Below are 144179 nucleotides of genomic sequence, written 5' to 3' on the forward strand. Positions count from 1 at the left end.
ATAAAAATAGCATAAAACAAAAATAGAACAACTTGCGCAACATGAAAACACTTTGGGGTGAAACAGATTTCAAAGGCTTGTTCTGTTCAGAGTTCTGTTACAGCTTTCGAACACAGTCTACGCAAAAAACACGCTTTTCACTGTACCAGTAGATTTGCCACAAACTTTTCACAACGGGCGCAGACATCAGAAGTTCTCTTTATTGCATTTAGCAACCTGGCATTGTCTTTTATTCCTTGTGGCAGAGGGCGCAGCGCTTGCTGAAGGTTGAGGGGCATTTGCCAGCCGGCTTTCATGTCTCATCAAAATGTTTCTGCTGTAGGTCCAGGGCTAGCTGCAAAATGAAGTCCCTCCGAGTGATTCTGTTGCTGGTGCACTCCTTGTATAAAACCAGAACATTATAAAAAACAGCCATAGGCCACCTTTGACAAAATTCAGCCATGCCATCCACATTGTACTTCGATGCGTTGTAAAATGCAACAGTCTCTGGCTTTCGTTTAGCATCAGTCCCGATGCTTAGGGATGGTATTTAGTCACGGTGGTTGCGGGTGTCGCGGATTCCGTGACTTTTGCTAGTGTCTGCGATTTTTGCTGATGTGCGTGACTTGCGAGGATGTCAGTAAATTGTGTTCAATCTGTATGTGATTTTATTGGAAAGTGTTTCTTATTAACATTAAATTTCGCATTTAAAAAAACATGCATTTATCATTTATTAATTCTAATAAATAATTACTTATTTAAAATAGCTCCAGCTTTATACTTTGTCCTGTTTTTTTGGAGAAGAAAAAAAAATTCTGGGTCAAACTAAGCTCTTCGATTAAATACTTCTTGAATGTTATGTTAACAGATCATAAATTCAGTGTGTGTGTTTTATACAAACTGCCAGCATTTCCTTGTGGGACATACATTGAAGAGTTTTCTTAAATTATTGTTACACGTGTTTAATTGTTGTATTGTTGCACTTAATTTATTATTTTATTGTGTTACAACATGGAATCACAATGGATTTAATTAGGAGTTTTTGCCACTGATCAACAAAAAAGTCCATAATGTCAAAGTGAAAAATAAAATCTACAAATTGTTCTAAATTAATTACAAATATGCAATCAATTATTTTCTGTTTCATAAGTATTCACCCCCTTTGCTGTGACACACCTAAATAAGCTCTGGTGCAACCAATTATCTTTAGAAGTCACATAATTAGTTGAATTGAGTCCACCTGTGTGCAATTAAGGTGTTTCACATGATTTCAGGTTAAATACACTTGTCTGGGAGATCCCACTGTTGGTTAGTACATTCCTAACAAAAACTACATCATGAAGACGAAGGAACATTCAAAGCAAATCTGGAATAAGGTTCTTCAAAAGCATCAATCAGGCCCTATGCATATTAATGAACCTGTCCCTGCTGCAATTCAAAAGTATTCATACTCTGACAAGAAAAATGAAATTACTAGCTAGTTGAGGCACCTTTAACAACAATAACCTCTTTTAAATGATTAGGATGATTTGTCAATTAGCTTTTGGCATGATTCTTTAGTGATATATATATATAAATTAATATACAGGCAACTATGTTGCCCCTCATATTTTCCTTCAAACCTTGCTGTTTTCTGGTCCTTCATGCCAAATCATGGACATAATATAGGTTATCTTATAAATACGAAATATGAACCATCACTAATGGGTTATTCCCCTTTAAGAACCCAAGAACTAAAGCATGTATGCCAGCAAACTCCCGCGAGAGTGCATTACACTGTGCGAGTTACCCCGACAAAAGCACGCTGCAGCCATTTGCAAATTCTCTTTTTGTTTTTCACTATGAGTGAATGCATCCGGGCTAAGTTTACATTACTTACTCAATTTGTGACTCTTATTAAACTGTTTTTTGCAGGTTTCTGTCTTATAACAGTGTTTTTTCCTTCAGTTGATAATATCTGCCATGGTTAAAAAAAAAAAAAAATTCTGCCGTGAGCTGGTTAGCCCAAAGCGGTCGTCCGCCAGCGGGAGCCTGCGGCTTACGTTCACCCTCCCCCGGGTCTAGCTCACTCTTGCAGTGAAGTACTTTCATCTGGATAGGGCTCTGTTCCAGAATTAAACATAGAAAATAAAAATATGGTACTACCCCGGCTAGGATAGTTTCTTTATCTAGAACAGTTCAATACAATCTCAGGAAGAGTTTACTTCACAGAGGAAAGAGCTGCTACAATCTGATGCATTGCAAAACATTTCAAAATAGGAGACAGAAAAACACCACATTTTTATCGGTAGTTTCTGGGGCACATGGTAGCATCAGTCTTCCTAGTAAGAGATTGCGGTGTTACATATGAGACATGCGCAAAGGTGCCTCCTTCCTTCTTGGAACCACACCCTGCCAGACTCCCAGCGCATCAAGGTCTCCCCAGGGTCAGCCACAGAAGCCAGATGGTGGCAGCTTTCACCTTGGGTATGCATGGGGATACCGCTATCTCCACATCCACCTACTCTCCGTCTATATACAAAGACGCATGTGGTATGACCCAGGGCATGTGGTCAACCAAACAGAAATCTCACCACATAAGTTATTTGGAGCTCTTAGCAATCTCCCTGACACTAAAGCACTTCACTCCAATATTGAAACAAAAAAACAGTTCTGATCCTCACAGACAACACCACAGCAGTAAAGTACATAAACCACCACGGAGGCACAAGATCATGGAACCTCTGCACACAAGCCATGTACATCTGGAACTGATGCAGAACACAGGACATCTCTATAAGGGCAGCTTAATTACTAAGACTCGACAATGGCCTACTCAGCAGGATAACGGCACCCCACAAATTCAACCAGACATCCTAGAGTGGATATTCAATGAACTAGGTCACCCAAAAATAGACTTGTTTGCAACAGCAGAAAATACCCAGCTGCCACTCTTTTGCTCCTGTGTTCACCAGGAGACAGCAATAGCAACAGACGGTCTGCCCATTTCATGGTCAAACTTCCTGATGTATGCATGCCCGCCCTTACCTCTAATCTAGGGATCGGTCGGTATACCGGTTTTTCGGTTTACCGCGGTTTAGGTAAATTAAGGTATTAATACCGTTGCTTTTATTCTAAACCGCAGTTATCATAATTTGGTTATACACCGGTCAATGCATTTTTCAACTGTAAACACGCTTCTTCTAAATAAAGCAATGGTACTTGCAGCCTTAGTAAAGTGTCTGAGGATGATCTTTTTGTGAACTGATACTGTATTTTGATAATGGTTTTGAAGGAAACTGTCAACAACACAGAATACACGTTTTAATTGCTGCATTTTGTTACCCAGAGCTTGCTGTGCTGGTTGCTCTTGGCTGCTATCTTTCTGACGTCACATGCAGCTTTTGGAGAAACGCCTTCTCCAAACCTTTCTGCGTAGCACACATTTTCAACGTGCTGTATTTATAGTTGTCTGGATTATCAACAGTCAGTTTAATGTAATTGATTAACATTAACTTTATTGTAAAATTATACATCACTTATCACAGATTTAGTACAATATGTTTGTTTAAATTATTGATGTATTTATTTAATATAGCGTTGACAAGGCTGTTCACGGCTTCATTGTATATTGATAAAATGTCATTCGCCTCCACTAACAAGGTGGCAGCAGTAGTTTTTGTGGTTATTTGCATTACGATTGTCAGGCCACTCGTGATCTTCGCTTCGTCCCTTTGGTTCACAGCCGCAGCCAGACTCCCACAGTAACATTTCAAAGCTGCGCTGGGCTATGCAGAATCTGCACAGATTTCTGTGGGTGTTGAGTGAAGTCTACAGCGCATCTCCGTGATTCTGTGCAGAACTGCTGAAATCTGCGCTGTAAGAGCACGACCGATGTCTCAAATAAAACTACCACAGACCCGCGACTGCAGCAAGATAGCCTACTTATTATCAACATAGTTTTGTTTAAACAAGTTGTAAGTGAAGAAATCTTTTTTCTTTTTTTTTACAAACTCCACATGTGTAATAATCATTGAATGCTTACTTGTTCAATGTTGTAAATGTAAAGTATTGAAAAAATAAACAACTCATCTCTGCTCTTAAATAATAACCTGTGGTACATGTTTGTGTTTTAAGCAAAAGATCGATCATTTCCCAATTCTATTTGCCATCAATCTTTTTTTTTTTAATGTTTTTACTGTTTTTATTTAATTCTATACGTTAATGTTTTAACAAACTACAGCACCACGTCATTTTGAGCAAATAATAGATCTTAATACTGCTGTAGTGTAACATTGAGAGTGTACAACTTTAGTTTTTTTTTTTTTTCAATTATTATTCTGATCTTTATAAAAAAGAAACGTACCAAGTTATTTGGCATAGTAAAATACTAAATACCAAATGTTTAAATCATTCCATGAAAGGAAGTGTGTTTTGTTGGGTTTTTTTTGGTGAATTACAGTAATTTAAGTGATTTACATTAGTCTCTTCTTTTGAGCATTTATTATATAACTTGCATGATATAGTGTGTACCGTGATATTAAGGTTACCACGGTATTTTTTTCCCGGTTATCATACCATGCAAATTTTATATCGTCCAATCCCTACTCTAATCCCAGAGGTACTCAAGAAGGTAAGAAGAGACAAAACCAGTCTCATATTAGTAGCCCCCTACTGGCCCAAGAGGTATTGATTCTCGGATTCTACAACTAACCAAGTCAAGACCCATGCACTTTCCACTAAACCCCAACATGTTCTCACAATGGGGAAACTACTACACCACAGTCCAGCACCTGTTCAACTTGTTGCTTGGAGATCAAGTGGCAACAATTGAGGGATAGGGGGCTATCTGACTAAGTGGTAAACATTTTACTTGCTTCAAGAAAACCATCCACCTTTCAAGCCTATTCCGGTAAATGGAGGGAGTTTGTTTCCTGGTGAAAATCATAATCCATGCACCATTCAAACATTCCCCTCGTGGAATCTTTATCTTCGCTTAGACATTTATTCCATAAAGATCTCTCCCTGTCCTCTATTAAGGTACATGTTGCTGCAATCTTCAGCATTTTACCTGGCTAAGATAATCACCAGGTGGGCTCCCATCCGTTAGTTACCTGATTTATTAAGGGAGTGAACCATCTAAAACCCCAGAGTATTCCACAATGGAGCCTCAGACTGGTACTTAATAAGCTCTTAGGACCACCATTTGAGCCCATGGCAACTTGTGATATAAAATATCTGACATGGAAAACGACATTTTTGAGGATTGTTTACAGAACTAATCCTCAATTCTTACCGAAGGTGGTAACTGAATTCCATATAAATTGAACCATAACATTTCCAGATTTCTACCCAAAACCTCACAAATCAAGGTAAGAAGCTAGACTTTGTCTTACAGATGTCGTAAGAGCCCTAAACTTCTACATCCATAGTACCATCGGTAGCAGACCATCAGGGTAACTTTTTAACTTTTTTGCACTGGATAACATCATGCATTGAGTTCTGTTACAGGCTTGACAGCAAAACAGATCCAAAACCCATCAAAGCTCACTCAGTAGTGGAAGTGGCTACTACTTGGACAAAATTTAAATCTGTTTCGATTCAGGACATCTGCAATGCCGCCACTTGGGCATCTTTTGATACTTTTATCATACACTTTACCTGCAATGTATCTTGCTCTCAACCTACCTTTGCTTGTTCGGTTTTATCTGTTGTTTCTTCCTTCAAGCATCTAACCTACCATCCTTCAGTCGACATTCTTTGGCATAGTTTATGTTGTGTGGAGTTCATCAGTCGAGGTAAGAAGACGAAGATTACCTGTAATATGGTTTCTTCATTGGATGATGAACTCCACACACCTATATCCCACCCTCCTGACCCCCATTATCTTTTCATTACTATTTTTCTTGTTGTTTGGTCTACTTTGGTGAAATTTGGACAACCTGACTTGGATACAAGGTGGGGGTTTTATGGAGGAGGAGCATGCATTTGGCACCAATGAGGATTATAAAAAGGATCTCTGGGAAAGAGATTTGGTTCTTTCTCCTGACCCAAGCGACATGGAGACCAGAAGTTCACATTGTGTAGAGTTCATCATCCAATGAAGAAATCATATTGAAGGTAATCTTTGTTTACACGTTAGATTATGCACAGTGACCTGAATGAAAACCATACAAACCAAATAGCTAAATGTATTTATAGACTTGTTTCTCCTTTAAAACATAAATATTTAATGCAGTCTATATGCATTTAAATAATGGATTTCGGAAGAAAAAACTGATGATGTGCATCTAACTAGTATTTTGTTAATGAAAAGTGGACACACTAAATACTGACTTCTGACTTTGTTGAATTTAAGGGAGATACAGTTGATATTGAAATTCTGTGTAACTGACAGTATTGTTTGTCTGTATAGAACAATTGATAAGCATACTTTTTTTTTTTTACGTGGATTAATAGGTCGCACAATGACTCATGTAGTGATGCACAGTTCTGGTCCTTGAGATCCAGCCTAGATATTTTTTCCACGCACGTTCCAATTCCATGCATGTTCTACTCACTAATGGTTAATTAACTTATTTTGGACCTGATTAAAACAAAAACCCAGACTGGAATGGCACTTGAAGGCTAGAGTAGTACACCACTGGACTAGTGACACGTGTGTTAAACAGTTGTTCATGGTCAGTGAGCGTAGTTTTAATGTGGATCAAAACAAAGCACTGACAATGGCTACTATGTTTATATATTGACGAATAGTAGCACTAAAACTAGTGGAATGTTTACCTCTGAGTTCACTGCACTTAAAACAAATCATGACTTATACACCATTACTTTTTAGAAAAATACCTTGAAGCGTGTTCTGTTATCTTTCTTTTGCTTTTCTCCTGAGGCACCTTTGCAATGTCTTTTGCTTTTTTCATCTTAAATTGGTTCCATTTTGTACAGAAATTGAAATCTGTAGTGTGTCAAAACATATCCTATAGCAACAAAGCGATCTGATTGGTTGGAAAGGTTGTGATGGTGTACAATGTATGTTTAATAACTGACTACAATCACTCACAATTATATTTTTTATTAGTTTGTTATATCTGTACAAAACATAAACCCCAGTAAGTAATATGTGTTTGTGTGTGTGTGTGTGTGTATTTTTTCCACTTACATTTTCCTTATATGCAGTAAACTCAACCTAGAATATATGCTCTCTGATTTAAGGAAGAGATTATGAAAGCAGGACATAAAAATGTGGCAATTGGTGGTTTACAGGCTAAGGGGAAAGTTTTGTCTAAAGAACTGTTAAATGTTTCCTACTCTCTGTCTCCATATTCATATAAATATGTTAAATTGTGCAAACTGCAATTGTAGACCCCTCAGGCTGTCATTGTAGACTTGTATTTTAGCCAGAGGAAAAGCGATTAGGTACAGAGCATCTAATGAATTTTATATAACAAAGAATTTGTAAATTATGTGACAATACGGGTGAGTGGGGGTGGTGAATCTATAAGGAAGGTAAAACCCCTAAACTTTCTAACAAGCAACAGTGTTATGAATAAAGACTCAAATTACTCAAGACTGTCTGTAGGAAAGGTAATGCTATGTGATAAATGGGTCTATGACAATTTGTCACCAACAATTCATCACAAACAATTTATCACCAGCAATTTATCACCAGCAGTTCATCACAGGGTACAATTCATCACCAGTGACAATTCATCACAGAGGGTACATTATCATATCACAGCTGTTTAAAACGCTACAGGTGAAAATGACCGGTGCGGTAGGTAGTTTGAAATTTTGGTGCTTCTAGTGTTAAAATAAAGGTTTGAAAAACAAACTTGTTATTTTTGTTTTGGTTTTTTTCTTATTTGTTTGTTAGTTGGGTGGTCACGAACTAGTAAAAGTTAGTACATTATGGGTTTAATTTATGTAATTTGTAAGTGAATACGTACTGTATCTGTTATTTATGATTTATTATAGCTCTGTTTGTTTTTAGCACAGTTTTTATGACATATTTTGACATATTCATTGTTGGTGATGAAAAATGCGTGACAAATTGACAGGATACCATGACGGATTACATTATGTATATTCACATACATACATATCTATATGTTAATATTAAGACTACTCCTAAATTTACTAACAGTATAAAAACATATCTGTGTATCACCATGAATCATTATAACCTATAAACAAAATTATGCTTTTTATGTTGTAAGAATTCATACACCAGAACCATCTCTTGTGTTATACAATGCCTTGAAAAAGTATTTGCCCCCTGTCTGATTTTCTGCATTTTTGCACATTTTTAACATTGAATTTGGTCAGATCTTTTTGTGGGTTGTAGTAGTATATAGAGGGAGTCTGAGAGAAAAAATGACACCAAAGTTTGGTGCTTCTTTCATTTGTTTGGTGTGCAAGGTAATCAAACATGCAATCTTCAAGTATGAAAAAGTTATTGCCCACCTAGTAAACCCAACCCAATTAAAGGGTTAGTTAGGGTCAGCTGTTTGAATACTTTGGTTAACAATCAGGCCTGATTTGGGCCAGCCCCGCCCAATATAAATCTGACTAACTTTGACCCTTACCATCAGACTGAAGTTGTCAGCACGCAGGTTCTAGAGGCACATCATGCCACGTTCAAAAGAAATTCCTGAAGACCTTCGGAAAAAAGTTGTTGATGCTTATCAGTTTGGAAAGGGTTACAAAGCCATTTCTAAGGCTCTGGGGCTCCACCAAACCACAGTCAGAGCCATATTGTGCAAATGGAGAAAGTTTGGGACAGTAGTGGATCTACTGTCCCAAACCCAGGATTGGCCGTCCTGCCAAAATCTCTCCAAAAGCAAGGCGTAAACCCTAGAACAACATCCAGGGATCTGCAGGCCTCTCTCACCTCGGCTAAGGTCAGTGTTCATGACTCCGCCATCAGAAAGATGGGATTCATGGCAGAGTAGCAAGGCGGAGACCACTGCTCACTAAGAAGAACATGAATGCTCGTCTCGGCAAGTTTGCCAAAGAGCACCTGGATGATCCTCAAGAGTTCTGGAACAATTTTCTATGGACAGATGAGTCAAAAGTGGAACTTTTTGACCAACATGGGCTCCGTTATGTCTGGCGAAAACCAAACACTGCATTCCACAGTAAGAACCTCATACCAACGGTCAAGCATGGTGGTGGTAGTGTCATGATTTGGGGATGCTTTGCTGCATCAGGACCTGGATGACTTGCCATCATTGAAGAAACCATGAATTCTGCTCTGTATCAGATAATTCTACAGGAGAATGAGTCATGCAGCAAGACAATGATTCGAAACGCACAAGCAAGTCTATGTCAGAATGGTTGAAGAACAAGAAATTTAAAGTTTTGGAATGGCCTAGTCAAAGCCCAGACCTAAACCCCATTGAGGTGTTGTCGCAGGACCTGAAACGAGCAGTTTATGCTCAAAAACCCACAAATGTCATTTAGTTGAAGCAGTTCTGCATGAAGGATTGGGCCAAAATTCTTAAACGGTGCTGTGAAAGACTGATCAATAACTACAGGAAGTGTTTGGCTGCAGTTATTGCTGCTAAAGGTGGCGTAACCAGTTATTGAGTCTAAGGGGGCGATTACTTTTTCACACGGGGGCATTGGGTATTGCATAACTTTCTTTAATAAATAAATGAAATAATGTCAACATTTTGTGTTATTTGTTCACTCAGGGTTCCTTTTATATAATATTAGATTTTGGGGGCAAATACTTTTTCAAGGCACTGTATTCATAGAAATCCAATACCACTACTGGGTTAAAATACACTTTAAAATGGGCTTATAGCTGAATCCAGTTGACATGCACTCACTCTGCTGTAGTCTAGAGCAGGGGTGTCAAAGCCTGGTCCTGGGGGGACCAATTAAGCTCCTAATAAGCACTTAATTGGTCCAATTAAGTAATTTAGGGTACAGTTGGAACAAAAATCAGGTTTGACAGCGGCCCTCCAGGACCAGGATTGGAGACCCCTACTCTAAAGCATTGGAACTTAAACCATTCCCTTAAAATCTGATAAACCACCAGAAGTAACATTTAATACAACATTATCTGATAAATAATAATATACAAATTGTAATCAAAATAGGTTTAGGTAGCCAGCTTCCCAATATTTGTTTCTATTTCTGTGAATTTTATTTTTTTTTTTTTTGAGTCTCTCTGACACATTTGATAAATACAGTTAGCAAACTTAAACTATTACATATCACAATTATGCTCAATAAAATTCTTTATGGAGAGGTCCTGTACATATTTTATACATAATAAGGTCTACATGTCAGGAATGCTGTAAAAATACATGACATCTTTTCTCATGCCTCCCCTTTCTTCTGCCCCACATCCTTTTTCAGTTGCCCCTCCGTTGGTTCTACCACTTTCCTGGTATTGTCGTTCCACATTCGTACCACTGGACGTAGTTAATCTGTGCTTTGCCGCCTATTTCACCAAAAGTGACTGGTTCTTGCCTAATAGCTCTATAGGGGGGGGTGGGGGGGGGGGGGGGGGGGGGGGGGGGGGGGGGGGGGGGGGGGGGGGGGGGGTGGAAAAAAAATAAAACCATAATTTATAGGTATGTAGAAAATGAAAACTCTTCCAGCCTGTTTTATATTTTATAGCCTGTCATTCTAAGGTTGACCAATACTAGGGTGTTGATGCACCTGTGCTAATAAAAGTGTCCATGCCGAGTAGAAAGCATGGACAAAATTTTGGTCAATGTAGATTTGCCTTAGCAGGTATGGAGAGTCTGTCAGACTATGTGTCAAATGCCCAACTTGTTTGAGCCTGAAATATTGACATGCAACCATGTCTTAAGAGGAGCTGTACCATGTGTACTTCTTGACAACTGTTTGAATATTAACACAAATCCTTATATATATATATATATATATATATATATATATATATATATATATATATATATATATATATATATATATATATTTATATATATATATGGTTTTTCTGGCATATATATAGTACACAATAGTTTGGGCACTGGTTTTATCTGGCATACAGAATAGTACACAATAAAGTGTTATCCAGCTATCCTGCAGTCAATCAGAGCTGACGAAAAATGAAAAACATTTGTTAAAACATTGTGAATAGTGTGAGGAGCACCATGTGCAGCCTGTTGTTTACTGGTAGTTATTGTTTTCTATTTTATACATATAGTAAGAACTGTATGATGTAACCCTAACTGGTTGTTTTTTTAAGAACTAAAATCCTGATGAAAAGGGTGGTGAAAAAGAAAGAAAGGGAACACTCTCAAGATTCCATGCTAACATGTGGTGTGCAGGGAGTCTCATCGTAGGAGAGACGTCATCTTGTGCAGTTTGAGCAAGGGGACTTTGAAGCACAAATGAAGATTGTAAATAATTAATAAATAAATAAATAAATAAAATAGATAAAAGATAATAAATAATTTTCTATTTTTCCGAAAATAAGGGGGGAAGGGGACCAACCCTGTTTTACCAAGTCAGGTCTTAGTTGACGGTGTTATTGACTTATACGCACACCCATACCTGATATATATATATATATATATATTATATATATATATATATATATATATATATATATATATATATAAGACTTGTGATGAATTAGGTGCGGTGTTATATGCAAGGGGTGGCATCTGCAAACAATATAAGATGTACTAGAATTCTGGCAAATATTGTGTTTGATTGATTTCTGAAATGTGAACGATAATTATCTGCACAGGTTCACCTTCTCTTTGTGGCAGCTGGTCATTCGGGAACTGCTGTCCAGTTCGTCCGTCTAAAAATGAATCCACAAACTGACAGTGGTCTTCTCCGTGACCTGTCTGGTCCCCTATATTGTAGAATGTTCCTGAGGAGATAAAAGATGAGGAACGTGATGATTTGAAAAAGCAGCTGAAGCTGAGATGGATCTTTAGGGCATCTGATTTTTGGGTGAAACGTATTTTCCAAATTTTTTAAAAATCGGGTATAATTATTTAATGAAAAAATCGGCTGAAGTCAGTTGGATTTTTTTTATATATAATCAGAAAGAATAACTATTTGGGTAGAAATCAGGTTTTATTTGAAAGAAATAAACACATGGTTTAGCACAAAGTGTTGACAGCAAAGTTGTTGTCAAAAGTTTAATCCCCCAACGTATGTATAATTTTACACATTGGGGTATGCAAACTTTTGATGACATCTGTCTCTTTCCCCTCTATCTCTCTCTCTTTCTCACACACACACACACACACACACACACACACACACACACACACATACTGTATATGGAGGCAATTCTCCATCCCAATCAAGTTTTATTTTGTAGTTAAGTTGCAAGTATAATTGCACACAGAACATAGGGGAAAACTAAACAACTTTCCTCTATGCTGTTTTACAAAGAGAAATGATCGACTTACATCAAAATGATCTTGGCTTAAACATCCTCTCATAAATCAAATAACTGGGAAGAAAAGTGTGCAAAAAAAGCGAAAGCCTTAAAGCTATATTGTTGTAATTTTGAAAAATCTATATATATATATATATATATATATATATATATATATATATATATATATATATATATATATATATATATATTCCACATTTTTCTAATAGGTAAATCAGCTTTACCATCATCAGTGCCAGTTCTGCTCTGTTGAATTTGAATCACAGACAACTGCGCATGTGTTTAATCATATACAGTATGTGTCTATTCAGGTGTTTTTCAGGTTTAACCCAAATGCAGAAAAAAGCTACTGGGGGTGGGGGGGGGGGTTGTGAGAAATCGGGTTAAATCGGGTAAAACCTAAAAATCAGACGCACTACATTATCTTAATCATACATGTCACATGACTCGATATGCTAAATGTAAATGTCAGGCGTGCAGACAGCGTTATGACAAAAAAAAACTCAATTTTCAGTAACCAATGTTGAATATGTTCTAATACAGTGTTCCTACTTTGAGACGAGTTATATTATTATCATTATTTTTCTGTTTTTAAATCTAATTGGGTTTAAAGGTAACTGCCTAGAAGATGGCATTAGACCATATCCTCTGTTGCTTAACACCTGTGCAGGACATGCAGGTACAACTGCCTCAGAAAAATTGAAACTGAGGTGCAATGAAGTAAAAAATGACTTCCTCCTTACCTGTAAGAGTGTCACTGAGATAAATCTTATATCTTAATGAGTTACAGAGCTGCACACCAACAAACTTGCGATACCACGTTCTCTTAACAAACTGCTTCCCATTGCATTCAGAGTAAGTGTCCGACCGGAATGGGTACTCTGTCCAAATGGCATCTTTCCCTAGAAAGCAAGTTATACCATATACTCAAACCCAGTCACTTTAACATACTTTACCATGATACCAACAACCCAATTTTCGAACTGTTCATTGCTATTTTTTATTCTGTACTATTCATACTGTTAACATACACTGTGGTCATCAACGTTTTCATCATCTCAGCTTCTGAATTAACAGTGTTGTGTTCATGAACCTGTGTTGTTTTCATGAAATGTAATTTTGAAAAACTTGAAACTTAACCATACATGGGCTTTTCAAAAGATTCAATTGTGAGATTGAATTACCACACGCCGTCTGGTTTTGGAACAGATCCAATGTTCAGCACAAAGACTGAACATGTTGTATGCAATATTACGTATAACAGGACTAATTGATGCTCTTCAAAGACAATTGAGTGCCGCTACAATGTCAGTGTAATGATTCTGAACATAGGGGCAATAGTACTTGGCACAAGGGCAGGTACATTAGTATTTGCCAATGGTAACATTGGTAACATTTTCATATTTGGACATATCAGTGGTATCACAATGGAATTAGCACAGCTATCCATAGCAGGACCCTTGTACCACATCAACATCAGTCCAGTATCAGGAGCACTGTATACTGTTTGGTCCAAATCCACTGTGGTTTACTGCTACAGTATGTTTGCAAAGTGTTTCAACAGGGTAATATACAGATAATCTAAAAGGATGTCAATGTTATTTAAAACAATAACGAATACTAAAAACATATTTCTTGTCTTACTATTTTTGTAACGGTATACAGTACATTCAATACCTCAGCAGTCAGGAAGTTCCTTCAATTATAGCTGTTTTTCTGTAGATAAGGGTTACCAGATAAAATCCCAATTCAAGCCATTAAAATAAAGCAGAGGTTTGGAAAGAAGAGATGCAAGTTTACACAGTACTGTACTAACAAACACTGATTTCTTAGACTGCTGTTTCATGCAACAGTCCAAGATGCAGTGGTGAGTAATAAAAGTTGTGCATTTTTCAAGTACCAATTGATTTCGCCCTATAAAAGTCTTCTTCTTCTTTACATCAATATTTGTTATGGCACTGCATCAGGTAGACAGCACCGTGTGGAAGAAGTGAAATCACACGTAAAAAGAACATTTCATGGTGTGTTTAGCCTGTGCAGACTGCTTCTCTTGCCAGGGCACATTATTAGACTATCCATGAATTCATCTCATAAAAATGCTGTGATGGAAGGACCCTGAATAAAGAAAGTACTGAGGGCTCACCTGAAATGTATTCACTAACCCGGGGGTCCGCTGAAAGGAACCAAATAAATATATAAAAAAACATGAAATCACAAATCTAGTTAGGTTTCTGAGAAAAAGCAAATTTAATATCAAGATTGTGTTAGCAATCATGTTTTTATAGCCTCTGAAAAAAATAAAATAATCAATAATCTATTTGTTATGGTAAAAGTTTGAATCTGGTAAATCTTAAGTTTTACCAGTAACTGTCAACATTTAACAAGTAAGATGGTAAATGTCGGGAATTATGAAGAAATATTTAGCTTTTCGGACATTTACCAGTTAATCTTTTGATTTACCAAAGGTTACTGGTAAAGGCACTTAGCACATTTATCGGTAAATGTCAAAAGTAAAGAGTTATCATGTTGATTTCTGACATGTTGACATTTACCAGTAAACCTTGAGATTTGCCAAGTTTCAAACTTTTACTCTAACATATACTATAACAAAATAACACTGCATCACATACAGGAATCAAAACATTGTTATATTCTAACTCCGACTGTCTTGTACTTCCTGGGTCATTTTACATGGAGGGTCACATTTTCACATTCTTGGCTTCTTTCCTGTAAATAACCACTCATTGCTTCCCCAGTGACTGCTGTGCTTTCAGCTAGTAGCTGGCTTTGACCCTGAAGACACGGCTGAGGTGAAATATCCCAGGAAGTGCCAGTGCAGACAGGTAACTCTAGGCATAGAAATTGAAAACATCCTTCAACCTAAAGTAATACCAGTTTTAAAATGAAAATACATGTGTGCTATAAAATGTGTGTTCTTTCAAAACTGCACATTTGAGACCTACATAGCTAATGGAAGTGTATGGTTTAGATTTATGACATTATTTCTTCCTTTGCTAGTTTTCGTTCTGCTTCTTATGGCTGTTTAAAAACTCTCAGGTCGTCAACATGGCTCTTTCATTCCAATAGATGTGACATCCCTTATCTAAGTAATAATACAGATCCCTATAAGACTAAGTTGTTCAGTTGAAGACATGCTTTTATTGCAGCTGCTTCCAGTGGTGTTGTTGGGTCTTTATAATCACAACCCAGTGCTAAGCAGTTCCTATGGTATTAATCTAGAAATTCAAAAACTTACTGATATATAAAAACTGCTTATGAAATTGTCACAGCTCTGTAACTGTTCCAATAAACAATTATTGTGTTTTGATGCTTAGCCTTGACTGTAGTTGTTTTTCAAGGATTTTCTTTTGTTTTGTTTAAAATATTTCTAGGACAGGGTTGTCAAACTCAAATTGTGACCAAGGAAAAAACTCTTACTCTGTTACTCTGTTACTCTTGTTTTTCACATTTTTATTTAACTTTTGTAGATTTAATAGGAATTCCCAACAATTTTTTAAAAAAAAATATAACTAACATGCATTACATAACCCTCACTCTAATCCAAGCCTGGGATCTGATGGGTATATCTGTTGTCCCTCTGTACTACTGCAATCCCTTTGGCTCCAAGGCTTCCCACTACATTCCTTTGCGGTTCTCGTTCCTTTAGTTTCTGATATGGTGGACGAAATCAGAGGCCACATAAAACATAAACCGAACGGAGTTGACCAAGTGCCTTGTGAAATTGAAACACAAGGCCATAACAATTCAAGTGTTTGTGAGTAAGTGGATGCAATCTACAGTCTGTGTTTATTGTACTGTCCTCTTGCCTCTTTGTGCTGTTTCCAAAGTTCTGAGGGGTTCTTGTTGCAACTATACAAAAATAGGGCTTCAGTTTTCCATTTTTTGACATATTCCGTGTTAACCTGAGATCCAGTGCAGCTCTTGAGTTGTGGTTGTCAGATAAGAGCTGGACAGCTGCTGCAGAAGGAATGCGGCTCACAGGGCTCTATCTGCAAAGTTTTAACTTCAGGCTTATTTAAAGAATGTTTTTCCAAAGTGTGTTTTTTCTATGACTAAAATACCTTTTCAAATGCCTGGGACTGTTAAATGATGTTCATAAAGAGTATAGACAGTGTATCAAACATAGTATTTGCAATAAGAACCACTCAGAATGATGAAAAAAATAAAACATTATAAAAGGGTGTTTTGTTTTAGGAGTATAGCGTTTGCAGAACTTGCTTTAGAAAACTGTTAGTAAACGGTAGCTCACCTGATTCTGTGCTAAACGGTACTGGTTCACTGGATGGACCCACTCCAAGTACATTTTTGGGTTGTACTGTAAACTCATAACTGAAAAGAAACCGAAAAATAACCCTGTTAATCCTTTCAGTGTTAGAGGTTGCATAACTGATAATGTACCTGGAATTGAAGTATGGAAAATTATTGAATAAAAAATGGTTAGTTGTTTATTCAATTCCCAAATACATTCAAGAGGGAATATATTAGCTATACAATAAAAGTGAGCTTAATATATTTTGTCGTGAAGTGACTTTAGCAGCCCTTCTCTGAGATTTTCTGAGCCCTTCTCTGAGCCAACGTGGAAGTTTTCATTATATACCCATTAGTAGTAATGGTAGAACTAATATGGCTTTACCAAGAAAATACTGCTTCAAACAAAACTGATCTCAAATGCAAAACCATAGTGCTGTTTATTATTATGTGTTCACACACAAGACAAGACACTGATTTTCTGTCTTCTCCATTAGGGACAGGACACTCCCTTAATGGTTAATCCTTGTGTGATGTAATGATCGTCTCTTAGCCAGGAGCATCAGTTCATAGGAAGACCCAGTATATATTGTGCCTCTAAAATTCTGCCAAGCTGCCCCTTATTCAGCCACATAAAAAAACTCAAGAGTGCAGATGCTCCCCAGCGGGCCTCAATCTCCTAGCGTTGCTGACATTAGACCTCTGAAAACTGCAAATACCACCGGGAGAATAAACTCACTTCTGGGGATAACATTTTTTGACAATTATTTTATTTTATTTATTCATTTACTTTCTATAGGAAAACTGCATGTTTAGATGTAGCCCTACATGATTAATTAAATGTAACTTTCCACTTACTTTATTGTCAAAAGGAGGGTAGCATTTGCGAATTCCATAAGCCATCAGGAAAAAAAAAAACTGATTTATTCGAATTGTGGAGATTCAATTAGGCTCTTCAGCCACCTCATTATGACAACACTGCATTTGGGACAGTGAATGATGGAGCAACCCCTGAATATATATATATATATATATATATATATATATATATATATATATATATATATATATATATATATATATATATATTTTTTTTTTTTTTTTTTTTAAATTTAGTAATCACCAATTATTTTATTATTTTCTCCCAATTTGGCAAATCCATTTATTTTTAGGCTCAGCTCACCGCTACCAGCCCCGCACTGACTCGGGACCAGAGAAGACGAACACACACATGTGCCATCAGCCGACTCACCGTGCAGCCAACTCAGAGCTACAGCGTCGGAGGGCAATGCAGCTCTGGGCAGGTTACAGGCAAGCCTGCAGGTGACCGGCCAGAATACAGGGGTCACTGATGCACAGTGAGCCAAGGACACCCTGGCCGACCTAAATAGATAGATCCATGTATATGCAATGGTTTTATATTTTATTTTGTATATGTGTGAAAATCTCAAAATTAATAAACAGAATTGTAAAAAAAATAATAACACTATGTAACACAATTTTTGTTCCTGGGTAGTAAGTGTTATTTCTTAATTTCTTATGCCTCAAAAGTACAGAAAATGGCTATTATTCCCCACAAACTTTGCTTTTGTGACCAGGACAGTGATATTTCAAAATATCACTATTTCCAATGGGAAAACGGGCAAATGTGTGTCTTTTCGTTCACATAAAGTCAGAAAAAAACAACATATGAATCCAATGTATTTACAGTATAATCGTAAATCTTGAAAAACTACTCACTTCTAAATCTTTTGTAGTCATTTTTGTATTACTTTAGTATAAATACATGTTAATTTGGATTCATATGTTGTTTTTTTCTGACTTTATGTGAACGAAAAGACACACATTTGCCCGTTTTCCCATTGGAAATAGTGATATTTTGAAATATCACTGTCCTGGTCACAAAAGCAAAGTTTGTGGGGAATAATAGCCATTTTCTATACTTTTGAGGCATAAGCAATTAGGAAATAGCACTTACTACCCAGGAACAAAAAAAAAAAATTATTGTTACACAGTGTAATAATGTGAGTTTTTTTTTTTTTGTAAGGGTTCACTTTCCTTTCCTCATCAGTTGAATGGCAAAGCGCTTGTGGTTCACATTCAACCTTTGCCTTTCCATTTGAGTTCAATGGTCTGGAATGCCAATTAATTCATGGACTTTACACAGTTAGCTCTCACTTGTTGCATGATACTGGGTGCCCGTCCACTATGCGCACTTAAAACACTTATCAATTACTTTAATTGAAGACTGCAAGCGTAAAAGGTGTCTGTGTGCCCACAACCCAGCATGCAACTCACATTTCCTGAGATAGCTAATTTCCCTCTTAAAAAAAAAAAAAAAGGAATTAATGGTGCAGGCCAGGATAGGTTATATTATAATCAGATTACCAGGGTTTATTTTATTCCAGCAGTATTGAATGGGCCCTAATGTCAGATGTACAGTTTATCTATAAATCAAGGCAACTACATATTTTATAAATGACTGAGGGAGACACTTTTGACAGATTTTGGGGATTACAAAAAATAGTTTTTTTGTTCTAGAAGGGAAATGATGGAAGTTCGTAAGGTGACTTTGATGTACTTTTGGAAATTAAAGGCACTTCTGAGGGCAGTTGCAGTGTAGTATTACCCTTCATTCTTGGCTTAGGCTAACTAACTGCTCCACAGAGCCAGATCAGACTTGTTATTGAAGAAGGTCCTTCAGAGAACAATAAACTCATTGGTGGAAGAGCCTGGCAAAGAATGATAATAACAGCATCCACCAACCCAGTATTATTGTATGTATAAACACAGTAAACATACAGTGCCATTAGACTGGATTATTTAGGCCTATTACAGCATTTCTGCAAAGCAAATCTTAACTCAGTCACTTTAAGGTGGTTGTGAATGGAACTAGAGTTTGCTTTTTTAGAAGAGAATATCTTATATATATATATATATATATATATATATATATATATATATATATATATATATATATATATATATAGACACACACACACACACACACACACACACACACACACTGAACAAAAATATAAACACAACATGCAACAATTTCAAAGATTTTACTGAGTTACAGTTCATATAAGGAAATCAGTCAATTGAAATAAATTCATAGGCCCTAATCTATGGATTTCACATGACTGGGAATACAGATATGCACCTGTTGGTCACAGATACCTTAAAAAAAAAAAAAAGGTAGGGGCGTGGATCAGAAAACCAGTCAGTATCTGGTGTGACCACCATTTGCCTCATGCAGCGCGACACATCTCCTTCACATAGAGTTGATCAGGTTGTTGATTGTGGCCTGTGAAATGTTGTCCCACTCCTCTTCAATGGCTGTGTGAAGTTGCTGGATATTGGCGGGAACTGGAACACTCTGTAGTACACGTCAATCCAGAGCATCCCAAACACGCTTAATGGGTGACATGTCTGGTGAGTATGCAGGCCATGGAAGAACTAGGACATTTTCAGCTTCCAGGAATTGTGTACAGATCCTTGCGACATGGGGCTGTGCATTATCATGCTGAAACATGAGGTGATAGCAGTGGATGAATGGCACGACAATGGGCCTCAGGATCTCGTCACAGTATCTCATTGCATTCAAACTGCCATCGATAAAATGCAATTGTGTTTGTTGTCCGTAGCTTATGCCTGCCCATAGCATAACCCCACCGCCACCATGGGCCACTCTGTTCACAACGTTGACAGCAGCAAACCACTCGCCCATACGACGCCATACATGCTGTCTGCCATCTGCCCAGTACAGTTGAAACCGGGATTCATCTGTGAAGAGCACACTTCTCCAGCTTTCCAGTGGCCATCGAAGGTGAGCATTTGCCCACTGAAGTCGGTTACGATGCCGAACTGCAGTCAGGTCAAGACCCTGGTGAGGACTACAAGTACACAGATGAGCTTCCCTGAGACAGTTTCTGACAGTTTGTGCAGAAATTCTTCGGTTGTGCAAACCCACAGTTTCATCAGCTGTCCGAGTGGCTGGTCTCAGATGATCCCGCAGGTGAAGAAGCCGGATGTGGAGGTTCTGGGCTGGCATGGTTACCTGTGGTCTGCGGTTGTGAGGCCGGTTGGACGTGCTGCCAAATTCTCTAAAATTTCTCTTATGGTAGAGAAATGAACATTCAATTCTCTGGCAACAGCTCTGGTGGACATTCCTGCAGTCAGCATGCCAACTGCATGCTCCTTCAAAACTTGAGACATCTGTGGCATTGTGTTGTGTGACAAAATTGCACATTTTAGAGTGGCTTTTTATGGTCCCCAGCACAAGGTGCACCTGTGTAATGATCATGCTGTTTAATCAGCTTCTTGATATGCCACACCTGTCAGGTGGGCGGATTATCTTGGCAAAGGAGAAATGCTCACCAGCAGGGATATAAACAAATTTGTGCACAAAATGATAGAAATAAGCTTTTTGTGCGTATGGAAAATTTCTGGCATCTTTTATTTCAGCTCATGAAACATGGGACCAACACTTTATATGTTGCGTTTATATTTTTGTTCAGTGTATATATATGAGCACCCATGCATTCATAGGGCATGTCAAAGCATTGCTGGACCTGCGTGTGTGTGTTTACCTGGAGTCTGCTTTCAGGTTTTCCACTGCTGTGTGGGTCTGGTTTGTAACCATTACGGATTCCTCATTTCCTGCAGGTCCTGTTGACTTGGAGATTACTTCATATTCTACACAAAAGGCAAGAGGACAATACCAATGTTTTCCTTCTGTATTTATATTCAATGCCCTTTTCCCTTTGGACATTTCATTAGTTTATTTCATTTGCACTACATTTGAAGCTTCTACACGTCTTTATTAATTTTTTTTTTTCATTAAATTCCTATTTCATAAATACAGGACCTTCCGTGACAGTACAACCAGGTCCTCCATGCAGTCTACTCGCCTTTGTTCTTCCAGTACATTGTAGGCCACTTATTAGTAGCATCATCCAACTTCAGTGAGTTGGAGAGATCAATTTCTTTCCAAATGGCAATCCTAACCGGGACTCAATAATGCCTACAGAATTTAAGGTGCCTATAGATGATGCCAACTCCCATTTTCCAGTGATAAATGTAAACACTGTAACATACAGTACCTGTTGCAGAATCATTATCCACTTTCTGCCAGTCCAGGATGATGAAGGAAGAGCAGCCCTCCACAGTCACCACGGTCAAGTTGGAGGGAGGGTGCTTAGGCGGGCCCGTGATGTCCTGATTCGAGGCTTCCTCCTCTTCAGGGAAGTGTCTGAGAGACTCTGTGATGGAACAAGGGTCATCTGGCTCCTTCATCATGTACTTCACATGAGGAGCTAAAACAAGAACAAACAAGACCAATCAGCAACCAGGCAGGTTATAGAACCAGGAACAGAACTAAAATACCTCATCGCCCATGAACGCAGCGCTAATAAATATCTGTACGAAATGCGTTTCCAGAATTCGTGGACTTTTGTATTGAATACTTTAGGGTTTAATGCAGACTGTAGTTGTTGATTTCAGCTTACCAATGAAACGTTCCTTTCCCATGGAGTCAATTTCCAACAGAGGAGCTGTGTTGAAGACTGAAGAATTATCTGCAGGTTCCATCCTTGTTGCTGTGATCCGATAATAATAATAAGATTTTTTTTTTTTTTTAATTCAGTTTATATTATTATTTTTTGATGGCTTAAGCAAATAACATTACCAAACCTATAATGATTCAGAAGCTAAAAACAAATAAATAAATAACACTGCATGCCACTGTAGGAAAGCTCCAATTTATATCATGCAATCAATACACACAACAGATTTTAAGATGCTCAGGGATTCGTCATTATCAGATGCACTAAAAAAATAAACACTCCATTACAGATCGCTGAAATATAATTATTTAGTAACCATTTTAACATGTTAAAACTTAGTAGTTATCATTGGTCAGTGCAAAAAGAAAAAAGGATACTTGTGAGTAAATCTATTTACCATTTATTCTTATATCCGCTGCTGTCGTCAGTTTCCTTTCTTGTTTCGCTGGTTTTTCAGTTACTGAAGACAAAACCTTCCTGAGAACAGATGACTTGTCTGGTAATTGGCGGTCATCTGTTATCTTGACTGGAGAATGACAATACGATTTTAGTACTTTTTTCCTTTTAATAATTATAATCATAATAATTAAAAAAATATATAATTCATGAACATCATTTTTATCTTTTATTTAACATTGTGTAATCAAAGAAACTACACAATGATATTTCAGAAACGATACTAGTGATACAATATATCATGTTAGATTTTGAAAGTATATGGAAAACTAAAAAGTGGTGTGTAATTCAATATGTTAACGTAACATTATTCATTCTATAGGGTGATGCAAAACTTTTGCCCATAACTGAATATCCATCATATGAACACGTTGGTGTGACAGGCGGTCGGGTGCCGAGGCTACATTGGCTACAATAAAAACCTTCATGAAGGCTTTTTTGAAAACCCACTGAAGGCATGTTTTCTAAAGGGAATATACTGCTTTTAATCAATCAATCAAATTATTTTGTATAGCACCTTTCATGCCAAAGCACTTCACATGACAAATAAATATACTATACAATAATATAATATAATATAATATATAATGTTTATTGTACCTCTGTTTCCAGGTTTGCCAACCACTGTGTTCTGCCTCCTTCTGCTGGAGTCAGGGGGGGAACGTTGCAGAGGAGACGCTGTTATCAAAACAAAGAAACAAAGAAACAAAAACAAGAAACACATTATTTAGTTTTTGGGGTTTTTTTTGCAGTAGTGTACCAGATTACTTTGGAGTGTTTCCGGGAAAGAAAAAGTGTTCTTTATGTACTATTTGAAAGACCAAAATAGTAAACACTTCATTTTAAGTGGTCTTGCTAACATGATTGACAACTTTAGCAGATCAATGGAAGAGTAATTACATAGCACAGTAAGTGACACTGCTGACCAGGGAGTTTCATTAATTTTCCAGGGTACTTATGTTCATTGGTAGATGAATAATCTGTGATCAGGAGAGTTTCAATGTGCTTCCTTCAAGATATAATTAAACAAATTGTATTCCTTTTCATACCGGTGCAAACTAGCCAGCTGTAGCTTTCAGTACGGTTGCTTGAAGGGAACACAATAAAGGAGATGGCAAAAGTTACTAGTGAGAGAGAAAAGCGTTAAATTGTATTGTATATGCAGTCTACCTGAAAATTGAAAGTGTTTAATTTTCCAGTAGGAGGCCTTCCTGAATGCCTGCAAAAAGTATTGTCCTTGATAACATATAGATAAGTTATGTCTCTTGAATAAAAAATAGATAAAACTCAAACAAGTACAGCATTTAGTTAAACTGGAACACTATAGGCAATTTCAAAATGTTAAAATTATTGAACACATCTATCAACATACATTACATATCGTACACTCAGTGGCAGACAACCCCACCTCACCAAAATGTAATTTCTTGTAATTTACAAATCTATTATTATTCAACTCCTAAGGCTACATCTACAGATTTTGTGAAATTGGCAGTCTAGCACAAGATGTTTTGTGAAATATGGCAGTCTAGCTCAAGATGTTGTAGTTTGATAACAAATGTAATCAATAATGGTAATGATTCTGAATCAGATACTGAAAGGATCACAATTGGAGAGACATGATATGAATACTGTTATGCTGAGGGAACACAAAGCCACTTTTTGGCTTGAAACCTGGTTCCAGGAGGCCGGGATATTTAGTTTGAGGCAACTTTGCTGTATCAAACCCAAAAGTCTCCTCTGGTGTGCCATGCCAATTAACCTAGACTCCTGAAACCAAGTTCCAAGCCACAAAGTAGCATCATGTTCCCTCAGTTTAAGATTTCAGATCTACCTCCATCTGAGGTTAATCTTAGTACAAGACACAGCACATTACAAGCATGACACTGGTAAGGTTCCAAGGAATGGCAAACTAGCATTCAACATACAGTACAGTGGGAAATGTTGTTTCCCCTCTAAATTATAAAACCAATGGCTCCCTAAGATACACACTGTGTGTTTACCATGGATATTCATTTGCCAATTTAATGCTTTTTTAAAAAAAAAAAGTTGTGTCATAAAATAAATATTGTAACTGGTATTTGTCTAATAAAACCAACTACGGTGTTTGAAACCACTAACCACCACTCAGCTTTTTTGTTTTAAATTAGACACTATTTAATATTTACAACACATTTATAAAGGCTAACACTGTATAAGCATGGGCATGATACCTCATGATAATATTAAATTAAGTATTCACAACACTATAACAGTACAGTACTTTTGGTTTGTAACAACATGTAATGAATACTTATGTTAATGTTATGTCGATGTTCATGGTTATGAGGGATTATGACGCGTAATGCATATATAGCTGTTATACAGCGCTATTTAGCCTTTATGGAAGTTTTATGGATCTTACATTGTGTCTAATTTGAATTGCTAGCAGTATGATCAGTGTGAACTCTTACTGTACATCTTTCTAATTAATCATTAATGGTCTGATTTTGTTTTTAAACTTCACCTGTTTATTCAAGTGTAATTACCGTATCTCTCTTGGTAAATTAGATATTCTTGCCAATTGGCATTTGATCAACTGTAATTATGGTTATACTTTTGTTTTTCACATTCAAAACGTTTTATCAATGATTAATAATACAAAACTTTTAAATGAAATGTCTATACAGTACGTCTCATTCTCGTGTACTGCAAGCATGCAGAAAGTATATGTGTTTTTTTTTACAAAGTGATGGTGAATAATGGATATTTTTATTTGGTGAACTGAAAAAAACTTACAATGCAGGCTTGCAGTGGTTGTCACTGAACAGAAAATGGAATAGCTCCAAAAGCATGCTTATGTACTATGCACAAAGAAAACATAAGTATTTGTAAGCCCATTGTTGAAAAACATGTGACAAAGCCTGCCTTTCATTAAGTAACGAACAGTTTTAATTGACCAAATCTTGCTGCAGAAATACAACTGCAAAACCCAGCAGCATAGCCATGAGAAACGAAGCGGAAAATTAAGCTTCTGTCTTAAAAACCTCTAAAAGCAAAACAATGCAGGCTGTTTTCCACGCTTTTACTTTAAAAAAAAAAACCCTTTCATGTTGCAAAAATCATAATGAACAACCTAACGGTATTAACCTAGTGTTTTCTAGTTTAAGTGTTTAAGTGTTTTCTAGTAACTTTGATTTTACAAATTACTGTATTTTTATTATTATTATTATTATTATTATTATTATTATTATTATTATTATTATTATTATTATTATTACTAATATTAGCATTTGTGTGAGATTCAGTGTGCTGGAGTTGGGGCTGCTTAATTAGTGTCTGTCATTATTAACTCTCTATTTATGGCACATTCTTATGCACTTCCTCTGCCTAGTGTTTTCGCTTTGTAGCAAACTCTCAGGACGCCAACATTTGTTTAATTTCGCTATAGCTAAACTTCGTTGCCTTGCTCCTTTCACTGCAGGTCACTTCTATGCACAGCGCTGCCAAGATATTATCAATCATTTTTCTACCTGCTTCGGTGATTCTTCTCATCATTCATCTTCTCTATTTTGCTGCAAGAGCTCCAATGTTAGCCCTTCCTGCATCCATCCAGTCTCCAGCTCAGCAACAGCGCCGTTCAAAGTGTAGCTCCATTACTCAACTTTCTCTGCGTCTTCATTAGAAAAAACTGTCTCTCTGCTAAACTTTCAAAGCTCTGCTGACAAGACATTGACTTTCCCTTGTCAGTGATTGTCTTGCCTTAGCTGTATTTAAATCTACCACAAAGGTTTGTCTGCTGAATTTCTGTTTTCTTCTCACCTACAATCAGTACTGTCTACTTCTAATGCAGACCTCTGTCAGCAACCGGACTTGCTACCCCGACAGTGCAGAGAAAAACTTCGCCGCCAGCAGGCTCAGTCTCAGGAGTAGCTATTTTATAAGGATTGGCCATTCACCTAACTTCTAAAAACCCTGCACAACAACAGAATCAACATCCTGGCTGGAAGCAGTAGTATGGCATTCTTAAATATTTTATTGTACCGTTATATCTGCTTCACCATGCTGCCTGTTCTTCAAGCATGCTTCTGCAAACTCACTCGTTCAGAGCTCCAGGACAGGCCGGCAGCACCGCCCTCCTCTCCAGCAAAACAGGTCCCACCTTCAACTTCATAAACAACATTTTCGAAGATATGAAGCCCCTAAATCACCCCATCATCATCTCAATCACTTCAGTTAATACATGGCTCAACGATATGGACAAACAGGTTGCTTCCAACATTGCAACAATCTCTATCAAGCCCAGTATTCGCCACTCCAGTCATGGCTGATGTCTTGGTTCAGCACTTCCGCATCAGCCGCCCTTAATGGTCCATAGCACGCGCCTGTAGTTAGACATCAAAGTTCAGCGACAAGACTTCACATTTCTATTTCTACTGGACTTTCTCATCCCGCACACTTCCAGTTTTCACTGCTACTGAACTAAAGATGTTTTCATAATGTATCATCACACATTCACAATAACTTACACTCAGCAACCTCGGATCCTTAATTTCTATTAAAAAAAAAAAAAAAAAAAAAACGGGACCTATTATCCTTACTGGCCGTTTCAATTACACAATTTGCATCATCCCCCAGGCTAGAACCTTAGTTTCACATCTCTCTCCTTTTCTACAGCATCAAGTCAGGAAGCGCAGAAAAGTATATCCGTGCAATCCAGAGAGGACAACAAAGGTGTGCATTTATTAATTCAAAACTGGAACAGGCTCTCACTATTCACGAAGACTACATCTCAGCCCCCCACGACTCGCCCTTTTTCAGAAGCCTCATTTCTAGGATTCAGGGGTTTCATGAATCACCAGATTCTGAAATCCCATTGTAGATGTTCTATCCACAAGGTTGTCTGCACCTCAGGCCATAACTGCTATCAGTCTTCTATGCTCAAAACTGGATTCTTCCTTTCCGTTCAATCAAGACTGGATCCTTGCTTTCATCGCACACAAAAAACTCTTTCCATCTGGCTCTAGGCACAATTAAATCATATATTCATGGGATCTAGTATCACTATCGTTTATTTTCTCCTATCTCGCTGCCTATCCCAATAGTCTCACACTGCAAAGAATCATCAAGCATCAGCAATGGCACCTGGTTCTCATTCAGCCTGTATCATTAATCACCACACTCTCTCCAAACACTCAAAAGCAAATAATAGGAGATATCCGCTTCCACCAACTGGAAACATAGTTCAAACAATAACATTCAGGTATTTTCCCAAATAAATAATCAACAGCAAAGATACACACAACATTAAGTTCCACACCGCCGTCAGGAGCCGGATCAATTTTCATTTTACATTATCAAGCTGTCTTAGATACAGAGCTATTATGTTCTATGAGTACCATAAACATTCTCCACTAAAGCCGCCGCCATCTCAGTGGCAGATAACCATTTTGCCGATCAGTCTTCCCCAGAGTCAGTCCTCTTAACCGTATTTTCAGCCATCTGCGAGCCAACACCTGGAGACTGCGTATTCACAGCCCATTCTACCTCCCTCTGACAAATACAATCAGATACACCATTAGAGCATTAAGTATAAACATTCCAATTGTGAGAGTTATAAATCACAATAATCAAATATTCTACCCTGCATCACTTTCTAAAGCCAACGGTTTTATTCCAATCCTAACCGGTAGATGGCAATATAACACCTTAAGTTCTATATATTTTAGCGAGTCCTCTAAAAGTTGCTTTAGTTTACCATTTTAACTCCAGCTTGCATGCACTAGTCGATTGTGGCAGCAATTTCCACTTGACTTCCTCAGCAATCTAGTCATATGTCAGCTCATCCTTTCAAATACTACAAATTTTAATAAAGGGTGAGAGACGTGGTACGAGACTGGAAATCTGTCTTGATTATGAGTTAAAAAGTTCCACTATTAGGAGTTATGAAACCTAAATCTTTGAGAGTTCACCTTTTCCATTCCAAACAGACATGATAGTAGAAAACAGTTGATCGATCCAGTATTAACTAACACATAGGATGCTCTCTCCTCTCCAAAACAGGCCATTTCCCCCAACCTTATACCCTCCCATTCAGTTCAGATTGGAGCAGCTACTTTCAAAGCCAACATCAATCTCCGTCTAATCAAAAAACATGGGGCGCCAGTCCTCTGCAGTAATCAATTTATACATCCGTTCATCCCATACCAACTTAACAATAGCTCATCAAAGACTAGTTAGCATGCCCGGAGTGGGGGCTGCCTGACTGCCGTGGCCACCAGAGGTTTTCCCCTTCTAGAAGGGTTTTTTTTTTCCTCTCCACTGAGCGGCAGGTAATCACATAACCAAACCACACTAACACAATTTTAACCTCTCCAGTTTGTATTGTATCCTCTCCTTTCCTGTCTTTTCTAGCTATTTCTTTTATGTCATGCACTGGGACATCTCCTGTTTGTCTCATGGTGGGGTTTCTGTGAGGAGCTGGGGGTCCATTCTTTGGGGGGCAGGTGAGTTTCACTTCCCTGACCTCAGGTCTGCTTCAATGACCTCATCCTCACTCTAGGGGGTTCTCAGAGCTCATGTGCTAATCTTACCTGTCTCAGCTCATTACCCAACCTTACCTCGTCACCCAAGGCTCTGTTCTATTTCCCTTGGGACGTGGCCCACTTTACTCTCTGTGTCGAGTCTCAGACTAACCCATCTCTCTTTGTTGCAGGTTCCCTGCGGGATGCGTCTCTGCTCCTAGCTTCGGAGGCCTGTGGCTCACCTTGACCGAGGGCAGCACCAGATCAGTCAGGGAACCTTTTTCTATCCCCCCTTTCAGATCCTGATTCACCAGACTTTCCTTCGCCCCAAGAGGCTCCTCTGCCGAGTCAGAGCCCTTTTATCTGTTTTCAGATCCTCAAGACTTCAGCCTTCGACCATTATTATTATTATTATTATTATTATTATTATTATTAATAATAATAAATAATAATAATAATAAAATATTAATAATAATAATAAATAATAATAATATAATAATAATAAATTAATACTATTGATACGTATTCGCTCTATTTATTGCATTAGTGTATGCTTTACAACAATCTTTTTTTTTTTTCACTACATATAAAAAGTAAAATGTTGTTGGCCACGTATGTCCCATGCTCCTATTCACACCTCAGTTAACCTTTATAAAATTAAAAAACTCAATAAACAAGGTAAGCATTATATTATATGAAGTAATATACTAAATATTATTTTAAATCAATGTTTAAAATTAAAGTTTACTTACTAAATGTGTCTTATTCTCTGTATGCACCAATTTCAATAAGTGTGTTTGTGCTGCTTGTATTTTCTACAGAAAGCATCACGGTATCTTCTGTTTATAAATATAACTAAATGTCTCCAGTAGCCCTCAGAACTTGAAAAGGGGTCCTGGCTTTCTCAATTAAACTAATCTAGGTATTTGAACATGTATGAGGTTAGATGTTTGATATTGCTGCTGTTTTCAGGGTCATGGGCTGTGAATTCATGAAGCATGGGCAGGTTCCAGGTTGGTTACAGTGGGTCTTCTGTAAGAGAAGTTGAGGACAAAATATCTGATGGGCTGCCGTCTGGTGTGCCCTGTGCTACTCATAACTCTCCAACAGATGAGGTAGTTATTTAAAAGAAAAAAAAACATACAGTGCTGGGATGCAATGGCATCAGAGAGACCTTTATAACTCAATGGCACTTTGAACAGTGCACATTATTTCCTAATAAAACAGCTTACACAGATAGTGCAGTGTGTGATACCAATATACAAGTTCATACTGCATTCAGCTTATCGCTGTGTCTAATATTTAAAGTGAAAAGGTTATGGAGGGTTTATCCAGGTTTTTGACAGCTGACTAGTACTAATACAGTATCTCCACTTTCAATTTTGGGTACAATTGTTTTATATCCCTGATCAACTATTTTACGTATCAAGTCTTACAATTAGACTAATTCATTCATTAACCAAGTTTAACTCTCCCATTTATTTATTTTTATTTAACCTTGGACAACACTCAATTATATGTAATCTTTTCACTATAATATATGTGCTACCGTTTATGATGGAAAATCAAATGTAAACCAAAGAAAAATTATCTTTAAAATTGTCATATTTACAGTTGTGTACATATGAGAATGCAAGACAACAGAAATGACATACACAGTATAAGCTACACGAGGAGGAATAATCTAAAGCATCATCCAGTTACCATGATAGTAACCACAACCCATACAAGTCTGCAGAGCAGTGTTTGAACATACAAACAGGATCAGCATGAACTAAATGAACCAAAGCCAACTCACCAGCTGTAGATTGTGGCTTTCACATCACATGCTGGATGCGGATGACATTTCAGCCTCATGCAACAATCTCACAGTGTGTTTCAGGAACACAGAACCCCAATCCATTCACCAATCCTTTCTTTGGGGACGGGGTGTCCCAGATGGTGTTAAATTATACTAAAAGAAATGCAGGTTTTTCTAAATTTAGCACTGTTCGTTGTTTAATAGTTATGGATGACATCTGTACAACATCACTCAATCCTAATAGCTTTATGTCCTGATAGCTCCCTTGGCTATGAGCTCTTTGGTCAAAATAAATAACTGATAATAGGAGAGATTAATGTTATTTAGTCTTTAGTGCCAACATCACATATTACATTTTGATTATCGAGATTACTGGTACCACTGTTTTACATCTTGGGCTACATCTCTGATTCAGGTTATAGCTCACTGCAAAACTCCCAAACTGCAACTTACACAATTATGGAGCGATGGGTGCTTTTATTTCTTTCTTTCTATAAAAACCTGTGATGCACAAACGTAGAAAGGGTTGGACAAAAATTTGACGCACCATCAATATGTACCTGTCCCTCATATGACCAATCCAATTATATTGTTATATGTGCAGCTCCTTAAAACAGAATGCTGGCTTTCATACCATGCTTTAGATTTGCAGTTTAGCAGAGAGCTGTAACCCTGAATTATAAGGAGAGCAGTGACAAAGATATTAAAGCTGCATTTAAAATTGTCCAGAATGTCGTAAGAACAGCAGCCGTCACATCTATAACCTATTAAATTACATCCAAGAAACTACATAGTACTGTCTTACAGATGCTAGAGATAACTAATCTGTAGTTATTGACAGTATATTATTGTATACTAAAATAAACCTAGGATTTTTTATTACAATACAATCTAATACAGCCCTAAAACTTTTGTATTTGTTCCTGCTTCTTTATAATATGTGTGTGCGTGTGTGTGTGTGTGTGTTTCTTTATAATAACATTAACTTAAAAGCAGTAAAGAACACATACAGACACATCTAAAATACAAACAAAACAGAAAACAAATTAATGGGAAGCTGTGCAAAAGTCTTTAAGGTCAGCATGACTTGAGGCTGAAATGGAACATGACATTAATTATAAAGCAAGTTGAGGGAAGAGTGAAACAGAGTGTAATAATCAGCTCTATTACCCAATTGAATCCTTGGCCACTGAGGAACATGATGTGATTTAATCAGTGAGATTCCCTTGTGGTGCTCATCATGTGCTGTGGGGAAAAAATAACTGAAATGGTTAGAGTTTATGCAAGGGACCAAATACAAGTTAGATTATTTGGGAGGGTAAAAAACTACTCAATGGAAAAGAAATTGAAAACAGGCAATCTCAACCACAGGAACCTTTAAAAGAAAACAATATTATTTTGATAAAAGTTAATGTTAAATTGAGATTTGCAATGGAACCAACACTATCCAGAAGGAAGCACCCTGAAATTACCTGGAATTAAACCCAAACAGAGAACTCTGAATGGAATGCCATCAACCAACAATGTTCAATAGCACCTGGGCTGCAAGCACTCTAAACCAGGTTTTCTCAATCTGTCAACAACAGCCACCTCAGGGATCAGGATAAACAGCTGCTTGAGATGAGGTAAGAGAACTCGTTATGTTTTTTTATCTTTGTTTATAAAAGACCCTTTACAGAGTTTATTCTAATTTATTGGATTTGAACTGAACTTTGTAGTTGTTGAAATTTGAAAGCCCATATTTGACATACTTGTCACAAGTTATTTCCAAGTTTGCACAAAACACTTCATATTTTTAGCAGGGTACCTAATTAGATTACTTTTTACAAAGGTGTCATGTTTCCTTTGTTTCTTCTAAAAATATGTTATATAACTGCATACTGTACATGTACAGTACTTCTGACCAGTCACCAAACACTGGAACATACTAAACAACCTTAAACAATAAATATACTGTTCACCATGCCTATAATATGCATTTACCTCGCATTACTATGGTTGTCTGTGATTTTACATACTGGCTTCTGCTTTACAATATTTTTGTTATGTTTTTTACCACACTTAAATATGCTTTTATAATGGTTTACTGCATCATTTGACTGGCCGAAATAGATATTGCAAAACTCACAAACATTTAAACCAGCAAGTGATTTGAAGCATGACAAACAACTTTGTGAGCACATGGATTAGCTGTGTGACAAAGTTTTGGCAGACTTGAAATCAGCATAGACCAGTGTATTTTCAGCAGTGAAGTAGGACACAGCTAAATGTCTGCAATCAATGCTGTCCAAGCCACCCTGCCCACCTGGCTTGTTACCCGCTCACACTTCTCATCAAACCCTTGCCTAGATGTTACTGGATTTGGAACATGTAATAAAGCAACAAGGAAAGCCAGTGCCAAGACACAAAGCACCACTCTAGATTAGATCTGCATTTCAAGAATAAAACAAGCAATGAAAGTACTGTTCACAAACAAAGTGACAGACCATGAAAAAGGTTTTGTAAAGTGCCGGAAGTCACAAACAAACTTGAGCAAAAAACGACTCCATTACCCCAGATACTCTTTGTTCTTTGAGAAGTGTTAGTTGGCCTGGACTGAGCTTGCCCCTGAAGTGTTTCGCCATTAGCTGAAGGGAAAGCTGAAGAAGGCATGTTTCTGGTTGGCAGTGCTCTGGGAGAAGTGTGTGGCACCCCTGCAGCTGATGAGGATGTGGTGTTTTTAAAGGGGTATGCTTTACCTGGATGAGAAAGAAATTGGTGACCATGTTATTCCAAGTTGAATTACAGTACCAGTTTTTAAACACAGGTTAACCTTTACTGCAATGGTCCAGCAGCAATCAACGTCTTAAACGAGAAAAACATTGTATTTATACAATCCGACATCAGAAAAAAATGGATCATTAAAATGGAAAAAAATCAGATTTGAAAGCATGCTGGTACTTTATATAAAGTATGTACACAGCATGAATTGAATCCATTGAAAATGCTGTTCAAATTCAAGAGTATGACTGCAAATGAAGAAACATAAAAAATTGCATATTTAGTGCTTTAACTTTTATGGCTATTATATCTTCTCGGTCGAAGATTCACAGATCTCTAATGCCTCACAAAAAAGTACTGCAATGCTTATCCTACTATTACTAATACTGCAGTAATTTGGACACAATCATTCTACAGTAGTATTGCAAAATATCAAATATTAATCCCTTAACCATTGATTATGCTTATAAATAGCTACAGTATACAGCAAACATAAATTACATAAAATTGATATTAAATCCTTATTGGAAACAGAGAAATGATACAAATCAAAACAATATTTTTTTTTCTCAGTCGTTTGCTTAAGGGAAAAGGGAAGAAAGTCTACAATACTGTTATTACGCAATTTCATCCCAATAGCAACTTTTTCAACCAGCATCTGTATGCGCACATCAAAAGACACATTGATGACAGCACATGGAATTGTGGTATAAAGCTGAAGCACAATGCAAAACACAGGTGAAGATTTCAGTAGCAATGTGGATGATGAAGACAAACTCCAAAAGAACATGAACCTAGAAATGTTAAAAGGAACATAATAAATTCAGTCACAAACATTTCAACATTTGTCACTGAATCTATCACTTTTCTTTTAGCATTTCTAAATGTAGCATTTTTGAGTGTTTAATAGCTATGGATAAGAATATAAATCCAGAATCTCTCTATCTAACAACTGAAGCCATCCTTGGAAGCAGACTGCTTGTTAGATCTTGCTGTTTTGATCTTGTGCCATATACACTGCATTGTCTTGTGCCTTTAAGTTGCATAACAATGATACTGACATATAAAGTGCATGCACCAATGGTCTAGAATGGTTCCATTATGAAATGTTCATGACAGCAATATGAACAGCTGAGCAGATGCAAAAGCAGAGCAGTGGACCATCACAGGCCTCAGGTGGTGGAGCTACAGTGTATGAGCATGATCTAAAGCCAGAAAATTAAAAACAATGTAAAAACATCATTAATAGTGGTTTTCAAGCAATGAACGTGATGTAAACAAGAAACATATTTGTTTACCCCAGTAAATCTTTGCTCTTTGGGTCGTATTAGAGGATTTGGGTAGAATACGGCCTTCTCCATTTGCTGTAAAAAATTAAAAAGTGTGAGGTAGCCAAGGCTTAAAACTCCAGGTGGCATGCCATAACAAGACACACTGTTGAAGCACATGAATATACCTGTGGTATAATGCAGAATTAGAACAATAAAATAGCCAGGTTATGCTTTTAGAAGGAGAATGCACAGCATAACAGAACATGCTATCAAAACATCTCTCAGTAAAACAATTGAAGCCATCTATTGAAGTACCTTGTAAGTCCTATTATTTTGACTTGTACTTACATGATGGCTTCAGTTATTCCAATGTGGAATAACTAAGAATGAAAGCAAGATGGAAAATTGAAAGGGAATGCACGGTACTGGACTTGCATGGATGAATGATAGCAGTATAGAAAACAGAGAAGATCAAAAAGAGGAACACTGGATCAGCTCAGTAATGTAACAAGCTTGAAAGCTGCGGAGCGTGACCTAAAGCCAGAACAAAAAAAATGTGATTAATAATATTGTCAGGCAAAGATAGTGATGGAAGAACAAACATATTTTTTACCCCAGTAAATCTTTGGTCTTTGGTTGGGATTAAAGGGTGGAATACGTCCGACACCATTAGCTGTAATTAAAAAGTTGGATGTCTGAGAGAGGCAGGCCAAACCAAACCAAACATTTATACTGGGATTTTAATAGGTAGATACTTCTAAAAAGTACAAACTAACAAAAACTTTATTTACTAGGTGAAACGTCAATGCTAGCACAATAAAATGAAAACAAATAAACAGCAGTTACATTTATAACAGTTTTTGGTTGTTTTGCTAATAGGTACATTACAAATAGAATAATTTACAGTAAAATGAAATCCCAGGGATAATACTGTAGGTCAGTATCACGATTCATTTTGATTCAAAAGGAAACTTAGTTACCCCTACAGTTTATCAGATTATATAAAACAAATCTATGAAATCGTATATATGACAGTGCCTTTCAAATAAAGTAAATTGGACAATTTTCTCAAAGCCTACACCTAAAACTACATGCACTACCTATTTTTTGTTTTAAAACTTTGAGCATCTGTCCAGGATAAACTAAGATATCAACACTTCAAATGTCCACAGTTTAAGCAGCTTACTAGCAAGACTTTGAATGGAATGTATTTGCTGATGGCTTTCGTTATTCCAATATGAAGCAATGAGAAATAGAAAGATGACAATCAACAGAAGAACACAGGATCAGCTCTGTAATCAAGAAAAGCTTGAAAGGAGTGCAGAACAATGAACATGGGATTGATAATGCTTTTCAAGTAATGTACATGATGAAGCATGAAACATTTCCATTACCCCAGTAATGTGTATGTCTTTGGGTTGCATTAAAGGGTTTAGGTAGAATACGTCCTTCACCATTGGGTAGAACACGTCTTTCACCATTGGGTAGAACACGTCTTTCACCATTGTGTAGAATACGTCCTTCACCATTGGGTAGAATACGTCCTTCACTATTGGGTAGAATATGTCTCTCACCATTGGGTAGAATATGTTCTTCACCATTGGGTAAAATACGTTCTCCACCATTTGGTAGAATATGTCCATCCCCATTAGCTGTAAAGAAAAAAGTTAGATGTCGGAGGTACACTGTTGACAGGGTTTCTCTAAGCAAGAGATACAGTAAAGGTCTGGTGTGGAGGTCTGGTGTGGAAGAAGAGATGCATTGGTTATACAGTCCATGGATCAGGAAAAAAAGAAATGTGAAAAAGAATGTGAAATTCAAATGTTACATCTAGAGGAGATTGACAATTTTCTCAAAACCTACAGCACAATTTATGGTACAACCATACACTACAAATGCAATATCTTTAAAGGGTTAAAGATCTCTTTCAAATGTTTACATGAATTATGACAGAGATGATAAATTGAAATACTGTCTTGGTCCAGTTCACTTGAGTACTAATGATGATTATAGGTGACACTACTTTTGAAGCTCATACTGAATTGTAAATGCAGTAATGACCTTGACTGAAATGCATTAGTCTTCCTATAAATTTTGTTCAGGATAGACTCTGTTTGTCTAAACTACTGCAATATATCTTTAAATGACAAGAAACTTCTTTAGTGCTAAACCACTAAGCTTACAATAATAATAAAAACCTGGGTTTAGTCCAATAAGGATACCAAGCCCTTCAGCTTTTCAATAACATTTGTCACACAAGACACATGGTTGAGAGCACATGAAAGACCAGCATAGCGTGAAGCTGAGGCAGAATATAAAATGAACAGAAGCTGTCTTTAGTAGCAGAAGGTATGATGAAGCCAAACTACACAACATTCTATCACGTGAAACATTTTTTTTGCTTTTGCCAATTTCCATCTCCCCAGTTTACAGTTAAATCCATCCATGGAAGTATTTGATAAATCCTGGATTTTCTTAAGAAAAATGAGCAGTAACAAGAGTTAACAGGTTCTAAACTACCCTAAGCACTTCATTGCTAAATGTCTATTGTTTATGACACTTAGAGGGCTTGCAAAACTAACAACCCAAAAGGGCATTTGCACTATTGGCTTCAACTGTTGTAAAATCAGTACGAAATCCACATGATAGCAATATGGACAGAAAGATGAGAAGACACAAAAGAGGAACAGTGGACCAGCTCTGTAATTCAAAAAGCTTCAAAGGGGTGGAGCCGGGTGAGCATGACCTAAAGCCTGAACAATAAAAATATGATTAATAATGTTTTCAAGCAATGAACGTGGTAAAGCAACAAACATCACCATTACCCCTGTAAGTCTTTGGTCTCTGGGTTGCATTAGATGGTCTGGATAGAACGTGTCCTTGGTGTGCATCACTGTTAGCTGTAAGGGAAAGGATTTAGATGCCTGAGGTAGCCATGAAATACGAAGGTCTGAGGATTAGGAGAATATTGATTTTACATGTACTCTATAAAGAGGACATTCTGGTATGGTACATGTTCTTGTTACAATTTACCAGAGTAAAGGTAAGAGGCTTCCTCAGAGCCTTCACCTTTTGGTAGACTCTCACACAGTATTTAATACAAAAGGAGGAGGATCTATTTCACATTTTCAAATAAATATTGAAGTCTGATTGATTAGCTCAAATTACAATTGTTGGTGACAGATGTTGCCAGAACATCAGAGGAAGATATACATAACACTATGTAACACAATTTTTGTTCCTGGGTAGTAAGTGTTATTTCCTAATTGCTTATGCCTCAAAAGTATAGAAAATGGCTATTATTCCCCACAAACTTTGCTTTTGTGACCAGGACAGTGATATTTCAAAATATCACTATTTCCAATGGGCCCACGGGCAAATGTGTGTCTTTTCGTTCACATAAAGTCAGAAAAAAACAACATATGAATCCAAATTAACATGTATTTATACTAAAGTAATACAAAAATGACTACAAAAGATTTAGAAGTGAGTAGTTTTTCGAGATTTACGATTATACTGTAAATATAGTATAATCGTAAATCTCGAAAAACTACTCACTTCTAAATCTTTTGTAGTCATTTTTGTCGAAAAGACACACATTTGCCCGTTTTCCCATTGGAAATAGTGATATTTTGAAATATCACTGTCCTGGTCACAAAAGCAAAGTTTGTGGGGAATAATAGCCATTTTCTATACTTTTGAGGCATAAGCAATTAGGAAATAACACTTACTACCCAGGAACAAAAAAAAAAAAAAAATTGTTACATGGTGTAATCAATGGATCTAGTTAATGATCCAAATGGTAGGTGTGGTGCTCTGCATTTTGTTCTTTTAGTTGGTAGATGATCACAAATAATAACATACATGAAGTTCCATAACTGCAGGCTGAACAGGTACAGTATGCTTGCTTTGGGGACATAGCAAGATCAGCAAATCTCATTATCCCGACAATGGAGCAATAAAGCATGACATAAAACTACACCACTTGTCGAGAATATCAGTATTAATGTTTTATACCATCTCCATTACCCAAATAAATCTTTGGTCTTTGAGGTGCATTAGTTGGTTTGGGTTCCCGATTTCTTTCACCGTGAACAGAAGGGAAAGCAATTGGGTTGACTGAGGGAGTCAGAGTTTCAGCTGGCCGTTGATGGGGTAGGGAGTAAGTCGCATCTGCTGACGAGGGTGTGGTGTATTGAAAATGATTTGCTTTGCCTGGATAAGAAAAAAATTCAGCTAGAGTGACCCACAGTAGATCATATCTATCATGAATTGACAGTTACTTAAAAAAAATACTAAAGTACTAAAAACATTTCTTTAGCAAGAACATAAAAGAAGATAAATGCAACTTGACAATAATAATAAAAGGCAATATATATCGTATATATATATATATAATATATATATATCTATAATATATATATATATTAATATGATATATATAATACATACAGCTTATTAAAGAATATCGATTTTCTGTAGCTTCCTCACAAGTCATGTAACTTTTTATTGATAGATCCTGAACATATCTAGGAATTTGACTATAGTTATACAAGGTAGGGATGTCGCACTACACATGATTCTTACATAAGGTTACCACACGTGTGTCGTAACTTCATCATAGTATACATAATGTATGACCATGGTGGTATTATCTGGTCCAGTCATTTCTAGTAAAAAAAAAAAAAAAAGAAAATCTTACAAGAAGAGAAATGCAACTTCATATTCTCACTGAATATATTTACAATCTTGGTTTAAGCTGTAAAACAAAAGATGGACAATATGCAAACATACCGTATACAGAACAGTACACTGATCATGCAGCCTGGATGAACATCATCTTTGCAAAAAGTGCCCAAAGTGCAAAAAACATTTCATGTGCATAAATGTTCCAGCACTCACACAGACACAAAATAACAAAGCTGTGTATTGGTTACATCTAAATACTGTATATTGGTATTTTGTACAGTATAACTGGACTCAACTGTACTGTAACGCAACTCTATGGACATGTATTAGCCAAAAAGCTCAAGGACGATTGAGAAACAAGATATGTTGGTAGGTTTTAGATAAACAAATGTAGGTAAACAAAAGCTACAGAAAATGGTCCTTTTTGGTTTTTAACACACGCAGCTCCTACAGATATGAACAAGTTTCTGTGGACGAACATAAAGCTGGATTTGTAAACACACATGTACAGTAATCATACAGAATGAAATGTAGGGATGAGCGCTTTATAGCATGAGCAAGCAATGTCTTGGAATGGCTCAAGTGCATGATGTCAAGTGATGCTGTTCACAGCACTAAGAGAAAATAAACCATGCACAAACCTTGCTGTGGGCAAAAAAGTTCCGGGTTTGGTCAAACCAGCCTGACAACAACACTCTTACCATCCCCATTTCCGTCTTCGGGTCTCCAGACTCTGTACAGACTCAAACATGCCAGCTAGCAGTATACCAAGCAGCCTGTGACAGCTATGTATTCAGTCTCCATACAAGGATGCCAAAAAGCAACACAGTCCTGTAGCACAGCGTAGACTACCTGCATGTAAGCCACACAAAATATAAAGTATGATAGTATAGTTAGATTTCTTTATTACCAAGTGCAACCTGTGGCCATTCAGGTTCACTCGACGTCTGAGGCTGGAACGTGTCCTGTTTCTTTTCACTTGGCACTGCAGAGAATAATTTAGGTTAAAATGGCTGAGGGAAGCAGTACCTTGAAATATACAGTAACACTTTATATTAAGGTGTTGCTTATTAATGTTTTATAAATATATAATATATACTTAATAACTATGTTGTAAACTGTTAATAACACATTATAGATGGTTTTAACCATGCAATAGCCGTAGACAGAATTACCTTTAAACATCCCTACATACAATAGGTAGCTTAAAAAATTCCCCTTTATAAAACTAATTTAATCTATGGCTATTGCATGGTTATAGATCCTCTATAATGCTTTATTAATAATCTATAACATAGTTACTAAGCATATATTATATATTTATAAAACATTAATAAGCAGCACCTTAATATAAAGTGTTACTAAATGTATTGCAACATGCACAGAGTACACAGCACTGCCTGCTATTTCAATTTTCTGTGCAGCAGTTTTAAATGTTTAGAACCCTGTATTTTATTGAAAATTAGAATCGCCATCCCTAAATGACACAAATTAAACTTTAACAGGCACATTCATTAATGCATAAAAAAAAAAAAAACTGGCATATTTTTAGAATAACAAAAGGTTAAATTAAAGCTATATTTATCTGGAAGCATTTTTAGAAACTGTATTGCTAATTACAATAGTGACCCAAATAAAATACCAATATTAATAACAAATGTAAGCTCTTGTTTTTTTCTTCAGTGCAACTGAGAAGGAGTGTCACTTGCCTTTACTTCTTTGACTGAGCCAGAATCTGACATGGAAGTACAATCTCCAGGCCGTAATTTACGGGCTATCATTCACCTGTTTTCCCTGGTTAAAAGCTAATATCACACAGCTATCGACTGTATGCAGATCATTCTACAAAAAATGTAAAGCCTATTACAGGGTTCATGGAAGAATTATATTCAGAATATTTGAAGACAAATATGTGGTGCAGAACTCCTCTTCTCCTGTACACTTTGTGTAAAAAGCACAACTTAAGTGGTCTACAAAATCATTGGGAACATATCTATGAAAACAACCAAAACCCAAAATCTCTTACAGATATCTCTCAATACCCAAAAGCAGCAAGTTATTTTTGATATAGGTGTCATTTGCTTATAGAAGTTCTAGTTTTGACGTTCAGCCTTGCAGCAGCTGCATGGAGGTTACATAGATTAGCATGGCCTCTGTGGAGTTACAAAAAAAACAAAACACAAGCCAAACATTAGTACAAAAAAAAAATCAATTGCCTAAAGATATCTTTGATACAAGTCCAGGTGATTTAGGCTGAAGAGGCCCTCTGTCGATTGTCCTGTTATAAACTGAGGGAAAAATGAATTGATAAGAAGTATCAATAGTCATATAATATGGTTACAGACAACAGAAAGGGAATGAGGAAGCATAATAGTTTTCTTTTGTTGTTAAAAAATAAAAAATAAATAGTGTCTCTGTGCTGAGAAAATGGTTCAGTGAGCCACGGCTGCTGGAGGTGAATCAAGGCCTGGTATTGTGACCCAGTGACCCCAGAAAGAGAGAGAGAGAGAGCAGTACACAAAGTGTTGAGAGGGGAAGAGGAGAGAAATGTACATTAGGCAGGGGGTAACAATGTATTCTTGTTGAGGTGGTCTTTCCCAGATTGTAGATTCAATCTAATTTCCACAACAGCACAGACAAAACCCAGTGATGGGCTGGCCAATGTTTTTATGACTCATGGATTGAGAGAAAGTTTTACTCATAATAATAATAATAATCCCATACCAAGCTGAGGGGAATTCCCAGTTCGATGAATTGTCTTTCTGTTGTTCAGCCCTGTAATGTCTGGCAACTGAAAAGAAGAAAAAGATTATTGAAATAAAAATCGAAAACAAAAAACAAAGAACCTGATTCACGTCTGTTCTGTCTAGGGTCAGTGTGTGCCACTGTATTTAAGAACCTTATCAATGTGCTCTAAAAAGCATTGTTTGAAACATAACAGATTGATACAGTTAGACTATAATGTATTATCAATAAATAATGCAAAAAAAAGGTCTTTTTTTTTTCTTATTTTCCTTTTAGCTGTTATAATAGTCTGAAAAATAGAAGGTATTTCAGATGCATTCATATTTAACTGAAGGAAACCACACACCATCTGGCCAAAATGGTCTTTTCAAGCTGCTATAAAATGACAGGATAGTCTTTCTTACCAAACTCAAATGAGTCTTACTGATGTGTGAGCATCGTGCTATAAACACAAATATCATTATACATAAGCCTCAATATTCAAAGTTCATGAACACTAGTTTTTGTAAAACTCAGTATGGTTTTTGTAGAATCCATTAACATTGATCCGGCCTCTGACTGAAACTAGTCAGCAGCTGCACTTGTCTTATAAAAGTGTACTGTGGTAACCCATTGCAAAAGCATAGCAAAGTGTTGTGAAGAATAGTGATGAAAAAACAGGGTTAACTCAACCACAGTAAAACATAGCAAGTGCCTTTAAAATCAATTGGAAAAGCATGCTGAACTGTACAAATTTACAATGGTAAAGTCAAGAAGGAGGACTGTGCCTGTACGTCTGCATTGTGTCAAGTGAATTTGTTAAACGGATGAATGAATTATCAATACACCATTATAAACTAGTAAAAAAAACTATTGCGTTACCATTACCTGTAATAGAACAATTAGAACCCAAAAACATAAGCATTCAGTCTCTCCTTTTTGTCAGTTTTTCAAAGGAAAGTATGTGCAATTGTAACGTGTCCACCTCCTGTATAGAGGAAGGAACACCGATTTCAGTATCCTGGCATTAAATAACACAGCTGGGGGGATTGTTGTGATATGCAGCTGTTCTTTTTTCTTGACCCTTTCCCAGCAGGCAATGCTTTTCGAGATGTCTCTGAGAATCAAGAAACAGGTGCTATACTGCCCTAAAGTGCATTGGACTAGTGTGATTTATTTTTACAGGAGAGAGGTTGAGGCTGACTGGATTTTAACACAATGTAGTAGGGAACAGCATAGTGCTGTTTAACTTGATTGGAAATGCACTGAGAGCTTCCCATTAGTAACACAATTATGTCGGGTTTGTAAAGACACATCTTCGAGTTGAGTATTGCAGCTGTCATGACATATACAGACCTGAGGTTTCCTGAGTTGATCCATAATTATCTTGTTCTCAGGGTTTTCAATCTGTCCTTTTATTTTGTCTGGAGCTTTTAAAAATGTAAACATTCAAGAATAAATTATATTTGGCAAGAAAACAAATGACACATGCATGTGCTACCCTACAGCAGGAGAATAGGAAATAAATAACCAGCCAATTACAACATTAACATATCTTTATTAATATTTACTGATATACTATGGCAGGTACAATATGACATAACATGTCTATTTTAATTGATTATCCATGTTACCAAAAAATAGTGTAGGCGTATTACATTTTTAAAACATTTTTGGTACCTACATTCGGCATTTGTCTGGTGAACAATAGGTTTGCTCCACAGTCCATCTTCCTTGCCCTTGGAAGCTCTCACTCCAAATTCATACTGGGTATTGGGCTTCAGCCTATCAATAACGGTGTCACTGATTGGGCAGTTCTCGTAGTTCCATTTCTTGTTTCTTTCCTTTTCTCTGTAGCGCACTGTGTAGTGTCTAAATGAAGCAAATAGATTCCCTTTATTAATTAATTAAAGTTTAGTTGTTCCACACTGCCTCATGACTACCAACATCAGGATCCATACTACAATACTACAGTAGTCCTTTAAATGCCAACTTTTTGTGATTTGCTTTAATGGAAAGGATATAAAAGTGTTGTTTTATAATGCTGTTATTTTAAGCTTGTCACTGTAGCTGGAAACCAAATCCTAAAAGCTTGCTAAAGACTGCTTTGTCTTTGATGGATGTCATGTATTTAATCTCAATAAAACCTATTACTTTGCAGAGCACAGCTTGCTGTGTTTCATGCTTGTGCCAAGAACAAGATAAATAGGGCAGGGTGCAGCATTACTCTCAGACCATGAGAACATGTTTAAGAAACAGGTGTTGTATGTAGCCGTGTGATTCTCCATTCCTTACCTGCAGGTACTGACCAGTTTTGGGAGCAGTAGCAGAGTTATAAAGAATGTATACAGAGAGGAAGTTGATATGTTTATGGTGTTTTTCAGGTTTTTACAAAGGCTCTAGTTCAAGGCCACTTCTGTCTTTTTTTGTTTTCCAGAATCTGTTGCAGTGAGTCATGCTCTCAACAATTTGGATACCCAAAAACCAGAATTACAGATCCTTGCCAGATTTCTATTCCTTGGGGGGGGGAATTATCCAAGTGATTAATAAGACAAACAGCCACCCAAAATGGAATCAATGAATCAGTATTTTCCCAAGGATTTGTGTGCAAATTAGTCACTTTCTGTTGTATAGTGTAACATGGCTATTTATAGCTCTAGTCTAGAGTTGCCGATAAAAAGGGCTTCCATAGATATAAAGCCAACACTAGGCATTATACTTGTTAAACTGTTAGAGATTGTAATGCTTGTGATTACAGGAATGATGTTATGTGACGTCACCACTGGATTAAAATAATAATAATAATACTACTAATACTAATTATAGTTAAATAGATTAAAAAAAACAGCAGCAATTCACAGCAACAATGTGCAACCTCACAAAAAACAGCATGTATTCAAGATATCGGACATGTACATTTACTGTAGAGAACATATTTTGTCATACATAATAATAGACAATTGACCAATTGCCTCAACTCTGTTAACAGGTAATGAACAAAGTCCTGGTGCCTATAATAAACTAGTTACCTGATTTAAATGTGCCTTACTACAGTGCTGTGACTTAGGCAAAGTTATTCCAATGTAGAGTTTGATCATTCTGGGCTGAGTTTAATTTTTTTTTGCATATGTTACGTCAAAGTATTATAAGCATAACATTGTAGATAGGGTGACATGTGTGTCTCACAATTCAGCCGTGAGGCAAATGCCTTTACTGTATTGAAAAAAAATCAAAAGCCAACAGTCAGCTTTTCACTTGCAAATTGTAAAGCATCTTTAAACTGTACAGGATTGTTTATGTATATTTCTTTTTTTTGCTTAGATATACATATATTCCAATAAAAGAACAGAGACTCCAAACATGATCACTATTTCACACTAAACGCTGCTGCACACTACTTTTTGGAGGGTAGTATATATTAAAATTAAACTCAGCATTATCCATATTGTGCATTCCCCTCAGACACATTTCTCAGAACTAGTGAAATGATACACCTGCTTGACTGCATTAGTTAGACTGCTGTTTTAACATTTTACCATACTGCCTTAGATTTATGGAAACTAACTGCAGGTGTTCAATCTTACACCATGAAAAGACTGCTCGAGAGACAGCAAAATGTGAAACAAATGTCAATGACCTCATGCATGGGAACTTCTGAATCAAAATCCAACAAAACAAGCAGTGGTGGGATTGGGAATAAGTATGTTTATGGGGGAAAAAAAAGGGTCATAGCCATACCTCATCCAGAATTTCAAACACAAAACTTGAGTTTTAAATTATCTAAATATTAACGTATATGTGCAAGTTATATTTGCGTCAAGTAAACTTGGTCAATATGAGTATGAAGAAGATTTGTGCTCTTCTAAGCATCAACAAAAGGGTAAAAAAGTGTTATATTTTGCTATAGTATGTTAGAAGAATCCCATCTCAGCTCATGTCAGCTTTCTTTAGTGTAGTAACTGTTTGACTAGTGCTGAAATGTTTCAGCCAAGAAAAATTAGTAGATCAGGCTTCACTACTGAATTTCAAATTGATTTGAAGTTTTTTGCTTTTGACTTTCTTCCATATATTCCAGTTATTGCCCCCTTGCTTATGCTTTGGATTTCCATCAAGCAGGTCTGCTGAGTGCTTGGGACTCTTACTGAAGAGGAATGCTAGTCAATTAGCTACAGTATATGTTATGCCAGGAACTTACTCAACTATTTTCCAGACCCAAGATCCTGATATTATCTGACAAGAATTGCTTATCTAATGTAAGACTAATCAGGACATAATGCTTGCTCCAGATGTATTGGGTAATAAATACCTTTGTGTTTACTGGTAATTTGTCAGGAACATAAATAATGATGTATTCTATAAAATACTCGGCTACTGTATTTGAATACAGAATCACAAACAGCAACCCCCACTACAGGGCAAGGGTTTTGCTAACATTTCTACTGGTGGGTTACCGATTCATACAGCATCTTTTATAAATACTTCATTAATACTTTGTACATTGTTAATATGCGAAATGTATGAATGAGTAGTGCAGAGCAAGTTATAAAGTGCAGTACTGTAACAATATTTTTGACCCCATCATGCTAACAATGCTTCGGATGCATTGAAGAAATCTGAAACAAACACAGCAAGAGCTAAACAGCCAACTAGCTGACATCTACAGCACATTTAACAGCTCTCCACAGGCTGTGATCCTCTCAGAGGAACACTACATGTTGTACATAACAAGAGCAATCTCACAGCATTGTACATACCGCTAGTCAGAGTCAATACATCACACTAACTGGCAGCAGGTACTGCAGTACCAGTATTTTTGCAGGTTTTCAGTCCAGTGGTCACTCTAGCAAAACAAAGTGCTCAAATTAACCATGAGCTATTTCAATCTTGAACAGCTACTTCACATATCTGCCATGTCTGTTCTCCACGTTCAGTTATCCAAAACCGTGAAGGAACGGAACTCTAAATCACAAACCTTTCAGTCGATTTGCAGGAATCAAAAACAACAACTGTGTGGCCTACAGGGATATGCCAGGATCATAACAGAAGCATGCCGTTTGCCCTGGGCAGCTCTATCTGCCTATTAGGGAGAATAAACCTGGTGGTTGTGTTAAACAAATCTCTGTATTCCCTCCATAGTTTCTTTACAATTTAAATAGACTTGGCTTGAGAGATCCTGACAGAACACTTGACATTTGCAATCCTACACAAGTGGAACCAATTACCTCATGATATAATGTAATACTTTAGAACCTTTTCTCAAGAACATTGATGTGATTTATTGCCTTACTCTTCCCTGTTAATACTACATTTCCTGATTGTGGATTATATCATGAAAAATATAGTTTTATTGCTGGATACCTCTTTGAGGTAAGAATTTAAAAGTGTGTTGTTTACGTTTGGGCTGGGTTAAAAAAAAGTCCTGTGCTTTCTGTATAGTTAAGTACAGTATAGCATTACTTACTAGTAGAGAATAAGTCACAGTATAGTGCAGCCAATATAAAAACTGGTGCATATTTGTGTGGTACCTGAACCCATACTCTTAAACGTTTTGCACATGCTTCTTACCCGTCTTCCAGACAGTCGTTCATTATGTTTCCCTCGAAGGGGGTTTTCAGGAATGTGCCCCAGGACAGCAAGACTGAGCTTGGGGTCACACTTCCAATGACTAAATGGAGTGGCTTTTGAAGATTGACTTGACCTGTGTGAACATGGATTTCAAAAAATGAAGGATTCAGCAGCAAGGTTAAGCTTGATGGAATTTTCAAATCAACGCTTGATAAAAGAAAAAAAAGAGCAATGTCGAATATACTAGCACACATGATAAGTCAATGGGCGTCAAACTTGCAACCTTGTTGGCTAAAAAAAGTGATTGTTAATCTCTGGTAACCACCCAGAAGCAGCATCACTGGGAAATCATAGTATAACAAAGTACAAAGTATGTGCAGTATTTTTCTGTGACATTTAATCGCAATGATACCTTTGTTGAATTAGAGCATTACCTGAGATTATGGCTCAGACTCATTATTCAAAAAAATTTTTTTAAAAAAAATCTTATAATCTGTCCCATTGTTTTGTTGAAGTTGATAATATGTGTGTTAAATTGGTTTTGGTCATTGTGACATGGAGGAACCTGTCACCGGTTCTTGCTCGGATATGTGCAGCTGGGGCGAATCACAGGAGACACGTTGCTAGGCAACCAATTGAGCAGGTAGGCTGACCCGGCGCTGAGTAGATTGGGATGTTCACATTCACTGGGGGTTGTCCCCGGGTAGGCTGTGCACAGCTCAAAAAGCATCTGTGCCACAGCTCAAAGCGACTGCTCACAAATGGGTGCTTTCTTTACATCAAGGAAGAGAGCGTCCGCTCCGCAGGATAATGGGATAACTACGGAATCCCTCAACTACAAGATGGTGCCTGTGAAGACTCTGCCCAGCCAGGACTGTCATAAAGACCCAGAGTCGCTTGGAGGCCGAGATTTTTGAACCACAGCAGTAGGTTAGTTTAGGGGAGGCTTTCACGATGTAGTAGGTTACTGGAGCAGGACGTCTCTTTTAGTGAGACTAGCACTGGCTTTGTGTGGCAAACTTTAATTTTTTTGCTTTGTTTTGTTGTGTTTTCTTTGTTAAATCTGACACTAGGACTACCGTTGCTGGTACCCTGCTGGCAGCACCTGTGTTAATTAAATCTGCGAGGTTGTGAAGCGTGTCAACATCCAATGCTTATTATTCAGTGGCGACTCACGCATGTAACACTTCTCCCTGTTACTGTCATCAAATGTTTGGAGGATCACCATTTCACAAGGATAGTGTCTCTGGCATGCTTTAGATGGTACAGCAATGTCTTTTTACCTGTGCACTGCTTTTTCACATCATTGGCTGGAATTGGCTGCACAGCTATTAAGTACTTGGGTTCGGCATCTGAGAATGCAACAGAAGAAAGTAATTAGTACAAGATTTAGAAATAAAGCCATGTGTGTTGTTATGGGCCCACAAGCTTTAACAAGTATTAATGAAGTGAAATGGGCCTTGATTGGCTGCATTATGACAAGGGAGAATAAGAAACCCAGGCCAGGAGAAAATCTGCGAAAGGTCTCCAATTTCCATGTCAGACAGGTTTGCCTCATACTAACATAATTCATTGTTTCTCTGGCAATAAAGAAACAAGAAACTGTTGAAACTATTTAGCAACACATTCAAATTTCTGCAGGAATCCATCAAATGTACCCCTGATGTTGTAACCCAGTCTGTAAACTAAACAAAAGAAGATTAGAAAACCACCCTCAAGTTGTTTTCATGAATTCCTTTTACTGTCGCCCCTTTGCCAGTTCTTTTATGGACAGGATAGTGGTTCAGAATAATATAGAGGATTCAAATAAATAATATCTTAATAAAAAATGTCGCTCATGCAGTTGTTTGGTAATTCAGATGTCTTGATGCACCTGGGAGATAACAGTGGGACCTTTTCCCAAAAGTTTAAAGGACTATTAAACAGTAGAAAATAAGAATGAAATACTATAAATTAATAAACTGAAAACTTGATTTAATAAATCTCCTTAGCTTTGTGATAGTGTGTCTGTTTGTGTTATTATAGTTTTATTAAACAATAGCTGGGTTTCGTTTTTGTTATTGCACATTTCAATAATTTAACTCATTTTAACTAATCATTAATCCTGCTGTTGTATCTTTATCCCCATTACTGGGAACATGAAACATACATTTAATAGAAAGGACAATCCACCAGAGGCTAATTTGTGGTCAAATTATACAATTGTCTTTTGAACGTGCGGCTAATGAGATGTTAGCAAAATAAAAATGACCACTTGGGGTGCACAAGTATTTCCACCCTGAAACAGTATCAAACATTATACACACCTATGAATTCAGAAATGGTGATAAATGAGTAAGAGCACATACTGTATCACGGGATGATAAACAGATTATGTATACATGGTATAAACCACGATGGGGTGTGCGGTTCCCATGATATATACCACTCAGTGTAATGTAGTCCCAAATTTGATTTAATTAATCCAGGCTGGTAATTCAGGGGGTGGTGTCTGGTTTTGTCTGTACCTGCTTTTCTAAGAGTTTTCCTGACTGACATGAATACGTTATTGATGGTTTTAAACTCTCTGTCAGCAGAGATGTTAAAACTTCTACTGTTAAAGTATCTATTTAGTCCAGCTCAGCGTTATAAAACTGGAGACTAAATACTGGTCCTCAGTTGAACTTCTTGCACTGGCATAAAATTCCCTTAATGTTATTGAGATTTTTTCTAACTTATTTCCATAGAATGAATGCCCATATTTTTTTCTTTAAGTACATTAACCAGACCATGATGTAGTTTTTTTGTGTGTTTTTTAAAATCTTTATTTTCTTCTATTTCATTTAGCTGTTCCTCATCTACTGTTATGTGTCTACTCTTGCTGGTGCACTTATTTTTTATTTATTTATTTTTTTTCAGATGGACTGCTGTCTTCACTCAGAACTTTGGTGTTGTACCAGTTATGTGGAGTTTCCTCCCCAAATATATTAAAGGAAGTAGGTGAAATGCCACTAATGTTTGGTTGTGGTTTTGTAATTAATAACAGATAAAATGGCAGATTGTCATGGAATTCTTCATGTAGTGGTGCATAGTGATTTATTCAGTGTGAAGTGGCTCATTATTATGCAAGCCGTGCCTTTATATGCACGGTCATGTGATACTGTTGTCAATCAGAAGTTTTATATATATATATATATATATATATATATATATATATATATATATATATATATATATATATATATATATATAATAATGCAAATTCAGTATTCATGTTATGGGAAGATGATTTTGTCGTAAGGTAATGCATGTTACATTTATTGATTTCACTGGGCCAGGTTTTATGACTTTTGAGATGTTTCTAGTTCAACATTTTAATCCATCATGCTGCACCTTCAGAAAGAAGGTCAGCATTTTATTTTCAAACATTAATTCATTTTGTACTGCTAATTAAAATAATCACAACAATCTTACTATTTTAATATCCAGCATATTCAAATTACAGAAATCATTTGTGGATAGTCTAATTTCTTATACATACATACATTTAAAATACCTTATGGAAACATAATACTGGATGTGCTTCCTAATTTCTGGAATGTACCGGTATGTACAATCAAACAATTTATAATAATAACCTAAATTGTGTTTTTTGGATCAGAGTTCTTCTGTGACTGGCATCAGATAGCTCATGAATCAGGAAATGTTGAATTTAAAGCAGGTTAAAAAGCTCACAGGATATATCTGGGTTCACTCTTCTTAAATTGCCACAAAAAATGTATTATGTTTCCACCAGATTTTGTATGGTTAGAATAAATCTGACTGCAATTGAGAAGTGGTACATATTATACTATTTTGCCAGTGTTGGTCTACTACAGCAAGTAGAATTTTATTGAATAAGGCAATCAAAATCTGTAATGGATTGAAGAGATGTGTTTTAGTGCAGTGTTGTTTAAATGTGTTGTCTGTGTCATTGGTTACAGTTGAATTATGTTTACATCTCCACTGCTGCATTGAAAAACGCATACTGACATATTGATGGCTTTGGACTCCACCTACTAACGGCAACATTAATATAATGTATCGCCACCAACTGTACAGTGGTACCAATTCGTTTTGACAGCCTCTATTCATTACAGATGATTTTTACTTGACTTTGATTCAATGTTTGGATCAAGCAACATTACATTTCCTGCTCCCTGACCCAGTCATTTTCAATTCCAGAATCCAAACATTTTACAATGTTGGTTAACATGACATAACCCTAGCCTTCACTATACAAGCAACTCATGAAGTACTATTAGGATTATCCAAGCACTCCAAAGTCTATCTATGAAGGTACAGTTGTCATACTTTCATATCTTTAATGGTAGTAAGAAGCTTGCAGGTTTCACTTCCCACTCTTCACTGCCCACGTAGCATAGTAAGAACTATACATGGTTACTGCTTTTTGCATTGAGACTACTAGCTAGGGCTAAAAAATTGAAAGAGAAACTCCCCTCTATGCCTGTGTCAGTCTGACAGAATGGACAGCCTGGACCTTGAGTAGAGCACACTCCTAGATAGAAGGCTGTCTGAAAAGGCGTGAGCTGGCTCTTGGTATGATTCACCGTAAGGCCCAAACTTTGAAGGTGATCGGTGACAAGTTCAGTGTGGGCCACAAATGAGCAAGTTGTCCAGATATTTGAGCACTCCGATGCCTTTGAATCTCAATGGGGCCAGGATTGCTTCCATGCACTTTGAGAAAGCACAAGGAGCTAAAGACAGGACAAATGTTGTAGTCATGCCCCAAAAGGGAAGGGGAATGTGCTTGAATTGCAATGATTAGCCGGTTTGAACGATAGTCAGCACCCAGATGTCCGTTGTGCACTGACGGCAATACTCCAGATGGCTCCTTGACAAGAAGCCCTGGGCCTGTGGCAGCAAACTCCTTGGTCCGGTTCTGTGCCAGTCTCTGAGGCTGCTAGAGCCTTGAGCGCCAGTTTGCCACTGGTTTGCACATTGAAATTTGCTTGGCTAGCAGGCGAACCAGGTCCTTTGTGTATTCCCACCACACAGTGAGAGCACTGCAGCATCTCGTCTACTGCAGGACTTGCTGTCTTGCTCACTTTCGCTCGGCGACACAACCCTGACCCTGGAGAAAGAGCATGTTCTTTAACGAAGGGTGTCAAAAAACACCTCCAATCAACAGTAAAGCAAGGAAAGCTCACTGCCTTTGCTGCATTGGGGATTCAGAAAGAAGTAAACCATGTTAAACTGCATTTGACTTAACCCTTTGCAGTCCATTTATTGTCAGGCATGTCAGGTCCAATTAATTTTCAAACGCGCTGTTTATTTTACACGCACTGTTTTAATTTATTTTTTTTTTCAGAGTAAAACAGGTTTAAAAGGCATTGAATCACAAAAGAGTCACTTAGTACTGTATCTCCAGCCAAGCCCCACCCCTTGTTCGCTGTATTTTTCACATACCTCTTTATAGACGTGCATACTGATAATTCCTCTCCTGATCAGTCGTTTTATTACGAAACTCCTCAATAATGCGAATCCAAGTCATTATTTTATTACTATAACATCTCAAAAAGCTCTGCAAATGTCCGAGATATTCTTTTTGGTTTCATTCGGCTCCTATCAGTCTCACTCGGCCATTGAAAGGTTTTCTCGGCTTTTTCTGGAGAAAAACAACTAGAGACCTGTGCTTTTTATGTGTCTTTTTGATGATGTCGGACTGGAAAGGGAAAATTATAATGTCCGACATAGGACTGCAAAAGGTTAAGGTTGCCAACTGTCCATTAAGGCTAGTCAGGAAAAAAGTCACTTTTTAACACTAAAACGTAAATTAAAAAAAGGAAAAAGCCTTTATTTTGAATCAAAATACATATGGTATATTTTGTATTACTTGCGGCTTGCCCAATCAGCTTGAATGACATTGTGACAGAAAGACAATGATTCTTGGTGTTAAATCTCCCTCAAGACCTAAGTAATAGGAACAGAGGAGTACTCTGGACTACTTGGCCTGACACTTCGTTCCGTTAATAGGAAGACGGAGCTTCGGTACACTAACTAATTAACCCGGAAGGGAAATGATGTGGCAGCCGCAGCTTGCAGGAGCGGCTGCAATCGTTTACCAAGGGGTCATGAGTGACAGTATAAATAGGGGTCAAAGCGATGTATTTGGTCCTTTGTTTGGTTTAAAGCATTTGAACTGTAAGCACTGTGATAGACCCTGTGAGAGATAAAAAAACATTTGCAAGTTTTTTGTTTTGTTTGTTTGTAATTGTCTTGTGTTGTATATTACTAGATGGCAAAACACGATTCCGGAGCTGTCGCCAAGGGCCAGCACTAACCCGGAACAGCACTACACGATTGTCAATAATAAACTATAGCCATAAGCACTACTGCATTCACCCAGAACTGGTGACCGTGTTAGTATTATTGTGGGGCAGATATTTGTGTTTATTTGTGTTTTAGCAGCAGTGCATGTATTTTGTACTTGAAAGGGAACCATCTGTAATTACCTAGTTTTTTATAGTGTAATTATATGCTAGACATACAAACAACGTTGGAGACTTTGAATTGCAATAAAGATTTATTTATTGTCACAAAAACAAAAGTAACAACCAAACAAAACAAAACCAAAGTCTATCTTCCTTTGAAGATTCTAACTAAACTTTCGAAGATGTTCCATAACTACCAGACAGTACAGCTCAGCTGCTTGGCTGTCTTGTATTTCAACTCGTACTTACAGCATACAGTTGCAAATTTCCACACAGTACAAGTTCTCTAAACACACCAAACTCCTCTCTACCTCCGCAGTACACCTTTCACTACCCCCATCCTGGCTACAGGGATTCTCCTGCTTTTAACAGGCGCTATTACCAACAATTAACAATCACAAAGTCATTATTTAACCAATCATTGTAGCATTCAGTACTGGTATGTATCCTGGAGTTCAGTTTCTGTAACCCGATAGTATCACCTGGTGGTCAACCCACTGTCATTGCAGTACATATATAAACAGCCCTTTTTATCCTTAAACTTACCTGCCAGGAAGCAAAGTGTTAGTGATTGGCAGGGATATGGTTAATTTCTGTCCCTGCCAGAGAAATATGTGTGGGTGTAATCATTTGTGTTACAGGCATTAGAGAGAGACACTGGAAAGGACTGTGGGATGTTGTACATTTTCCAACCTATTGTAAGTGCTAATCTGTATTCCCTGATGAAAGTAAAGTGAAACACAAGTGAAACATTGTGAATACATTGTTTTACACTATTAAACCCTTTTTGTAAATGACACAATGGTTATCCCCAGCAGTGGTGAAGGGCAATCGTTCAATCTCTCTACCACTTCTTTCAGTGATGTCTCTCGGGTCTTAAAAACTATAGGGGAGCAAAAGTGTTTATTTTTCTCTGTTATATGCTTACAATTTTATAAAAGCGAAAGACTTATTTTAATGTTCAAAACTGAGAAACCAATAACTAGGGCGTGCTTTCGAGAGATTTGAAAATATCAAATTAATCAAATGAATAAACAAACAAAGACAGGCACATATTAGCTCTGAGATTCTCCCAAGTTTTGGACCACATACTCATGGAAACCTTAAAAATATAAACAAATAGGTGCTGCTTGTGGTACATAGTGAGATCACATTGGAAGCTGTACAACACCCAAACAAATAGCCAAACAAAACAAGTGAAAGTTGACTAGCTTTAATAAGTCAGCACACATTCTAGTTGCAGTCCACTCTAAAAATGAATAATGCTTACCAAATTCAGTTTCATAGGGTTTTCCATTCTCGGGCAGTTGAATGTACTGCTTAGAAAACATGCTGCTTCCATATCCAAGGATAAAGCCTTCAAGTTTCATGTCAGGACGTGGGCGAACAAACTTGAGGACAATAGTGTCGCCGGTGGCATTGATGCGGACCTTCAGATTTTGTCTTTTGACTGAAAAGAAGAAAGGAAAATATAATGGTTTTGAATGATGGCGGTACTTATATCTGCCACTGATTAGATACATTGAACAGACCATTAAATGTTTATGTGTTATATAGCACACTCATCTATGTGGGTCAGTAAAATATCCACAGGTCTTAAGATTTGGCTTCAGTGTGGAAAATTTGGCTTTATGAAAATGATTCAGAGGATCTTCAAAACCTTTGGCTAAACAAAAAGAGACTGGTCAGTTTCTATACATTTATTTGGAAGTATAAAGCTGGAGCTAATTAGCCCAACAGGAAATCAGTTAACAAGCTGCCTGTTGTGCCGGCTGTTGATGTAACAGGCCATTCCTTATAGGACCATTCCTTACCTCAGTCAAGGTCCCTGTTCAATCTCTCATGGCACCTGGTTGTGTAACTTCTTGTTTGACTTTCTAAATGCTCAAAATCCCTTTCCCCTTTTATTTACAGGATTCATTGAACTGTTGTGAAGCATAACTAGAGATGTATTGTACACCCAAACAAACTTCAGAAAAGCTACCAAACCATTCCCACTTTTACAGGAGTAGTAACACCTGAATATATAAATAGCTTTAGATGTTATATCTTCCAATCAGGTCATTAGGTAGGTTAATTGTCAGCTACTGTAACTCCTCACAGCTCAACAGAACCGCAAAACAAAACAAACAAAAAAATACGTTATGATGGGCACTCATTACAAACACAATAAAGAGATGCTGCACCCATTGGATGGGGTTTTGCTGTATCATAACTATTTCACAAGTCTGTTCAGTGTAGAGTAAATCAGCAGTACTCTTTACTTGTGGATCCTTCAGTCCACCCCTATCTGGGTCCTTCACACCCTAGGTTCAATTAAACAACGAAGACCTGATATGGAATGAAAAAATGCTCCTCTTGGGTAGTGAATTGATTTGACAAGTGGAGGAAACATAATTACTGATATCTGTATAATAACAAAAATCAAAACAGATCTCACTTCAATCCTTTGTATCAGGTACCATGCAGTACACAGCTGCCTACTGACTAGTTAGTAGGTGTTCTAAATCCTCCAACAACATCTTTTGAAGCCTTGAATCCCTTAAATCAACATCTTTCACTCAGGGACAGTTTTATTTGAAAGACAGAATACTAGATGACAGGAACAGGAAATGGTGATTATTTACTCATGCAAGAGATTATACTTGGGCTTTTTTCCCTCACTTTTCTCTTGTGGTTTTTTGTGTCATTTCACGGTCCAATTGCGTACTTATTATGTACAGCTGGGAAAACATTATTATGATGAATACCATATTTATTTATTTACTGGTAAATGGTTGTCCTGGAAATTGCAATTAAGATGATAGATATTATTTAGATTTTGAGAATGTATACTTTGCACAACCAACAACAACACTTTTTTCCTTGATTCTCATTTCTCTTTTATTACAGTCAAAGCAAAGAGGGAAGAAAAAGTCTCTGAAGTACATCTGAATACTGTGATTTTCTCTACAACACTACCAAAAACCAAGCCCACTGAAAACTAAATATTGAACTTCAGCTCAGTTAGGCATGGAAAATTAACCGGATGGATGAAAAAAAATCTCTTTGAGTCTTTATATGGGGACATATGGAAGACGCAAACGCATGATGACCTCATATGAGGATGTCATTTCCCATATGAAGCAATATATGAAAAATATATTTATTTTGTGTCCATAACTACTTTTTTCAGCTATTTTCAATATTTCCTGCATGAAAGGGTTAATTCCGAAGATATTAAGAAACCATATTATTAAGGCATATGGTACTGGAGTGGGCACATGCACAGGGTTCAGAAAGGTCAGAAAGAATCCACCACCAAGCCGAATCCATCATAGAAAGGTCTAGGGTCATAACTGCTCTGATTAGATCTGTGAGTTGCTGAACCCGTTCAATTCGGGCTGTTCTCTTCTTTTCTCTCACTCATCTCTACTCTCTGTTCCTTCTTTCCACCTTGTCTCTATGGGTGGAAGAGCTTTCTCTAATCATGCTCCCAGACTCTGCAGAATTTGCTCCCTGAGAGCATTCGCTTGGTTGACTTGCTTGCAATTTTTAAAAGTAGGTTAAAAACATTCCTTATGTTAATATCTCTAAAACCAGATGCCCTTCAGCAAAAAACCAAAAAACCAAAAAACATAAAATATACCTCTTAGACTTAGCTGTTTGACATTTCCATGTACAGTATATAGTGTATGTATGTTGTGAGATCTTTAGTGTGCCTTGAATTAACCATCCTCAACATTATGAAAAGAAATGTGAGGTGGAACAGTTTGACCTCCCTTGAGTTTCCATGGGACAGTTGTCAACGTCAGTCATTTACAGTATGCATCACCCTGTGTACCAGTAACATGTTGCCTGCATTAAATTGTTGTGCATGTGCCCTTGTTTTGTTTAGAAGTATATTTGTGTAGTCATAAAGGGATGCTTTTTGGCATTTATTTAATTTTAAAAAACTGTCCACCAGATCAGTGGTTTTCAACCCTTTCATCTCACGTACCAGTGTTTCCAGCTGTTACCACAAGATGTACCATGTGACCATGTGCAATCTGAATGGCTGTTGTAAAACAGAGACCTACCCCATCAACCGTTTTTCTCACTGGAAATGTGATGGCATTACCTAATTATTATCGAATTATGTGTCAAGTTCATCACAATCAACAACACCACAATTACTTTGGTTCCCCATCAGTAACTTTGAAAGTAACTGACACAAATACATCTCATCATAAGTTCTCAGTGGTACAAACAGATTGAAACATTATGATTAAGGGAGTATTGTGATTGAGGAATCATATCATCTTAAAGAACAGCTGCCAGTGTGTACCAGGTACAAGCCTGTCATACACCAGTACTGGTACACTTACCACAGGTTGAAAACCACTGCAGTAGATTATATACATTTTAAAAAATGGTTTCAGACTGTGCTATACCTGCTCAATGGAGAAATTGCCCCATGTAAATTGGTGTCATTTATATTTAGTTAGTAGCACTGATTTAGGTATGGTTGAGGAGTAGTTGAGGGAAGTTGCAACTGATGCTGTATTTGTCATAATTTGCAGTGGCAATGATTAACAGGCAATATAACATTAGAAATTCACTATGAAGGACAACGTATTAAAGACTGAGAGTTTTTCACAGTAGAATCAAATACTGACTAACAAACTGAACATTAAAATTTAAAAAAACATGAACCTCTGAAGTATGGAGGGAAAGCTTATATTTTAATGATTTCTAATCCTTTTTAATTTGGAGCAATTTCCAGCACAACATAATTAATACAAGTCCTAAATTGTGAAAAAAAATAATAATAAAAAGAGAGAGAGAGAGACTGGCACAAGTTCAGTCATGATAAAGAGTGTCTGATCACTTGAAGGAGTTTCCATTCTTAGTGAGTGTCCATTAAATCAGCACCCCAGTCAATTATGATTCACTGGAGAAGTACTCCATGCTGGCAAAATAGGGAAAAGAATATCATCACCATTGTTACACAGCTTGTAAAACCCTTTAAAAACACTACAGAGAACCAGTGGTTAACAGCAAACCAAGCACAGCATTAGGACTAGACCTTGCATATGTTACACAGGTCTTCTACATTAACATCAAATCACAGGCGTCAATGTCTGATCAAGAGCAGGATATTTGGTTGTCAGCAATATCGGACAACTTGCCAGTAAGCATAATATCAATCTCTTCAACACATACAGTATAAAAATAAAAAAGATCCCAAGTAGGGTCTGTTATTTTAGCAACTTTTGCCAAAACATCAAGGCCAACTTTTCAAAATTAACAAAGGACGCTCTCAGTCTTTAAATAAAAATCAGTGGGTCCCAACAGATGTTTCCTGTGACATGCTGGAGATGGGGAAGCACTGTGTAAGAAAAGATTAAACATTCTATTCAGTTTCACAAAGAACAAGGCAAGCATTCTTTTAATAACTCAATAATTTGTACCATTAAACTTCTACAAGCCATTTAGGCACACTGTTGGACTCTCAAATGAGTCTTACAATTGTTGTTACATGAACAGTTTAGTTTTCGATTCACAAAAAAAATGGTGCAGTTTAGCCTGTTGTTACATAACACTACACAAAGATGACTCTACAATTTCAAGAACGAATGGATTGGTCCTTGTGTATCAAAATGTACTTCCAGAAGGTTCAGAATGCATTAAGCTTCAACATTTAAGTTCTGTTCTTGTCAGCAATGTAGGCATTGACAGAGAGGATTTGCCTACATGTTGACACTGATTATAAGCAGTTCAAAGACAACATGCCCTGTCCACCATAGGGAAGTCTAGCTATGTCAGGGAGAATGCACCTAGCAGGGAATGAAATAATAAATGTGGCTCAGTTACAGCTAGTATGACAGTTTTCTAGAAGTATTGTATTATATTGTTTCTGGTAAGTCATCCTCTTTCTTGCAGCTAGTTTAACGTGACATCTAACAGTAAAGGTTTACTTCATTAACAGGCATATCACCAGAAATGTTTCCTGCTTTTCTTTCCTACAATTTTCATTTTGATTCAGTCATCACCCAAATACTTATACTAGTCATTTGTTGTCTTTTCAGATTTGGTACCAAAAAGTAGCTATTGGCCAAGACTGCTTGACCAAAAGAAAACAGCAACAGATCTGCTTGCCAGATTTCTAGTTTGTTTTAGATTTTTTTAGACCGTTCTTTCTATTGCTTTCTTAAGACAAACAGTCTGAGTTTTGACACATCGGAATATGTAATCATGTGAGATAATTATTGGCTTGCATTCCTTTTTTGCAGTCATACTGTATGGTCCCTTAGAAGGTCAAATAAAAAATTGTTTTGTAGTTAAATGAAACCAAGATGTCATAGGTTACCTGCAGCTGGGGGCCTCTGTGAAGCTTGATGTGAAGATTTGTCAATTGGAGCAAAACTACATGAGAGGTCACATAACACGCCTACTGTGGTACTGTGATACTGGGGCCCTTTCCCTAAGGCATTGTTTCTCAACCAGTGGGTCGCGGCTAAACAGGTCACAGTCCAGTTTCTCAAAATAATGAAAACTACTGTTCAAGCATTTTTCCTTGTCTCAACATCAACGTTAACTATTTTTTTTTAAAAATAGATCGTTTTTCAAAAAGCATTGGGCCTGATCAAGAAGCTGTATCACCATCAAATTCAGTGACAGGGCCAGCAGAAACCGAAGGCATAACGAAAGAGAAAATAAAAAGTGGTGGGCCTGAAAGTAAATTCGACAAATCGCATCTTCAGTTTGGCTTCATGTATATCTGTTCCAAAACTGAACCCAAAGTGCAGTGTTTCATTGGATGTGCTTGCCAATGAAAGTTTGAAAACTCAAGAGGCATCAACAAACGCCATACCAGGGTGATGAAGATAAACCTTTGGCTTACATTGAAAGGAAATTGATATGAACACACAAAGATATGGTTAGCTGTGCTTCTACTGTGTCTCAAAGTGCTTTGAAAGATTTATTTCTAGTTACGCAGCATACAGCTAAATGTAAGAAAGTCCACACCATAGCCGAAGAGTTGATATTACGAGCTGCTTTGGATATGTGTACCGAAATGTTCAGAGAATCTGCTGCAGAAATTTCAAAAGACATTAAAGAGCAACTTGTGGATCTTGTGAAAGTGAGTAAGTTGTTTGTCATTCAAATAGACGAGCCGACAGATGTTTTGTTTGTGCATATACGTTACTCCTGCAATGGTGGCTTACAGGAGAATTTGTTGTTTAGTGCCTAGCATCAAAAAAACTAAACCCTGAACTTCACGCTGTATTACAGCTGGCTACAACATGTGTTAACTTTATAAAAGCACACCCCCTCAATGCTCATTGTTTTGAAGTGCTGTGCAGGGAAATGGGAAGCAAACATGTCCTCCTTTCATGGCACATGAAGTTCATTGGCTGACAAGGGGTAAAGTGCTGCATCGTCTTTATGAGCTCTGTTTAGAGAATGAATTTTGAATGATACAAAGTCTGAATTAGCAAAGTATTGTTGACACAGAGTGGCTTGAAAAACTTGATTACCTGGCAGATATCTTAAGTCAACTAAATGTATCACAGCAAGGCCATGGAGTTAACATTTTTGAGCACAACGACAAAATCACAGCTTTTAAAAAAAAAAAAAAGCTGAAACTATGAGGAAGTGTTTTGCGTACTGATATGTTTCCTCACATGACTGAAACTTTTGATGCTCATGAAGCCCAAGATTTCAGTCAGGCAAGAACAGAGGTTGTAAACCACCTCTCTGCTCTCGCAGTTCAATTTTCCCTGGCGATCTTATGTTAAACATTCAGTGGATTTGACACCTTTTTACTACGAAGATCGAGAGTCTTGAATGTGAAACGAGCTCATAGAACTTTCTTGTGACGGATCTTTGAAAAAGGACATTTTGGAGGTTTCTCTGTGGCAATTTTGGATGCTGGTTAAATGTGAATATCCCAATATTGCTCAGAAAGCCATCAAGCATTTGCTGACATTTACAACAGTGTATTTAGTTGAAAGGGGATTTTCCATCATGGCAGCAGTCAAAATGAAATACAGGAACAAGCTTCATATGGGGGATGACTTCAGAATTAGCATCTCATCCATAACACCACGCTGCAGAAACCTTACAATTTAATTGCTTTATAGTATTTGTAAAATGTACTGTTAGGTTTATTTATGTATTTATTTATGTAGTTATTTATTCATAATATCTACATGCAAATAAGCATTTAACTTTTCTTAAAATGTCTTTATAGCTTTGTTTTTACTGGGTGGGTCACAGCTTCAGTTGAAAAATATAAAGATGGGTCTCCAAAAAAAAAAGGTTGAGACCTGCTGCCCTAAGGGACCCGCAGTATGGCATATAGGAATCAGCCCTTCAGAGGCGTATTATTTTTATGTGCTGATGGTGTGCAGATCTCACCAGTTGCTAGCACATTGATCTACCCTGTATCCCAACAGTCACTACTCTAAGTGTTTTGATTTCCACTTAGGTACATTTTACACAGTCACTTAGCAAATAAAACACTGACATGTATGTAATTTAAGTACACCTGTGCCTTTATAGTGTTTGTTATAAGGTTTATAACACATTTTGAGTTGGAGCAAAGTGTTACAAAACTATTAATAACACAATTTTACACACATGGCAAGACACAGGCTAAGATAAAAAAAGTAGGTCATGTTCTTATCACATCCAGCAAGAATATATAATATATATATATATATATATATATATATATATATATTTGAAGTAGGAATGGAATCTAACCCATACATATATGAATTGACAGGAGACATTTATTCAACTTTAAGACAATGCCTTGTTGATTTAATCCTCTAGTACATTTCTCTGAATTTGCTTTTCCTGTGTTCCATTCTCTTCTGGTCTGTTGTCCATGGCATGTAGGTTACAGTTGAAAATAAATAAATAAATAAATAAATAAACATCTGTTTTTAATTTCCATCTTTAATATAAATTACTTGCTACTGAGATTTTTAAAGCTGATATTTTTATTGTACAGCGTTGGTATGATGCTTGCAAAATTATATTAATTATATCCCCATTTTTGTATGGAGTAGTGTACCAATTTCAGTTCAATTGTAAACATATGCAAACAGAGAGAACAAATATTGGACTTGAATCTGTTTTCTCTAGCTACACTCCATCCAAGGTTTTGTTTTTTGCTTAGTTCCCAAAGGAGAGAAATTCACAATTGAAAATTTCCACCACACCCAATTCGCACTTAAATCCCAATTCTGACGGCCACTCTGAATTCTTAATACAAAGATAAAACGTTACTACCATAACACTGGTTCCCTGAAAAGAATGACAACCATTACCGAATGGAAAGAGCCTTCTCTGACCGTCAATCACTGAGCATGTATAAAAAAGCTGCCCTATCAGGGCCCTTCTGTGAGGAGGAAGTCCCTCCCACCTCCTGTTGAAGAGGGTCATCCTCACATTAGCATATTGCCATTTTCTTTCAAAATTGGAGGTCAGCTGGGGACATGACCTCGAAGGGTAATGGTTGTCATTCTTTTCAGGGAACCAGGGTTATGGTAATAACCTTATGTTCCCTTTCAAATAGAATGACAACCATTACCAAATGGGAAACTGTACCAAAGCTGTCGTGGCTCCAGATTATTGACAGCACAGACTCACGGTGATAGTCTCAGAGCCCTCATGATGCCTTAGGGCATGTCGCCTGCAACACCCTAGAGCCCAGAGAGGGCCTCGCTCAGTTTGCAACATCAAGGTGGTAAAAACTTGCAAATGTCTGACTAATTGTCCATGTAGCAGCATTGAAAAGCTCATCTAAGGAAGCGCCATGAAAGAGAGCTTGGCCCTTGGTAGAATGGGCCGTAATGTCCCCCGACAAGGGGGAGTCCATCTATTCATATACCAAGCGTATGGCATCTGCCACCCAGTGCACTAGACGTTGCTTCGATAGGGCCTGACCTCTAGAGCGGGACCCATAGCAGACAAATAGCTGGTTGGACTTTCTCCAGGACGCAGTCCTATCCAGGTAACAGCGCAGGGCCCAGACCGGGCAAAGCGTGTGCTGTCTACGGTCCTCCTCTGATTAGACAGGGGGAGGTCTTAAAGTTTCCAGAACCACTGGTTGGTTAATATGGAATGATGAGAACACTTTTGGCAAAAAGGCTGGGTTTGTTCTTAATGTTACCCGCAAGTCATTTCCAGTGAAAGCCATACATGTATTATCGATGGACACGGCATGCAGCTCAATTAGTCGTCCGGCAGATGTAATAGCTATTAAAAATGCCATTTTCAAGTAAACCGTGCGCAGTTCTGCTGACACCATGGGCTCAATTGGGGGACCCGTAAGGACCCGCAGTACCAGTTCTAGATCCCACTGGGGGACCATGCTTTTCATGGGAGGACGAAGCCTCCAAGCTCCTTTAAGAAATTGCACTGCCAGGAAGTGTGCCCCAGGGGACACAGGGTCAATTTTATCGTGGCACACTGATATTGCTGCTGCTGCCAGGTATACCTTCAGAATGGACGCGGATTTTCCCTCATCAAACATGTGTTGTAAGAAGGTTAGTATTGTCTCAATAGGGCAGGTCACCGGATTGTGACCTTCAGCACTGCACCAGTTTTGGAAAACTTTCCATTTATATGAATACTGGGCTCTAGTGCTCGCCTCCCTAGCAGACTATAGTGTCTCTACCATTGCATCTGGTAAATCTCGTCTGGATAGATGGCTCCGTTCAACGACCAGACCCAGAGTTGGAGCTGGGCTGGGTTTGGGTGCCATAATAACCCCTCCGCTTGGCTTAGGAGGTCCTTGCGTAGCAGGAGCTGCCACGGTTGACACAACAAAATGTTACAGAGGAGAGCAAACCAGGGGCGCCTCAGCCATCTGGGTGCAACCAGCAAAACCTGTGCTCTCTCCACCCTGATCCTCTCTAGTGTCAGGGGTAATAGCGGTAGCGGAGGGAACGCATACAAGAGCTCCTGTGGCCAGGGGTGAGCTAGCGCGTCTACTCACAGGGGGCCCCCATCTCTCTTAATAGAGAACCATAGGGGGCAAAGAGGTCGACTTGTGCAGTAAGAAACCTCTTCCAAATCTGTTTCACCACCTGAGGATGCAGTCTCCATTCTGAGCTGTCTGGAGCTCTTCTGGACAGGAGGTCTGCTGCCTTGTTGTCCACACCGGGGAGGTGAACCGCCCTGATCGAACACAAGTTTCTGTGCGTCCAGGACAGGAGTCTGAGCGCTGCGTGGTGATCTTGGTGGTTTATGTAGGCTACCACTGTAGTATTGTCCGTCCGGACCAGCACATGTTTGTGCACTAACTGCTGGCAAAAATGAAATCACACCAGGGCTACTGCTTGCAGCTCTTGGGCATGTGTGCTTCCTTTGTTTGAGGAACATGTTGAGGTCCAGAATAGGTCTGAAACTGCCGTCCTTCTTAGGCACCAGGAAATACCTGGAGTAGAAGCCTCTGAGGGCATCGCTTGTGTTTACCAAGCGCACATAATACTTTTGTTGAAGATTGTCAATCTCCTATTGAAGGAGAGTCAAGCACGCTGGTTCGACGGTGGTAAGGAGCACACCCTTGAAGGGTGGTGGGCCTAAGCGGAATTGCAGAGTACAACCATGCCTCATTGTCAATAGCACCGAGGAGTCCTGGATGCAGCCTTGCCATGGATCGTGTCCAGTGGACAGTCGGTTGTGAAGGGGGAAGGTGGCAGCCAGAGCCCCTCAGGAGCGGTCTCCTTTGGACTTGGGAAGGGGCATGTCTTTCTTAGGCCCCGGCCTTGGTCTCCAGCTGGAGAACCGGTTCCCCCTGGTCAGTGATGGTCCCTCACCACCGTCTCTTCCTCTGCCTGTTTGCTTGTTTTGGGGTGGAGGGTGGCGTTCAAGCCCAGTTGCTCCAGCAAGCTGTGAAGGCCACCTTGAGTGTGGCGGTAGGCAGGAAGGTGCGAGAATTTCAAAGCTACCTCCGTGACCTTGTGGGACCTCTCAAGGTTTACATCAATGGTTGTTCTAAATGTCTGCCCCACTGTCATAGAGGCATCTAATAGCGCTACCTTCTCATCTCCACAACCTTGGCCTGGGTTAGCCAGAGGTGTTTGCGAGCGGCTACCAGTGCCACTAGAGACCTACCTGATGCCTGACCTAACTCCCCCATTAAGTCAATCATTGCGTTTGTCACCGCCTGGAGCTCTCCCACGTCCGCCTCAGTTGCCCGCTTCTGCAGCCTCTCAGCCAGCTGTGACTGGTACAGGAACAGTATGGCCATTGCATTGGCCATCCGGACTGATAACGCCACTGACACATATGCTTTTCTTGCACAGGCAAGTGGGGTCTTTATTCCCTCTGGTGAACCTCGCACCAGTACCGTGATGGTATGGAACGTGCCTAGGCCAGCTTCTTGGGCTCCTGCGGTGTGTAGTAGGGCTTCTGCAGCTCTGGAGCCTGAAGGAGCGGATGCCGGGTTGCTCGAAGATGAGCGAACCAGTTCCAGGAAGTTCTGGTACAAAGGTAGGGTTTGCTGTGGGTGCCCTTTCTGTTTTAATTGCCGGTTCCCTTTCCCCTCCTGCTCTACCGGCCAGGGAACATCCAAGGCCCAGAACTTCCTTTGTGAAATATGCGGAAGGGGCGGTATGGAGCCCCCCACTGTGGCCTGCCCAATTGCTGTGAAAGACAGCTCCCCTGGGCTTGAGGATCTCTGTGGGACCGGGGATGGGGAGCGCGAATGGGGAAGTTGAGGCTGCCTGGTAGTAGGGGGCAGTCTCCCCTGAGACTTCAGGAGGGTCTCCAGCATTGTCTGCTGGGCCTTCACCGTCTCTGCCAGCTCCTGAAAGCGCTGCTCAGTCGAGCTTGGGCACCTTTGCGGGGACTGGGATGGAGAGCACCTGCGCTTCCGTGAGGAAGGAGAGTGGTACCTCCTTCGAGACCACCTGCCTTGTGGGGAACTTCCCCTTGAGCGGTGTTGCCTAGGCGGCGACCATCTCGCCTCCACGGACGGGTGTCTATGCCTCTGCACCGGTGGTGGGGAGGGTGAAGGTGATCCAGGAGTATGGCGGAGCTTCCTGGTCACTGTGGTGGGCGGGGTTCCCGAAAACCTTTGGGAAGGGCCATGAACCACTGATCTCATTCTCCCCTGCCCCAAGGAGAGAGACTCTGCTGGAGAGAGGTCTGCCCTCCTGTGCTTAGTTCGTTTTGAGAACTTATGGCAGGGAAAGCAGTCCAACTCACCCGCCAGTGCCCTGGCCGCATGATCTAGCCCTAGGCACCTGGCTCAAGAGTGCCACCCTGGGGAGTTTTGCCACACACTGGTCACCCTGGTGAAAGGCAGCGGAGGACCCAGTGGAGCTCAATATTATGGCGCGAGCGTCGGTGCCACCTATCGGTGTCAGTGATGGTCTTGTGTGCATTGAACGGTATCGGTGTCGAAAAGAGTGCAGATGAAGCTGGGCTATTAATCTGTGCTGAGTGTATCGGCATCGGCGTTGAGAAAGCACGGTCAGTGCCGGGCAGTCGGTGCCGAAGGAGACAGCTGTCAATGCTGAGTCAATCGGTGCCGAGGTCGCTGCTGAGGGAGACCCAGTCAGTGCTGAGGTCGGCGCAGAGTCTCTCGGTGCTGAGTCTATCAGTGCCGAAGTCGGTGCCGAGTCTCTTGGCGTCGAGGTCAATGCCGACTCAATCGGCACGGGGTCAGTGTTCTGACCAGTGCCGAGTTTAGTCGGTGTCGGGAGCGGCGCCGAAGATGTTTCCCACCAGTGCCATCAATCAGCGTCGGGGTCAGCGTTGAGGTGCTGTCCAAGCTGGTGCCCAGTATATCAGCGTATGCGATGACGCCACAAGCCTGCTGAGTCACCCTACAGCACCACAGTAGCTCACACAATGGTAATTTGAACTACACAAGGTAGTAAAACGAGAATTACGGCTGCTTGACAATCTCAAAAGAGGGGTCGAAACCAGCTTTAATCAGTAATATTGACACAAGAGCAATCTCAAAAAACACTCGAGAGTGTAGCTTACTGTGTGAATAAATTTGTAGGCTCGAAGAACCAAACAAATCAGCCAATTTCCAAAACAAAGACACACGAGGCAATCTGTGACCTGACTGAGAGAGAAAATAGTGAGGTGGGAGGGACTTCCTCCTCACAGCAGTGCCCTGATAGGGCAGCTTTTTTATATATGCTGAGTGATTGACGGTCAGAGAGGGCTCTTCCCATTTGGTAATGGTTGTCATTCTACTTGAAAGGGAACAATGGTTTAGCTTTTCCAAACTGCAGAGTTAAGGAATATATACATTTTAATGTATTTTTTCAAAGTCAGCAGAACATATGTCAAGCAACTGCTTGCAAAAATATTTAAAAATAAATTATCCAAGCTTTTGATTCCAGAGGTTTACAGCTAGCTTATGGTATTGGCCCCACTGTAAGGGCTGGCAAGTAATTAGATCCATGTGTGGGATCTGGGCATATACAGAACCTTGTTACCCAAAGTAGACAATATGTCACTCTACTAATTTTAGTTTTGAAACCACATTAATCTCTGCCTTTTAAAAGCGTATTTTTTAATATTAAAAACTAAAAATATAATCTATTAGGTGTTTTTTACAAGGGTCCATGAATCACTGTTATTCAACAACATCACAAAATCAGGGACCAGAATTTAGGGCAATTTCATAATGGGAACCTAATGTATACTGCTAGTACTACTGAGTTATTTACTCTGTCAGAGGTTAGGGGCAGTCATGCTACAGCGCACAATTGCCCATTTAATGCCAGTTTGAAAGGTTTTAAAAACTATTGGATCAAATGCATACAAAAATGAATTTGCCAAGGAAAAATATTACGGTATATGTACAGCAAGTGTAAGTGCACAGAAAGTTGCACTGATGCACAATGAAATGCTAAGTGTAGAGTCGCTGCATTGCCATTGGAAATGTTTTGGTTAGGGTGCTACCATTATGAAGTTGCAGAAGACAGTAAATAAATAATGCTGGAACATCATACTGATGTTCTCAATAGCTGCAGCTGAAACACCACAGCTGTATGTACTTTGTAAGGAACCAACCTGTCATTGTGATCAGATCTGTTATTTAAAAGTGATAGCAATGTTCAACTGGCACTTTCAATGAAAACCACTGTATTTTATATTTCGCAGGTGGACACTAGAGAGACATTGTTTTGATAAAAACATTGAAATTAAATTCCCCTGAAACAGCTTTACATGCTTATAAGACTGTCTGGCAAAGAAGTCCAAATCACCCATCTATGAGCTATAAGCACAGCTGCTTTAAGCACAAGAAAAGACATTGAGCAGAGTCAAATCCCAACGTACTCTACACAACATACACACATCTCAAGTGCAAAATGCTCTTAATTCTCTTATTCCAAAAGAATATAATTCATTGTTTAGAAATCTCATCTTTTTTTACCCCCAAATATTTTGAATATAGGACTATCTTTAAACTAAAAAAAAAGATAATCTTGTTTTAGAAAAGATTTATTGCAGAGTAAAAACCATGAAAAATAAATTGTTTTGATCTAAGTTTAAATGTCTTGTTGTCTGTGTTGTTAAAACTAGCCATTGTAAACTCAAATCAAAACATTTTATTATACAGTGCTCACCCGTTATAACGTGCCTCGTAATAACACTGTAGGGTCATTTGCTCTATAATGCCATTACAGTTGCCCTTTTATACTATTAAGGCAGTACACAAATAGCACGGTCTTGTAACTATGGCACCCCACTATAGCATTATAAAGAGTGAGCACTGCATACACACACACACGCACACACACACACACACAAACACACACACACACACACACACATATTTATATGTTGCAGCAAATTAATTATATACACAAGGCACACACATTTAAAATGCTAAATTGCATGGACTGAAAATGATCTAATTTTAACCACACATGAACTTCTGTAAATTAATAAAACAAAACAGTAGTATTGAATAAAATAATATTCAATATTTTAGCTGAGTCTTCTGCTTTCCTGCCTCCTTCACATGTAAAAGTGTATGTGCATATATATTATGCTGCTCTCTTGAAAGTAACTTGACTTTTCCTGTATTACTTATTTCTCACTTGCCTCTTGGAAGTCTCTGTGAAGTCCCATAACCCACTAGAATAATCCCAGCGATGAAGAGAAGGAGCAGCCTTGGCAGCATGTTCTTGCGTTGGATGACTGATGCTTTGAAGGCAGCAACTTTCTTAAGCACTTGTGTTCACTGAGAAAGATTGTTGAGTGATAAAGAGAGCAGAACCAACATGAAGCTATACCAAGAGAGGGGAGGAGACGCATGACATCACACCCCATCAACTCACAACAGCAATTTGCTAGGTTTGGAAGTTTGTTCTTTTTTTTTGTTTAATAGATCACCCACTTCTTTCTATGGCAGGCTTTTAGTTATTGTAACAGACTTAAACAAGCCAGTGTCATTTAAAAAGTACTAGTGTCATACTTTTGGCTTCTGTACACCAGGACAGATGTTCTTGTTGACTTCTCATAAAAGGACATTTGAAAACTGATCAATACGGGAACTTGTTAAGTGGAACTCTGCTACTCCAAGGGTGTTATTTTGCTCATGTTGGTTAATTAGCCCCACTAGAAGGATCACAGCCTTTATTGGGGACTGTACTGTATCATACTCACTGCTACAACTGTTTGTTTTTTTGTTTAATTTTCCAACTATTCGTAACCAATGAAGAGAACTGTAGGAAAAAATAAATAAACTGAAACAGCTTGGGTGCTTCTCTTTTTTTTTCTCCTATAGGGCCATTCGCAGTCCATTAATATATCTCAAGTTCTTGCCATCACTTTCACAATGCCGCCTCTGTGTCTCAGAGTTAAAAATTATAATATAATCCCACCTCTCCTACCAAGCACCATATTACTTTATAATAATAACTTCATATTTTTATCCAAATGGGGTTAATAATAATAATTGTAATAAATGTCCCACCCCAGTAGTTTGTCATTCTTAGTAAATAAATAAAAATAATAATATCTATGTTCTTATATAGTGCCTTTCATAGTGGACCACCATCACAAAGCGCTTTAAAGAGGTAGGCTGTGAACTGTGCATTATATGCAGAGTCATTTACAATAGGACACTAATTTCACATCTCATCTGCAGGATGGAGCACAAGGAGGTTAAGTGACTTGCTTAGGGTCACACAGTGAATTAGTCAGTGGCAGTAGTGGGATTTAAACCAGTGACCTTCTGGTTAAAAGCCCCTGAACTTTAACCACTGGACCACACTGCCTCCTTAGCAAATTTAAAATCATATATTTGACTACCATAGATTTGAGGAGATCTAAGATTTTTCAACCAAGCACTACAAACCATCGTTGGTTGCTCAGCACTTTGATGCTACAGTATATGTCGTGCCTCTGAAAACTTTTATTGAAAGAAGTCTACATCTTGAATTATTTTTTATAATATGAGGTGTTGAACTGGCATCAATAGTAGCTTTACAGATTGATTGCTGCCATGCAATAGCCATAACTGAACTTGACTGTAGTGTACCAAATGTGAAGTCAAATATCTCAAAGCATTATTGTTTATGTTTAGAAAAAACTTATGATCATCATTCACTCAGTAAAAAGGCTTCTCATCCAGCAATGACAGACCAGTAATAAAAGCCACCTCTTCTGCCAGAAGATGATCCCAGTCACACCTTCAGGATTGCCATGGAGACTTGCACGTCTAGGAGTTGTGAAGGACCAAAATGTATAAAACTGCATTGCATTATGAAGTTCATTATTTTAAAAAAATAAATAAATGGAAACATTGTTTAAATGTTTTATGTACTTTACACTGGATTTACAAATTGGTGTTTGAAATTACAAAATGCTTTATTAAACCTTGAGACAATAGTCTTCAGTAAATCAGACTTTTTTTTTTTCAAAACATATGCACTAAAATATCTACAGTATTTGCAGCAACACCAAGCAAAATCAAGGCAGGTAAGGGAGTCAGACATGGTTCTTGAGTACTACTAATAGCTGAAAAAACTGTCCATGCACGGGACTGACTTGGAGCCACATGCTCATCGTAATGAGTTATAGGTCTATTAGGTGCTATCTGTTTCAGCCTCCAGTGTACCCCAGCAAATTTCTTCCCCAGACTGGCTTCAAACTCCAAAACAAAAAGAATGCTCAACTAGTTAATAAACAACATTCAAATATTTGTAAAATGCTGTAAATTGACATATGCTGTAGTGTGTCAGTATTTCCTATGGTTACTATACTTGAAGGCAGTACAGTATATTCTAGAATAAATATTGTAGTAAACTGCTATATTAAGTTGCCACAGTTTACTAAAGCAGCATTTACAATCATGTCAACCCAGCAATGCTGCTTGAATGGTCTGGAGAACATGGTAGATATTTCAAGCTTCTTTCAAAGCCACCACAATCCCTGGATGTCAATCCAATTAACAACAGCCCTGGCAGGGTTCAAGCACCTGGGAGACATGTCCAAAAAGACCACCAAGTACCTAGTATCCACCTTCTGCTGTGCTAATGCCAAATAGGGCAAGGACTATAGATCAATTTCATTAATAAACTTAAAAAATAATGGATCTTTGTGATCAAACAGGTCCTATGAAATCTAGACCCACATCAGATAATACCAGAAAATTGCCTAATTCGATTATGTTTGTTAAAGAGATGGGAATGTCATGGGAATTTTCTTTTTAACTGGGTTGAATCTGTAAATATTTATGGTTTGGTCCTAATTTCGGTAAATAGAGTAGTATCTTTTTGTGCTGAAACCACAGAGATTCAGTTATTTCCGGTACTAATAAGACTGGGCTGCCCCCGCTCTAGGCATCTTTTTTTAAATTTGGCTTTGGACCTGTGGCAAGTAAGAAGCAAGATTAAAGTTACTCCCAGCATCCAGGGTACTAAGGATACAAGCCAAAAAATTAACCTAATATCAACACCTTGACTCTACATTATTACATGTGTGAAGCACTTCATACCTTCCCAGGGTAACAAATACATTATATTAAGTCTACCTGTCATGTAAAACCAAAGCTTGAGTTGGACTTTTAAAATCAGTGGGGCTTTGAAAGAAATAGGATATTTAGACTAAAATCCAAATACACCAATTAAAGCAATACAGCTGCTCTGTATCAGTAGACTAGCATGTGATTCTCCCTAGGAATATTTACTGTAGAATATGTATAAACATGTTTTTTTTTTTTTATTTCTATTTTTGGTGACACCCCTAATATGATCAGCTGAAACTACAGTACATACTGCAAATATAAAGGCTATGGGCATTCGTCCTGGTTGGGCAGAGATTCAAAGAAACTGGGCTGAAGCAGTACAGAATAACAATGTCTATAGTGTATGAAATATGGGAGGGATCAAACACTTCAGGAAGATTGGATGCCTCCGTAGACAACAGTTTCATTCATGAATTTTCCTGCTAAGCATGTGTTGTCACCACTTGTCTGTGATTGGTTAATCTACCGACTATACTGGATTCGATTTGAGGGCACCGCTCAGGGTCATCGTGGGACTAAAGGCTGCTATGAGTATAAGTAAGGCGACGCAACAGGAACAGCGCTGGAGCTGCACACGTCAACTAGAACATTGAGCAATTAGAGAACAGCTTCAATGCACATGGTCCAGTGCACCTGCGTCTGTGTCACTTCTGGGGTGTATGGTCATGTCGCTGCGAAGTGTCTCGTCACCAATTAAAAAAAAAAAAAAAAAAAAAACACTGATCTGTCCTACACCACAAGCAGCAGAATACATTGTGTGCCACACCACGACTGTCTGTCCTGGGCTTAAACCTGGACGTCTGGTCACCCTACGTATAACCAACAAATTTTTGTTTGAGTAAAGTACTGAGAAAAGACCTAGAAATTTGATTTTTTTATTCATTTATTTATTTATTTTTTACCTTACATTAGCACAAACTTTGTTGTCAATTGTACTGCCAAAGTACTACCAAAGACTCTGGAAAAATCTACACTGCTGCATGCCAAACAATTCCATATTGTGTAAAAGTCTCATGAATATTCCATGCATCAGTGTTCCAAATTGCATAATTCTATTGGAAATACTATAGGAATGTCCTATTATAGAGAGACACTTTTCAGAATATGAAGTCCAATTTATCTGTGTTCAGTCTTGTATATGTGTTTTTTTTTTTTTGTTGTTGTTTTTTTTTTTTTTTTCTAAAAGTTCATCAAACTGATTGTATAAGAAGTTTAAGAACTGTCAGGTAGAGGGCAGTAAGCCCCATAACACTTTCAAAAGCACACGTACCTCAGGCCTGGTCCTAACAGAGAGACCCAGTAGTTTCTGTAACAAATCAGAACAGTAAGTGTTGAAATCACAACAAAGAATGAATCTGAAAATCTGTTAGAAAGTTTGTCAAGCTTAGGTAAGAAAGTGTTACAGCCTATCCTGTAAATGGAATCCTAGAAAAGGAAAAACCATTTGCTGATGCACAATAAGCTGTGTCTTTTGAGGTCCATGCAGTGCTCAGCTTCTTCATTTGATAACTGCTTTATTTATTTAATTCTAACATTGCATAAAAACATGTGTTATACTTCTTATAGTTATTGCTTGTTTTGTGTTTTGATATTTTAAAAAGGTGCCTTAAGAATAGCAGTGCCATATTCAGAATGTAGCCTAACAGTAGAGTTATTTTACTTCAAATGGTTCTAAATCAGAAATAATTTGCAAACAAAAAAAAAAAAAAAAAAAAAAAAAAAAAAAATTACAAATATGCTTCGGGTTGTTTCACACCAGGAAAATAAAAGTTCATTTGGAAGTTTTGGTCCGTTTGCTTGGTTTCAACTAGTTGGTTAGCTTCTTGACAAGGTGAATATAAATAATAATTTAATAGTAGTAAGAATATGTTTCGCAGTGCTAAACATTTTTACAACCTACCTGTTTAATAATTGCCTATTAAGATGGCTTCTTCACCTATACAGGTCAAATATTTGGAATGTGCTGTAAGCCATTGCACACATTCGTCTAAAGAAATATTCATATTAAAGAGCTCGGAGTATGAAGCCTAACATCCTCTTGCACCCTGAAGTAAAGAATGATGAACTCTGATTTCCTGTATTCAACCCCAGGTAACGTACTTAGACACTGCCATCCGTCATTAAAAAAGGAGTGCGTGGAGGCGTTTGCCAGGTTCAGTGTTTCATAATTGATCCAGTTCAGCTGTGCACCTGAAAAAATGGTTGTCTACTGAGAACACTTCAATTGAAACTCTCTGAAGAGGACAAATGAACGGCTTCAGGTAACTTCAATTTTCATAAAAAAAAATCAGGTAACATTATTTTTTTTTAAATAAGTATCCGGTAAGTATTAATTGAAAAACAATTATAAGTTGATAATTTAAAAAAAGAAAAAAAAAACAGAAACTATATGTTATATTTATTTAATTATTTCTTTGCATTTTCAGATTTTTTTTGTTATACAACATTTTGTTTTCTATTAAAATAAAACACTGTTATAATACATATAGTACATTTTACTGTTGATAGAAAATGGTTCAATTTAAACAAGAAAAGAAAAAAAAATCATAATTTTGTTTTGGAAGACGTTAGTTTACCAAGTCATATATTGTAGTAATTGAGCACACCCCCCACCCCACCCCCCTTTTCAGAAATGCACTTCTGTGCATGTATGAAGGTACGCCAGTTACATTTTTATCCAGTGAGATACACAGATATTATGCCTGTCTAGACAGAAAGAAAGTTGGTGCTATCCTGAGTTCAAAAAAAAAATAAAAAAATTACCAGAGTGATCAGTTCAAGCTTTGAAATATAAATAAGTATGTCCTTGCATTGCAGTTTGCTTTTTGAGATATTATGACAGTACAGTCAGCTGTTACTTTAGGCTTAGAAATACACTAGTCTAGTACAATAAAGCAGTCATTGTGTTCCTGCCATATAATACATTGGCGCAGAGGAAGTGATCCAATATCAGCTTACTTTAGACTAGACTTATTTTACTTTTGTAGCTTTTTAGTGCCCTTCAGTGTCATTCCCTGTAATCTTTTATTTTCACTGGGAAATTGCTCTGTTATCAGTACTTACAGCCTGGTGGTATTATAGACCGGAGATTAAGTTTACAGTAAGTGTGGTTCAAAGAGTGCTGAGCAATGTGGAGGCAAAGCAGTACAAGATGTCAGAAACATACATCCCCCAACACCTCTGTAAATTCAGAATTGTAGCTATCAGTATGACAAAAAAAGGTTGATGACCATAATGGATAATGACAGTATGTACAGAATAGTATAAAACAAGAAAATTGCAATGAATAGTTTATACAAAATGGATAAAAAAAATGGATAAGAGGTATTTAAGACCTAGCTTTCACTAGGTAAGCAAATGAAGGGTTAGTATCATGGTAACGTATTTAAATGATTGATTTACAGTATGCGGAATCAAGATACAAATTAAAATATAAGTGTGACAAACAGATGAGAGAGAAACCTCCATGTATGTATGACCATCTCCACTATATCCCTGTCACTGGGATTTCATCCCCTGCAGGAGATCTTAAGACAGTACCAATGGAAATACATCACCAACCATGGCTACTGTTAGCATCACAGCAGGTGGTGGAGGTTTAGCAAGTGAAATATGTGGAGCCAATATTGACCTCATTGGCAAAATTTTAATAAGAATGAGTTTAATAAGAATAATGCAAAACTTTCTGGCTTATAGCTTAGAAAAGTCAGTCATAGGGAACAGGCTGAAAGGAGGATTAATTTTCCATTAACATTTTTGGTATTGTGTTTATTTTGTTTGCAATACTCCAAGCAAATAATTAAATAGACATGCATCAAATGGCATATATGTCATAGACCGTAGCTAGATACTGTGCTTATTTTAGTGAAAAAACACATGAGGCCAATATCTTGTACAGTATGCAGAACATATGGGCAAGTCATTCTAAGAATGTTCAGAATCACTTGAATTTCATCTCCAATAAATTCTAAAAAGAATGTAATATTAAAAGCATCTTGCAGCAACAAAACTCCCAAGAGTATGGGACGCTAAGCCAAATGAAATGCAGAAACCAAGATACAAGGTTTTGCTTAAAAAAAAATGCAGATTGGTATATTAAAACAAGGAAGGATCCTGATATCCTTTTGTACAAATCAAATGTGGTGACTGAGAAACATTCTGTGTCACTTTGTGTTTTCAGTTTTTTTGTTGTCTGAAAGGTTGGGGTCACTACAACACTTTGGGAGATAATGGTTCTGGCTTGCCCTATTATGTCTTGCTGCACACGTTTTGGTGTGCTTCCAAACAGGAACTGAATCCAAGTTATTGTTACAAATTATATTTTAAAACTGGTTTCTCGTAAAGGTTTTTTTTTTTTTTTTTTTTTTCCACTTATCTACACACCATATACCACACTGTTAAGGGAAGAAAAGATTTTATTGAGAAAAAAACAAAACTGAAAGATCATAATTGGACAAGTCACCACCCCCTGAGTTAATACTTGGTGGAAGCACCTTTGGCAGCAATTACAGCAGTGAGTCTGTTGGGAAAAGTCTCTACCAACTTTGCACACCTAGATTTGGCAGTATTTCACCATTCTTCTTTACAAAACTGTTCGAGCTCTGTCAAGTTTCTTGGGTAGTGGTGATGGACAGCAATCTTCAAGTCATGCCACAAATTTTCGATTGGATTTAGGTCAGGGCTCTGACTGGGCCACTCAAGGACATTTACCTTTTTGTTCCTTAGCCACCCCAGTGTAGCTTTGGCTGTGTGCTTTGGGTCGTTGTAATGCTGAAAGGTGAACTTTTGTCCCGATTTCAACTTTCTTATAGAGGGAAGCAGATTTTCCTCAAGGACTTCTCTGTACTTTGCTCCATTCATTTTACCTTCTACATTGCCGATCAGAAACATCCCCATAACATGATGCTGCCCCCACCATGCTTCACAGTAAAGATGGTGTTCTTTGGGTGATGCACTGTGGTGGGTTTGCACCAAACATAACGCTTTGCATTTAGGCCAAAAAGTTAAATTTTAGCTTCGTCAAACCACAACACTTTTTTCCACATGGCTACAGAATCTCCTTTGTGTTTTTTTACATACTTCAAATGGGATTCAAGGTGGGCTTTCTTGAGTAATGGCTTCCTTCTTGCCACCCTACCATACAAGCCACATTTGAGGAGTGCTTAGGATACTGTTGTCACATGCACACTTTGACCAGACTTGGCCATAAAAGCCTGTAGCTCTTGTAAAGTTGTCATTGGCCTCTTGGTAACCTCTCTGATCAGTCTCCTTCTTGCTCGGTCTGCTCAGTTTGGAGGGATAGCCTGATCTAGGCAGGGTCTTGGTGGTGCCATACACCTTCCACTTTTTAATAATAGTATTGACTGTGCTCCAAGGATATTCAAGGCCTTTGATACTTTTTTCATATCCATCCCCTGATCTGTACCTTTCAACAACTTTGTCCTGGAGTTCTTTTGAAAGCGCCTTGGTGCTCACGGTTGAGTCTTAGCTTTGAAATGCATTACCCAGCAGAGGGAACTTACAGAAACTGCTGAATTTATCCTGAAATCATGTTAATCACTAGAATTTAACAAAGGTGGAGGCCACTTAACTTGGTGTGTGATTTTGTAAAGAAGAGTGGTCAAATACTGCCAAATCTAGGTGTGCAAAGTTGGTAGAGACCAACCCCAACAGACTCACAGCTGTAATTGCTGCCAAAGGTGCTTCCACCAAGTATTAACTCAGGGGGTGGTGACTTGTCCAATTATGAGCTTTCAGTTTTGTATTTTTAATATATATATTTTTTCGCAATAAAAACTTTTTTCCACTTAACAGTGTGGAGTATGATGTGTAGATAAGTGGAAAAAAAATCCTTATTTAAATGCATGAAACTCTGAGGCACTGACACAACAAAATGTGAAAAAAGTTCAAGAGGGTGCAGACTTTCTATAGGCACTATATATATATATATATATATATATATATATATATATATATATATATAATATATATATATATATATATATATATCCCTTTCATTCAGACAATACAGCAGGGGATCAGGTAATGCTACGTGTACTACCCTGGCTTTGATTTAGAAACCCTACTGTCCGGACGGCTGACCACTGCTGAGGAAGCATTCAACACCACACTTGGGGAAAATACGGGTAGTGGGCACTTGAAAGGGAGGTAGCAGATGCTGATGAAACAGACTGAAGTGCAGCATTAGTTTGTTCCTAAAATTGCCACTGCCTGCTTTATCCTGCACAAACTCCTGTTCGTCAGCAAAATTAGGTGTTCAGAAATCAGTGGCTGCCTGTGAGACAGACAGGGAAGGTTAACAGTGTTGCCAAGTCTCACAAGAAAAAAAAATGACATTGCCTTTCAAAACAAGCCCAAAACAAGCAAACCCATGTTAGAGTTTGAATGTTTATGCACGTTCCAACCATTGACTCTCAAAAACAAGCCCGATTCTGTGTATTATAAGCAGACTTGACAACTGTGCAAGTTACCTCAGCCACCTGTTTCAATTGGACAGCAGCGATCTGAGGAGTCTTGTGCTGTCAGATAGTCTCTCCTTTTAATATGTGTTGGATTTACTGTTGTGTTAAATATTAATTAAGCAAACAAATAAAACACAGACAAAACGTTAATTTGCAATTTTACTTGGTCAGTTCTGTGAGGGCATCAACAACTTGTTGGATGTTGTTGTGCGGTTTTGGGCGATCGAGATCATGACATCCAGTTTACCAACTATATTTATTAACGTAGAGGGCTGACACGCGTTGTCTTTGGACATAGGATACAAAAAAGGACGGGAATTAATTCAGATAGACATTTAAGCTCAAGGGTAGTCTCAAACAGCTGCTTTAATACTCTAACAAGGGCATTACACAGTTCATGGTAAGTGGTTTTATATAAAACTGTAAACCCACAAGCAGTATACAATATTACAGTCCAGACACAGCGAAAAAACTATAATAAAAAAAGCCATTATCATTAAGGTGAACTACACCACTGCTAACTATAAAATCGCGCATCAGCCACTACTTTCTGCCATCTTGGAATCCACAGTAACAACTGACCTGCTCCTTTGCAATATTTATAGTTAAGGATAAACACACTCATTAACATTTACACGTGAAATGCGAGTTTCCATGCAAAATTGGGCGTGGATTTTCCCTAGTGTTTTGTCATTTACACAAGTAAATCAGATTCACCCTATCCCTCTCTGGCCGTTTTTTTCAGCCAGAAACTTGATTTACCCGAGTAATTCTCTCAAACGTGCACGCGCATCACCATTTCACATGTAAATTGACCCATGTGGAAACCCCATGATTGTTTATCAGTTCATTGTTATCAAGTCTCATGCTTTGTGACATGTGTATAAGAAGCTCAGAAACTTGGAAGGGTTTAAGAAAGCTCTGGAAAAATGTCACAAGCACAAGACTGTAACAAGGAGGCTTGAGCATTAAAAACAAATTCAAAAGCACACAGTTTTTGTTTTTTGAGATGGAAAAATGTGTCCAGTTTTGGATTTTCCAGTTCTTATATGTGCTTCTTATATTGTAATTAGGTCAATGCCACACATGGAGGTTTTGGATCACTTGAGTTTTTCACCAAGGAACAGAAGCCAGGGACTTTTTTTAGCACTGTAAAAGGTTTCCTCCATTGCCATTTTTCCACTAAAACTGTGGACAAAATGACTAGGGTTACCTGAGCGTATCTTTCATGTATCTTTGATTTTAAAAGAGAAATAAAATTCCATCCATTGAAGTTCTACTTGAAATAAAACTGACGTGTTTTCAAAAGTGAGCCTGCACCTGCAAACTAAAGACTGCAGCAATCAAGATTTATCTGTTCACCTCGAAAGAAGTAAACTGTCATTCAAATACTGCCACTTTGTCAGTGGAGGAGAATAATACCCAAGTTAGCTTTTTCTAAATGAATAGTGATGATATAATTTGTTTGAATCACGTTTGTTATAAAATTAATAAGCCATTTATCCCTGATGACACTGCTGCACAGGACACCAGGCAGACTATGGCTAAGCAACATGAGCAGCTACTGCTTGTAAAGATTATTCCAGGGCGGCCAAAAACGTAAACAATCCCACCAAGCTTCAGGATAGGTCGGAGTTGCCCAAAGCAGTTCATAATGCCAATAAAGTACTCAAAGTTATTTCAAATTATCCAGTAAGAAAGGAAACAGCGCAGCATGGCCCAATACATCTTAAAGGTATTGCTAAAGCTTATACTGGCACTTTAATATATAAATCATAGCATGTTTTAAAACCACTGCCATTTTCCATTAATTTAAAAATGTACAAACAATACTGACAAAGTATAATCTGATATAAATAAATTAGAGTATATACATATTTATTTAAAAAAAAAAGTATTTTTTAATCGCAGACTACATTAATCTATGGATTAAACAATGTATTATTATAATTAACCAAATACAACCTTAAAAGTTTGGAGAAGCTTAAAAACTTCAAGATAGTTATTGTAGGAGGACCCTAAAAATATTCTCAATACAGTATCTATTTACTTATATATCTACAGCTATGGCCAAAAGTGTTGCATCACCCTATACCATTAAGTAATTTAACTTCATTAAATCAAGCGATACCTGCTGAATAATGTTATATATCACTTGTAGTTTCCCATATATTTAAGAAAAACTGACAAAAATGAAAAAATGTAAAGTTTTGGAAATCTAACATGAAATACTGTACTAATATTATGGCTTCTGGTAGACTGGCTACATGTTATATATATCAATCCTAAAATTCTAGGTGATGCAAAGCTTTTGGCCATAGCTGTATACATTTTTGCTGACTACAGTATAGGCCTGGTTGCCATAGGCTTTAAATTGCAAGGCAATTATAGAGGTCTAAAATTAATTGCATATCCCTCATTTGTCTTTGCTTCAAAAGAATACCAACCTGATTCCATCAAAGCCTAAAGCTGCTTCAGTGGGTTTACTAGTAAAATGTCATAACCTTAATTTCAGCGTGACCTATCTATGATCTTTCTGTTGTAAGTAATTTAGCAGGATGAAACCTGCATTTTGTTTGTCATAAAAAGAGATAATGTTAACATGGGGATTGTACATCCTTTCAGAAAGAGAGCTGGCAGTGCTCTCACTTGTGGACAGTACGGTCACAAGTTCAGATCCTGCCTGGAGATAATCTAGTATGCCAGGTGCTCAGACGAGATATAAAAATGAGATCCTGCTGCTGTGCAGATGTAGGAGATCCCATCGCACTTGTTAAAGAGCAGCATGGGTATTGACCTGAGTGCCCTGGCTGAACGCCTTCGAGGCGCAACATTTCCGCACACCTGGCATGTGGAATGGGCCCCTTTCAATCATGTTTCATGCTAAGGTTAAATGTATTATACAAGTAACTTCATGCAACATAAAATAAAAAAGATCATTATAAATGGCATATACAGTGGTTTGCAGAAGTAATGTCACATTTTGTTGAATTACAAATCATGCATGCAAAGTTTTTCAAACTAACCCTTTTTATTCAAAGCTGTTGCGGTTAAACTGAACACTGTTATATGAAGAGGAGGTTAAATGTCAGCAAAACTTGCAAAGAAAATGTACAAAATGAAATTTACTGGTTGCATAAGTATTCAGCCTCCTAAGTCAGTACCTGGTAGAGGCACATTTTGCAGGAATTACTGCTATGAGTCTTTGTGGATAGGTTTCTACTAGTTTTGCACAGTAGGATGGTGAAATTTTTGTCCATTCTTCACAGGAAAATTGCTTCAGCTCTGATAAGTTTGTTGGGGATCATTCATGGACTGCAATCTTCAAGTCTTGCCATACATTTTCGATTGGATTCAAGTCAGGACTTTGACTGGGCTACTCAAGAACATTAATTCTCTTCTTGTTCAACCACTCCAGTGTGGCTTTGGTTTTATGCTTTCAGTCATTGTCCTGCTGAAATGTGAATTTCCTCCCCAGTGTCAGAGTCTTGGCTGACTCAAACAGGTTTTCCTCAAGGATTCGCCTGTACTTTGCACCATCAATTCTCCTCTCTATCCTGACAAGCTTCCCAGTCCCTGCTGAAGAGAAGCATCCCCATAACATGATGCTGCCATGACCATGATTGACAGTTGGGATGGTGTTGACTGGGTGATGTGCAGTGTTGGGCTTGCGGCAGACGTAATGCTTGGAATTTAGACCGAGAAGTTACATTTTTGTCTTGTCTGACCACAAAACCTTTTTCCACATGTCTGCAGTATCAGCTAGATGCTTTTTCGCAAACTCCATACATGCTTTAAGATGAGGCTTTTTGAGTAATGGCTTCTTTCTTGCCACCCATCCATACAGGCCAGCTTTGTGTCGGAACCGGCTTATTGTTGATGTATGAACACTGACTCCCATCTCAGACACATAAGGTCTCTCAAGGTCATTGTTGGCTTCAGAGTGACATCCCGAACCAGTTTTCTGCTTGCCCGGCTGCTTAGTTTGGGAGGGCGACCTGATCAGGGTAATGTCTGGGTGGAATGATGCATCTTCCACTTCTTAATGATGGACTTCACTGTGCTAAGAGGGATAATCATTGCCTTTGAAATTGTCTTGTACCCTTCTCCTGCTATGTGCCTCTGTATACCTGACTTGTTTCAAAAGCTCATTGGTCTTCATGGTAGCTTTGTTGGATCACTATGTGAGTTGCAGCTTGAAAGTCTTTATATACCTGAGGGAAATTATCTACAAGTTAAACCACTTTGAGTACACACAGGCTGAAACCATTTCACTAATTTTGTGACCTTTAAAACAAATCATTTGCACTTGAGCTGATTTACAGCTGCAGTAGCAAAGGGGTTGAATACTTATGCAACTGAGATTTGTTTTTCTTTATAAATCTTACTTATTTATATCCTATATGCATTTTTAACTTTATCAATGTGGAGTAGTTTGTGTATATCTACATGTAAAGTCTAATTTGAAAGCGTCATGGAGTACTCTCAGGTGCCAACAAAATGTGAAGACTTTGCAGGGGGGTGAATACTTCTGCAAACCACTGTAATAGTGTGGCAAAGTGCCCCGCCCCTGGGCTATTTGTGTTGTATGTTACGTCTAGTGTGTTCATGTTGGTGTATAGTCATTAGTACACGAGATATAAATGGGTCTGGGTAACACAAGTGTTTAAAATGCATGTTTGTATTTAGGCACAAGGATTGTACAGCACTTCACGTGCAGGTAAAATGTAATAATATGTGAGCACGGAATTGCACTTTTATTAATTCACGTGCAGTTGTACCGAGACTCCAACTGAATGATTGATTAGCAATCGAGTCTCAGTATAGCTGCATAAAAGCAGCATGTCTTCACTCACTCGGGGTTGTTTGTTCGGTGAGTGGAGAACGGGACTGGAGACGGAGGTAATAATCAAAGTAATAGTTAAAGTATCAGCTCACCGTGTTTGTCTGGTCAGTCCGTTTTGTTTGTCTATTTATTTTGTTGAAAGTGCTGTGTCCTGTGTTTTGTTTGTCTTTACCACCTTTTATTTTCTGTCTGTTTATTATTAAATGCTGAGCGAAACCAATCGCTCAGCTCCACCCAACTCTCTGCTGCTTATTTCCTGGTTCCTGTTTCTGGTCCACTACATTCGTCTTCGTGACAAATAGTCATTCAGTAAAAATAAATAAATAAATAAATAAAAGGAAGAAGTGTGTTCTTTCTCTTTAAAGTAAGTTATCTATTTAGTCACGATGTAACATGAAATAAGTTAACCATTAAATAAGTTAGCGTTTGCCTTTTTGAGCCTTTCTAGGCATGCATGAATCTTAGAGCTTAAAGGCAAGGTTAAGCCGCCATCTTTCTGTCTGTGTACTTTTATTCAGAACAGACTGTTACTGCGATGTTTCCAATGTGTCTAGTAAATTGTTTTATTCTTAATGTTGTCAGGATCTTTATTAAAAGCTACAGTATACGTGGTAAACATCTGAACTACGTCATTGTAATATTAATAACATGTTTTTCATAATAGGTTAACTTTAGGCTACATAGTTTACAAAGTTTACATTTAATCACTGGCTACTTTATATTATACGTTTTCTTTGTACATGTACTTGCAATATATTTGCAAGTATTAGTGAACGAAAAATAAATACAATACATGCATTATTTTGTATATGGGACATGAACAGAAATTTATCATTTGTCGTGCAATTTATTTTTATGTGCAATTATATTTGTTTAAAATGTAATAACAGTTTTTAATAAGACATTATCTAATTAATAATAGGTGTTAAGTTTAATTCCCAGTTTACAAAGCCGTGGCAAACTCTTACCAGAGTTGTCATTTTAAATTTTGAAATTGCTGCGGATATTTATATTAGGTTTTCTTCATACAAATAATACAGCAAAAGAGAAATAAATACATGTATAACTTGTATGTGTTGACACACAGTATCAGAAACCATTATGCATTTGACTTGTGTTTTATTTTGATGTGCAATTGTATACTGCGGTCATAAGACAGTGTTGAATGCTGTCAGCCAGTTTTGAAATGCCAGTGAAGCTATCGCACTTATTTCACAATCAGACGCTTAATTTGTATAGATAGTTTCCCTGTTTTAAGCAGTGTTATAAATACATTTTACCTTTAGGAAATTGCTTGCTGTATTTTACCGATGTTTACCACATATACTGTAGCTTTTAATAAATATCCTGACAACATTAAGAGTAAAACAAATTACTAGACATATTGGAAACAACGCAATAAGTCTGTTCTGAATAAAAGTACACAGACAGAAAGACGGCGGCTTAACCTTGCCTTTAAGCTCTAAGATTCGCGCATCCGTAGAAAGGCTCAAAAAAGCAAACGCTAACTTATTTCCCGTGACAATGGTACTGAATTGTATTATCATTTAAATGTTTAATTAATAATCCATGTTGATATCATGTGTAATGGATTCCATTCAGTCTCCACCCCCACCCCCTTCTAGCTTGTGCAAATAACTGCATGTCATCAGAAAGAAAGTTTGAATGACTGCTGTTTTTCTTGCCTTATTATAAATGAATGATTTAGAAGTAATATATTTCAGCTCTGACAGGCTGGCACCCAATCCACAAACAGGTGGCAACGGCGAGTCAGTTCTGCCTTGCCTGTTACACAGCCCCCACCTAGGGGCCGAACGCCCCGTAGGCCTAATGCCCAGTGTCCCAGAACAAGTCCTCAGGACACCCAGTCATACTACCCCACTCGGGACAACATGCCACCCCACCCCACCCCCTCCAAAACACCAAAAGTCCCAATCTTTGCGCGAGAACAAATCCCCGGGGAACAGCAACAGAGGACCCCCAGGTAATGTGAACTGGCCTCCCGGGTGCGGAGGAGGCATCAGCATGCCTCCTGGCTGTACTGAAAAACCTCTGGGCGGTGACGAACAGGCAGAGGCAGCTCCTGCTTCTCTCCCTCTGGTGGTGGAGGCAGAGGCAGATCCTGCTCCTCTCCCTCTGGCATAGTGATGCGCGGGTCAGTCATACCCAATCCGAACCTGTTAAGCCTTGATCCGCACCCAACCTGACCCAACTGAATTTATATTATTATTCATCTGAACCTGACACCCAACACAACTGTCAGTTTTGTGATCACTACTCTCTCAATTACTATACTTTAATAACGACTCTTATACAACTACTGCATTTAGCTAAAAAAAAAATCATTAATTTACACGTGTAAAATATATTTTAAAAATACACAGGCTTATCTTTCAATGTTTTAAGTTAATATATACCATATAACGGGAAGTTGTGGCTGATATTAAATTTGGTGGATTTGCTACCCTGGGGGATTTTGATGGTTTTTGATGCCATTTTCACTTGGCAAATTCACAAAGAAAAATGCCACACAGCTTAGCATTTATACTTTTAATTCCAAAAACATTCAAATGAATGTTTACCTAATGAAACATGTCTGCTATCTGTCAGTTTTAAAACTTAACTCTGGTTCACATAACACAGTGGAATAATCACAGTACTAGTATAATGTAGTAACTGTAGGGCAGAATTGCCACGTGTGAAATCTTTAACAATAAACCAGAAACAAAAGTGCTTTAATTTGCTTTGAAATTATTTCAAACTGGTTAATAGACCAGCAAGCACTGGCAAAATCAGCTCAGTTTTATACGGTGCAGAACTAATTTATTTTAACATTTTATTTATGGACTTTGCGATACCTGCACCGTGGGTGTCTTCATTAATAGTCAAATCTACAACGTATTGACAATAAGTGAATAACAATCAACGATTTTGTTAAAGACTTTCTAACAAGTCTTAATTAATTAAACCATTGTAAAATAAATAACACAACAATGCTTAACATAAAAATACAGTCTTACTACAATAGCAGGCAGTTTACAATGCCTCTGGGTTTCTGATCGCATCAATTCCAGATTTTTTAAATCCATTGACGGAAATGTCCGGTCTACTGTGCCGTGCCTTTAATGTTTTCAAGCAAATTGGCTTCATCACTGCCATTCTCATATCCACTATAACACCTGACACATTCTTTCCCTCGTCCAACGCTTCTTTATTCTGTTCTGTATACCAGTCTGTATGCAACCTTCTGATTGGTGAAAGTCTTATTGGCAATCCAATCAAAACTGCCAATAAAGCCAAAATAAATTCTCCGCCGGTTATACGGTATTGGTTATTATGTACGCTGTAATAAAAAAAAATCCTGAACCTGCTAACGCCCGCCCCCAGGATAAAGTCCGTGCCCCCCAGTTTGAGAAAGCACCATGCAGATACAGTATCAGCTTATCTATCTATACTGTAGAAAAATTTGGACTTTTTCCTTGTTCCTCAAGTAAGTTCATATTGTACACTGCACGGCACTTAATAAAGTAGTTACAATTACCCACTGTGAATCATCAAGGCCAGACCTTCTCAACATTATTAAAACATTAATGAATCAAGGTTTTTTTTTTTTAAAGAAAACATAAATTGGGAATATTTTGACTGTTGTATAAAGAGTAATAATTTATAATAAGCTCTAGTCACATTAAAGCAAGGGCTACATTGTCTGTACTTGGCGTTTTGCAGTGTACCGGTGTCACGGGAAATAAGTTAGCCTGAAATAACTTTGCCTTTTTAGCCTTTCTGCGCACGCGCGAATTTTAGAATTTCAAGGCAAGGTTAGGCCGTCTCCTTTTTCTGTCTTTAAACTAATTCAGAAAATTGTTTTACTTTTAAAAATGTTGTCAGGATCTTTATTAAAGCCACGTTATATGTGGTTAAAATAGAAAACACATTGTTATAATATTAATAACACTTTTTTATTGTATCATGTTGTGTTTTATTTAATAATAGCGGTTAACTTCAAGCTACTACAAAGACGTGGTAGTGTGACGTGCGATTTATTTTTATGTGCAATTAGATTATTACAGCTGTCAAATCACAAACCCCTCCCCTCTATAATGTATACTGCCGAGACCCACCCCAAAAAAGCCGCAAAATCTAGAACAATGTATTTTTATAAAATATACCAAAAACAAAACCAGACCGCATCACAAGCATCGATCTGTAAGTTCTGCACTCTAATTTATCATTCATAATACAGGTGTGTATATACACGTCATATATATATATATATATATATATATATATATATATATATATATATATATATATATATATATATATATAAAGTCTGCGTGTTTCTTGGTATGATTGTATGAAAGTATGTATAGGAAGCCAATCGTTTTGTGCGTTTCTCAAATGATCTATCTATGTACCTCTTAAAACACCATCTTTCAATAAAAACATATACGTTTTCTGTATATATTAAAACAGGTTTAGACATTCCCACACGTAGACTTGATTAAAACGTCAAAAACAGTATTCTCTATATCAATAAAAGTGTTTGTACCCACTTCCCCATAACATTTATTTAAAAAAAAAAAAAAAATGTCTGCATTACCTGTTTTAGGTTCTTAAAAAAATACAAATGGCATCTCTAAAATCTTGGATAAATCTTCACAGAACCTTGCCTTTACGTTTTACAATTCGCGCGTGGGTTATTGTGGCTTTAACAATAACGTTGCTATGGAATCGAAGAGTGTTTTAAGAGCGTCTCGCACAACATTCAAATCAACTGTTTCGAGTTTACCCTGCAAACAGATGAGGTCACGATTTAAAATGATTCCGTAAAAAAAAGGAAAATTAAATAGGGTAATTATTAAACAACAGTTCAATAATGGAACCTGTAATGTTGTTATTATTATTATTATTATTTATTATATTATTATTATTATTATTATTATTATTATTATTATTATTATTAGTGTAATAAACCAGAAGAATGTTTGCAAAAGTCACCTGGCAAAATAGAAAGCAGTTCAGCTTGGCTCCCGAGTGGCGCTTCCAGTAAAAGCACTCCACGCGGATGTGCCCTATAGTCTGGAGATCGCAAGTTCAAATCCAGGCTATGTCACTGCCAACCGTGACCAGGAGTTCCTAGAGTGCTGCCTGGGGGTAGCGAGGGCTAGGTCAGCCTTGGTGCCCTCAGCTCACCAGGCACCAGCAACCCCTGTGGTCTGGCCAGGTGCCTGCAGGCTTGCCTGTAAGCTGCCCAGGGCTGCGTAGTCCTCTGAGGGTGGCTGCATGGTTAGTCTGCAGTGTGTAAGAAGTGGTTGGCTGACAGCACACGCTTTGGAGGACATTGTGTGTTTGTCTTTGCTGCTCCCGAGTCAGCGCAGGGGTGGTAGCAGTGAGCTGAGCCTAAAAATAATTGGATGCAACTAAATTGGAGAGAAAATAATTGCTGACGACTAAATTAAAAAAAATAAAACAGTTTGGCTTTTGGCCCAGGTTTGGTAAACAGGCTTCAAGCCTTGCTTCATGACAGAGCCGGGGAAACTTCATTTCACATATTAATGGTGTTGATGTGTTTTTTGCAGCAAACATTTATGTTTCAGGTATGTCTCTGACAGCTACATGGTTTTTGGCATAAACCTCTGTTTAACTGAAAACCCAATAGACCAGGTAAAAAGTTTTATATGATGTCTTTCTTTTTCACTCATTTACAGCTAAAGTGAAATGTCATATATTAATTACCACCAATAAGATGTGAAACACACTTGTTTCTACATATAATTTAGGATTTATGGCCATATGTCCCCAATGTATGTTTGACTTCCATCATTGTATCCCCTTTCCATTGTACTCTATATTCTACAAATCAATCAATGTCACATGCTAGGGGAGGTGGGACAGTACCGTATCCACCTGCAATGGACAGGGTCCTGGTTCAACCAGTGCAAGATAGCTTACATCATTTCTTTCAGGAAACTGAGAAAGGCCAGACAACTATAAAAAATAAAACATTTGGTTTCTGTTTTTTTTATTATTTAATTGAAACCCTGTTCCCAGCCCAAGATCTTTTGTTCCATTTTATTTTCATTAGATGTGACACAGTGAGGTGCTGTCCCTCTGAAAGCTCTGAAATCGCCATCATCACCAAGATTGCTAATATATGACTGTTTGTTTTTTTTTGTTTTTTTTTTAAGATGAATTACCTTAAACGAAGTGGAAACACTGCAAGTGCGCATGGCTGGAGGCAATGCCAAATGCCTCAAATTAATAAATTAGAAAGCTTAAGATGGATTTTTTTCTGGCAGCAGGTTTGATGATTTGGAAAAAGCATGCAGATGTGGGCCACATGAGACTGATGGCCCAGCTTCCAGGGTGCACCCTAGCTGATTGCCCTACTTGGACTGTCTTCTCTTCGGATCAGAGAAGCAAAAAATTATCTGATATTTTCCACTTCCTATTATAATGCAGTTGATTGATTTGTGGATGATGTTGCCTAAAATGTGATAACTATTTTCCTTTTGTTAATGGCAAAGGTGGATTATGGTTTGTGACAGGGCTGTGTTTCGTTTGTGCCCTCTACCCATGAATAGTACAGACTGACAAATGCGAGTTCATTCCTTTGAGGAATGTACATGATAGAAATACAAACAAAAGACCCAGCCAAACTGAAGGAACTTATGATACTTCAGAATGGCAATTTATGAACTATGATAAACTGTAATTCTATACATGTTACCATATGTTTACAATGTTTTGCCATAATTTCACTATGGTAAACAACAAAAAATAAATTATGTGCAATTTAGTTTGTAGACTTTTGTTGTGTATAGGGCTCCAGATCAAATGTGAACAATAAAATCAGGATAGCAGTGAGGGAGTCACTGTCCAACCAAAAGAATCACACCCTGGGCACTTAAATGAAGGCAAAGTATAACACAGTGTAACACTTTTTATTTTTTTTTGTTCCTGGGTAGTAAGTGTTATTTCCTAATTGCTTATGCCTCAAAAGTATAGAAAATGGCTATTATTCCCCACAAACTTTGCTTTTGTGACCAGGACAGTGATATTTCAAAATATCACTATTTCCAATGGGAAAACGGGCAAATGTGTGTCTTTTCGTTCACATAAACTCAGAAAAAAACAACATATGAATCCAAATTAACATGTATTTATACTAAAGTAATACAAAAATAACTACAAAAGATTTAGAAGTGAGTATTTTAAACCACCACCCGCAAGTGATTGACCCATTACAAACCAATAACAAACCAAAACGCTGGATAGTCTATTCAACAGAAACAGTTAAAGGTTTGTTCTGAGTCGTTTCACTCTAGTTTTTATAGTTAAATATTCTTGAATTAAAATAGGGACAATTGTCATTAATATACCGAGTCAACCAGTGGAGTTCCATGTTTTCTCCTGTGTGTATCTGTCTGTGTCGAATCAGTTCTTTCAGGGAAACTATATCCTGTCCTTTACTGGAAATTATTCTGTTTGTAAATATTGTTTTGCATTGTAACCTTGTATTGCCCTGTAACACTTGTAAGTTGCCTTGGATAAAGGTGTCTGCCAAATAAATAAATCATAACTATGATAATAATGTCCTATGGTTTTCTGACACAATTTCACTTTTCATTTTATTGACCTCCAATGCTTTTTCCATGCGTTTGCTTCCTCCACTCATGTCTTTTGTCACAGAGTACCAGATGTGTAGTGTCTTAGATTAATGAAAACTGAATTCATGCATGTGGCAGGAAATGGAGTTGCAGTGACGTCAGGCCAGTAGGCGGAAGAATAACACCAAGGTAGGTAGCTGCAGTTTATTAAACAACAAAAAATAAATAAAATATTTAAACAAAAATAAACACTGCTCACAGAGCAAAACAAATAAACAAAACAAATCTCGAACACAAAATACTAAAGGTCCAGCTGGGCAGTAGCCTTCACGGTTCCTTTATTTTTATAAGTTCTCCCTCACTCACTCTTATACTCATCTGCGTACACCCAGCCCCACGTGTAGAGAGCTACCGGTATTTATAAAGGTGACCATCTCCCGATTAGCAACAAATTAATCACTTAATTCGGGAGATGGCCACCTTCTGCATGAGTTCTAATTATTAACATGGATGGGCTTCCCATCCACGCTGAAAAAACAAAACACACAAAATGACGGGCGAGGGGGAAACCCTGTTCTAAAATAAACAAATAACTTCAACTAGCAGGGCTTTCCTACCACCCTGCTACAATGCAATACAGGTGATACACATGTGAAGCCACAGCTGCAACCTACACAGGAAAGTATACAGTATACCAGTTGTTCCCTTTCCAAAGGTCTATTTCTATTAAGAGATCAAATGCCAAAATTATTGCTAGTTGTGATTTAATTTAACACATTTTCTAGTTATGGATCCAACCCCAAACATGTATACAAACAATGTTAAGAATTGTTCCACACAAATATTCACTAACTGAGTTGATATTTACATATGTTAATGCCTATAAAGAAAACAAATGACAACTGATGGAACAGGTTTGGTTATATGGTGCTTTTACGTAAAGAACACTTTGGAGTTGTTTATACCTGATAATTTAACCAACTTTTGGTAAAAAGGACCTGAGTTCTTAAAATTCCCTTAATATGTAACCTTGACAACTGTCCCCACAAAAACGTGAAAATGTCAGCATCTCAATTTCTGGTATGCTGGAAAGAGCCACAGAGCTACATCACCTCATTTACAAGGTGGGAATTAGTCAGGCTGGGTTGGTCCTGTTATGGATTGCCTTTGCTTCTGTGTCCAGTGAAGATTAATGAGATAACCATCTGGGCAGCTGAGAGTGGCATTCCCTGCAGGTCAATAAAGATCAGTGACGAGCAGTGTCCAATAACATGAAACTGAACAAGATGCAAGGAAAGGAAAAAATATATATATATATTCACAGACACACATGTTATTTTATCACAAAAAAGTCGTGAAAGGGTAGCGTGGCCAAGGCTTGTAAAATGCAAAACACAATCACATCAAATCAAATACAAATCAGACAGCATCCAAGCTGTGCAATCTCAGTGCCTAATCGGCGAGCACAACCTGATGCTCTCAGCCTGTCCCCTAAACTACCTCTCCTAAACAAAAGATCTGGATCCCTTTATATACCATGTGGATGGGGCTTGATTGATGACCAATTATTCAATCAAGATCCAGCCACATTCCACATGTGTATTAGGCAGGGATGGAATTAACCCAAACCTGTCAAACTTAAATACAAAATAACTAAACCTTCATTATTCAGCAACACATCACACTAATTACACATGCAGGGTGCCTGCACACACAGGTAAACTAGAAGGTGAATCCGAGTGATAAATAGGGTTCTCTTGATGCTTTCAGAACAGGGTGAATGCACATATTAGCCAAGCAGAAACTACAATAAAGCTCAGACATGCTTCAGCACAACGCTATGAATTTAGAAAGCCAAATAGCTGCTACCCAAGGTCATCCTAGGCAATCAGTCTTTGTCATTGCTAAAGGGGAATTCTTCATTTTTGTTGATCCAAAGACGTTTGTTAACAAATCAATCTCTAAATTGCTTTGCCTCAGGAAAAGTAGATGTTACAGAGAGACCTTTGACGTTTTGCACATTGATAATATTACCCTAAGGACGACCCTTACACAGGTCAAGGGCCATAGAGATTAAGTTGGTGACATTTAAATGCAGAGCACAGAAACAATGTGGTAAAGCATTTAGATGCAGCGTGAGTAGCAGCACATGGTAAATTGTGCTCTGTCAAACAGTAAAACATGTTAATTGACAACCTTGATGAAAAAGGTTATGGAGGGGCTTAAGGACAGACTAAAATCTGTGTGTAATACAACTAAGTGCTTTAAAAATAGATTGTTTTGTGATGCTATTTAGAGCATCAAAAGACATTGGTGGAAAATAGTAGGGAGACTTATATAAAATGAATAATACTTAATGAGTCCAGTCACTATGGTGTGCAACCCACCATTTACGTGCATTGTACCCTTACCAGCTGAACTACTGTTAAAAAAACATGCCTAACTACCATCGTCGAGACACCAGTCTTGCTTTACTGTTTAATTATTCTTATTTAACTATACATCATGGAAAATATTTTAGCGGGAATCATAAACAAATCCAATCTAAACCACAAGCAGCATCTCTTCAGACATACAAAGAAACATGCACTGCAGTTGCCAGGTTCTATCATCCACGCAACCTTTAAAATAATAAACAGTTGGCTGGTATCAATTAGACTTTCCTCCTTTAGGCATTTTTGTGTTAACTGTATGCACTTTACCAGACCTCTCTGTGCTTTACAGTGCTTACCTATGCTTTTACTATGGGAACTATTATAAGGGAAATCCGATTTTTCACTGAGACCCATTATGTGCTGTATCCTCTATGTATATGTACCTGTATTTATTTATATGTATGTGTATATTGTATGTGTGTTTTTCTATGTATTTCAGGACATAATGTCAGTTTCTCACAATCATGTTTATCCCAAAATGAATGGGTGGTGCTGGAAACCCCTATCCAATACATTGCAATATACAGCTATACTGTTTGCAATTTGGTTGCTAAACTTTGCATGTGTAGTGAATAAAGCTAATAATTTAGGCAAAACTGTGTATTCTTAAGTACTTAAAACTGTATAAAGAAACCCCACCTTAGACTGACAAACATTATTTATCCAAACGTTGAGAACAGTTGCCAGTACCAGTACTATGATTGTTCAAAGTAAATCCAGTTTAGTAAGTCTTTTGAACACAAGTTGTTAACACTCTTTTGGTTTTGTCTCATTTGTCCTCCTATCACTGAAAGTGCTGATCAATGGTTTAAAATAAGTTTATTACTTATTTTGATTGAATCTAGCCCTTACTGTAATAAAAAAAACAAAATGGCAGCATGACTCGGTAACAATTTGTAATTATAATAAAAGTTAATTACATTGCTGTATTAATATAAGGTGTGTGGATCTCCAAGAAGCACGATTATAAAAAGAGTTTGGGTTAGAATTTTTTTTTTAATCAAATAAAAAGATGTAACAGATGTTTTTACTGCTTTAATGTTTAAGACATATGTTGAAACACTTTATCTTAAATACAATCTCACTCCTTTTATTTATTTATTTTTCCTGAGAATTCTTTCCTTGCTGTTTCTCATTTAATTACTTTTCCAGACACACTGACTTACTGCATTAAATATGTAATTCTCAGACCCAGCCACTGGGTTTTTTTGTATCTGTTATTGGTCTGCATTATATAGTTCCACATAAAATGATACCAAAGTAGTACTTGTCATGGTTTTTTTTTTTTTTTTTTTTTTTATAACAAACTCATGCCTTACTGTTAATGCAGTACCTTGTGCAATGCTATCATTGAAGTTTCCTTATAGCTGGTGACAATGCCTTGATCCAACAGTGCACCAAATGGTTAGGCTTGTGCACATTATTGCACTCCATTGAAGCCAATACGTTAAGATTTGTGTACTAAAACTTGCTAATATGATAATATGCTTCCCCACTTCACTTCCCACACAATCAGCCTTCAGGAGGCTTTTCAAGAGTAATGTTTGATGGAATAGTTGTAGAAAAGTCTCAGCAGACATGCACACTAATAGATAACGCACTAATAGTCCAATCCAAGACTTACCCATTGTTTGATTCCAAAAACATAAGCCTTTGTTGACAGAATGACGAAAGAACAGGATAAGGTACATTAGTCCTCATGTAGCATGGCGGAGGCTGGGTGAGAACTAGCGATCCCACGCACTGCAAACGTGCCTCTTAACCACAATGCAAAAGAGCCTGGCTCACCTGTATTCGTGGTTATACAGGTTTTAAGCTCATGTCATTTCACCTACTGGGGACATGAGACTGCTTGTTACACTGACTGGAAAATAAACACCAGTGCTCACTGGTTAGCATGGCACATAATGATTTAAGTAGAAGCAACAATATGGAATTGTACAGCACACATAAGTATCCCTTTAACACAACCCAGGTTCACATTTGTGTAGTTGTATTTACTCTTTGGAAATCTTAGCTGTATTTCTGAAAGGAGAATGTGCCCCTTAATCAAATATGTAATCATCAAAGTACATACATATACCAACTTCATCTATGACCCTTATTGTTCATTGTGTGTTTGGTCGCCTCAGCATGTTGCCTCCACCTTGCAGGTTGTCTTGTCTAGGGGGAAGGAGGCATCAAGTGCCACTTGTCCTGCCAGCTGGCAACCAATTTAATTTATTTCATATAGTTAATTGATTGCCGCCCACCAAAACTCACGGACCAGGCAAGGAGGGCATTAATCAGAGAGGCAACAAAGAGACCAAAGATAACCTTGAAGGAGCTGCAAAGCTCCACAGCGGAGATTGGAGTATTTGTCCATAGGACCACTTTAAGCTGTACACTCCACAGAGCTGGGTTTTACGGAAGAGTGGCCAGAAAAAAGCCATTGCTTAAAGAAAAAAATAAGCAAACATGTTTGGTGTTCACCAAAAGGCATGTGGGAAACTCCCCAAACATATGGAAGAAGGTACTCTGGTCAGATGAGACTAAAATTGAGCTTTTTGGCCATCAAGGAAAATGCTATGTCTGGCACAAACCCAACACCTCTCATCACCCTGAGAACACCATCCCCACAGTGAAGCATGGTGGTGGCAGCATCATGCTATGGGGATGTTTTTCATCGTCAGGGACTGGGAAACTAGTCAGAATTGAAGGAATGATGGATAGCGCTAAATACAGAGAAATTCTTGAGGGAAACCTGTTTCAGTCTTCCAGAGATTTGAGACTGGGACGGAGGTTCACCTTCCAGCAGGACAATGACCCTAAGCATACTGCTAAAGCAACACTCGAGTGGTTTAAGGGGAAACATTTAAATGCTTGGAATGGCCTAGTCAAAGCCCAGACCTCAATCCAATGGTAAGATTGCTGTACACCAGAGGAACCCATCCAACTTGAAGGAGCTGGAGCAGTTTTGCCTTGAGGAATGGGCAAAAATCCCAGTGGCTAGATGTGCCAAGCTTATAGATACATACCCCAAGAGACTTGCAGCTGTAACTGCTGCAAAAGGTAGCTCTACAAAGTATTGACATTGGGGGGGTGAATACTTATGCACGTTGTTTTTTGTCTTATTTCTTGTTTGTTTCACATTAAAAAATATTTTGCATCTTCAAAGTGGTAGGCATGTTGTGTAAATCAAATGATACAAACCCCCAAAAAATCCATTTTAATTCCAGGTTGTAAGGCAACAAAATAGGAAAAATGCCAAGGGAGGGTCAATACTTTCGCAAGCCACTGTACATTCACATTGATTAGCTAAAAAGAAATGAAATGCTCACCTCAATTTCCCTTGTAGAAACTCTGCTATCTTGAATATCTGGCCAATAACTCCTTCAAAAGCATGCTTTGTCTTGTTTTAGGCAGATACGAAGGATAAAGCTGTCCCAGTAGCAGCACCTCACTGTCCTAGCTATCTATCATGGATATGATCAGTCTGGAACAGGTGGTATTTGCTCTTTAAAGTCAAAGTAATTCCACTTGATCCTGTCAAAATAAGGATTATTTTATTAGCGTGTTCAAGAGAAGAGGTTAGCATCTTGAAATCATCAAAAGCCTAAAGTAAAAACAGGGAAACTCTGCTTTTAATGGATCTCCTTTGTTTAAATAGCTGCGCTTGTCTGTACTTACTAAAATGAGTTTTTAAAAGCTTGGCTTAGAAAAAGTTCAATTGTTGATGCATGATTAATAAAAATAAAATCTAGACGAATAACCCACAGACTAAGGGAAGGGCAAATGTAAAATAAGAATGCTGCGAGAGGATAAAAATCAATGCTAATAAAATAAATATGCAGGGATTTTTGGACGAATATGAAACATTTGTATGCATTTATTTACACAACCTACATCCAACATCATTTAAAATAAACATGCTTTGAACTGGATATTGTATTGAGTTATCGTTAGTTTTAAATAACTTGATTCAAAGTATTGAGACAGTACTTGGTGGAGCAAGTGTATATATTGGACATTAGTCTTTATTATAGAATTGCTACAATCCAATCTTGGGAACATGGGTTATATTACAGTTTTTCTCAATGGCTAAAGCAAAATTCCAGAAACTATTTGCACATTTCTCAAAACAGTTAACAAACACCAACATAATCCACTCAATTAGAAACTTCATTCACACAGGGCAAAACTAAGTTTCCATGGCAAATTTTATTATACATCTTGCATAACCAAATGCTTGCACCAAATCAACAAATAATTACAGCTTTTGTGTTTAAGTATTCAAGCAAAAGAAAATATCTCTCTTTTATCCAAATATTTCTCCCAATTACAAAACTCACAAAATCAAGCATTAAAGAAATGTATACTAAATTTAGAATGCATTGGTCATATTTGATTGGTACAAAATAATACAGTACTATTTACAGAATTAAACTTACAGTAACAATATACAGTGCCTATAGTAAATAAGTTGGGTTTGCACCAGATGTAACGCTTTGCATTTAGGCTAAATCATTCCATTTTTGTCACACACAAAACCACAGAATCTTTTGCCACATCTTTTCAGAGTCTCCCAGATGCCTTTTTGCAAATTCCAAGCAGGATTTTACATGTTTTTTTTTTCGGAAATGGCTTCCTTCTTGCCACTCTTCTATACAGGCCAGGAATGCTGTAGGTCTTTCAAAGTGGTCATTGACCTCTTGGTGGCTTCTCTGACCAATGCTCTTCTTACTCAGCTGCTCAGCTTGGGAGGATGGCCTGCTATAAGCAGATTCTGGGTGGTGCTGTATACCTTCCATTTCTTAATGATTGACTTGATTGTGCTCCAAAGGATATTCAATGCCTTTGAAATCTTTTTATTCCCCTCCCCTGATCTGTGCCTTTCCACAACTTTATCCCTGAGTACTTTTAAAAGTTCCTTGGTCTTCATGGTAGTATCTTTACTTTGAATGTACCATCATCCAACTGTGGAACCTTATAGAGACAGGTGTATTTTATCTGAAATCATATGAACCACTTTTACTGTACACAGATGGACTGCATTTAACTTATTGTGTGAATTCTGGCACTTAGTTGCACCTGAGTTTATTTAGGAGTGTCATAGCAAAGGGGGTGAATACTTATCTAATGAAGACTTTTAAGGTTTTTATTTTTAATTGATTTGTTTCCCGGTCCCCCCCCCCCCATTTTTTCACACATTGAAAGTGTTGAGTAGGTTGTGTAAATCACAGGGAAAAAAATCTAATTTAAATGCATCAAGATTTCAGGTTGTAACACAACAAACTATGAAAACATCCAAGGGGGGTGAATACTTCCTATAGGCACTGTACACATTATATACACAGATAATATACAAATATACATGTATTACTGAACATCCTATCTGGCCGCATATTTTCATCCACATCGCAGCGAATGTTCTCTCTGGCTAAGCACCTTGGAAAGAATCGTCTGGCATGACAAATCCAGGCTTGGCAATCTTCTGCCGTAATGTCATTACAAGCCTCATCTATGGCCTGGAGAAATGTGGCTTGTTCATGGGGATTGTGGTCATACACCGTCCACCTCCAAGAGGAGACAAACTTATCAATAGGATTCAGAAAAGGAGAATACAGTGGAAGGTACATCACAGAGAAACAGGGATGTGCATCAAACCACACCCGCACCAGAACAGCATGATGGAAACGCACATTGTCCCAAATTATGACAAATGTTGTGGCCTTTCTTTCTGCCAACATTGCTGCATTGGGTGGGACAAGGTGATTGTGCAATTCCTCAAGGAAAACTAGAAGCCGCTCTGTATTGTATGTGCTAAGCAATGGACTGTGGCAAACAACTCCGAGCTGGCAGATGGCAGCACACATAGTAATGTTACCTCCACTCGGCCCAGGCACATCCACAGTGGCACGATGTCTGATTATGTTTCGGCCACGTCTGTGTCTTTTTGTCAGGTTGAAGCCTGCCTCATCAACGAAGATGTATTCACATGGAGACATGCTGGCATCCAACTCCATCATTCTCTGTAAACATAAAGATATGTTCAGGTGTGCTTATACTGCAAGAAGAAAATCTGAGACCAGAAGTACATTTCACAGAACTAAGGTCCCTGCTCTGAACAGGACTCAGAAATTGAGAATTTGTACATTTCTTATCATGTTGCTGGTCGTATTCTGTATTGCCATTACAGTCAACTTACTTGTACATATTGGTGCCGTAATTCCTTCACTCTTTCACTGTTCCTTTCAAAAGGTACCTGTGAAAGAAATACAATGATTCTTGGTTGTAAATCTCCCTCCCGACCTGTAAGGTGGAGGTGGTTATGCATACGAATGTACACATGGCACACTTCACAGATTTCTATATATCAAACTGTAATACACTTTGCATTGCCATTTCGTATTCTATGCATACTGCTAATATATTTCATGGTCCTCAACTTTTCTGTCATACTGATGGCTCTAATTTAGAATTTACAGTCATGGCAATGCAGGTGTATGCTAAAGACACAATTGTCTTGTTACCTCTATGTCCCTTAAGATATCATTGGACAATCATGACAGCACCAAGTCTTCCTTTTTCACCCATACAAAAGGATCTTTAAAGAACAAGTACATTCAAATGGCATTTTTATAAAAAACAGTATTTAAGTCACTGCCAGAACCACTCTAAAAGGACAGCTAACATAATTAAAATGTAGACAATAAAAAAAGTACTCTTTCTGGACTACTCCTATCACTGGACAATGTATGGTAAACCCAGTTGTGTTTCATCTTGAGAAAGGAAAGAAATTTGAAATGGAAGAAGAGGAAATGTATAAAGTGTGCTTCATTCCTTGAAGAACAATTACATTATTTAATCTTCACATGTTCTTAAGGAAAAGTGCATATTGTGCTTAGAAAGAACATATCGCTTTTCAGGGGAGCAACGAATCATAGCCTTTCAATGTTTCCTTGCACTGTTGTTTCCAAACATTAGATGCATCTAATAGCTTATAATAAACTTTTACTAGTACAACAAGCGCTGGTGTATCAGCATGTCACTCTTAATCATTCTTGTGTTCCTGCCACTTTTAAGATATACAGATAATATTTAACCAGGACCCATTTGTATCTACCAGTATCATATAAACAAAGTGTTACAGGCTTTCACAGACAAAACAGATCAATGATGACAGAAACCTCATTTTCTTATCCTTCTCCTACCAAACGCTGCTGTAAAAAAATAAAAATAACAATTGCCCATATACAAGTTTCCCATAGTAAAAGCACAGTGAAGTGTATTAAAGCACAGTCAAAGCATGATAAAGCATAGGCAAGCATTGTAGAGATAACAAGGTATGGTAATACATATTAAAAGACACGGCAAACCTTGGTAAACTATGGTAACTACATAGTAAACCATGCAAGAACCATGCATTGCAAAAATAGTTGCAGATATACAGCAAACTACCCGCTCAAAGAGATCTTAATGGGGTTTTGAAGATGGGATTCTCATCTTTTAACTCCAGAATGCAAGGTCTAGTCAGTCTTTGAAGCTGTGGCTGTAGAAGGGTTTAATGTCGTTCGTTTGGGGGGGGGGGGGGGGGGGGGGTCCTCAGTCTACTTCGAAGATTCTGTCCAGTCCACAAATCCACAGCACCATCATAGTTTTTCAACACATTTTAAGTGGGAGATCAAAGATTGGAAAATAATGGAGATGACCTCCAGTTTCCAGTGCAATCAATCACAAGCTCTCAAATGAACCATCAAGGTGCATCTGGGGTAAACTCACACTTGCCCAGCTCAGTTATTTTAGTCCGGAAGTTTTCAATGTGGAACTCTGTGGCAAAGTGCCCCGCCCCTGGGCTATTTATTTGTGTTGTATGTTACGGGTAGTGTGTTAATGTTGGTGTATAGTCATTGGTACACAAGATATAAATGGGTCTGTGTAGCACGAGTGGTTTAAAACGTATATTTGTATTTAGGCACGAGGATTGCACAGCACTTCATGTGCAGGTCAAATGTAGTCTTCCCAGCGACAGCGAGTGGAAGTGACAGCGAGTGGGAGAAGTACAGGCGTGGAAAAGTACAGAGCAGTTTAGAAGCAGAAAGGAGAAATTGCGTCTTGAATTGCTTTAATCAGAAAACAGAGGACATTGGGGAAACACAGCAGCAGCTCAAAGTCAAACAGCCGCGTGTATTTTTCTGATAACAAACAAGCTGAAACTCAGAGCAGCTGATTCAAATTCAGCGCCGTTCTGAGACACGGGCGAGGGGAGGAGTCAACAGCACAGCAGAACAACGCAGTTAAACGAGGCAGTCTTCCCAGCGACAGCGAGTGGCAGAAGTACAGGCGTGGAAAAGTACAGAGCAGTTTAGAAGCAGTTTGAAAGCAGGCTGACAGCTGCAGAAGAAACTAAACTTCAAAAAAAAAAAAACCCTCAACATGGTCTTCAAGCCAGTAATCTGTGACACCGGCTTGATGTGGGAAATCCGAGAAAACCCAGCGGAGCTAAACCAAGTGTGCGTAAAGTGCCGCGGGATCCAGGATTTGTATAAACTAGTAAAGTATGCTAGAAATGGAGCTGGAAGAAGTGCAACAGCAACAGGATCTTGAGGAACTGGCACACCCACAATTCATGGAAGTCTGCATCACCCCTAACAGACTGAAAGCCACCAGGGAGATAGAAGGTCAGAACAGTTGGGTTCAGGTAGGCAGAAGCAGGGAAAAAAAGAAACTTTGTCAAACACAACCACCAGAAATCAAAACAACCAACAGATCTGAGTCACTTCAGAATTTTGAGGAGCAGAACCAACAACAAGAGAATGAAAGGAACAACATCCAGGATCCCATTGACAGTGGTGACCAGACAGCAAAAAGAAGGGAGGTCATGATTGTTGGGGACTCCATATTGAGAAACACAGCAAGTTCAATTCACAGTTTGGACCCCCTTACTACAACAGTGTGCTGCCTTCCGGGAGCCTCGGTCAAGCACATCACTGAGAACATGGACAGGCTCCTAGAACAAACAGGAGACGACCCGGTAGTAGTACTACCCGGTACTACTCGGAGAAAAGATCCTCAAGCAGGTTCAGAAGCATTTAAACTAGAAAGGAAGGGGGGAGAAATCAACAAAAAAACAGAAGGGAGACTGCATCAAAACAAGAACAACAACTCAGGTAAGACAACCATTAAATGTATTTATCTAAATGCTAGAAGTATCAGAAACAAAATTCTAGAACTTGAAGCTACTGCACTAACAGGTAACTATGATGTGATAGGTGTTACCGAAACGTGGTTGTCTCAGAGTGATGGGGACGAATATAATATTTGTGGGTATACACTGTATAGGAAAGACAGGCAGGACAGAAGAGGAGGAGGGGTAGCGCTATACATAAGAAACAGTCTTGAAGCCCTGGTGTTAAACCTGGACAAAGAAAATGAAACCGAATCAATATGGGTCAGAATAACGGACAAAAATTCAAAGGGCATAATAATAGGAGCATGCTATAGACCGATGAGATCCTCCCAATAGTACTCAAAGAAATGAAAGAAGTAATTTACAAACCGCTAACCAAGGTCATGCAGCAGTCTCTTGACACAGGGGTGGTACCGACAGACTGGAAAATTGCAAATGTAATACCGATCCACAAAAGGGGAAACAAAACTGAACCAGGTAACTACAGACATGTAAGCCTGACTTCTATTATATGCAAACTTATGGAAACTATAATAAGATCCAAAATGGAAAATTACCTATATGGTAACAGTGTCCTGGGAGACAGTCAACATGGTTTTAGGAAAGGGAGATCGTGTCTAACTAACTTGTTTGATTTTTTTGAGGATGCAACATCGATAATGGATAATTGCAAAGCATATGACATGGTTTATTTAGATTTCCAGAAAGCTTTTGACAAAGTCCCGCACAAAAGATTAATTCTCAAACTGAACGCAGTTGGGATTCAAGGAAACACATGTACATGGATTTGGGAGTGGTTAACATGTAGAAAACAGAAAGTACTGATTAGAGGAAAAACCTCAGAATGGAGTATGGTAACCAGTGGAGTACCAAAGGGATCAGTATTAGGTCCTCTGCTATTCCTAATCTACATTAATGATTTAGATTCTGGTATAGTAAGCAAACTTGTTCAATTTGCAGACAAACACTGTTGCAGCAGCAAAGGTCATTCAAAATGATCTAGACAAGATTCAGAACTGGGCAGACACATGGCAAATGACATTTAATAGAGAAAAGTGTAAGGTACTGCACGCAGGAAATAAAAATGTACATTATAAATATCATATGGGATATACTGAAATTGGAGAAGGAATCTATGAAAAAGACCTAGGAGTTTTTGTTGACTCAGAAATGTCTTCATCTAGACAATGTGGGGAAGCTATAAAAAAGGCTAACAAGATGCTCGGATACATTGTGAAAAGTGTTGAATTTAAATCAAGGGAAGTAATGTTAAAACGGTACAATGCACTAGTAAGACCTCATCTTGAATATTGTGTGCAGTTCTGGTCACCTCGCTATAAAAAAGATATTGCTGCTCTAGAAAGAGTGCAAAGAAGAGCGACCAGAATTATTCCGGGCTTAAAAGGCATGTCATATGCAGACAGGCTAGAATTGAATCTGTTCAGTCTTGAACAAAGAAGACTACGTGGCGACCTAATTCAAGCATTCAGAATTCTAAAATGTATAGACAGTGTCGACCCAAGGGACTTTTTCAGCCTGAAAAAAGAAACAAGGACCAGGGGTCACAAATGGAGATTAGACAAAGGGGCATTTTTTACACAGAGAATTGTGAGGGTCTGGAATCAACTCCCCAGGTAGTGTTGTTGAAGCTGACACCCTGGGCTCCTTCAAGAAGCTGCTTGATGAGATTTTGGGATCAATAAGCTACTAACAACCAAACGAGCAAGATGGGCCAAATGGCCTCCTCTTGTTTGTAAACTTTCTTATGTTCTTATGTTCTTATGTAATAATATGCGAGCACGGGGAATTGCACTTTATTACTTCACGTGCAGTTGTACCGAGACTCCAATTGAATGATTGATTAGCAATAAAGTCTCGGTACAGCTGCATAAAAGCAGTATGTTTTTACTCACTCTGGGTTGTGTGTTCGGTGAGTGGAGAACGAAATTGGAGACGGAGGTTATAATAATCGATGTAAATAATACCAGCTCACCGTGTTTGTTGTGTAATTTGTTTTTGTTTGTCTCTTTGTTTTGGCTGCCAGTGCCGTGTCCTGTGTTTTGTTTATTCTGTGTTGGTTCTTGTTTCTGGTCTGACATCACCCACTACAGCCATCTTTGAGACAAACTCCCATAAATCTGTGGGGTTCCTGATCACTTAAATAGACAAGAGAATTGTAATCTTGACCAGTTATCGAAGCTCAGGCTGGTAGAAATGGTATATTTCTACAACAAGACACACAGCATATTAACTTATAAAGCATGAGGACCACACACAGGAATTGAGCAAAAGAGTTGCTCTGCTGCAGTGGGATTTCTACAAATCTGTCACAGTGACCATTTGATTTATTATTATGTGATTCATGATTTAAGAAGCATGTGAATTGATTGCACCTAGCTACATATGTCTAAATTGTGCAGTTTGGAAAGAAAGCACATGCTATTGCATTTTAAAACATGATATCTAGTTAAAGAAATTGCTTAGTTTCTATGTTAAAGTTGTTATTGGTTGAATGCATTTCAGCCAATTGGAGAAGCTATAAAGGGATGGGGACAATTTCACTTTTCAGTTAAAATGACCAAGTGCAACACTAACTGAAAACGTGGCTTACAAACAGCGATTTAATGGTAACACTTTATATTAAGGTGCTACTTATTAATGTTTTATAAATATTTTATAAATGTATATTATATGCATAATAACTAGGTTATAGAGTGTTAATAAAGTATTATATATGGCTTATAACCATACAATAGCCATAGGCAGGATTACATTTAAACATCCCAAAGTAGAATAGGCAGCTAAAAACTGTTCCCTTTATAAACACTCTATAACATAGTTATTAAGCATATATTATACATTTATAAAACATGTATAAATCATCAATAAGCAGCACCTTAATATAACGTGTTATCAATTTAATTAACCATATGGTGTACCATATATCGTGTTTTAAAAATAAATATGCCTATAATAGCATGTGCAAATTTCAGAATTGGACAGTTGAGAGCTGTATAATGGATGGATGTGCAGAACAGGTAAGATGTATGAATTTATTTTGTTAAATGCACAACTTTAAGCCTGTTTGTGTTTTCCCCTGTTGGTAATTAATGATGAATGACTTTAACATTACTAAATACAATTACAATAAATAGGTCTGCAACAAGGCAGATTTACAAGGTTTAGGAGGCAGTGCTAATAAAGATCTGTCACTATCTGCGTTATTAAAATAGACCCTAGTCAGGCCCCATGGTGTAGCGTACAGGGGTGTTGTAGGATTCACTGCTAAGAAGTTGGACTGACATTCACATATTTCTGAGGAGACTCAACATACATGATTACCACTTCTTCATGTTCCAGACATTGCTCTTTACTTGGTGTTAGTATACAGCGGGAACTTTGAATTTCACGCTTAAAATCCTTTTTGACATGATGAAAAAAAGATGACTTGGAAATTAAATCATTTCAGAGTGATCTTCAAAAAAGGTGTGGAGAAGCATAGTTTGATAGCAGCAAAATTTAATTAATATAGCAATGTGAGCCCCTAGAAATAGACTCCAAATCCTGCACATATTTTAATAATGTGTTTAGGGATACTAAAAGAGATCTAGGTTTGCACAGTACAAGCCCCATCCCTGTTAGGATTTATAAAGCTCTAGTTTTAAGAGAATGCATGAGAATACTGGTGCTTCAAAAGCCAGAGTCTTATACAAGTCTTACGCAACTCTCTTTGGTGTCACAAATTAAGGCTTACAGCAGAAGGTAGTGGTAATGCAGAATTAGCTGGTATTTCCAGTATATTAAACGGTTAAGATAATTCCCTAGTTTAGGGTATTCAACAATATCTTATTTTGTTTAGCATTAAGGAAATTGGGTGTGCTTTTTTGACAATTTTTTAAAAAGTTTTATTCTGGTACGGGTTGTACTGTGTGCACTGTTTCCCATTTGTTTTCTGCAATATCAGCATAATAAATGTTAAAGTATATATACACTGTCTTACAGGGTACTGGAGGTGTTTTTTGCCCCTCACTGGTTGATAATAATGTCATAATCTAGATATAAAGCAGAACTGCACATCAGTATGTAAAGAAGCTACATAACCTTTCTCATGATCTCATTATATAAAGTATGGTGTTTTTCTCCCATTACATCTGAAGGGAATTTCAAATGCAATTCCTGGTTGCTTTGAAGGCAAAGGCTAAATGCTGTTCTATTAAAGAAGGGTCACTAGAAAGCAGTGCTCTCTTCAGGGCTTATTGCACAACACTGACAAGATGACAGAATTTGAACCTGAGCCGAAAGTGTGGAAAAAAGGCTTTGGGTCAGTTGTTTTGAGCTTTTTTTGGTTCTCTAGAGGAACAATTGCACAGCGAGGTTAATTATGTTTTAATGTATTCACTCCATGGCTATTGTATTAAATAGATTTCACAATGATAATTAAACTCAAAGACCCCCTAAAATAAATTAGTTCACTGCAGGGTAGCTTGAAGACATGTTCAACATAAATAAGCACAAAGGCTATTTAAAAAAAAGGACGAGGCTTGCATAACACATTTAAATCTTTTATATGCATTGTACCCTCATACTTTACAATATTATACATAAGTGTGATATTACTATATTGTGTCATGGGGAACATTAAAAAAAAATATTTATCTCAGACACAAAAATGTAACAGCAACTTTGTAGGGGAACCTCATGTTAGAAAGCATTAGAGTGTGTGTTGAATGGTGTTAAATGAGTTTTATGTGGTAATAATTTAGAAGCAGCAGTGGTGAATCAAAGGGGTTCTGCATCAATTATAGAAAAGGAAGACAATTCATTGAACCAAATCATGCAAAATAACCCTGCAGCAACAAGTAGTGTACATGCAAAATATAAAAATGCTTCTAACTATAATTGTGAAATGTTACAATCCAACAAAACATATAACTATATGCACCTTCCACAGGCTGGAAATACATACTGTATAGAATTGAAAGGTATACTGTTTGCAATATACAGTATATTTTTATTGGTCAGTGCAGTGCAGTGAGCTTGGATCTTCCTCACTCCAGGTTTCTCCGTTAAACTGAAATGGCTGCAGGAGGGCCTGTTCTTTGAATGAGATTGTGGCAGGCTGGCGAGTGGATAGAGGCCCAGAGACAGACTGCAGTTCAAAAAAATAACTATTTTATTATAAATAAACAAAAATAACGTGCACAAGGGCAAAATAACAGATACTCAAACACAAATAAAGCAAAAACAAAACTCACAAAAATAAAGTTTCCAGGCTGGGCAATGCCTTCACTGGATTTAGAAAATTCAAAAACCACAAAACAAACACCAACCTGCTTCCTCAGCTCCCTCTCCCCAAATGAGAAGCAGAGGCCTCCTTTTATATCAGGTGGCTGGGCGCTGATTGATCGTTAATCAACCTAATCAACTAATCAACCCCAGCCACCTGAACATAATAAACCCAGGCAGGTAGGGGAAGTTAACCCCATCTCTGCCAATTTCTCTAAAGAGCAGAGCTTTGCTCTGCCACACAGATGTTGAACTGAGGGCCTGTCTGCTCTATGGAGTGAAAGCCCTGGTGATGTGGATAAATACCACTAAGTACAATATGATCTTGGCCAAACTCCCCAATGGCAAATTCTACAATAAGAGTTTAGTTCCTGTTATAATCCTGTGGTCCATACTACTGGTTCTGTAAAACTTGCCAAAAGCATGACATGATATTACTGAAACATGGACATGGCCAAGGGGCTGGTGTTCATAATCAAATTTGTGGCATGGCCCAAACATCATTATTTGGTTTCCTGTAAAATGATTGTTTTAATAGTAATTTGCAGTTACAGACACCCCACAGGAAAGGCTGATAGAAACGTCTTTAATCACGGTCTTTCTTAGACATCATTAACTTAATCTGGACCACATTTAAGAGCACAGACATAAAGTAAAAGCTATATGCCCTGGTGAAGCAGGGCTTGAGCCCTGCACATAATGAGGGGGCTTCTGTGATTGTGTATTATAAATAAGAGTGATTGTATAAATAATAGTGGGATTGGTTTTAACAGGGAACCTGACCCTCTGTGTGTAACAACCTGCCTTCTGTGTTTAGTTGCAGGAACTAGCAGCATGTGTGTGTTTACCAGCTGTGAGCTCCTAATCAGCAGAGCGTTAATAAAAGGGTCCTGATTGCACAGATCACTGCTGCTGTAAGCCATAGGGGTCAGAGTGCATCGGTCCATCTGTGCTGCTGAACCACTAGGGTCAGGAAATGAAGCAACCCCCTTTAATGGTGATTGTGTCTGTTCCGAGGATGGAGTTGGGTGAACTGATCCCACCAGTATAGACAGGTTTGTAAGCGGCACATCTATTTTTTAGCAGAGTAACCTTTTTTAGTTAGTTTTTGTACTGTGTTTATTTTTAGTTTTGTATGGCAGGCTGTACGTCTCACATGAGTTATAATTGCTGGTAGCGTCACGTGGGGTTCACGTCTGTACGTTTTTACTTAAATAAACTTGCATGCCTGCAGGGTGTGTCAGTTCTAACCTCCTGTCAATCAAGCAGTGATCACGCATCCATGTCATTTACCTTTTCATCAATCAGTCATTGAATGGGAGCGAGTCCCCTGTTACACCTGGTGTTAATACATTGTATTACTGTGCCAACTATTAGAAATCTTTGTTAATGATCAAATTATCAAATTAAATCTTTCTTGGTGGCTTATGCATGTTCTAGTAATTTTTTTATTTTATTTTTTTTACAAAACTTTAAATTCACAGTATCTTAACGGTAATAAAATAATATTCATTAGTGTTTTCGAACAGATTTTAACGAAATTGGGAAGTAAATGGAATGTCTGAAATGCATGCTTGCCTCTAGGTATAGCTCTTGCTATAGCTAGCAATATGTTCTGACTGCTGTGCTACAGGCACCCAGCATGCTGTGCCATCGAGCTCCCACACTGCTCGCAAAATGTGGTTGCAGAGTGATAGAAACAAGGAGGGCTATATGAAAAGTCTGGGAAATTTGTCTTTTGTTCCTAAAACCTGGGTGGATATTTGAACTGTGACCAAACTAGCTTGTTTCATCGAGTTGAGTTCCCTTCACATGAATTCATCGGTGTCGAACCCCAAATATGATTTTTTAAATGTTTTCACTGAAACTATGTTGGGAGCCAGCATTTTTCAGTGGGCCTATGTAGCAGGAAATGGCGTTGCGGTCACTCAGACCAGAAGGAGGAACAACAACAGGTGGGTACGGTGCAGTGGCGAGTGCGCCGTTTTATTTAAAGCAAACAAAAATAAATAAAATATTTAAACAAAAATAAACACTTGCTCGCAGAGCAGAAATAAAACAATTAAACAAAATAAATCTCGAACACAAATAATGTATTAAGGTCCGGCTGGGCAGTAGCCTTCACGGATCCTTATATTCTTTTAAATTTAGTTTCTCCTCTCTTACTCCTCGCTCGCTCTCATTCCTCCTCTGAACACCCACCTCCGTCTCCAATCCCGTTCTCCACTCACCAAACAAACAACCCCGAGTGAGTGAAAACATGCTGCTTTTATGCAGCTGTACCGAGACTCGATTGCTAATCAATCATTCAATTGGAGTCGCGGTACAACTGCACGTGAATTAATAAAAGTGCAATTCCCCGTGCTCACATATTATTTTACTTGCACGGGAAGTGCTATGCAATCCTTGTGCCTAAATACAAATATACATTTTAAACACTCGTGTTACAGAGACCCGTTTATATCCCGTGTACCAATGACTATACACCAACATTTACACACAGAATACACACAAGGGCGGAGCACTTTGCCACAGCCTATAATAACCTATGGTTGAAGCTGCTGTATTCACATATCACAGCTGCAGTGGCTCTCAGGGCACACTGACTCTTTTTGTCTAGTTTAACATCCCTCTCGAATTTGTCCAGTGGTCCCGGCTTGAGGGTTCGAGAGGTGTTGAGAATAAAATCTTGTATCAGAGTATTATAATGCAGCTTTTCACATGTTTTTTGTTGACCGGCTACTGTAAACCTAAATATGAACAAAGTATGGTGGCTCTCACAGGACGGGGAAACAACGGTTGTGATCACCACATCAGGATCTCTACTCAAACCGTTACAATATTAAAACTATAGAAATTATAAAACAACAATGGAAAGTATTTAAAAAATGTGACATGACATAAATCCAGAATAATTGTTTTGAAGGACACATGAAACCTAAACAATCTGAAGGCTGTTAAATGATGATGGAGCGCAAGCAGTCCACCTCCTTCCTTGATTTAATCGCATGCAGACAGGGGGTTTCTCTGTGCGCCAGAAGCAACGGCTCTATTTCATGCTGGAAGATGAATTTGACAAAATGGTGTTGCAAAGACTAGGGATTTGTTTTTCTTGAGAATAAAAGTTTAAAAACATCTTCTGGATGTGAGGTGCCAAAAAAATCTTTGGCAGATGTACTCTCTGTCAAATCTACTTCGGCAAATGATACATTCTAATGTTATGCCACTGGAGCCCCTCCTTGAGACTCGAAGGAGAGCTTATTTGTTTTAGATTTGATTGCATTACTTTACAAGTGCAGCTGCACTCAGATAACCATTGAGAATTATTATGCAATGTGAAGAGCTCTTCAAGCTCTATACTGCCTGAATGCTAAATTCATTTGGGATGACACTTCTTTTTAAGACACTTTTCCAAAACATTCAGTTTTGCAAAACCACTTACAGTGTGTCTTACACTGTAGAGACAAGACCAACCAATCCATTTGGTTCTCCCAAGGGCAATATCTTCTCATACCTACGTGCTTGTTTAAATATACATATCCTAAATATAGCTTGAAAACTAGACAGCACAAAACGTGACAGCCCTATGTATGCAGTAATAATTGACAAAACTTCAGCAGCTGTAAGAAGAGCTAGTAATAAAATGTCCAGTTTAAGAATCCAATCAATGGCGGCGCGTAGAAGAGGCTATAAGACATTTTGTCCTCGTTTTTCTGCTGCGCAACCGCCAGACCGCTAGGGCAGCTGGGATATCAAAATCAACACTGTAGTACAGATACAGGATTTAGGTGCATTTCAATGTCATTGGAGGAGACAACGCTTGGCTGGTTTAACGTCAATTCTTCCCGCCCATCTGAGCTCCTCCATACCGCTGCAGGAGGCAGCTGACGAAAACTCGGAATCCTTTTCACTCATTCCCTTGCCTAGAACATCCTTGTCACAATATCTACATTTATTCGAATTGCTGTTATCTACACAAACAGCTTGATGCGAATCTGATTTTACAAAACTTGTGGCAAAATATTTTTTCTTTAGATTTTTCCAGTCCTTCACTCCATTTTCAGTGAAAGCGGGATCTTTTGAACTTCTGAAAAAGTGTCTGCAAGGAAAGCAGAAAAACACATCTGCCTGCTTACTGTACTCCAAGTATGAAAACTTATTTTAATATTCTGATGAAAATTAATGGTTTTGCTTACATAAGCCAGTTTTCGGATACACAGGTTAAACAAGGTCCTATTGCAATATCACCAAGGTCAAAAATACAGGATTTAGTTGCGTTTCAATGTCATTCGAGGGGACAATGCTTGGCTAGTTTAATGTCCATTCTTCCCACCGACCTGAGCCCGCTATACATATTCAAAAGTTTACAGTAAGAGTGCAGTTATTTTTTTTTTTTGCAAATATACCTCATGAAATACTTTGACTGTCCCTTGATTATAAGTATGATAGTAAGTGCGTGATTAGAAGCTTAATAATAATAGTCAGTATTAATAATTGATTTCAACTGGTGTGAAGTGATGGAAATGGTGTTCAAAATTGATGTAGGTACTGTTGGGCTGCAGAACAGGTCAACGGGTTTAAAGGTTTTAAAAAACAGTGCAGCTTGTTATCCTTACTGTTTTTCTAATTTGCTTAAACATGTTTTAAAGTACAAGCTAGTGCTATGTTAAACTTCATTTATTTGGAAGCTGGTAGTCAACGAGGTGCAAAAGCAGGAGGAAAGGATCAGGTGCGTAAAGGCCGTTTCCCAGGTCAGGCAGGGCGAATGTATGAGATGGGAGAGTGTGGAACAACGCAGATCGGCTGGCAAGACCTATGGAGAATGGAACAGAGCAGGATCAACTTCTTCATCAGATCAACATATGATGTTCTCCCATCACCACAGAACCTAAACCTCTGTGTGGGTCAGGATCCCTCATGTCCTTTGTGTTCATCACCTGCAACATTAAGGCACATTTTCTCAGGATGTAAGGTGGGTCTTAGCCAAGAACGGTTTACTTGGAGTCATGACCAGATGCTGCGATGTTTGGCCTCAGCATTGGAAAACAAACGTAACCTGACCAATAAGTTGCCACCAGTTCCATCAAAGCATTACACACAAAAGACAATATTCCTCCATCCAGGAGAGCAACCACCAAGAAAAAGTGTTAAAACCAAGCCTCGCCCAGGACAAGTAGATGTTGCTAGAGACTGGAAGATGCTGGCAGATGTTGGTCAGCAGCTTATTTTTCCACCTGAGATTGTCACCACTAACCTTCAACCAGACATTGTCTTGTGTTCTGGATCAGCATGCCTTGTTCATCTGGTAGAGTTAACAGTGTCATGGGACAGATGATGTGGATGAGGCATATGAGTGGAAGAAACTTTGGTATGCTCAACTAGCTGCTGAAGCGGAACAGCGAGGAAGGAGAGTCCAAGTTTACCCAGTGGAGGTTGGTTGTCGAGGATTTTTGGCAAACTCTACAACCCAGTTTCTCAGAGATGTTGGGTTCAGTGGCCAAGAGTTGCGTTGCACAGTGAAGAACTTATCTGAAGCAGCAGAAAGGAACAGCAACTGGTTGTGGTTGAGACGGAAAGATTCTGGATGGGGAGCTCAAGCACAATAGAAAGAAAGCAACGCTGATGTACGGGTAAGTAAGATGGGCTGAGCTGAGTGGGGGATGGAGGGGGGTGATGCTGGGTCGCCAGAATCACAGTTGAGCCCTCTTGAGGTGTCGTGGGCTAGTCAACGAAACACCGAGGATGGAAGGTGCCCACTTGAAGACCCCAGAGATGTACCCTACTTAGCTCAATCCAGACAGTTGTCATGCTGATGCACTGGGGAGACCGCACTGGGTTGATCCCTGGAGCCAGCATCGCAGTCGTTGTGTGTGCTGATGCGCTGGGGAGGCAAAATGAGCTGATCCCTGGAGCCAGCATTACACTTCAGCAATCAACACCAGACAGAAGGATATCTACATCATAAGATAAAAGCAATGCAAGTGGATGGAGATGCAAATGGATCACATTAGTTTACTCTAAAGCTATGTCTTAGTTGGTGCTTATCTTGGCGAGAGCCGAGTTCATATCAGCATGAAGTTTAACATCTACTCTCATGTAATGGAAATCAATTTTATATATATATATATATATATATATATATATATATATATATATATATATATATATATATATATATGTGTGTGTGTGTGTGTGTGTGTGTGTGTGTGTGTGTGTGTATATATATATATATATATATATATATATATATATATATAAGCGTGTGTATCTTACTGTACATCGTTGGGTTCAATAAATGCTGGGGGAAAAGCGTGGAATACTAGCCTCCCCAGACAAAAGATTCCAATTGAATTGAATCCAATTGATTAATATGTGTAATGGTTTCATTTAATTAGCACTGTGTTATTATACATTTCTTCCTCTCAAGTTCAAGATTCTCAAGACTGACAAGTAGTAAATCACACAACACCATTATATTTGTTATGAACTTTATCAAGAAAGTTAGGATATAGATACGGCACAAAAGCAGAAAAGAAGATTCATATCAGAAATCAGAATATTCAAGTAACTGTTTTGCACATTCGAGTCCATAAATACCAAAATACAAATCTTAGTGAATTCTAATTCATAAAATGTTACAAAATCTTAATTAATTGTTGATCAATCTGTTCTTAAATTATATTTACTTTAATTCTAATCAATGAAACATAAACTTGTTTCACTTATTTCATTTGTTCTTAATTATTCCGGCACCTTTACTCAATTTCTTAGATCGCTATATTATTCTAACATAAATTATTATAAAACAAGCTCTCTCTGCGGCCGTTTGTACAGTTACTCAAATCTTTTGGTCTGCATGGTTGGTCACTATGCAAGGTCTGTATGCCTGACAAATCTACTTCAAAATGATTCATATTCAAAGAGATTTTATCTAAAGTTTGCCAGATATTAATTTGCTGTAGAGGGGAAAATGTATTTCCAACAGAAAAGTGGACTGTCCCTGTAACCATCATGCATATAGATTGATTTCCTAGCTTGGTAAAATTATCCCCATTTACCCAATAGTCAGTAGACATGGTGATGATGCATCACATTTTACTATAATAATGAATAACATGGAAAATGTGTGCAGTCCTAGTGGTCAATAGGGTGCATTTACTAGATTCTGTCTAATCACATGACAAGGGCAAGTTGCCTACAGATATAAGAAATATACTTTACCTCACATCCTGCCTGGGGGAGACTGGCAGCCACGTATCATTTCTAAATCCTGTATATTATGCATAATACCATTATGAAGCATACCTACATTATTCAACCCATACAGGGCCTCATGCACTAAACGGTGTTAAATTACCCAAACTACTGTGTGGTAAGAGAAACCCATACTGCGCGCAAAATGGAAGGCGTGACCACTATTCACTAATATAATAATATACACAAATAAGGCGAGCTAAACATTTATATAAAATACGCAATGCAAATATCTTTTAAATAGCATGTTTACACAGATAACCGTGAGTAGAATCACGCTTTCGAGCATTTTTGTGAGTGCTCCTACCTAATTCTCGCGTCGGTTTACTGACTAGAGCTGGTTTCGACCTCTCTTTTGCGATTGGTAAGCGGCCATTACTCTCTTTTCACTGCACAAGGCCTCATGTAGTTTTTCAAATACCGTGTGGAGAGCTGTTCTGGTGCTGTAAGAAGACTCCACGGGCTCGCGGTGTCGTCCTCTTTGCCGATTTAATTGGCCACAGTGACCACAAAAAAAAAAAAAAAAAAAAAAACAGCTCGGGCCGAGCGCCCCTCTCAAGCCTCGGGCTCTCCTAGCACGGCCGCACTTGCCCTCGGTGATCACTCCGACTGAATTGGCTGCATACTCGGCATCGACCGCGGTTTTTCCGCCGAACTTGAGGCAGAGAAAAACAGCGCTTACCCTGTCCCGATTGATTCGGCACCGATGTAACCATCTTCGGTGCCACCTATAGCCTGGCACTGACTGTGCCTACCATCGGCACCAACCTTGGTACAGGTTGACTTGGCACCAACTGTTCGGCACCGACAGCACTCTCCTCGACACCGATCCTGGCACCGATTAACTCGGCTCCGGTTGACTAGCTTCGGAGCTGTCTACAACCTAGCATCGACCGCGCTACACATCGGCACCAACCTCGGCACCGACTGAGTCAGCACAGACCACGCTCTTCTCAACGTCGATCCCAGCATCAATTGATTCGGCACCAGTGAATAGCTTCGGAGCCGTCTACAGCCCGGCACTGACCGCGCTACACGTTGGCACCGAACTCGGCACCGATTGACTCAGTACCGACCACTCAGAACGACCACGCTCTTCATGACGCTGATCCCTGCACTGACTGATTCGGCACCAGTGAATAGCTTTGGAGCCGTCTACAGCCCGGCACAGACCACGTTACTATCGGCACCGAGTGCAGCAGCTTCGCATACGACGCCATGTTGGTACAATCGACTGGGTCCGCCATTGGGTTCGAAAAGTGTGACCAGTGCACAGCGAAGCTACCCAGGCAGGACGAGCACTGGTCCTGCACCAGATGCTTAGGGCCAGAACATGCGCCCAAAGCACTGGCAGGTGAGCTGGACTGCTCTCTCCCTGAGCCATGGGAGAATGAGGTCCGTGGTCCAAGGGCCTCCAGAGGTCATCTAGGACCCCCCCTACTACAGTGACCAGAGAGCTCTCCCGCACACCTGGGTCACCCTCCCCTTCCCCACCACCAGTACAGAGGCGTAGACACTTCTCAGGGGAGATGAGATGATCACAGCCGAGATGGTACCGCTCGAGCGGACGCTCACCAAGGGGCAGGCGGTTGCCGCACAGGCACCACTCCCCTTCCCCACACAGACGCAGACGATCCCCGTCAGAGTCACCTTGGAGGCACTCAAGCTTTGCTGAGTGGCACTTTGCGGAGCTAGCAGAGACTGTATGGGCTCAGCAGACCATGCTAGAGACCCTACTAAAATCTCAGGGCAGCTTTCCCCATACCACCAGGCAGCTCCAACCACCCCAGTCCCGATCTCCATCTCTGGCACACAGATCTCCGAGCCCAGGCCAGCTGTTACTCACAGCCTCAAGGTCGGACATGTCCAAACCCGCCACGTCAGATACACAGACCACAGCGGGAAGCTTTATACTGCCCCTTCCGCATGTATCACAGAGGGAGGAGTTCCGGGCCTTGATGCAGCGTGCAGCGGATGTTCCCTGGCCAGCGGAGCCGGAGGGAAAGGGGAACAGCTTCTTAAAGCGGAAGTGGCATCCACAGCATGCCCTCCCCTTGTGCCAGGATTTTCTTGAGCTGGTGCGCTCATCCTGGAGCAACCCAGCATCCGCCCCTTCAGCCTCTAGGACAAAAGAGGCCCTGCTGCACACCGCAGGAGACCAAGAAGCAGGTCTAGGCACGTTCCCCGCCAGTGGGGACACGGTCACCGTACTGGTGCAGGGGTCCACCCTTACCAAAGGAGACAAACACCCTACCTGCCCTTCTAAGCTGTGCAGAACAGCAGACGCCATGCTGAAAAAGGCATACGTGGCCACGGCACTGTCAGCTAGAGTGACCAATGCAATTGCTATACTGGTCCTGTACCAGACACAGCTGGCTGAGAGGCTGCAGGAGCAGGCAACAGTGGCAGACACAGGGGTTACTGGCAATAACAACGGCAATGACCCACCTAATGGGAGTTAGGTCAGGCATCAGGCAGGTCTCTAGCAGCAGTAGCCACGTGCAGACATCTCTGGCTAACACACGTCAAGGTCATCGAGAAGGCAGCACTGCTAGATGCCCCTGTTACACTGGGGCAGACGTTCAGAGCGACCATTGATGTGAACCTTGAAAGGTCCCACAAGGCCACGGAGGTCACTTCTAAGTTCCCATGCCTTCCTGCCTACCGCCAGCGCCCAAGGTGGCAATTACGGCCTGCGAGGGCAACAGGGTCAAAACTTGTGTTCCATCAGGTCAGTTCACCTCCCTGGTGTGGACAACAAGGCAGCAGACCTCCTGTCCAGAAAAGCTCCAGACAGCTCGAAGTGGAGGCTGCATCCTCAAGTGGTGAAACAGATTTGGGAGAGGTTTCGACCTGCACGATTCGACCTCTTTGCCACAGTCGAGTCCACTCATTGCCCCCTATGGTTCACTATGGAGAGAGACAGGGGCCCGCTGGGAGTAGACACGCTAGCTCACCTCTGGCCACAGGGGCCATTGTATGCGTTCCCTCTGCTACCATTATTATCGCTGACACTAGAGAGGATCAGGGTGGAGAGAGCACAGGTTTTACTGGTTGCCCAGAGATGGCCGAGACTCCCCTGGTTTGCTCTCCTCTCCGACATGTTGTCGGATCAGCCATGGCAGCTCCCGCTGTGCAAGGACCTCCTGAGCCAAGCGGAGGGGCTATTATGGCACCCGAACCCAGCCCAGCTCCAACTCTAGGTCTGGCTGTTGAATGGAGACGTCTAGTCAGACGAGATTTGCCAGATGCAGTAGTAGAAACACTACAGTCTGCTAGGGCGCTGAGCACTAGAGCCCAGTACTCATATAAATGGAAAGTTTTCCAAGACCGATGCCTTGTCGAAGGTCACGATCCTGTGACTTGCCCTATTGAGACGATATTAACCTTCTTACAACACTTGTTTGACGCAGGAAAATCATCATCCACTTTGAAGGTATACCTGGCAGCAATATCAGTGTGCCATGATAAAATTGACTTGTGTAACCTGGGGCACATTTCCTGGCAATGCAATTTCTTAAACGGGCTCTGAGGCTTTGTCCTCCCGTGAAAAGTATGGTCCCCAAGTGGGATCTAGAACTGGTACTGCGGGCCCTTTACTGAGTCCCCCATTTCAGCTCATGGTGTCAGCAGAAATGTGCCCTGTTTCATTGAAGGTGACATTTTTAATAGCCATTACGTCTGCCAGACGAGTAAGTGAGCGTCATGCGCTGTCCCTTGATGACACATGCATGGCTAGCGCATTGGGTTAGAGATGCGATATGCTTGGCGTATGAACAGAGGGACTCCCAGTTACCGGGGAACATTACGGCCCATTCTACCAGGGGACAGGCAACTTCGTGGGCTTTTCTTCATTTCAAAAGAAAATGGCGATGTGCTACTGTGAAGACATCCCTCTTCAACAGGAGGTGGGAGGGACTTCCCCCTCACAGCAGGGCCCTGATAGGGCAGCTTTTTTATATATGCTCAGTGGTTGAAGGTCAGAGAGGCTCTTCCCATTTGGTAATGGTTGTCATTCTCTTTCAGGCAACCAGGGTTATGGTAATAACCTAATGATATTCAATTGGTTGATTGTATCACAGAGGCCCTTCAGGAAAAAAAAATATGTTGAGTATGTACAAGCACAGCATAAGCGAGCAATACTGTCAACAGACTGCTGTGATGCTTTTGTTGGAAAACGTGTTTAAAGCTTTATTTATTTTCCCACACTACTACCCGCCAGAAATGTGTTTACAACCCATAAGTTAAGAACAGCTGCTACAGGCACAATGGCTTGGTTTCGCGGGCACCACTTTGAGGACCGCTGGTAGACTGTCCTCAGTACACATTTATCCTGGAAAAAATTAAATACAGTACCTGAAAGCAGACATATGCGTTTATCATGTTTCCCACACAACACTGCTTGTGGTCTGCTCTATTTGTATATTATGATTTAGACTGACACCGCCTGGTTTCAATAGCGGTAAACTTAACACGTGCTGAGACACTTAGGAAACCACCTTTAAGTAAAGTGGCTCTCAAAAGTATCCCCCCCCCCCCCCCCCTTGGACTTTTCCACATTTTATTGGGTTACAACATGGAGTCAAAATGGACTTAATTAGGAGTTTTTGCCACTGATCAACACAAAAAAAGCCACTAATGTCAAAATGAAAAATAAAATCTACAAATTGTTCTAAATTAATTACAAATATAAAACAAAAAATAATTGATTGCATAAGTATTCACCCCCTTGAGTCAATATTTGATAGAGGCAGCTTTGGCAGCAATTACAGCCATGAATCTATTTGGATAAGTCTCTACCAGCTCTGCACATCTGGACACTGTAATTTTTGCCCAATCTTCTTTGCAAAATTGCTCAAGCTCCATCAATTCACCCATTCTGTCCTATCATCCAAAAAGTTGTTGTCCACAGGAACCACTTCATTTTTCCAAAATAAGACCAGATGCATTTATTTATTCCTTGCTAACATCTGACTTCACTTGGACCTCAATGGGGTCCTTCTCCTTAATGTTCCTTTTTTCACCTGGGAATGCATACCCTCTTGATGGAGCTTGTAAAAGAAAAAGAATGCTCACTGCCTAACCCAGTGATCTGGTTCACCATAAAGGCTATCCATTTTCAAGATTTCTGTTGAAGAAGTGCAAGTTTACTTTTTTCTTATCACAAACACCTATCTAAGCACAGAAACTTGAAAAAGATACTTCAAGTTGCTAAAGGTTTTTTCTTTCAAAAACCATTTTACAAAAAAAAACATTTAACCATTAAAATAACCACAGTTGCAATATAAAAGTCACTGCTTTCATTACTGTTCCAATTAGGGTTACCAATTTTGTAATTTAAAGCTTATTATCCAATCCATGCATCAAAACAAATCTGGCTTCACTTATAGTCATTACAGAATTACCAGTAAACTTCAACAACACATTGACGTTTTCCAGAATAACATGTATGTATAATTATACTTAGTGTTAGATAGTGTTATGTGCACTCTCTCCCTCTGAAAGCATTATTGCTTTTGTGCAGATGGGGTAAAGATTAATACTGAGAACATGGAATCAGTCAGAATGCAACATCCCTTTAGCTGCTTTCAACAGTGTTCTGTAATATAATTGATTTTTCATGTAATCTGTAATCCAACTATGTATTTTGAGTTTTATTGAGGAACACAGATCGACAGCACCAGCAATGGCACTGTAAGTAAACTCACAGGTCTCACAGGATGGAATACGAGCAGCAGAGCTGTAAGTAACTCACAAGTTTCGGCAGGTGGATTCCGAGCCTCGCAATACCTATTACAAGCTTTAACACTAGAACCCCCTGTTTTTTCTACTACCTAGAAACGCCGGCAGCAGTCATTTTGACGAATACTTTTTAAACAGCTTTGATATGAAAATGAAAGACAAACTTTCAGATACAACTCAAAAGATGTATTCATGAACATCATATCTAGCATTTGCATAGCAGAAACACCGTATTTAAATGTAAAATAAACATAAAAGGCTTTATTTTCAACATTAACACATATAACACATGACTTTAAAAAATAAAAAGCTATAATAAAATAAACATTTGAAAAGAAAATATTGAGAAAATATTGTGCAAACAGGTGTAAACTGCTATATGTACATACAAAATTGAAAAAAATACTTCAAAGTAGCCCCCATATTAGCACAATCCACACAGTTGTAATGCTTATCAACTTGTCGTGTGCATTTACCACATACTGCTCTTTCACACTGGGCACAGATATCAGAAGTTTTATTTTTATTGCACTTAGTTACCTGGCATTGTTTTCTGTTGAGGGTGTCACCTGATGGCTGCGCACTGTATTCAGGTTGAGCTGCGTTTCCCTGCCGATTTGTAGTTTTCTGATTGAAATGCTTCTGCCAAAACTCCGTGGCTAGCATCAAGATGAAATCTCTCTTCTGAAGGAATTGACGGCTGTCATGTCCAGTACATTTTAAAATACAGCAACTGGACACCGGTGATTGTTTTCACTGAGTACAAAGTTTTACGTCCATGGTGGAAACTCCCTTCTCACTTTGTTTACTGTTCCAACTAGGCTGTTTTTTTTTCCAACTGTTTTGCTAAGTACAGTGAAATTTAAAAAAAATGTCATTGGTAAAATTCATCCTTTTTCCTAAGTACGGTTACATCAGCCGCAGTATCACACTGTCACCTAGTCTCTGACCAGCTGGGCGAGTTTCATCTTTGCACAGATAAGGGTAGGGTCTGCTGCCAGCCAAAACTTGATCCCAAATTTGACAGGTTTGTTTGACATTACTATGTCCAGTGACACGACAGACAGCGACAAGACAGCTCACGTAGACAGCCAGACGTCTGTTCTACAAGGAATTGATGCAATTACAATAGATATTTGGATAGCACATATCTAGACTTAAAAAGCAATATTCTATTCAAATACATACTGCTGTAAACTCAGTGGAGGTAGAGATAACACACCTCCTTGTATATTTATAACAAATAGCATCTTGTAGGTTATATTAACAATAAAAGCATGTATTGTAACAAGCCGTCAGAATTACAGCTTTTGGTGGTTCTAGGTAGAAGTGCTTATAACTTTTTTATTTTTGCGATTCTGACTTTGAAACGGTGTCAGGGTATTTAATACATATATTTAGGAAAAGTCAAGAAAGACAACTGCAAATCTTTAACACAGGCAGAGTAATTTAAATTTTAAAAGTGAAAACCGTCAAAATGACTACCTTGTCGGTTCTAGAGTTAAATGACGGAACAAGCACCTGCCCACTGAGCAGAGTTGGCCCCCCTATAATGGAGGTCTTTTAATTTAGTAGTTGCCAATTGTTTTTATAATTTTCTCCCCAATTTGGAATACCCTCTCTGATTCGGGAATGGCGAAGATGAACATACAAAGCGTGTGCCGTCAGCTGACTGCTTCTTTTACACACTGCAGGCCCACTGTGCAGCTACCTCAGATCTACAGTGTCGGCAAGCCCGCAGACGCCTGGCCAGACCACAGGGGTCACTGGTGCGCGGTGAGCCAAGCACACCCTGGCTGCTGTGTGGATAACTAAAACACTTCTATAGTACTACTGGCTTCTACAAAAAGCTTAACATTTTTTAAAGGGAATTTAAGTAGCAGAACATTTTAAAAAAGCTGTGAAACTAGTGTAAATAATATAATTATACTGTGTTGATTCAGTGATCAGTCAGATGGTGGAAATTCCATGCAGCCCGATCTCTTTTTTGTTTATTTTCCACCCAGTATACTGCCTTATTCTCTTTCCAGAACAATGTCGTTATATTGCTATATTATAATGTTCCAATTCTTTCAAAGAACAATGGAAAAAGTAAGCAAGGTGTTGTTAAATATTAAGCTTATCCTATCCAAGTGTAAATGCACAGCTACGCCCAAGATAGCTTGGCTACAGTACTGGTAACAGATCCTAAAGACATAAAAAAGGACCAAAAAAAAAAAAAAACCTACATGAACAGAATTTAGATCATTTATTTAACATCATGTAATCAAATAAACTACAAAATGATATTTTAGAAGTCTACCAGAAGCCATAACAGTAGTACAATATTTCATGTTAGATTTCAAAATGTCACATCTTTCAATTTTTGTCAATTTTTATGTTAAGTATATGGAAAACTACAAAGCGGTATGTAATGAAATATGTTAACATAACATTATGCCTCCCGTCTGCGGAGGCAACAACAGCAGCTCTGGTGGCAGCTCTGGTGGCCATGGTGCAAGGCCCTCCTCCATTGGCCACGCAGGCAGTGGAAATGCTGACAGCAGTGCAAGGCCCTCCTGCAGTGTGACAGTGGCGGTGCAGACTTGGCATCCCCAGGCGGTGCAGGCTTGGCATACCCCCTCTTGGGCTTAATTTTCCTTTCTTTATTTTCATTTTTCATTTTTATTTTCATTTTTCTGACCCTCGTGAGGCGAAAGCAGGAGCTGACCCTAAGGAGGCGACGGCAGGAACGGACCTTCGGGAAGCAATGGCAGGAGTGGACCCTCGGGAGGTGACGGCAGGAGCCAGGCACTCTGGTGTAACCAATTGCAGCCTGGCCAGCAGCTGGTCGCATGGAAATCGTTTCAAGTACGCACAGCTACGCACCTCCTCCTAGATGGCCAACTCCCTGTTTCCGCCCACCGTGGTGTCGGTAAGTCCACAGGGAAGTGTTCTTCCAATCTTACAAGGCACCCTTTATGGTCGGGAGGGAGATTTACAGCATCGATTCTTTCTCTCTTTATCACATGGTGTAATATGTTCACAGGATACAAAAATAACAAATGTCATAAATATGTGTCTAGTAGAAACAGTGAATAAGTCGGAACTGAATTAAAAATAAAATTCAATGTACCATCAGTCTCACTTTTTCAGCATTTTTACACATGGGCTGGAATAACATGATGGCCTACTGTATGTACATTAGCTTAGGCATTAGGGTAATATGTAAATAAAAAAAAAAGTTTAAAATTACATTTTAAATGTGCATTTTGTGGCCTTGTGTGTCAGGTGAGTTTGCTTTTCATAGTCGTTCTCTGTCAACAAAAACATAATTTGTTAACAGTTATTTCCAGGTGTTTTTTATTATGCTAAAAAATATGATAATTTCAGGGAATACTGTTATAATATATATCTAGACATGGGGTAGTGTGGCAAAGTGGTTGATTGCATGCAGGTGCAGGAGTGATGCAGTGTGCAATGAACAGACAGAGATTAGAAAAGTACTTTTGTTATACAATCTAGGTCTGGTGACCAAACAATGATCCCTGGCAATACACAACAATGTGTATTGTACTAGAAACAAACAAATGGGTTGCAGTCCCAAATAATAAACACACGTATCTTTCTCACAATGTACAAACACGGTCACCAGTCCTGGGTGTGTGCTACAGTGTTCGTGGTGGGTGATACAAGGTTATTCATGACAAAAATGAAGTGCTGTTCCAGGTTTTGTGCTGGTCTTTGGCAACAGCTCCAGAATGTTTTAGCCATCTAATAATCACAAACAAAAAATTATAGGCAAACAAAACAAAACACTTATTGTACTTTTTATCACTGGGTCTCTCACGGGTCCTTACAGGTTTAAATGCTCAAACCAAAACTAAGGAACAGATATATCACCTCGACCCCTATTTATACCATCACTCATGACCCCTTGGGAAACTATTGCAGCCGCTCCTGTAATCCGTGGCTCCCACATTATTTACCTTCCGGGTCAATGAGTTAGTGTACCGAAGCTCTGTCTCTTTTCTACATGACCAACTTCCTTTTAATCCTCGGAACGAAGTGTCAGGCCAAGTAGTCCAGAGTATTCTGTTCCCGTTACTTAGTGCCCTCACAAGTTGGGAGGGAGATTTACCTCCAAGAATCATTGTCTTTCTGTCACAGGTAGGCATTTCCAATTATAGGGGCAATTCCATTAGAAGTAGGTGTAATTAAAAGACAAAAAACTTCAGCTAAAGGGAGACATTAGAGAGGTTGGAGAATATGAAGACTAAGAAGACATTCGGCTTGAGATCTGTAGACTGTGCTCACCATTTTAGGTGTGATAAATATCAATACAGCCATGAATGTTCCCAATGTCCTTCTAGAAGTAATCCTTGTCTATTCAGGAAAAATGTGACATTACTGGTTGAACTTCATGTGCCACATCAATGCATATAAAGCATGTTACAAATCCAAGATCTTTGTATCGATGTGAAGAAGTATTACAAATTCCAAGCTACTACTACACAACACCAGGCTGATAAAGCCCTTTTCATGTGAGTCAAACCTCAGAGAGCATACATACTGAGCAAAAAACGACACTACTAAAACGGAATAGAGGCCTATGCAGTTGCAGAGGCTAAACTATATAAATAAGTCTTCAAGTTTGTTTTGAATGAAACCGAGTCCCTACCATTTGGGGTTGAGTTCCAGAGCCTAGGCACATAGTTTGAGAACAGTCCTTTAAGTGCTTTAAGAGGCTCTATACCCTAACCTACCAAAGTTAGGGTAGTGGAGAATGGGTGAGAGAGAGAGAGGGAGAGAGTTAATTTAAAATAAAATCTAAAATAACAAATGCTATTCGTGCGAGAGTGCTCACATGATACTTGTTTAGAGTTTGTCCACTCTGTCTGTCTGTCTGTCTATTTGTTTGGCCACTGCACCATTTTGTTTTTGTGTTTTGTGTTTCAAACCTTTTATTTTCTGTGTGTATTAAATACGTGCAACAGCGCATTTCATTCACCATTTCACCTCGCAGTGCCGTGTGTTCCTTTCTGGTCTGACGTCACCACTAAAGCCAGCTTGTCACAGGGTCTATTAATATGTAGTAACTGGGATTATCCACACTTATTTTAGAAGCACAAATGCCATAACCACAGTATAGCAGGAGCTAATGTTTTTTAATGTTTTATGAGGTAATTTGCTGGATGGCTGCCATATTTCCCAACTCTTCAGTGGAGGTAAAATCTGGGGCTGAGTGAGTTTCTGTTTAAATAATTTCAATCTAAGTAAATACTAGTGAAGTTAATGGTTACACCATGGCGCAGATAAATTGGTCTTCAGAGCAGCTTTGAATCTCATCAGAGAATGAAAAACAGTAGAGCTCCATGCAGCGATGCTCTGCCCAGTAATACATCATCCTTAATATAGGCCTGTTTGTTTATTGAAGTTGCCTGTGGATTACTTGAACATAAAGTATTGTAGTGTGTACCACTTCCATTAAAAACAGTGGATTTCCCCTTAGGACAGCTGAGCAATTGTTGGACTTGAAGAAGATATCAAGGTTATTAATTGTAACTGGGTCAATTACAGTACTAATACACACAAAATTTAAAACCACAAATATGTTACATTATTTAAACCTTAAAATGTTTTGAACTTTTGCATGCACCAATATAGAATTAAAAATGAATGTATACACATGAAAACAAATGCTGGCTGATGTTAGCCAACATGAGGCTACTGATATATATATATTGTTGAACTCTGTTCTGCTCATTCAAGCAATGTTGATTTGGATCCAGTATTGGCCATATTTTCATATGAGAAAGCCTGAGAGATTTAGTTAATGCTGTAACCCGATTTATAAAAAGCCTGCATGTGCCATTAGAGCTTTCTGGTTTGGTTTGAATCCAAGGATAGTGTTTTGTGGTTCAAATGTTCTTATGCAATGCAATATTTCAGTACTCCACATAAAAAATAGCATATTGTAACATAAATAAAACCACAGTTTCAACAATATCCCGTCTAGTCATTTTAGCAATAACACCCAATGTCAGTGGCAACCTGAACCTTCCAAAAAATAAAAAAAATCTAGGCACTCCAGGATCTGTTTCTCTGAATTTGGCACATATGATTATATTTTGAAGAATTTCATAATTTTACAATGTGATTAGAATAACTTTCATCATTGTACCATTTCTTTCATTTAGTAAAGCTGCTTACGGTTATTAAACAATATCATATATAAACATAACACACCCGTCTAGTTCATGAACCATATTAGCTATGAAGACCATCAGATCTCCTGAAGCTCAAGTATAAAAAGCTGAATTGTGGCGTAGAACCTGACTTACAGTATTTGACTGTGATGTTAAAATCCCTATAGTGTTGATGATCTTGGAAACTCAGCATATAGGCATTGATAAAAACTTCTAGATAAAAGATAAAAATTAGTTCCAGATGTAAAATAAATACAATAATAATTGAGTCACCAAGCATGGCCAGCTACTGAACAACATTATTGTCAACAGTAACTACAGTATTTATCAAATGGGAACACTGAATTTGGACAGTGAAATGAATAGCAATACTTTTTGTACTCTAATGTTTACATATGCTGCCGGTTTCTAAGGAGACATTCCATGACAAGTCCAGTTGTTTCCCTAAAGAAAACATCACAGAGGCTCATTCTAGGTTACTTTCTGGTGCGAACGATACATCATTATTTGGGTATTTTGCTCATTTTCTCATTTCCTGAAGGCAAACACTCTCATGTCATGAAGTCTCAAAAGTCTCTTTCAATTAAGATTGAACAAGTGTCTCTGCCTGAGAGACTCCAAGAAGGCCTCATCAAACAAAGAACTGATTTAGTGCCATAGAAACTGAACCTCAGAGACACATGCTTTGGTAACTTAATAAGAAAAGAAAAAAAGAAAGCCTTAAGTGAGCAAACAGAAAATGTATAAAATGTCTGGTTAGGGTTCTTTCGCATTAAGCGATAGAGCCTGTCGCTGAGGGCTCTACCGTGTGGAAGATGACCACGACTGGAGTTATGTGTCCCAAGTCGTAGGCAAGGTGATCAAGAGGGCTCTATCGCTATTAGAAAATTATTTATTTATTTTCTCGTTAAAAAAAAAAAAAAAAAAAAAAAAAAAAACCTTTAAAACCTATATTTACCTTATTTCGCCAGGTAACCTTTCGTTGAGGAAAATAGTCCCTAACATAATTACAATAGAAACACAACATACACGTAGAGAAAATAGTTCTTCAATCAGTTGGATCAGGTCTCTGATTTGACTTGGAATATCGTCCCTATTACTTTTCTGCAGATGTTTAGCACCCGCTCCTCTGGCAATCCAATGCCAATTCTGAGACCGATTAAAGCTCCATGCAGCCATCGCTGACTCAGCAGGAACAACTTCACCTCCAGATGTTGTTTGCAATGCATGGTTTTTTAAATCCTAGATACAGTATGATGTGATAAACATAAACCAAAGATCCTGTGGCTTTGTAAAACTGCCCCTGGAGTTCACTTAACTTCTACACTTTTTATAAAACGTGATCACGTATATAAAAGTCATGCATGCAGCCCTCCATCTGGGAATTATTAAATGTAATTTAGCATATTAGCATACCGCTAAGACTTCCTTTGTTGATATGCTCTTATTATTGGTTTGCAAACACAACTCCTTACTTCCTTTGTCCTTGATTTCAAGGTTTCTGACAGGTGAGGATCTCAAAGGATAAAATGGCACAGCATGTGAGGCTCTCATCTAAAATGAGAGCTAAGCAATGTTGTAATGTTCTTACCTCCTATTAGTTTAATAGCATAATTACTGGTCACACTTTTTCTATTGCTGAGAACTTTCACGTTCTTAAAGGTAGTATAAATAGAGCGTAAAACCTTGAATAATTTTCTCACTCACATGTGATTCATACTGTTTATTGTTTCGGTTTTTCATTAAATCCTTGAAACATCATAGCAATATGCTTCTTTCTCCACTGACGACCATTAAAACATATTTCTTGGTAGTTCCTTGTGGCAGAGCAAAGCTCTGCCCTTTTTAAATTGGCAGGGATGGGGTTATAAAAATATATTTTTATTATAAATAAACACAAAATAAACATGCACAATGAGAAAATAAAAAAATCTTCAAACACAAATAGAAAGACAACAAAACAAAACTTACAAAAAAAAAAAGGTTTCCAGGCTGGGCAATGCCTTCACTGGATTCAAACTTTCAAAAATACAAACAACAAAACACCAACCTGCTTCCTCAACTCCCTCCTCCTAAATGAGAAGCAGAGGCCTCCTTTTATGTCAGGTGGCTGGGCGCTGATTGATCGTTAATTAACCTAATCAACTAATCAACCCCAGCCACCTGAACATAATAAACCCAGGCAGGTAGGAGAAATTAACCCCATCCCTGCCAATTTAAAAAGGGCAGAGCTTTGCTCTGCCACATTCCTTAAAAAGGATTTTTACTCTGTTCTCAAGTATTCTACACCCATCTGGCTCCAGTACTTATACCTTTCCTAACTCAAGCCCCCTTTGACCTGCATCGTGATTCAGCCACTTATGGTGTTTGGTGCTAAAGCAATAAAAAAAGTATGCGCCACACAAGAATGACACCCAAAGCCACCAAATCACAAAAATCAAACCGTGGGGATTAGTTTAGAAGGGTCCTTCCCTCAATTATAGATCTGATGGAGGGACAACTCCAGCTTTCCTCGGATACATCCGCCAACCAGCCAGAAACCACGAGGATGAGGACCATGTGGAATCACCATGACCATTTGTTTACATCAGTCACATGTTATTGTCTCATATTACAAGGTAACCAGATCTACCAACATTTGCAAAAACAACTCACGTCTCTGTGCAAAACTCCAGCACCACAACTTTAAGAAACAAGTTACTGGTTAGTGTCAGCTATTTGAAATCCCACAAAGAAGCTTGTCCTAGTTTACAGAAAATGCCATGGTTTAATTAATTGGAAGCTAAATGTTCCTCCTTCAAAGGAGCTTAAACTTGCAATGCAGTACCTATAAATAAGTAATATTATAAATATTAAAAGCCAACATTGAAAGACAAAATGTCTGGCAGCTACAGTACATATTCCAAAGGAGTTGCAGTGCTATATGCTACTTTTTAGAAAGACACACCCAATAAAATGATCAAAACCAAGATTGATATAGTACTAGTTGATTTACTATACTGACATTACAAGAGTATAGAGTCAAACTGATGGAAAGGTTTGCATGGAGCAATGGACTGATACACAACAGCTGACGATGATTTTCAGCTTTTCCTTCCTCCACAGAGGATAGTACATCATATTTCAGAGTTTTGGAAATATTATACTGTAGTGCACCGCTTGTCCAAGTGTGATGAAACTTGCTAAGGGTCTTTAACTGTAGTGCATCATAGTGTAGGGGTATTTCAAGGATGTGCATCTGTCTGTATGTCACATTTGCATTTTTATATGTATGCAGAGAACCGCTTGTCCAATTCTCATTGAACTCATTGAGGACGTTCTTTAGAACAAGTTAAAGAGTGTATCATAAAATGTGTTTATAGATGCTGTCTGTCTGTTTGTCCATCTGTCTGGATGTCACATTTACATTTTTAAATATATACTGAGAACTGCTTACCCAGTTATTATAAAACTTGAAAAGAAGTATCAGAATATGAGTCTGTTGGTTTTACTTAAGTTTTTACTTACAGTCGCAGACAAAAGTATTTGGACAGATGAAAAAAATGAGAAAAACCACAAAGAAAGGGATTGCTGTAATTTCTAATTGTTCTATTGAAAGATACGCATTAAAGTACAGATTCAGCTTTATAATAAAACAGTACATTATTACATAACATGCATAAAATGAAAAATAACATTCAAAAACAAATTTCATACTTTGACAGTTTTGACAAATGTGTTTCATATTTCACATGAAACTCATTTGTTGCTAATTATTGACAATTATCATGATAGAAAGCTAATACCTGATGATAATTATAGAATAAATAAATACATAATCATCAAGTTCTGAAAAATAAATTGGAAATTTGTGTTTTAAAAAAGCAAAAAAAATGGTTAAAACTAAAGAGTACAGCAACGATCTTAAAATGACAGCTATACCACTAAACGAAAAAGGAGAAACTACCAGAAAAATAGCAGAAAGACTTGGTTTACCGAAAAGCACTGTGTGGGCTATTATTGACAAACACAGGAGCGCAGGAACTACTGTAACTAGATCCAGGAGTGGAAGACCAAGAAATATTTCTGCAAAATCTGGTAGAAGAGTCATCTAAACAGCCTAGCAAAATCCTTGAATTACTGCAAAAGATTTGACACAAGAATTGAGAGAAGATGGTCAAGAAATTCATGAGGGAACAATTCAACTTTACCTTAACAAAATGAATGTTCCTGGTCCAAAACCAAGATGCAAACCTTGTAATTGGAGTTCTCTATTGAATAGTTACAGAAGCCTGGAATTCTTCAACCAAATTTTATGGTGAGTCAAATCCAAAATATAACTTTTTTCACCAAGAAAGCAACCATATGTTTGGAGGAAGAGAGGAGAAGAATTTAAAGAAAAGGTGATGGTATGGCACTGGTGACGTTTGTATTGTAGACAGCTCAATGAATGCTGCAAAATATCAAAACAGTTTGCACTCTCAGTGCTACTAGGCTTATTGGATGGAAGTTTGCATTATAGCAGGATAATGACCCAAAGCATTCTGAGAAGTCCACAAAGAAATTTCTTTTTTTTTTTAACTGCCCAAATACTTTTGTCTGAGACTGTATATGATGGAACTTGGTTATATGAGGGGTCTTGATCCCAATAAAGTAAAATAAATATTTATTTTAAGCAATGCAATTTTTTGTTCGTTGGCTATAACCCCAGCACTGGTGTTTAATATAAGCAGAGATTAATAACTGTTGTGTGACATGAACCAGGGACTGAAGGCGATAAATTGAAGTTCTGAGAATAATATGGCTCTTTGGGTTCAGCTTTCTTAATGCCAATTATACCAGCTACAACTGGCAAGCATACTAGTTATGCACTAATGAACTTTCTGATGCTGCATGGCTTTTATCATGTAAACTTTGGATACCAGACTATAATTTGAGTGTATAGTTAAACTTCTTTATATAAACAACATGTTTAGAGATAGTAAGATTTATGAACAGTTTGAGTTACTCACAAAGTAAATACTGAATGATGTTTGACTCAATCTCTCCCAGCTGTCAATACAACAAAGAAACTGACTTTAGGAAATGAAGCATTTTTTGTTGTTCTAAAGGATCCTTGGAATGTAGTTGGGTTTAGTAGGCAGAGCAAAATATTAAAAGCTGTGAGATCACGTATTAAGGGCAAGTACTAGGACCCCATTCATATCCTGTAGAAACAATTTGTTTTTAATACATTGACTGTTAGTAACAAGTCTTCTATTTAAGGATTTTCAGTGTTTTTTTTTTTTTTTTTTTTTTTTTTTATTGTAATTTACTGAATCGCAAAAGGACACTTAGTACTGTATCTCCAGTCAAGCCCCACACCTTGTTTGTTGTATTTTTCACATATCTCTTTATAGATGTGCATACTGATAAATCCTCTCCTGATCACTCGTTTTATCACCAAACTCCTCAATAATGCAATCCAAGTCATTATTGTATTACTATAACATCTCAAAAAGCTCTTTGAGCGCTGGATGCAGAAGCAGCTATCTCCTTTATTTATGTCTATCAGATATGCTCTTTTTTCAGCTTCATTTAGCTCCTATCGGTCTCACTCAGCCATTTAAAGGTTTTCTGTTTTTTCCGGAGAAAAAACGACTAGAGACCTGTGTTTTACGTCTTTTTGATGATGTCAGACAGGGTCTGACAACATACTGGAAAGGGAAAATTGTAATGTCAGACCTGGTCCTACATAGGACCATAAAGTTTCATGATGATATGTGTCCCAAGTTCAAAATACATATGTCCAAACCTTTAAACAAAGCAAACAGGAAATACAGACAGCCTCTCAAGGCCCTGTTAGTTATAGGTTGGGATTGCAAAGGACTATTCCCCTAATCCCACTACTTGTTAAACCATAATAAAGTCAAAATATGACAGAGTGGTCTGGTGCCAAGAGATGCATGACTAAAACACAGCAACAGTAAAATTCAAATTATAATGAAAACAAAATTATCCTTGTGTTTTAGTTTTTTAAGTTGAATCTTGTTATGAATTGCCAAATATTTATATTATTTAGCACAGAGATTATCGTGCTAGTGACACTTTGATCGCCTGTAAATCAAATTATCCTAAATCCTGCCTTTCTAAAATACTTAAAAGGTTCAGTCTGCTCCAGACAGCAGTCAGTGCTTAGGACTGCCATGCCAAGCTGTCTCTAGGTCTACTGAAATCAAAGCGCTGCAAATAACACTGGCTTGTGTTTTCATTTAACAATAAACTGTTTTCTAACAACCAACAGGCATAGCGAAAATAGTGCTGAGTGACAAATGTACTTGTTCCGTCCATATATCCAAGTAGAAGATGTGGAGAGAGACAATAGCTGCTCCTCAATTAGCCAACTGGGAGACAAACCTTAATGTGTTTTAGGTCTGACAGAATTATTCCTGGTAGGCAGATTTGATTTCCATTACATGAGAGTAGATGTTAAAACTTCATGCTGATTTGAACTTGGCTCTCACCAAGATAAGCACCAACTAAGACATAGCTTTACAGTAAACTAATGTGATCCATCTGCTTCGCCATCCATTTGCGTTGCTTTCCATCTGATGATGTAGATATCCTTCTGTCTGGTGTTGATGGCTGAAGTGTAATGCTGACTCCAGGGATCAGCTCATTTTGCCTCCCTGGCGAATCATTAGCACACACAACGGCTGCGATGCTGGCTCCGGGGATCAACCACAGTGCGGTCTCCCCAGTGCATCAGCATGATGACAACTGTCTGGATTGAGCTAAGTAGGGTACATCTCTGGGGTCTTCAAGTGGGCACCTTTCATCCTCTGTGTTACGTCGACTAGCACACAACACCTCAAGAGGGCTCGACAGTGACTCTGACGTCCCAGCATCACCCCCCTCCGTCTCCCACTCAACTCAGCCCAGCTTACTTACCCGTACATCAGTGTTGCCTTCTTCCTATTGTGCTTGAGATCCCCATCCAGAATCTTTCTGTCTCAACCACAGCCAGTTGCTGCTCCTTTCTGCTGCTTCAGATAAGTTCTACACTGTGCCACTGAACCCGACATCTCTTAGAAACCGGGTTGCTGAGTGTGCCATACATCCTCGACAACTCACCTCCACTGGGTAAACTCGGACTCTTGATCCTCGCTGTTCCACTTCAGCAGCTAGTTGAGCATACCAAAGTTTCTTCCTCTCATACGCCTCATCCACAGCATTCTCCCAGGGTTATCAAAAAAGTCAGTTGGCACTTTGCTGCTATGGAAACAGTGAACAGTGGGCCACCAACACAGTTACTAGCAAACTGATTCTCAGTAATTATGGTCGTGTCATAGCCTCACCTTGCAGCATAACTGTTTAATTTCTAATTCATTTTTATATATATATATTATATATATATATATATATATATATATATATATATATATATATATATATATATATATATATATATATATATATATATATATATATATATTCAATGAATGTACAAAAGGGTTCTCATTGCTGATTGAAAAGGTCAGCCAGTGTCAGCTCTGATCATGAATACCCATTAAAATCAAACGCCTTGTAAGTACTGGCACCATTTCTTGCCACCGGAAATTATTTTGAAGCAGGTATGTAACAGTAAAGATATATAATAACATATTGAGGATAAATTAGACCAGAGTAACACTGGACAATGAAAATGGGGTATAGCGCTAGATTCTCAAAGCTATTTACTCTAAACCGTCATCAGCATGCTATTTTCACAAAGTAGTAACACACCCAATAAAGTTACCAATCCAGAAAAAAAACATCTCACAGATTTGATGCTTGTGAGTAGTCTTAAGTTGTTTGGTGTAAATGGTGTTTTTTTCCTTCAGACAAAAATAATGGTAACACTTTATATTAAGGTGCTGCTTATTAATGTTTCATAAATGGCTTATAAATGTATAATATATACTTAATAACTATGTTATAGAGTATTAATAAAGCATTGCAGGTGGTTTATAACCATGCTATAGTCATAGACAGAATTACAGTTTTATAAAGGGGACAGTTATTAGCCACCTATTGTACTTAGGGATGTTTAAACGTAATTCTGTCTATGGCTATTACATGGTTATAAACCATTTATGATGCTTTATTAACAACCTATAACATAGTTATTAAGTATCTATTATATATTTAGAATTGATAATCTAGTCCATAGTTTCTTCCTTGAAGACAGACTACTTTAATTTTCTTTAATGGCTATCTTCTAATATTCAGCAATGATAGTTATGCTATGAGCCGTTGGTAGAATGGTACTAAATAGGTAATATTTTTATATTTTATGTATGAAAGGTATGAACCAATAAAACTCTAGGGACCAGGTTTTCAAAGCCATTTACTCCAAATTGTCATGGGCTCATTTAATTCAGAAATACACTCAGAAACACACTCAATAAAGAAACTAAAAGAGGAATAACACTCAGACATTGAACGTTGGGACTTGTGAGTAGTCATAAATATGTATTTTTTTAATTAATTTTAGAATTGTAATGGTTGGCTAATGACAATTTGGGCAAAAAGGCTTTGGGAATCTAGCCCTCATTGTAAACCACCAACCCCAAAAATGTAAAAGTAAAAACAAACGAAGAAAGAAAACAAGCTTGGTCATGAACATAAAATAAAGTGCTGATGCAAATCGTTTCAGTTGTACTCGGTTCAAGGAATATGCCTAACAGGTTATATGGGCTTCAAACCTATTTTCTTAGCATTTCATTATAGAATCTTGCTCACAAAGATTTAATACAAACACTATAAAAGTACAGTTAGGAACACCTTGAGGCTTGATCTTCCAACACAGCATTCACGAAATCAGTCTGTGACTCTTTCCCTTTTAGGTCACCAGAGGTTTTTACATGTCGACGTTCGATGTCAGAAATATATTGTGTGTGTGTGTGTGTGTATGTGTGTGTGTGTGTGTGTATGTGGTGTCAGGTATTATTATTAATGTGAGGACAAAATTTGAGAAAATGTCCCCACAAAGATAATAACTCCTGAAAAAACGACGTTGTGGGGATGTCCCCACTTTGTAAAACATCTTTTTAAGAACTAAATATGCCTTTAAAAAAAAACTAAAAGTGCCAAAATATTTAGTTTGTTGTCCACTTTCACCCTGTGTGGAGTTTTGTCTGACTGAGTTAGAAATAGTAAATAAAAATATAGTGAGAGTCAATGAGAAGTTCCCACAAGTATAGGAAAACATAACGTGTGTGTGTGTGTGTGTGTGTGTGTGTGTGTGTGTGTGTGTGTGTGTGTGTGTGTGTGTGTGTGCGCGCGAGCGTGCGCAATTACACAATTGTATCAGAAAAGGGGCAGGGGCTAGGGTTAGGGTCAGAGTTAGGGTTTGGCCTATATTTTAACAGTACATCCATCTCCTTGCTTTAATTTCATATTGTTTCACATTATTCACCAGTATTGCTATTAACTTTATGGAAATCCAAAAGTATACACTCACAAGGGCTTCATTGTAATTCCGTTACTCTTTGGATAGTAAAGTAAGTTCAAGGAAGGCCTTTACTGTGTTTTGTAGGGTTATGACAACAGATGATGCTTTGTGGCTGTAGCAGGGGGAGATCTGTGCTGACTCTGCTGGCGTGTTCATAGTGCTGCAGGAAGAGGGCAACAGTCGTCCAATACCTGCCTGTGAGTCATGGCAGTGATACAGGGAGGTGGGAAAGGGTGTGTGTGGACTTTCCCTCTCTCTGAGTGGCGGGGTGGCGGGTCTTGGGGAGATTGTTAGCCCTATAAGATAATGCTCTACTGTTTCCTCAGGTCTGCCCTTTTAGGACGTACCGGGAAGGACGGAAGCTCGGGTCACGAGTCGAGACAGAGAGAGGCTGGGACCGAAACCCAAAAGATCAATAAGAGAAAGAAGCGTAGTAATAGCAGGGAAACCGTGGGCAGACCCCAGTGTATTTATATAGAAGCCTGAGGAATGGTCAGGGTAGGACGGAGACCCAGGCCGTGCGGGTAGCGACGGCTGGGGTAACGCTGATGAAATGCAGCACCTTTTATTTATAGTTTTGATTACTGTGTGTTCTTTTCCTTTTTCCTTTTGCCTTTGGTTTTTGGATTATTGTTTTGAACACCAGTGAGTGCGGTCGCACCTGGACTGTACCTTCTGTGATATTGCTGTGTCTCTGTTTTTACCATCGTTGGTAGGCAGAACACGGTGAACAGCGCCCTCTGCAGGCTAAAAAGTAAAAACGCACCCTGAAAATAAAACAGGGCACCTGTGTGGTGTTTTCAAGTATAACAGTCTGTCTCCTGTGTCAGTGAATTACCCACCACCCTTCCACAGTGTCCATATTTTGAAAGTGTTTACTGCAAGCTTTAATTAACTCTTATTCTCTTTTTTTTTTAAAAAAATCCCAAAGTAATGCTGCAAAATGGAGAGTGTTTTTATGAAACCTCGAGTTGTATTAATTTGCTGTCACTTTCTAGTTTCCTAATATTAACAGGTGTTTTCCTCCTTTAAAATAACAGAACTGAATAAATAACTGTAGTTCGTGTTTTGAAAATATACCACAATATCTAGAAACTTTTTACAGAAACCCAATATATTAAATAATTAGTTGAGCCCCTGAGGGAAGAAACATTGCAAAATATGTCCCCCTAAATTAGCTGAATAAAAACCAGCTGCTCAAAAGATCAAATTATTAAGAAATCCACACAGTTATTAATGCAAATGGTTAACAGTTTAGTTTTGTGAACCCGCTATAACCCCACATCTATCTTGAAGATCCTCTATACACATGAGTGGAGAGGAGAATAGTTCAGCCACGTGTTTCTAATGCAGCACACTGGAAACATTATTTTGTGCTGCTCAATATCAGAAGCAAAAAGAAAAATTAAGATCTCAGCCAGTTAACTTTACAGTTTCAAATAAACAGACAGGGATACCAAAAGAACATTAGTTGAAAAAAACCCAAAATATTAATATATCCTTTAGTTCACAACCTGGATGGCATATATTCAGAAACAGTTTTTTTTATTGTATATACTGTATATTTACTCACTGATTTGTATCATACAGCAGACAGTAGACATTATAGTACTTTGTTATTATACTCTGAAAATAAACCTTCAAAGTCCTTGACTCCTTCATGTTTAGTACAAACTAGCAATGATTTATGTCTCAAAGATAAGTATTACTCATTGCAATGTACAGCTAGTATGCTGGAGATGCCCTGACATAAGCAAGTCTTATATGGGAAGTTATGACCAGCGGTCAGAAGACATTGTGTTGAAAGGTTGTTTGGTGGAAAGTGGATGCAAAGTTGGCTTATCTGCAAGATAGCCTGTATCTCTTGAGTTACATCATTCAGCATAATGATTATTATTATATCCCAGAAAGCATATTCAGATAAAACTTCTGAGTGAAAGTTTAGAAAGTTTTTCTTCAATTTTTTTTTTATGGGACAACTGTGTTGCATTGAAAGTAAGCAGATTCATTTACATTTTACATTAATCCCGCTGTGGTTCTAGTGTTAAGAAAGAACCACGCTTTTTGAGTAATTGTTTTAAGCATTTCTGGTTGGTTGAGATAATTACACATGACTCAAAGGAGCAACAGTGATTGGATTTACATAGATCTGCGTTGACGAGCATTCCTGACTAGCGACTATGTGACCTTATCAGAGAGGTTACACAGGTACAGTGTCTGTGCCACTGCACAGATTGAGCAGCTACAAAAAGTAGCAAAACCAACAACACAGATGCAGGCAACAAAAATCGAGAGAGGCATACATGTAAACCTGTTGCTGCCACCTAGGTAATGAAGGGGAATGACAAAAACAGATCTGTTTCTAGTCTGAAATGATGTTAAAATACAACAAGGTAGTGTTTTCTAAATTGATATTTACTGCATCCTACTGTGTATGTGAAATCCAGTCCAAGAACTTTCTTGTTACATTCATGTTGAAAAGACTGTAGTGCTTTGAAAATATTTATTTATAAAAGAATTAGATTTACTGGTAATTTTAAAAGTTTACAAAGACCAAAACAGGAGATAGTGGCTTATAAGAAAAAGTATTTATTTGATTTAAGCACTTTATGGTTAGAGTAACTATGCTTATTTATAAGCGTTATGTTTTTAAGATGTATTCAGATAGCACCTACTGTACCTTTAAGAACTGCCTTAAAGGAGTTTTTTGTAATTTATATGTTTACTCAGGAGGAGCTCAGCTGAAAATACAACACTTAAAAAAATGTTCCAATGGCAACCACTGAACCATGAATGGAAATAAATGGTAATGAACTGTATTTGCAGTGGCAAGTTCAAACATCAATTAATCATCAATATCTGCTATTATATTTACTGGTATACACATATGGTACTTGGTAATACATTTTTATAAAGATGCCTGTCATAAATAGCAATACTGTCATAAATAACTTAATACTGTAATATGTGACACCAGGCTGAAGCCATAATATTTTAACATTCAGTGCGTTGTGAGGGAAACAAGACTCGGGGCGACCAATGGGATTCGAACTTGCTGCTTTTAATAACTGAACTTAAAATAAAAGAAACAGTGAATCTCTGTTTGGGCCGGGGTTCACATCAAAATAATACAATAAAACTAATGCTCTCACTCACTCTCTTTCACTCATTTTTATCTTCTCTCACTCATGCTCACGGCTTCTTCTCTTCTCACTCATAGACACACTTTGGGTTCGTCTCACTGCTTCTCAGATGGAGACCAAGGTTGGCCCCCAGCTGGGGTAGAGGTGCTGCCCCTGCACTGTTGCCAAAACACCAGCTTGTTTTAAGTGAAACCAACAGGGACATCTGGCCAGGCCATGCACTGCTGCAATGGAGTGTGACGTGGCCACGTATAATTGGGCACCTGACATAGGTAAGCACGGGGAAAATGGTCAGGAGGGGTCTTGTATGATTAATGTGATTTTAGGAAATATGAAAATCCACACATTAGTTGACACAGGGTGTGAGCAAACTTTGATTAGAACAGCTCTCTTAGGCGGTGTGTTGTGGCGGCCATCTCCTGTATCCATGGAGACACAACAGCATACCCCACATTAAAAGTAAAAAACGTCACATGGTAGTAGGGGTGGCGGAAAGGTTGCCAGAGTGGCCAAAATTCAAAGAATTAATGCAAATAATGGCAGTCTCAGCCAAACATGTAAACGTGGCAGAAAAAGAGAAAAGGGAACAAATTGGTGATGTGTTTCCTTTTCAAGCTGAAATGTTTTCTCCTATTTTCCATCCTAGAAAAACAAATAAAGAGAAGGACCACAAAATAGGAGGGAGCATCACTAAGACAAGGCTGGAGTCTGGTGGGAGAGTGCTCAGATGGTAACAAACGCCAGTCAAAGGGAGTTGGAACGCAATGTGAGCGAGAGGGTGAGGTTACTGGGCCATCCAGGGCAGATGCTACTCCAACTCTTCTCAATATACTGGACATGTGATACACAAGCCCGGACATAAGAACATAAGAACATAAGAAAGTTTACAAACAAGAGGAGGCCATTTGGCCCATCTTGCTCGTTTGGTTGTTAGTAGCTTATTGATCCCAAAATCTCATCAAGCAGCTTCTTGAAGGAGCCCAAGGTGTCAGCTTCAACAACACTACCTGGGGAGTTGATTCCAGACCCTCACAATTCTCTGTGTAAAAAATGCCCCTTTGTCTAATCTCCATTTGTGACCCCTGGTCCTTGTTTCTTTTTTCAGGCTGAAAAAGTCCCTTGGGTCGACACTGTCTATACCTTTTAGAATTCTGAATGCTTGAATTAGGTCGCCACGTAGTCTTCTTTGTTCAAGTCTGAACAGATTCAATTCTAGCCTGTCTGCATATGACATGCCTTTTAAGCCCGGAATAATTCTGGTCGCTCTTCTTTGCACTCTTTCTAGAGCAGCAATATCTTTTTTATAGCGAGGTGACCAGAACTGCACACAATATTCAAGATGAGGTCTTACTAGTGCATTGTACAGTTTTAACATTACTTCCCTTGATTTAAATTCAACACTTTTCACAATGTATCCGAGCATCTTGTTAGCCTTTTTTATAGCTTCCCCACATTGTCTAGATGAAGACATTTCTGAGTCAACAAAAACTCCTAGGTCTTTTTCATAGATTCCTTCTCCAATTTCAGTATCTCCCATATGATATTTATAATGTACATTTTTATTTCCTGCGTGCAGTACCTTACACTTTTCTCTATTAAATGTCATTTGCCATGTGTCTGCCCAGTTCTGAATCTTGTCTAGATCATTTTGAATGACCTTTGCTGCTGCAACAGTGTTTGCCACTCCTCCTACTTTTGTGTCGTCTGCAAATTTAACAAGTTTGCTTACTATACCAGAATCTAAATCATTAATGTAGATTAGGAATAGCAGAGGACCTAATACTGATCCCTGTGGTACACCACTGGTTACCACACTCCATTCTGAGGTTTTTCCTCTAATAAGTACTTTCTGTTTTCTACATGTTAACCACTCCCTAATCCATGTACATGTGTTTCCTTGAATCCCAACTGCATTCAGTTTGAGAATTAATCTTTTGTGCGGGACTTTGTCAAAAGCTTTCTGGAAATCTAAATAAACCATGTCATATGCTTTGCAATTATCCATTATCGATGTTGCATCCTCAAAAAAATCAAGCAAGTTAGTTAGACACGATCTCCCTTTCCTAAAACCATGTTGACTGTCTCCCAGGACCCTGTTACCATATAGGTAATTTTCCATTTTGGATCTTATTATAGTTTCCATAAGTTTGCATATAATAGAAGTCAGGCTTACTGGTCTGTAGTTACCTGGTTCAGTTTTGTTTCCCTTTTTGTGGATCAGTATTACGTTTGCAATTTTCCAGTCTGTCGGTACCACCCCTGTGTCAAGAGACTGCTGCATGATCTTGGTTAGCGGTTTGTAAATTACTTCTTTCATTTCTTTGAGTACTACTGGGAGGATCTCATCCGGCCCAGGGGATTTGTTTATTTTAAGAGCTCCTAGTCCCTTTAACACTTCTGCCTCAGTTATGCTAAAGTTATTTAAAACTGGATAGGAACTGGATGACATGTGGGGCATGTTGTCAGTATCTTCCTTTGTAAAAACTTGTGAAAAGTAATCATTTAATATATTTGCTATTTTTTTTTCTTCATCTACGATTTTGCCATTTGTATCTCTTAAACATTTAATCTCCTCTTTGAATGTTCTCTTGCTGTTGTAATATTGGAAAAACATTTTGGAATTGGTTTTAGCTCCCTTAGCAATGTTCATTTCTATTTCTCTCTTGGCCTTTCTAACTTCCTTTTTGACTTGCGTTTGCAGTTCTGTGTACTCTTTCTGCGTACTTTCTTTTTGGTCCTTTTTTAATGCTCTGTAAAGTGCCTTTTTTCGCTGAATATTTTTTTTAATTGATCTATTAAACCATTTTGGCAATTTAGTTTTACATTTAGATTTGTCTACTTTAGGGATGTAATTGTTTTGCGCCTCTAGTACTACATTTTTGAAGAACAACCATCCTTCTTCTGTGGGTGTTTTCTCTATTTTACTCCAATCTACTTCTGTTAGTCTCTGTTTCATACCTTCATAGTTTGCTTTTCTAAAATTGTAAACCTTAGCTTTAGTCATTACTTTTGGGGATTTAAAAAACACTTCAAATGAGACCATGTTGTGGTCTGAGTTTGCCAGTGGTTCTCTGACCTCTGTTTTAGTTATTCTATCTTCGTTATTTGAAAAGACTAAATCAAGGCATGCC

General features: G+C 38.3%; 1 protein-coding gene across 1 annotated transcript; it reads right to left on the minus strand.

Annotated features, from left to right (window-relative positions):
• Positions 1-9635: 9635 nt before the first annotated feature.
• Positions 9636-71068, minus strand: LOC121328068 (target of Nesh-SH3-like). The gene is made up of 24 exons (XM_041272546.1): positions 70508-71068; positions 55716-55895; positions 49256-49324; positions 47973-48105; positions 44092-44279; positions 43764-43837; positions 42408-42474; positions 40594-40668; positions 39024-39209; positions 37820-37894; positions 36389-36646; positions 35608-35667; positions 35022-35087; positions 33516-33701; positions 23260-23337; positions 22601-22729; positions 22147-22236; positions 21742-21954; positions 21229-21334; positions 16635-16714; positions 14508-14537; positions 13108-13266; positions 11699-11824; positions 9636-10456 (listed from the first exon to the last, which is right to left on the minus strand). The coding sequence occupies exons 1-24, from the start codon at positions 70584-70586 to the stop codon at positions 10344-10346; spliced, it is 2820 nt and encodes a 939-aa protein (XP_041128480.1). The 5' UTR covers positions 70587-71068; the 3' UTR covers positions 9636-10343.
• Between the last annotated feature and the right edge of the window lie 73111 nt (positions 71069-144179).

This window comes from Polyodon spathula, chromosome 15, assembly GCF_017654505.1.
Source record: "Polyodon spathula isolate WHYD16114869_AA chromosome 15, ASM1765450v1, whole genome shotgun sequence".
NCBI lineage: Eukaryota > Metazoa > Chordata > Actinopteri > Acipenseriformes > Polyodontidae > Polyodon > Polyodon spathula.

Coding starts and splice junctions, on each gene's coding strand:
- LOC121328068 (XM_041272546.1), bottom strand. CDS start 70,586: ATGCTGCCAAGGCTGCTCCTTCTCTTCATCGCTGGGATTATTCTAGTG. Junction 14,538..16,634: donor ACCGTTTAGCACAGAATCAG/GTGAGCTACCGT, acceptor GGTTCCTTTCAG/CGGACCCCCGGGTTAGTGAA. Junction 10,457..11,698: donor GCTGCCACAAAGAGAAGGTG/AACCTGTGCAGA, acceptor CCCCCACCCCCC/CCTATAGAGCTATTAGGCAA.